We start from the raw sequence: 144179 nt of genomic DNA, 5'->3' as shown, positions 1-144179 counted from the left end.
GCATGAAACAAAATGGTGCCCGCCACTGCAGGGTGGTGGGAGGGATTGCCTGTCCTGGCCCCAGGAGGGCCACTCAGCAGCATAGTCCTGCCCTTGACAAATGGCCCTTTCCCCGCCCTGCCATGCGGTGTATGCCCAGCGCCTCCAGCTGGTGGCCGGCAAGAGCTTCAGGCTGCAGCCGTGGCGCTGTGGAGCTGTGCTAGCAGCAGAAGCGGCACCTGAGCCTGCTGCAGTGCTCGCGATCTGACCGGCCAAGTGGTAGCAGGTGCTCCACAGGACACCACGCAGAAGCAAAGGGTCCTGCAACTGTGAATTTGGGGTGTGGAAGGGGTTTAGGTGTCAGTTTTGGGGAGGGGGTGTGTGCGCATTTCAAGACAACCAGGTGGACTGTTCCTGTGCTTTGCAGGGAATGCGAGAGAAGAGGTGGCCTGCACATCGTGACTGTGCTTATGGGGTATGAAGCTGTGGGGCACTGATGGCTCGTGCATGCTTCTTCACATGCGCCTTCTTTTCTCGGTGAGGGATACAAGTCAGCTGCGGGTCCGCAAGTCTGTCAGCAGGGATGCGGGAGGCGGTGCCTTGCCTTCCATGCCTTAAAGCCACACAGAATACTGAAGATGCCGGGCCAAACTTGCGCAAGCGTCCACAGCATCAGAGAGCGTGCAGCAACCTACCAACAGGGCTCAAAGGCCCAGACTCTGCAGGGGCTCTTCCGATGGGCCATTTGCTAAAAAGAAACTCCAAAGCTGCCAGAAGTGCAGGCAGTGAAGGACGGCTTGCTTTACCCATGCACGGTGCCCTGCAGGCTCTTGTGCGTGCTCTCTGGGGCCTGCAGCTTCCCTCAGGACACATCGACCCGCGCCGGCGTGCTCTCTTCCAAGGGTTGCGCTGCATTAGAATTTTGATTCTGGCGCCAGAACCGCCCCCTGCTCTTCCTCCTCCTCCTGCTCCTCCTCCCGTTCCTCCTCCTGCTCCTCCTCTTGCTCCTCCTGACCCCCCAAAGCCTTCCTCCCCCTCCTTCCTCCCGCTCCGACTCTCACCTTGGCCTTTGCACAGCTGTTTCTCACACTTTCTCCTCCTCACTCCCCACTGCTGAGCAGCAGGTTGCCCTGTTTGGCGGTCCTTGCCAAGCATGCTTTCTCCTAAGGCACCGCCTTCCTGGCTGGCAGGCTCTGCCCTGCCCTGCGGCAGTGCCGCTGGAACCGGCATTGTCACAATGCATGGGGCCGATACCGGCTTCTTCTCAGAGGCCACCAGCAGCCCTTGGTGCCAGCACGTGGGCAAACACCCAGCACGGCTCTAGAGAAACATAAACATTTCCTACACGTGAGACCTTCCCGGTCTGGAAGCAGGCAGCCAATCAGAGGGAGGAATGAGAAGATGACAGGGTTTTATAAACAAAGCTGGCTAAGCCAATCAGGGAGCGGCACGGCAACAGGTGGGCTGGGCGCTTTCACAAAATGGCGGCTCCTCACTGTAGAATGCGGCATGAAACAAAATGGTGCCCGCCACTGCAGGGTGGTGGGAGGGATTGCCTGTCCTGGCCCCAGGAGGGCCACTCAGCAGCATAGTCCTGCCCTTGACAAATGGCCCTTTCCCCGCCCTGCCATGCGGTGTATGCCCAGCGCCTCCAGCTGGTGGCCGGCAAGAGCTTCAGGCTGCAGCCGTGGCGCTGTGGAGCTGTGCTAGCAGCAGAAGCGGCACCTGAGCCTGCTGCAGTGCTCGCGATCTGACCGGCCAAGTGGTAGCAGGTGCTCCACAGGACACCACGCAGAAGCAAAGGGTCCTGCAACTGTGAATTTGGGGTGTGGAAGGGGTTTAGGTGTCAGTTTTGGGGAGGGGGTGTGTGCGCATTTCAAGACAACCAGGTGGACTGTTCCTGTGCTTTGCAGGGAATGCGAGAGAAGAGGTGGCCTGCACATCGTGACTGTGCTTATGGGGTATGAAGCTGTGGGGCACTGATGGCTCGTGCATGCTTCTTCACATGCGCCTTCTTTTCTCGGTGAGGGATACAAGTCAGCTGCGGGTCCGCAAGTCTGTCAGCAGGGATGCGGGAGGCGGTGCCTTGCCTTCCATGCCTTAAAGCCACACAGAATACTGAAAATGCCGGGCCAAACTTGCGCAAGCGTCCACAGCATCAGAGAGCGTGCAGCAACCTACCAACAGGGCTCAAAGGCCCAGACTCTGCAGGGGCTCTTCCGATGGGCCATTTGCTAAAAAGAAACTCCAAAGCTGCCAGAACTGCAGGCAGTGAAGGACGGCTTGCTTTACCCATGCACGGTGCCCTGCAGGCTCTTGTGCGTGCTCTCTGGGGCCTGCAGCTTCCCTCAGGACACATCGACCCGCGCCGGCGTGCTCTCTTCCAAGGGTTGCGCTGCATTAGAATTTTGATTCTGGCGCCAGAACCGCCCCCTGCTCTTCCTCCTCCTCCTGCTCCTCCTCCCGTTCCTCCTCCTGCTCCTCCTCTTGCTCGTCCTGACCCCCCAAAGCCTTCCTCCCCCTCCTTCCTCCCGCTCCGACTCTCACCTTGGCCTTTGCACAGCTGTTTCTCACACTTTCTCCTCCTCACTCCCCACTGCTGAGCAGCAGGTTGCCCTGTTTGGCGGTCCTTGCCAAGCATGCTTTCTCCTAAGGCACCGCCTTCCTGGCTGCCAGGCTCTGCCCTGCCCTGCGGCAGTGCCGCTGGAACCGGCATTGTCACAATGCATGGGGCCGATACCGGCTTCTTCTCAGAGGCCACCAGCAGCCCTTGGTGCCAGCACGTGGGCAAACACCCAGCACGGCTCTAGAGAAACATAAACATTTCCTACACGTGAGACCTTCCCGGTCTGGAAGCAGGCAGCCAATCAGAGGGAGGAATGAGAAGATGACAGGGTTTTATAAACAAAGCTGGCTAAGCCAATCAGGGAGCGGCACGGCAACAGGTGGGCTGGGCGCTTTCACAAAATGGCGGCTCCTCACTGTAGAATGCGGCATGAAACAAAATGGTGCCCGCCACTGCAGGGTGGTGGGAGGGATTGCCTGTCCTGGCCCCAGGAGGGCCACTCAGCAGCATAGTCCTGCCCTTGACAAATGGCCCTTTCCCCGCCCTGCCATGCGGTGTATGCCCAGCGCCTCCAGCTGGTGGCCGGCAAGAGCTTCAGGCTGCAGCCGTGGCGCTGTGGAGCTGTGCTAGCAGCAGAAGCGGCACCTGAGCCTGCTGCAGTGCTCGCGATCTGACCGGCCAAGTGGTAGCAGGTGCTCCACAGGACACCACGCAGAAGCAAAGGGTCCTGCAACTGTGAATTTGGGGTGTGGAAGGGGTTTAGGTGTCAGTTTTGGGGAGGGGGTGTGTGCGCATTTCAAGACAACCAGGTGGACTGTTCCTGTGCTTTGCAGGGAATGCGAGAGAAGAGGTGGCCTGCACATCGTGACTGTGCTTATGGGGTATGAAGCTGTGGGGCACTGATGGCTCGTGCATGCTTCTTCACATGCGCCTTCTTTTCTTGGTGAGGGATACAAGTCAGCTGCGGGTCCGCAAGTCTGTCAGCAGGGATGCGGGAGGCGGTGCCTTGCCTTCCATGCCTTAAAGCCACACAGAATACTGAAGATGCAGGGCCAAACTTGCGCAAGCGTCCACAGCATCAGAGAGCGTGCAGCAACCTACCAACAGGGCTCAAAGGCCCAGACTCTGCAGGGGCTCTTCCGATGGGCCATTTGCTAAAAAGAAACTCCAAAGCTGCCAGAACTGCAGGCAGTGAAGGACGGCTTGCTTTACCCATGCACGGTGCCCTGCAGGCTCTTGTGCGTGCTCTCTGGGGCCTGCAGCTTCCCTCAGGACACATCGACCCGCGCCGGCGTGCTCTCTTCCAAGGGTTGCGCTGCATTAGAATTTTGATTCTGGCGCCAGAACCGCCCCCTGCTCTTCCTCCTCCTCCTGCTCCTCCTCCCGTTCCTCCTCCTGCTCCTCCTCTTGCTCGTCCTGACTCCCCAAAGCCTTCCTCCCCCTCCTTCCTCCCGCTCCGACTCTCACCTTGGCCTTTGCACAGCTGTTTCTCACACTTTCTCCTCCTCACTCCCCACTGCTGAGCAGCAGGTTGCCCTGTTTGGCGGTCCTTGCCAAGCATGCTTTCTCCTAAGGCACCGCCTTCCTGGCTGCCAGGCTCTGCCCTGCCCTGCGGCAGTGCCGCTGGAACCGGCATTGTCACAATGCATGGGGCCGATACCGGCTTCTTCTCAGAGGCCACCAGCAGCCCTTGGTGCCAGCACGTGGGCAAACACCCAGCACGGCTCTAGAGAAACATAAACATTTCCTACACGTGAGACCTTCCCGGTCTGGAAGCAGGCAGCCAATCAGAGGGAGGAATGAGAAGATGACAGGGTTTTATAAACAAAGCTGGCTAAGCCAATCAGGGAGCGGCACGGCAACAGGTGGGCTGGGCGCTTTCACAAAATGGCGGCTCCTCACTGTAGAATGCGGCATGAAACAAAATGGTGCCCGCCACTGCAGGGTGGTGGGAGGGATTGCCTGTCCTGGCCCCAGGAGGGCCACTCAGCAGCATAGTCCTGCCCTTGACAAATGGCCCTTTCCCCGCCCTGCCATGCGGTGTATGCCCAGCGCCTCCAGCTGGTGGCCGGCAAGAGCTTCAGGCTGCAGCCGTGGCGCTGTGGAGCTGGACTAGCAGCAGAAGCGGCACCTGTGCCTGCTGCAGTGCTCACGATCTGACCGGCCAAGTGGTAGCAGGTGCTCCACAGGACACCACGCAGAAGCAAAGGGTCCTGCAACTGTGAATTTGGGGTGTGGAAGGGGTTTAGATGTCAGCTTTGGGGAGGGGGTGTGTGCGCATTTCAAGACAACCAGGTGGACTGTTCCTGTGCTTTGCAGGGAATGCGAGAGAAGAGGTGGCCTGCACATCGTGACTGTGCTTATGGGGTATGAAGCTGTGGGGCACTGATGGCTCGTGCATGCTTCTTCACATGCGCCTTCTTTTCTCGGTGAGGGATACAAGTCAGCTGCGGGTCCGCAAGTCTGTCAGCAGGGATGCGGGAGGCGGTGCCTTGCCTTCCATGCCTTAAAGCCACACAGAATACTGAAGATGCCGGGCCAAACTTGCGCAAGCGTCCACAGCATCAGAGAGCGTGCAGCAACCTACCAACAGGGCTCAAAGGCCCAGACTCTGCAGGGGCTCTTCCGATGGGCCATTTGCTAAAAAGAAACTCCAAAGCTGGCAGAACTGCAGGCAGTGAAGGACGGCTTGCTTTACCCATGCACGGTGCCCTGCAGGCTCTTGTGCGTGCTCTCTGGGGCCTGCAGCTTCCCTCAGGACACATCGACCCGCGCCGGCGTGCTCTCTTCCAAGGGTTGCGTTGCATTAGAATTTTGATTCTGGCGCCAGAACCGCCCCCTGCTCTTCCTCCTCCTCCTGCTCCTCCTCCCGTTCCTCCTCCTGCTCCTCCTCTTGCTCGTCCTGACCCCCCAAAGCCTTCCTCCCCCTCCTTCCTCCCGCTCCGACTCTCACCTTGGCCTTTGCACAGCTGTTTCTCACACTTTCTCCTCCTCACTCCCCACTGCTGAGCAGCAGGTTGCCCTGTTTGGCGGTCCTTGCCAAGCATGCTTTCTCCTAAGGCACCGCCTTCCTGGCTGCCAGGCTCTGCCCTGCCCTGCGGCAGTGCCGCTGGAACCGGCATTGTCACAATGCATGGGGCCGATACCGGCTTCTTCTCAGAGGCCACCAGCAGCCCTTGGTGCCAGCACGTGGGCAAACACCCAGCACGGCTCTAGAGAAACATAAACATTTCCTACACGTGAGACCTTCCCGGTCTGGAAGCAGGCAGCCAATCAGAGGGAGGAATGAGAAGATGACAGGGTTTTATAAACAAAGCTGGCTAAGCCAATCAGGGAGCGGCACGGCAACAGGTGGGCTGGGCGCTTTCACAAAATGGCGGCTCCTCACTGTAGAATGCGGCATGAAACAAAATGGTGCCCGCCACTGCAGGGTGGTGGGAGGGATTGCCTGTCCTGGCCCCAGGAGGGCCACTCAGCAGCATAGTCCTGCCCTTGACAAATGGCCCTTTCCCCGCCCTGCCATGCGGTGTATGCCCAGCGCCTCCAGCTGGTGGCCGGCAAGAGCTTCAGGCTGCAGCCGTGGCGCTGTGGAGCTGTGCTAGCAGCAGAAGCGGCACCTGTGCCTGCTGCAGTGCTCGCGATCTGACCGGCCAAGTGGTAGCAGGTGCTCCACAGGACACCACGCAGAAGCAAAGGGTCCTGCAACTGTGAATTTGGGGTGTGGAAGGGGTTTAGATGTCAGCTTTGGGGAGGGGGTGTGTGCGCATTTCAAGACAACCAGGTGGACTGTTCCTGTGCTTTGCAGGGAATGCGAGAGAAGAGGTGGCCTGCACATCGTGACTGTGCTTATGGGGTATGAAGCTGTGGGGCACTGATGGCTCGTGCATGCTTCTTCACATGCGCCTTCTTTTCTCGGTGAGGGATACAAGTCAGCTGCGGGTCCGCAAGTCTGTCAGCAGGGATGCGGGAGGCGGTGCCTTGCCTTCCATGCCTTAAAGCCACACAGAATACTGAAGATGCCGGGCCAAACTTGCGCAAGCGTCCACAGCATCAGAGAGCGTGCAGCAACCTACCAACAGGGCTCAAAGGCCCAGACTCTGCAGGGGCTCTTCCGATGGGCCATTTGCTAAAAAGAAACTCCAAAGCTGGCAGAACTGCAGGCAGTGAAGGACGGCTTGCTTTACCCATGCACGGTGCCCTGCAGGCTCTTGTGCGTGCTCTCTGGGGCCTGCAGCTTCCCTCAGGACACATCGACCCGCGCCGGCGTGCTCTCTTCCAAGGGTTGCGTTGCATTAGAATTTTGATTCTGGCGCCAGAACCGCCCCCTGCTCTTCCTCCTCCTCCTGCTCCTCCTCTTGCTCGTCCTGACCCCCCAAAGCCTTCCTCCCCCTCCTTCCTCCCGCTCCGACTTTCACCTTGGCCTTTGCACAGCTGTTTCTCACACTTTCTCCTCCTCACTCCCCACTGCTGAGCAGCAGGTTGCCCTGTTTGGCGGTCCTTGCCAAGCATGCTTTCTCCTAAGGCACCGCCTTCCTGGCTGCCAGGCTCTGCCCTGCCCTGCGGCAGTGCCACTGGAACCGGCATTGTCACAATGCATGGGGCCGATACCGGCTTCTTCTCAGAGGCCACCAGCAGCCCTTGGTGCCAGCACGTGGGCAAACACCCAGCACGGCTCTAGAGAAACATAAACATTTCCTACACGTGAGACCTTCCCGGTCTGGAAGCAGGCAGCCAATCAGAGGGAGGAATGAGAAGATGACAGGGTTTTATAAACAAAGCTGGCTAAGCCAATCAGGGAGCGGCACGGCAACAGGTGGGCTGGGCGCTTTCACAAAATGGCGGCTCCTCACTGTAGAATGCGGCATGAAACAAAATGGTGCCCGCCACTGCAGGGTGGTGGGAGGGATTGCCTGTCCTGGCCCCAGGAGGGCCACTCAGCAGCATAGTCCTGCCCTTGACAAATGGCCCTTTCCCCGCCCTGCCATGCGGTGTATGCCCAGCGCCTCCAGCTGGTGGCCGGCAAGAGCTTCAGGCTGCAGCCGTGGCGCTGTGGAGCTGTGCTAGCAGCAGAAGCGGCACCTGTGCCTGCTGCAGTGCTCGCGATCTGACCGGCCAAGTGGTAGCAGGTGCTCCACAGGACACCACGCAGAAGCAAAGGGTCCTGCAACTGTGAATTTGGGGTGTGGAAGGGGTTTAGATGTCAGCTTTGGGGAGGGGGTGTGTGCGCATTTCAAGACAACCAGGTGGACTGTTCCTGTGCTTTGCAGGGAATGCGAGAGAAGAGGTGGCCTGCACATCGTGACTGTGCTTATGGGGTATGAAGCTGTGGGGCACTGATGGCTCGTGCATGCTTCTTCACATGCGCCTTCTTTTCTCGGTGAGGGATACAAGTCAGCTGCGGGTCCGCAAGTCTGTCAGCAGGGATGCGGGAGGCGGTGCCTTGCCTTCCATGCCTTAAAGCCACACAGAATACTGAAGATGCCGGGCCAAACTTGCGCAAGCGTCCACAGCATCAGAGAGCGTGCAGCAACCTACCAACAGGGCTCAAAGGCCCAGACTCTGCAGGGGCTCTTCCGATGGGCCATTTGCTAAAAAGAAACTCCAAAGCTGGCAGAACTGCAGGCAGTGAAGGACGGCTTGCTTTACCCATGCACGGTGCCCTGCAGGCTCTTGTGCGTGCTCTCTGGGGCCTGCAGCTTCCCTCAGGACACATCGACCCGCGCCGGCGTGCTCTCTTCCAAGGGTTGCGTTGCATTAGAATTTTGATTCTGGCGCCAGAACCACCCCCTGCTCTTCCTCCTCCTCCTGCTCCTCCTCCCGTTCCTCCTCCTGCTCCTCCTCTTGCTCGTCCTGACCCCCCAAAGCCTTCCTCCCCCTCCTTCCTCCCGCTCTGACTCTCACCTTGGCCTTTGCACAGCTGTTTCTCACACTTTCTCCTCCTCACTCCCCACTGCTGAGCAGCTGTTTGGCGGTCCTTGCCAAGCATGCTTTCTCCTAAGGCACCGCCTTCCTTGCTGCCAGGCTCTGCCCTGCCCTGCGGCAGTGCCGCTGGAACCGGCATTGTCACAATGCATGGGGCCGATACCGGCTTCTTCTCAGAGGCCACCAGCAGCCCTTGGTGCCAGCACGTGGGCAAACACCCAGCACGGCTCTAGAGAAACATAAACATTTCCTACACGTGAGACCTTCCCGGTCTGGAAGCAGGCAGCCAATCAGAGGGAGGAATGAGAAGATGACAGAGTTTTATAAACAAAGCTGGCTAAGCCAATCAGGGAGCGGCACGGCAACAGGTGGGCTGGGCGCTTTCACAAAATGGCGGCTCCTCACTGTAGAATGCGGCATGAAACAAAATGGTGCCCGCCACTGCAGGGTGGTGGGAGGGATTGCCTGTCGTGGCCCCAGGAGGGCCACTCAGCAGCATAGTCCTGCCCTTCACAAATGGCCCTTTCCCCGCCCTGCCATGCGGTGTATGCCCAGCGCCTCCAGCTGGTGGCCGGCAAGAGCTTCAGGCTGCAGCCGTGGCGCTGTGGAGCTGTGCTAGCAGCAGAAGCGGCACCTGAGCCTGCTGCAGTGCTCGCGATCTGACCGGCCAAGTGGTAGCAGGTGCTCCACAGGACACAACGCAGAAGCAAAGGGTCCTGCAATTGTGAATTTGGGGTGTGGAAGGGGTTTAGGTGTCAGTTTTTGGGAGGGGGTGTGTGCGCATTTCAAGACAACCAGGTGGACTGTTCCTGTGCTTTGCAGGGAATGCGAGAGAAGAGGTGGCCTGCACATCGTGACTGTGCTTATGGGGTATGAAGCTGTGGGGCACTGATGGCTCGTGCATGCTTCTTCACATGCGCCTTCTTTTCACGGTGAGGGATACAAGTCAGCTGCGGGTCCGCAAGTCTGTCAGCAGGGATGCGGGAGGCGGTGCCTTGCCTTCCATGCCTTAAAGCCACACAGAATACTGAAGATGCCGGGCCAAACTTGCGCAAGCGTCCACAGCATCAGAGAGCGTGCAGCAACCTACCAACAGGGCTCAAAGGCCCAGACTCTGCAGGGGCTCTTCCGATGGGCCATTTGCTAAAAAGAAACTCCAAAGCTGCCAGAACTGCAGGCAGTGAAGGACGGCTTGCTTTACCCATGCACGGTGCCCTGCAGGCTCTTGTGCGTGCTCTCTGGGGCCTGCAGCTTCCCTCAGGACACATCGACCCGCGCCGGCTTGCTCTCTTCCAAGGGTTGCGTTGCATTAGAATTTTGATTCTGGCGCCAGAACCGCCCCCTGCTCTTCCTCCTCCTCCTGCTCCTCCTCCCGTTCCTCCTCCTGCTCCTCCTCTTGCTCGTCCTGACCCCCCAAAGCCTTCCTCCCCCTCCTTCCTCCCGCTCCGACTCTCACCTTGGCCTTTGCACAGCTGTTTCTCACACTTTCTCCTCCTCACTCCCCACTGCTGAGCAGCAGGTTGCCCTGTTTGGCGGTCCTTGCCAAGCATGCTTTCTCCTAAGGCACCGCCTTCCTGGCTGCCAGGCTCTGCCCTGCCCTGCGGCAGTGCCGCTGGAACCGGCATTGTCACAATGCATGGGGCCGATACCGGCTTCTTCTCAGAGGCCACCAGCAGCCCTTGGTGCCAGCACGTGGGCAAACACCCAGCACGGCTCTAGAGAAACATAAACATTTCCTACACGTGAGACCTTCCCGGTCTGGAAGCAGGCAGCCAATCAGAGGGAGGAATGAGAAGATGACAGGGTTTTATAAACAAAGCTGGCTAAGCCAATCAGGGAGCGGCACGGCAACAGGTGGGCTGGGCGCTTTCACAAAATGGCGGCTCCTCACTGTAGAATGCGGCATGAAACAAAATGGTGCCCGCCACTGCAGGGTGGTGGGAGGGATTGCCTGTCCTGGCCCCAGGAGGGCCACTCAGCAGCATAGTCCTGCCCTTGACAAATGGCCCTTTCCCCGCCCTGCCATGCGGTGTATGCCCAGCGCCTCCAGCTGGTGGCCGGCAAGAGCTTCAGGCTGCAGCCGTGGCGCTGTGGAGCTGTGCTAGCAGCAGAAGCGGCACCTGTGCCTGCTGCAGTGCTCGCGATCTGACCGGCCAAGTGGTAGCAGGTGCTCCACAGGACACCACGCAGAAGCAAAGGGTCCTGCAACTGTGAATTTGGGGTGTGGAAGGGGTTTAGATGTCAGCTTTGGGGAGGGGGTGTGTGCGCATTTCAAGACAACCAGGTGGACTGTTCCTGTGCTTTGCAGGGAATGCGAGAGAAGAGGTGGCCTGCACATCGTGACTGTGCTTATGGGGTATGAAGCTGTGGGGCACTGATGGCTCGTGCATGCTTCTTCACATGCGCCTTCTTTTCTCGGTGAGGGATACAAGTCAGCTGCGGGTCCGCAAGTCTGTCAGCAGGGATGCGGGAGGCGGTGCCTTGCCTTCCATGCCTTAAAGCCACACAGAATACTGAAGATGCCGGGCCAAACTTGCGCAAGCGTCCACAGCATCAGAGAGCGTGCAGCAACCTACCAACAGGGCTCAAAGGCCCAGACTCTGCAGGGGCTCTTCCGATGGGCCATTTGCTAAAAAGAAACTCCAAAGCTGGCAGAACTGCAGGCAGTGAAGGACGGCTTGCTTTACCCATGCACGGTGCCCTGCAGGCTCTTGTGCGTGCTCTCTGGGGCCTGCAGCTTCCCTCAGGACACATCGACCCGCGCCGGCGTGCTCTCTTCCAAGGGTTGCGTTGCATTAGAATTTTGATTCTGGCGCCAGAACCGCCCCCTGCTCTTCCTCCTCCTCCTGCTCCTCCTCTTGCTCGTCCTGACCCCCCAAAGCCTTCCTCCCCCTCCTTCCTCCCGCTCCGACTTTCACCTTGGCCTTTGCACAGCTGTTTCTCACACTTTCTCCTCCTCACTCCCCACTGCTGAGCAGCAGGTTGCCCTGTTTGGCGGTCCTTGCCAAGCATGCTTTCTCCTAAGGCACCGCCTTCCTGGCTGCCAGGCTCTGCCCTGCCCTGCGGCAGTGCCACTGGAACCGGCATTGTCACAATGCATGGGGCCGATACCGGCTTCTTCTCAGAGGCCACCAGCAGCCCTTGGTGCCAGCACGTGGGCAAACACCCAGCACGGCTCTAGAGAAACATAAACATTTCCTACACGTGAGACCTTCCCGGTCTGGAAGCAGGCAGCCAATCAGAGGGAGGAATGAGAAGATGACAGGGTTTTATAAACAAAGCTGGCTAAGCCAATCAGGGAGCGGCACGGCAACAGGTGGGCTGGGCGCTTTCACAAAATGGCGGCTCCTCACTGTAGAATGCGGCATGAAACAAAATGGTGCCCGCCACTGCAGGGTGGTGGGAGGGATTGCCTGTCCTGGCCCCAGGAGGGCCACTCAGCAGCATAGTCCTGCCCTTGACAAATGGCCCTTTCCCCGCCCTGCCATGCGGTGTATGCCCAGCGCCTCCAGCTGGTGGCCGGCAAGAGCTTCAGGCTGCAGCCGTGGCGCTGTGGAGCTGTGCTAGCAGCAGAAGCGGCACCTGTGCCTGCTGCAGTGCTCGCGATCTGACCGGCCAAGTGGTAGCAGGTGCTCCACAGGACACCACGCAGAAGCAAAGGGTCCTGCAACTGTGAATTTGGGGTGTGGAAGGGGTTTAGATGTCAGCTTTGGGGAGGGGGTGTGTGCGCATTTCAAGACAACCAGGTGGACTGTTCCTGTGCTTTGCAGGGAATGCGAGAGAAGAGGTGGCCTGCACATCGTGACTGTGCTTATGGGGTATGAAGCTGTGGGGCACTGATGGCTCGTGCATGCTTCTTCACATGCGCCTTCTTTTCTCGGTGAGGGATACAAGTCAGCTGCGGGTCCGCAAGTCTGTCAGCAGGGATGCGGGAGGCGGTGCCTTGCCTTCCATGCCTTAAAGCCACACAGAATACTGAAGATGCCGGGCCAAACTTGCGCAAGCGTCCACAGCATCAGAGAGCGTGCAGCAACCTACCAACAGGGCTCAAAGGCCCAGACTCTGCAGGGGCTCTTCCGATGGGCCATTTGCTAAAAAGAAACTCCAAAGCTGGCAGAACTGCAGGCAGTGAAGGACGGCTTGCTTTACCCATGCACGGTGCCCTGCAGGCTCTTGTGCGTACTCTCTGGGGCCTGCAGCTTCCCTCAGGACACATCGACCCGCGCCGGCGTGCTCTCTTCCAAGGGTTGCGTTGCATTAGAATTTTGATTCTGGCGCCAGAACCACCCCCTGCTCTTCCTCCTCCTCCTGCTCCTCCTCCCGTTCCTCCTCCTGCTCCTCCTCTTGCTCGTCCTGACCCCCCAAAGCCTTCCTCCCCCTCCTTCCTCCCGCTCTGACTCTCACCTTGGCCTTTGCACAGCTGTTTCTCACACTTTCTCCTCCTCACTCCCCACTGCTGAGCAGCTGTTTGGCGGTCCTTGCCAAGCATGCTTTCTCCTAAGGCACCGCCTTCCTTGCTGCCAGGCTCTGCCCTGCCCTGCGGCAGTGCCGCTGGAACCGGCATTGTCACAATGCATGGGGCCGATACCGGCTTCTTCTCAGAGGCCACCAGCAGCCCTTGGTGCCAGCACGTGGGCAAACACCCAGCACGGCTCTAGAGAAACATAAACATTTCCTACACGTGAGACCTTCCTGGTCTGGAAGCAGGCAGCCAATCAGAGGGAGGAATGAGAAGATGACAGAGTTTTATAAACAAAGCTGGCTAAGCCAATCAGGGAGCGGCACGGCAACAGGTGGGCTGGGCGCTTTCACAAAATGGCGGCTCCTCACTGTAGAATGCGGCATGAAACAAAATGGTGCCCGCCACTGCAGGGTGGTGGGAGGGATTGCCTGTCGTGGCCCCAGGAGGGCCACTCAGCAGCATAGTCCTGCCCTTCACAAATGGCCCTTTCCCCGCCCTGCCATGCGGTGTATGCCCAGCGCCTCCAGCTGGTGGCCGGGAAGAGCTTCAGGCTGCAGCCGTGGCGCTGTGGAGCTGTGCTAGCAGCAGAAGCGGCACCTGAGCCTGCTGCAGTGCTCGCGATCTGACCGGCCAAGTGGTAGCAGGTGCTCCACAGGACACAACGCAGAAGCAAAGGGTCCTGCAATTGTGAATTTGGGGTGTGGAAGGGGTTTAGGTGTCAGTTTTTGGGAGGGGGTGTGTGCGCATTTCAAGACAACCAGGTGGACTGTTCCTGTGCTTTGCAGGGAATGCGAGAGAAGAGGTGGCCTGCACATCGTGACTGTGCTTATGGGGTATGAAGCTGTGGGGCACTGATGGCTCGTGCATGCTTCTTCACATGCGCCTTCTTTTCACGGTGAGGGATACAAGTCAGCTGCGGGTCCGCAAGTCTGTCAGCAGGGATGCGGGAGGCGGTGCCTTGCCTTCCATGCCTTAAAGCCACACAGAATACTGAAGATGCCGGGCCAAACTTGCGCAAGCGTCCACAGCATCAGAGAGCGTGCAGCAACCTACCAACAGGGCTCAAAGGCCCAGACTCTGCAGGGGCTCTTCCGATGGGCCATTTGCTAAAAAGAAACTCCAAAGCTGCCAGAACTGCAGGCAGTGAAGGACGGCTTGCTTTACCCATGCACGGTGCCCTGCAGGCTCTTGTGCGTGCTCTCTGGGGCCTGCAGCTTCCCTCAGGACACATCGACCCGCGCCGGCTTGCTCTCTTCCAAGGGTTGCGCTGCATTAGAATTTTGATTCTGGCGCCAGAACCGCCCCCTGCTCTTCCTCCTCCTCCTGCTCCTCCTCCCGTTCCTCCTCCTGCTCCTCCTCTTGCTCGTCCTGACCCCCCAAAGCCTTCCTCCCCCTCCTTCCTCCCGCTCCGACTCTCACCTTGGCCTTTGCACAGCTGTTTCTCACACTTTCTCCTCCTCACTCCCCACTGCTGAGCAGCAGGTTGCCCTGTTTGGCGGTCCTTGCCAAGCATGCTTTCTCCTAAGGCACCGCCTTCCTGGCTGCCAGGCTCTGCCCTGCCCTGCGGCAGTGCCGCTGGAACCGGCATTGTCACAATGCATGGGGCCGATACCGGCTTCTTCTCAGAGGCCACCAGCAGCCCTTGGTGCCAGCACGTGGGCAAACACCCAGCACGGCTCTAGAGAAACATAAACATTTCCTACACGTGAGACCTTCCCGGTCTGGAAGCAGGCAGCCAATCAGAGGGAGGAATGAGAAGATGACAGGGTTTTATAAACAAAGCTGGCTAAGCCAATCAGGGAGCGGCACGGCAACAGGTGGGCTGGGCGCTTTCACAAAATGGCGGCTCCTCACTGTAGAATGCGGCATGAAACAAAATGGTGCCCGCCACTGCAGGGTGGTGGGAGGGATTGCCTGTCCTGGCCCCAGGAGGGCCACTCAGCAGCATAGTCCTGCCCTTGACAAATGGCCCTTTCCCCGCCCTGCCATGCGGTGTATGCCCAGCGCCTCCAGCTGGTGGCCGGCAAGAGCTTCAGGCTGCAGCCGTGGCGCTGTGGAGCTGTGCTAGCAGCAGAAGCGGCACCTGTGCCTGCTGCAGTGCTCGCGATCTGACCGGCCAAGTGGTAGCAGGTGCTCCACAGGACACCACGCAGAAGCAAAGGGTCCTGCAACTGTGAATTTGGGGTGTGGAAGGGGTTTAGATGTCAGCTTTGGGGAGGGGGTGTGTGCGCATTTCAAGACAACCAGGTGGACTGTTCCTGTGCTTTGCAGGGAATGCGAGAGAAGAGGTGGCCTGCACATCGTGACTGTGCTTATGGGGTATGAAGCTGTGGGGCACTGATGGCTCGTGCATGCTTCTTCACATGCGCCTTCTTTTCTCGGTGAGGGATACAAGTCAGCTGCGGGTCCGCAAGTCTGTCAGCAGGGATGCGGGAGGCGGTGCCTTGCCTTCCATGCCTTAAAGCCACACAGAATACTGAAGATGCCGGGCCAAACTTGCGCAAGCGTCCACAGCATCAGAGAGCGTGCAGCAACCTACCAACAGGGCTCAAAGGCCCAGACTCTGCAGGGGCTCTTCCGATGGGACATTTGCAAAAAAGAAACTCCAAAGCTGCCAGAACTGCAGGCAGTGAAGGACGGCTTGCTTTACCCATGCACGGTGCCCTGCAGGCTCTTGTGCGTGCTCTCTGGGGCCTGCAACTTCCCTCAGGACACATCGACCCGCGCCGGCGTGCTCTCTTCCAAGGGTTGCGCTGCATTAGAATTTTGATTCTGGCGCCAGAACCGCCCCCTGCTCTTCCTCCTCCTCCTGCTCCTCCTCCCGTTCCTCCTCCTGCTCCTCCTCTTGCTCGTCCTGACCCCCCAAAGCCTTCCTCCCCCTCCTTCCTCCCGCTCCGACTCTCACCTTGGCCTTTGCACAGCTGTTTCTCACACTTTCTCCTCCTCACTCCCCACTGCTGAGCAGCAGGTTGCCCTGTTTGGCGGTCCTTGCCAAGCATGCTTTCTCCTAAGGCACCGCCTTCCTGGCTGCCAGGCTCTGCCCTGCCCTGTGGCAGTGCCGCTGGAACCGGCATTGTCACAATGCATGGGGCCGATACCGGCTTCTTCTCAGAGGCCACCAGCAGCCCTTGGTGCCAGCACGTGGGCAAACACCCAGCACGGCTCTAGAGAAACATAAACATTTCCTACACGTGAGACCTTCCCGGTCTGGAAGCAGGCAGCCAATCAGAGGGAGGAATGAGAAGATGACAGAGTTTTATAAACAAAGCTGGCTAAGCCAATCAGGGAGCGGCACGGCAACAGGTGGGCTGGGCGCTTTCACAAAATGGCGGCTCCTCACTGTAGAATGCGGCATGAAACAAAATGGTGCCCGCCACTGCAGGGTGGTGGGAGGGATTGCCTGTCCTGGCCCCAGGAGGGCCACTCAGCAGCATAGTCCTGCCCTTGACAAATGGCCCTTTCCCCGCCCTGCCATGCGGTGTATGCCCAGCGCCTCCAGCTGGTGGCCGGCAAGAGCTTCAGGCTGCAGCCGTGGCGCTGTGGAGCTGTGCTAGCAGCAGAAGCGGCACCTGTGCCTGCTGCAGTGCTCGCGATCTGACCGGCCAAGTGGTAGCAGGTGCTCCACAGGACACCACGCAGAAGCAAAGGGTCCTGCAACTGTGAATTTGGGGTGTGGAAGGGGTTTAGATGTCAGCTTTGGGGAGGGGGTGTGTGCGCATTTCAAGACAACCAGGTGGACTGTTCCTGTGCTTTGCAGGGAATGCGAGAGAAGAGGTGGCCTGCACATCGTGACTGTGCTTATGGGGTATGAAGCTGTGGGGCACTGATGGCTCGTGCATGCTTCTTCACATGCGCCTTCTTTTCTCGGTGAGGGATACAAGTCAGCTGCGGGTCCGCAAGTCTGTCAGCAGGGATGCGGGAGGCGGTGCCTTGCCTTCCATGCCTTAAAGCCACACAGAATACTGAAGATGCCGGGCCAAACTTGCGCAAGCGTCCACAGCATCAGAGAGCGTGCAGCAACCTACCAACAGGGCTCAAAGGCCCAGACTCTGCAGGGGCTCTTCCGATGGGACATTTGCAAAAAAGAAACTCCAAAGCTGCCAGAACTGCAGGCAGTGAAGGACGGCTTGCTTTACCCATGCACGGTGCCCTGCAGGCTCTTGTGCGTGCTCTCTGGGGCCTGCAACTTCCCTCAGGACACATCGACCCGCGCCGGCGTGCTCTCTTCCAAGGGTTGCGCTGCATTAGAATTTTGATTCTGGCGCCAGAACCGCCCCCTGCTCTTCCTCCTCCTCCTGCTCCTCCTCCCGTTCCTCCTCCTGCTCCTCCTCTTGCTCGTCCTGACCCCCCAAAGCCTTCCTCCCCCTCCTTCCTCCCGCTCCGACTCTCACCTTGGCCTTTGCACAGCTGTTTCTCACACTTTCTCCTCCTCACTCCCCACTGCTGAGCAGCAGGTTGCCCTGTTTGGCGGTCCTTGCCAAGCATGCTTTCTCCTAAGGCACCGCCTTCCTGGCTGCCAGGCTCTGCCCTGCCCTGTGGCAGTGCCGCTGGAACCGGCATTGTCACAATGCATGGGGCCGATACCGGCTTCTTCTCAGAGGCCACCAGCAGCCCTTGGTGCCAGCACGTGGGCAAACACCCAGCACGGCTCTAGAGAAACATAAACATTTCCTACACGTGAGACCTTCCCGGTCTGGAAGCAGGCAGCCAATCAGAGGGAGGAATGAGAAGATGACAGAGTTTTATAAACAAAGCTGGCTAAGCCAATCAGGGAGCGGCACGGCAACAGGTGGGCTGGGCGCTTTCACAAAATGGCGGCTCCTCACTGTAGAATGCGGCATGAAACAAAATGGTGCCCGCCACTGCAGGGTGGTGGGAGGGATTGCCTGTCCTGGCCCCAGGAGGGCCACTCAGCAGCATAGTCCTGCCCTTGACAAATGGCCCTTTCCCCGCCCTGCCATGCGGTGTATGCCCAGCGCCTCCAGCTGGTGGCCAGGAAGAGCTTCAGGCTGCAGCCGTGGCGCTGTGGAGCTGTGCTAGCAGCAGAAGCGGCACCTGTGCCTGCTGCAGTGCTCGCGATCTGACCGGCCAAGTGGTAGCAGGTGCTCCACAGGACACCACGCAGAAGCAAAGGGTCCTGCAACTGTGAATTTGGGGTGTGGAAGGGGTTTAGATGTCAGCTTTGGGGAGGGGGTGTGTGCGCATTTCAAGACAACCAGGTGGACTGTTCCTGTGCTTTGCAGGGAATGCGAGAGAAGAGGTGGCCTGCACATCGTGACTGTGCTTATGGGGTATGAAGCTGTGGGGCACTGATGGCTCGTGCATGCTTCTTCACATGCGCCTTCTTTTCTCGGTGAGGGATACAAGTCAGCTGCGGGTCCGCAAGTCTGTCAGCAGGGATGCGGGAGGCGGTGCCTTGCCTTCCATGCCTTAAAGCCACACAGAATACTGAAGATGCCGGGCCAAACTTGCGCAAGCGTCCACAGCATCAGAGAGCGTGCAGCAACCTACCAACAGGGCTCAAAGGCCCAGACTCTGCAGGGGCTCTTCCGATGGGCCATTTGCTAAAAAGAAACTCCAAAGCTGCCAGAACTGCAGGCAGTGAAGGACGGCTTGCTTTACCCATGCACGGTGCCCTGCAGGCTCTTGTGCGTGCTCTCTGGGGCCTGCAGCTTCCCTCAGGACACATCGACCCGCGCCGGCGTGCTCTCTTCCAAGGGTTGCGTTGCATTAGAATTTTGATTCTGGCGCCAGAACCGCCCCCTGCTCTTCCTCCTCCTCCTGCTCCTCCTCTTGCTCGTCCTGACCCCCCAAAGCCTTCCTCCCCCTCCTTCCTCCCGCTCCGACTTTCACCTTGGCCTTTGCACAGCTGTTTCTCACACTTTCTCCTCCTCACTCCCCACTGCTGAGCAGCAGGTTGCCCTGTTTGGCGGTCCTTGCCAAGCATGCTTTCTCCTAAGGCACCGCCTTCCTGGCTGCCAGGCTCTGCCCTGCCCTGCGGCAGTGCCGCTGGAACCGGCATTGTCACAATGCATGGGGCCGATACCGGCTTCTTCTCAGAGGCCACCAGCAGCCCTTGGTGCCAGCACGTGGGCAAACACCCAGCACGGCTCTAGAGAAACATAAACATTTCCTACACGTGAGACCTTCCCGGTCTGGAAGCAGGCAGCCAATCAGAGGGAGGAATGAGAAGATGACAGAGTTTTATAAACAAAGCTGGCTAAGCCAATCAGGGAGCGGCACGGCAACAGGTGGGCTGGGCGCTTTCACAAAATGGCGGCTCCTCACTGTAGAATGCGGCATGAAACAAAATGGTGCCCGCCACTGCAGGGTGGTGGGAGGGATTGCCTGTCCTGGCCCCAGGAGGGCCACTCAGCAGCATAGTCCTGCCCTTGACAAATGGCCCTTTCCCCGCCCTGCCATGCGGTGTATGCCCAGCGCCTCCAGCTGGTGGCCGGCAAGAGCTTCAGGCTGCAGCCGTGGCGCTGTGGAGCTGTGCTAGCAGCAGAAGCGGCACCTGTGCCTGCTGCAGTGCTCGCGATCTGACCGGCCAAGTGGTAGCAGGTGCTCCACAGGACACCACGCAGAAGCAAAGGGTCCTGCAACTGTGAATTTGGGGTGTGGAAGGGGTTTAGATGTCAGTTTTGGGGAGGGGGTGTGTGCGCATTTCAAGACAACCAGGTGGACTGTTCCTGTGCTTTGCAGGGAATGCGAGAGAAGAGGTGGCCTGCACATCGTGACTGTGCTTATGGGGTATGAAGCTGTGGGGCACTGATGGCTCGTGCATGCTTCTTCACATGCGCCTTCTTTTCTCGGTGAGGGATACAAGTCAGCTGCGGGTCCGCAAGTCTGTCAGCAGGGATGCGGGAGGCGGTGCCTTGCCTTCCATGCCTTAAAGCCACACAGAATACTGAAGATGCCGGGCCAAACTTGCGCAAGCGTCCACAGCATCAGAGAGCGTGCAGCAACCTACCAACAGGGCTCAAAGGCCCAGACTCTGCAGGGGCTCTTCCGATGGGCCATTTGCTAAAAAGAAACTCCAAAGCTGCCAGAACTGCAGGCAGTGAAGGACGGCTTGCTTTACCCATGCACGGTGCCCTGCAGGCTCTTGTGCGTGCTCTCTGGTGCCTGGGGTGCAGGGTGGTGGGAGGGATTGCCTGTCCTGGCCTATCCCATATCCAGGGGGGCCACTCAGCAGCACAGTCCTGCCCTTGACAAATGGCCCTTTCCCTGCCCTGCCCTGTGGTGTTTTCCCAGTGCCTCCAGCTGGTGGCCAGGAAGAGCTTCAGGCTGCAGCCGTGGCGCTGTGGAGCTGTGCTAGCAATAGAAGTTGCAGCTTTTCCTGCTGCAGTGCAGCAACCTTAAAACGAGTCTCAATGCCTAGAGTGTTAGTGAAAATTTTCTCTAAATTAATCATTCTAAAAGGATTTTAATTCTTTCCAAATATACAGCTGGCTTTATTATTAATATAATAGAGCTCTACTCTTTGTGGTCTAGCCTCACCTCAAGTACTGTGTGCATTCCTGGGCACCAGAGTACAAAAAGGACATTAAACTGTTGGAGGTGTCCAGAGGAGTGTGATGAAGATGGTGAGGGACCTAGAGGGGAAGACATATGAGGATCGGCTTAGGGCACTTGGCCTGTTTAGCCTGGAGAAGAGGAGATTGAGGGGGGACCTTATTGTGGTTTACAACTTCCTCGCAAGGGAGAGTATAGTGGCAGGTGACCTATTCTCTAAACACCAGTGATAGGATCTGTGGGAATGGTGTTAAGCTGAGTCAGGGGAAGTTTAGGCTTGACATCAGGAAGAGATTCTTCACTGAGAGCTATTTGCACACTGGAACATGCTCCCCAGGGTTGTAGTCACTGCACCAAACCTGTCTGAATTTTAAAAGCAATTGCACTATGCACTTTGTCACATGGTCTAAACTTTTGGGCAGACCTGTGCGATGACAGGAGTTGGACTTGGTGATCCTTGTTTACCTTCCATTTCGAGATATTCTGTGATTCTATGATGATGATAACTTTGGTGGTTTACTGTGTTGGGAAGCTGATCTTCATTGTAGCCATCTTTTTCCCCCTCCTCCAAGGAAAAGTGGGAGAAAACATGATAGAAGTGTCCCAACGGTTGAGATAAGGACAGCAGATTTGTTCACCACCTATCGTTCTTGGTCAAAAAGTCTCAAAATAGGTAGATTAATATAATTTATTGCTTATTAGTAGTGTACTAGAACAGTGATAAACTAAAACCATACTAAAAACATCTTCCATCCCACCCATCATCTTCTATGTCTGCTCCATCATCTTCTATGTCTGCCTGTCAAGCAGCACAGAAGAATAGGAAATGGGAGTTGTGCTCTGTCCATAATGCTTTGTCTCCACCGCTTGTCCATAGTCACTGTCTTCCCCCCCTCCAGGATGAGGCCTCTCCCAAGGGATGTCATCATTCCTGAAGTGATCCTATATGGGCTTCCCACACACAGCAGCTCTTCAACAACTGCTCTAGTGTGAGTCTGTACCATGGGGTCCATCCACCAGGAGCAGACTGCTCCAGCATTGGTCCCCCATGGGTGGCAGCTCCTGACAGATCCTCTGCTCCTGAGTGGCTTCTTCTCCACAGGCTGCAGACCCGGCCTGGGGTATAATCATAGAATCACAGAATTGAAGGGGTTGTAAGTGATCTCGAAAGATCATCGGGTCCAACCCCACACCAAAGCAGGTTCTTTAGAGCAGGCTGCCCAGCTAGGCGTCCAGATGGGCCTTAAATATCTCCAGAGAAGGAGACTCCACAACCTCCCTGGGCAGCCTGTTCCAGTGCTCCATCACCCTCACCGTGAAGAAGTTCTTTCACATGTTAATGCGGAACTTCCTGTGCTCTAACTTGCAGCCATTGCCCCTTGTTCTATCCCCACAAACCACTGAAAAGAGGTTGGCTACATCCTTCTGTCTCCCACACTTCAGGTTTTTATACGCATTGATGAGATTCCCTCTCAGTCTTCTTTTCTTCAGGTTGAACAGACCCAGGTCTCTCAGCCTTTTCTCCTAAGGAAGATGCTCCAGGCCCCATATCATTTTTGTGGCCCTCCGCCTGACTCTTTCCAGGAGATCCCTGTCTTTTTTGTACCAGGGAGCCCAGAACTGGACACAGTACTCCAGGTGAGGCCTGACCAGGGCAGAGTAGAGGGGGAGGATCACCTCCCTTGACCTGCTGGCCACACTCCTTTTAATGCATGCCAGGATCCCATTGGCCCTCTTGGCCATGAGGGCACAGTCCTGGCTCATGGTCAACCTATCATCCACCAGGACCTCCAGATCCTTCTCCTCAGAGCTCCTCTCCAGTAGGTCATCCCCCAGCCTGTACTGATAAATGTGGTTATTCCTTCACAGGTGCAGAACTCTACACTTGGTCTTATTAAACCTCATTTGGTTTCTTCTTACCCATCTCTCTAGCCTGTCCAGGTCTTGCTGAATGGCAGCACAGCCTTCTGGCGTGTCAGTCACTCCTCCCAGCTTTGTGTCATCAGCGTACTTGCTGCGGGCAGACACTATTCCCTCATAAAGGTCGTCGATAAAGATGTTGAACAAGACTGAACCCAGCACCGACCCCTGGGGAACACCGCTAGTCACAGGTCTCCAGCTGGACTCTGCGCTGCCGATCACCACCCTCTGAGCTCAGCCAGTCAGAGAGTTCTCAACTCACCTTACTGTCCACTCCTCTATCCCACACTTTCTCAGCTTTGCTATCAGACTGTCATGGGAGAAAGTATCAAAAGCCTTGCTAAAGTCAAGGTAGCTGACATCCATTGCTCTCTCCTTATCTACCCAGCTGGTGATACCATTATAGAAGGCAACAAGGTTGGTCGAGCACGACTTTCCCTTGCTGAATCCATGCTGACTACTCCTCATAACCTTCTTCTATTCCAATTGCTTGGAGATGGCATCCAGAACAACCTGTTCCAACACTTTTCCAGGGACAGAGTCACCTCTGACTTGCCTGTAGTTTCCTGGATCCTTGTTCTTGCCCTTCTTGAAGACCGGAGTGACATTGGCTATCCTCCAATCTTCAGGCACTTCTCCTGTTCTCCAGGACCTTTCAAAGATGATAGAGAGCGTTTCAGCAATCACCGCTGCCCTTAGCACATGCAGTTGCATCCCATCAGGACCCATGGATTTGTGTGCATTGAGCCCACTCAGATGCCCCTGAATCACTCCCTTGTCAACAAGGCGGGAGATCTCCACTTCCCAGACTCTTTCTTTTCCCTCCAGGATCGAGGAGTCCTGGGGGGGAAGTCCTTCAAGCAAAGACTGAAGCAAAGAAAGCATTCAGTATCTCTGCCTTCTCAGCGTCTCCCATTACCAGGAACCCCCCCCCTTGTTCAGCAAAGGACCCACATTATCCCTAGTCTTCCTTTTACTGTTTACATACTTTAAGAAAAAAACACCCTTCTTATTATCTTTGATCTCTTTTGCAAGCCTCATCTCTAGGTGGGCTTTAGCCTTCCTTGTCGTGTCCCTGCAGACCCTGACAACACTTCTATACTCCTCGCAAGAGGACAGGCCCTTTTTCCACATTTCATAAACCTTCCTCGTCCTTTTGATCTTATCGATGAGCTCCTTGCTCATCCACGCAGGTTTCCTGCCCCTCTTCCCCGATTTCCTATTCTTAGGGATGCACAGATACTGAGCTTGGAAGAAGTGCTGTTTAAACGTAGCCCAGCTGTCACATGTACCCTTGCCTTCTAGCAACATAGCCCATGAGATACTCCCAAGCAGTTCCCGGAAGAGGTCGAAGTTGGCTCTCCAAAAGTCCAGGGTTGCTATCCTGGTTTTAGCCTTATAATCCTGCAGGGGCTCTCCATGGGCTGCACACTCCTCCAGGCCACATCCAACTGCTCCACCGGGGGCTCCTCCATGGGCTGCATCATGATCTGCTCTGCCGTGGCACCCATGGGCTGTACAGGGACAGCCTGCTCCACCATGGGCCTCTCCACAGGCTGTGGGGGAACTTCTGCTCCAGTGCCTGGCACACCTCTTCCCCATCATTCTTCACTAACCTGGGTTGCTTCTGACTCCTCTCTCTCCCTGCTGCTGGTGCACAGCAGAATTTTCTTTTTCTTAAATATGCTCTCACAGAGGTGGAACCAACATCGCTCAGTGGCTTGGCTCTGGCCATCAGTGGGTCCCTTTTTAACTGGCTCCTATCTCACATGGGGCAGCTTCTGGAGTCTTCTCACAGAAGCCACCCCTGCAGCTCTTCTGCTACCAAACCCTTTCCACATACACCCAAGACTGTTACTTAAATTATAATCTCATCCAGTTTTTCTCACTATAGCTAAAGGAACACAGTGGGTAAAGGAGGCTACAGCAAGAGCAAAGGAGAGAAATTTCTGATATAGAACATGTTAGGAACACAAGTCAGAGTGCATCAAAACAGGGCGAGTACATAAATGGGTGATGGTAAAAGGGCAACTTAAGCAACGGAAAGACAGAACACTTATAGAGTCCCTTCTATATTTCTACTATATATAAATTGTATATATAGCTGTGACTGTCTAACCTTGGACAGTAGCCAATGTGCACCCAACCACTCTCCCTCTGTCCTCAGCAAGATGACAAAACAAAACAAAACAAACAAAAAAAAAAAGGGAAGTCCCATGGGTCAAGATAAGGAGAAGGAGCTCAGTTAGCAATCACCATCACAGGCAAATCAGACTCAACGTGGTTAAAGTTAATTTATTTTATTGCAAAATAAAAACGTACACTTTCCCAGTCCAGCCCCTCCCTCCCCCAACTTCTCCCCTCATCCCTTCATCTCAAACTCAGTTACACTCCTTCATCCATGACTCTTCGATTTCCCTCCACCCCAAACTGTCTCACAGGCCTGGGAGTTTGCAGTCACCCTTATCACTGCTCCGCTTGGAAACTCCTTCCTCCTCAGACTTCTCCCCTGCTCTACTGCAGGCTCCCTTAAAGCTGCAGCTTCCCTTTTGACACATTCACCTGCAATGTCATGGTCCCCTCCAGGGTTTGTGCTGCAGGGGAATCTATTCTATGGTACCTACAGCACCTCCTCTTAACCTTCTTGCTCGTCCTCTAGCTTTTCCTATTACTACGCTTACATCTCACCTTTTGCAGGGCCATTTCTCATAGCAGCATCTCAGCATCTAAATGCAATACAGTTGTATAGAAACATATGTGTTCTTACATATAAGCACTTGCTCAGCTTAAGGAAATGGACAGCCAATCAGTTAGACACCTGAGATGGGATTTCCTGTCCTGGCCAATCACAGCTGCAGGCAGGCCTATGGGCCATGTAGCCCTGCCCTTCACCCATGGCCCTTTCCCCACCCCAGCAGGTGGTCTGCCCAGTGCTGCCATCTGGTGGCTTGGTAGAGCCACAGGCTGGAGGCGTGGCTCTGTGGAGCAACAGCAGTGGCAGCAGTTGCACCTGTTGTGGTGCTTGGCATTTTACCGGCCATGTGGTGTCAGCAGGTACTGTGCTGCACATCATGTGTAGTCAAACAGGCCTGAAATTGTAAATTCAAGAAGGAGAGGGTCTAGCCATCATTTATTTTTTTTTTGAGGCAATAAGGATTGTTCCTGTTCTTGGCAGAGAAGATGAGAGAACAGGTGACCTGCATATAGTGGCTGTGTTTCTGTGGTTTAAATTCTTGTGGGGCTGCTACAGATACATACATGTATATACAGTGTACAGTTACACACATAATACTGTAGATTCAGAACCAAACTTGCATGAGCTTCCACAGCCTCAAAGAGTGTATATCAACCTAACAACAGGGCTCAAAGACCCAGAATCTGCAGGGCGTATTCCAGTGGCACATTCTCTAAAAAAAATCTCCAAGGCTGCCAGAGTAGCAGGCTGTGGAGAAGAGAACGCTTTGCTTATGTACAGTGTTTCCACCTATGCAGAATATAAATAGTTTGAACGGGATGTCAGGAAAAGCATCCTTGGACTGAAGCATCTTTACTTTGTGGTTGGGTGTCTTGGTGGTAGGTGGATGTCAACACAGCACCATCAACCCTGAATCAGATCAATATAAATAAATAATCTGCTACTTAGCATGTGTTTAAAAGTGTACCACCAACCCAAATCTTCCATATTTAAAGGGTTTTATTGTAGTCTCACTGCCGTATTATTGTGAGAGCAATGTTTTTATTTTATTGTAAGAACAGATTAATTCTTGCCAAAGCTACTGCTAGATGTGAAGGGTAGTGAAGGGAACCTAAATCATAAACTCACACAGTTTTGCTTTTCCTGCCATAGCTAATGGAACTCAATATTCTACAGTGAGGAGAGGATGGGAGGCTACAACAAGAACGAAGGAGAGAATTTATTTATTTAGAATATATTAGGAACATTATTCACAGTACATCATAGTAGGGTGGTTACACAATGGGGTAATGGTAAATAGATAACTTAAAAAAAAAAAAAAGCAAAGGAAAGACAAGACATAGATCATACGCTAATTATGGGAAACTGGTGTTTTTTTGTTTGTTTGTTTATTTTGTTTTGTTTTGTTTTGTTTTTCCTTTCATAAGCAAAGCCATACAAATGTTTCATACTATTTCTGCACAGGTAAAAGATTGACTTACTCAATCTGTACATTTTCCTTATTATGGATAAACATAATTATATTTGGATTAACATTATCACATATGTTACAATGTTTAATTTAAACATGGTATTATGTTTCATTGACTTGTTGGTTTAAGGTGCAATTTATCAAATTCTACAGTAAATATGTTCTTCTTAATTGTTGCTCTTTGGCACGCTTCTGGTTTATTTAAATAAAAAAGTGTAGGCCTGACTCAAGTATAGTACACTGCCATGAACAGCAGAATCTGCAGGGTTTTTTGTTAACATATGAGTGCAATTTTAGGTTTCCTATAATCTTACTTACAAACAACTGTATATGAATTTCAGTTTACAAGTAAAATGGCTAATGAATGGCAAAATGCAAGGGAAAAAAAAATGTTACAGCAATTCCTCCCTGGGGAGAGTGATTTCGCACCACAAAAATCTTGTATAAAATGTTGTAGACAATGGAGATTTCTTATTAGGAAATTCTTGTTGCTTCTTATCCTACAGCAAGCCAGCAGAATACATGACTTTCTGGGTCCAGAAATGCTTCATGAGATACAATGTAGCTGATAATATATGTTGGCACTCTAAGTGGTGTCACAGCTACAAACTTGCATGCTTACACAGCCAGTCCGTGCAAAGAGCTTAGTGACAGTGGCATCTGTCTACGAAGAGGCATGCCTCCTACTCTTCATACCATACTTGTTTTTGTTCTAAGGAGGAAAGTTTTAGTTTGCATTATGTGTTGCTTTATAGCCTGTTTTCATCTTCCTGACCTCTGGCTACTTATGGGCTGATTAATATTTGGTTAGAGTCAAGGGTGGACAAGAGTAAAGTACCATTTCTCCATCTGATGTCTATGTATCAGGATGCCACTGAAGTGGACCAAAACTGGTGAAGTTTCACTTTATCAAAACTCTTCAAAAGCCAGAAGCCAAAATCCACAGCAATGTGTTTCACATTGGAAGGCCAGCAGCTGCCATTCATAGGCAACACAAGAGGAAGTCTAGCTATGTAAGCAATGGCAGCTCTTCCATGCCCAATTATTTCACAATTAAAGAAAAATGAAACCCCATTCACACTAGAATACTTACTACAAGGCCTTGTTCCGTTCCTTTCTGACTCAATTTACCCTAGAGGTGATCTCTCAGCTGCAGAAAGGAGTATTTTGGCACATGATCAAGTTACAGTAGGTTTCTGGTACAGTGCAATGTGTTTAGAAGGCAAAGATGTCAAAAGAGATTTTGTAAAGGTGTTTTGTAATGCAGGTGAGATGTGGAATGCTGTGCTACTCCTGAGAAAAACACGTTTGGCTGTTCCAGCTATTGATCCCCATATATGAGCAAGCTGATTCCAAAGAGGCAATTCATAGCCTCACCAAGCGTGTATACCACCAAGTATTTTACAAATGTCTTTTTCTTCAACATATCAGCAAGGAGCAAAAGTGGTGAGTTCAAATTGTTGACAGAGGTGATCAGAAGGGGGCAGAACCAGTGAAGAGAATCAGTCTGTGCAGTAAATCAAATATATGTGAGATGTAATTCATTTTCAGTTACCCTTTAACTTTTTAAGAATGCATATGGCCATGTCCTTTAGTGCTCCTGTTTCATCTGAAAGCTACTTACTGGCTTTAGAACTGAGATGTCTGCGTGAAGGATATGGTGTCAGACTTATCCACAGCAAAGCCTCCATTGACATACGATTTCTTGGTCTCTGTTTCATCATTATCAAGTGTTGTTGTTTCCAAGGCAAAAGGGTTGACTATATTAACTTCAGAATTGACATCCATCTGCTCCAGCTCCTTTTTAGAGAGCTTCTCCACTATCCCTGTACCAAAGGCATCTCCCAAGACATTAACCATTGTTCTGAATCGATCCCTGTGGAATAAAAATGTCAGAGAAATCATTCAATACGTTACCTAAAAAATCCTTTTAGTAAACATAAGCGATGTTACCAAATGGTGAGCTCATGTTTTTTTGCCAGTGTGGATTCTAGGCCATTCTGGCCTTAAAGGAAAAAGTGCAGGAGGACAAGGGATCAAAGGGGAGAATTTTTGCCATATGAATTTGAACAAACCTGGTGTGACTTCCAAAATGAATGCCTTTGTACAGGATGAATGAAGCTCTAAGTCACATAACTGGTCTGTTAACAGCAGTAATCAAACTGCTGTGCAGAGACTTTAAGAAGTCTTATGGAGAGCACTTCTCAGGCCCTGGAGTATGCTACACAGCTGGCTCTCTTTGCGATGAGACCACTTTTGGAGGAATGGGAGGAGAGACTGTGGGGCACAGCATAAGTGTTTGCCTTTTGCCTTTTTGATAGTTATTTCCTCAACTACAGAAGTGCCTAGCCCAGTATTTTGGCCTAAACTCTTGCTAAAGAATTGATGTACAAAGTTGTGTTAAGTCACATTAAGAAACACTTCTTAATGCTTCTGTGCTGCAAATTTCTCTCCCAAGAGAAATGTGACCTTCAGGCCTTAAAAATATGCCATTGCTTGGCAGAAAAGCAGGAATACCATGCAAAACGTGAAAACTGGCATGGGAGACTTCAAAAACAATAATGCAGTGAATCAGTTCCCAAACAAAATTCTACAACAGTTGCTGAACTCTAGCATGAACAGGTGGCTATGGATTCTTCATGTGGGAGGGGTAGGAAAAGGAAGAGGGAAGGATGTAGTAAATGTCCAGTACGATCAGTAGAATGAGTGAATCACACATTAAACTCATTTTTCATAATAATCATATTCTACTTCTTAATTATAAACATGGAAAATCTCCTCAAGCCTACATAAAAAAAAAAAAAAAAAAAAACCTTGATGAGTTCAGAATTAACTAGAAGATTGTTAATAAGCACAACTAGCAGGTTACAAAATAATACATTTTAGGCAGTAAGTACAAAAGGCAAAAATGTTAATCTACATGTCATCATGATGTGCATCCCATCTGCTGAAGTGCAAAATGCACTGCCAACGATCCCTTGTTCATGAAATTGATCTTTAATTTTCTTTACACAGCAAGACACCTTCATCTGAAACATATGTCAATTAGAATCAAAGACAGTTCTCTGTTTCATGGTGGAACAAGTATCTTCCATGTACTATTATTGTGCCTAAGAATCACCTAAATTGCGGACTGAAGAAAAGACAGAAAGGCCCTGCAGAGGGAACTGGTTGGGTCAATGGGCTGAGGCCAATGGGATGAGGTTCAACACAGCTAAGTGCTGGCTCCAGCGTTTTGGTCACAATCCCATGGAGCGCTACACACTTGGGGCAGAGAGGCTCAAAAGCTGTGCAGAGGAAAAGGATCTGAGGGTGTTGGTCGATGCTTGCCTGAACATGAGCCAGCAGTGTGCCTATGTGGCCAAGAAGGCCAACAGCATCCTGGCTTGTATCAGGAATAGCACGGCCAGCAGGACCAGGAAGGTGATCGTTCCCCTGTACTTTGCTCTAGTGAGACCACACCTTGAGTACTATGTTCAGTTTTGGGCCCCTCGAGAAGGACATCAAGGACCTGAAACATGTCCAGAGAAGGGCTACAAAGCTGGTGAAGGGTCTGGAACACAGGTCCTATGAGGAATGGCTGAAATAACTTTTTTATTTTTTAATTTTTATTTTTTGTTTTTTTAGTCTGGAGAAGAGGAGGCTCAGGGGAGACCTTATTGCTCTCTACAACTACTTGAAAGGAAGTTGTGGGGAGCTGGAGGTCGGCCTCTTCTCACAGATAAGTAGAGACAGGATTAGAGGGAATGTCCTGAAGTTGTACCAGGTGAGGCTGAGGTTGGAAATTAGGAGAAATTTCTTCTCAGATAGAGTAATTAGGCACTGGAACAGGTTGCCCAGGGAAGTGGTGGAGTCACCGTCCCTGGAGGTGTTTAAGGAAAGGTAGCATGTGGTGCTTGGAGACATGGTTTAGTGGGTGATATTGGTGGTAGGGGAATAGTTGGACCAGATGATCATGGAGGTCTTTTCCAACCTTGATGATTTTATGATTCTATGATAGCGTGCGTTAAATTATGATTACCATAGTAAGTACAGAATGACTGTTCTCTTCCTGTCTCATTCTCATGAAGAAATTAGAGGAAATCAGGTAAAAGGATTATGAGATGGCTTAAAAAAAAAGTATTTTGTGCAGCACATTGTTAGGTTGTGGAATTCCTTTTCACAGAACATTTGGATGCTAGAAGTTGATATGGGTTCCAAAAGAAACAAGGTAATTTCATGTCAGAAGAAATCTGTTGAGCACTGTTAAAACAAAAATCACTTCTAACATGGGAACTTTATGATTTGCCACTTCCTGAAGGCTAAGAAAGCACTTTGGGAAAAGTAACAATATGCATTTGTTTTGCTCTTACATTCTTCTTTAGATAACTGCTCTGAGGCAATGATTTGTACAGATCTTCACCATCCTTAACAAAACTAAATGAGCACTGGTAAAAGAGCTGGAGAAAACAAAATGGTTGTGGAGCACAGCAAACAAACCTATTAGACACTGTTGCAGACAGTTGATGGGGGAAACGTACACTGTTTGGTGATGTGTTTTTTTTGAAGGTATGATGTTTATACTGAAATTTAATTGGTTCTTGGATCCATTCAATGGCCTTGCTTTTCTGGAGAACAGTTTCTCTACAGATTGAAAAATTGAGTTATATAATCAAATAAATTAAGTGTATCTGTGAAATGCATAGGTTGCTGCCAAGAAATCCTTCAAGAAAATCATTGAAAAAGGTGGGCAAGGAAAAGGAATGAACTTACTTCGAGGGTAAATATAAGCCTAAGAAAATGAAATGCAGAGTCTATGAAATGATTAGTATCTGTGGATTGGTACCAATAAAATATCACCCATGATGAGTTAATGCTGGTGATTAAGACCTCAGTCTGAGCATGATAAGCTGAGTGCCCAGTCTGATAAGCTAAGTGTCCAGTCTGAGCCTGGACACTTTAGGAGGCAGAAAAAAGCTGTATTATAAACTAAAGTTATACTCCTTTACTTGGGAATCTTGTTATCCTTTCCCAGTGAATCATGGGACAAAACTGAACACCTATTTCTTTTTGAACTCCAGAATACATGATGTCATTCTTTGGGGTTGTTGCAGAAGTTTCTTAGAAATGTCTTGTTTGAACAGAAGACTTCTGGTTAAGTGCTTCTTTCCAGAAGGTGATGCCTAATGGGACTGAGGTTTTTATGTGCTCTAAGGTGAAGTGGTTGGGATCAGGGCTAAGTAGTGCTTTCTGAATTTGCATGTGTGCTTGCTGGTCATGGGGCTGTATCCTTAAGAAACTGTCTCACTGAAAAGCAGCTCAAGCAAACTGATGCTGGCAGAATGTACCCTTGTAGAGCCTGTCGTGTGTGCATATAGAATCAAGGTCCAACTTTGCTTAGTTCATGTGCTTCACTCCATCTTCACCAGCGTATGGCATTTATGTACTTTGTTAAAATCAGCTGAGATGATTCTGCTTGTGGCTGCATTTGATTTTTGTGAATGGTGTATCTATTTAGTAAAATATGGTAGCAGTTGAGAAACTCCAAAGGTGCTCCTCAGTACTGTGAAACATGCCTTTCCTGAGCATTACACTAACAATTTAACAATGTTGTGCCCACTGGCTGAACAGAATCTCTGGATGTGAGGTTATTAACTTCCATCCCACACTGTAGGACTTCTCATAGAATTATAGCCATGGCTACATCCAATTCTATATTGAACAGGGCCGGCCACAAAAAGAATCTTTGTCCAATTCCTGCAGCATTCCTACATGATTTTGTTCTTCACAGGCCCACATGTTGCTGAAAAGCTTGTGTAAGAATTAAACATAATAATAAATAAATATCAAGTGCCTTAAACTTACAGAAGCCAGTCAACTGCAATGATCAGAGTAACATCTTCGGCTGGCAGGCCAACAGCACTCAGTACAATCACCATGGTGACTAGTCCAGCTTGGGGGACACCAGCAGCTCCAATGCTGGCTGCTGTAGCTGTGACACTAAATCCCAAATAAAGACAGAAAAATGCATTCAGGATACGTTCTGCTCACAGTAGCTCTATTTTCTGGCACAAATGGGCATATTTCACTGCAAGGAAGAAATCCAAATATTCCAGTTTTCCTGTTGAGTAGTATCTACTCAGCATGTGGGGACAAGTCAGTTGGACAAGTTTGAAACAGTGCCATCACAGTTCCTAACACTTGAAGCAGAGTCCAAGCAAACAACTGTTAGGATTACAATGCAGAATAAATAGATAAATGCATGTCCAACATACAACTTAAATCATATGAAGATGCTGAGTTGGGTTTGCAAGTGCTTACTGTGAGATGATAACAGCAATTTCCCAATATACCTTGGCCTAGCCCACCTTCTCACCTGGATGCATAGGCTCTGGAACAAGATATGAGAATTATTCTGCTTTCTTCTGTGCTGTGAATGATAGCTTCAACTCTCCCATAAGGTATTCAAAGTAAAATCATTCATTAAAAAAAACACCAACAAAATGCATGTCTTGGCTTTAGTCTTACCTAATGGTAACTATTTGGCCAATATCCAGTTCCAAGTCATTCAGTTGTGCAATAAATACAGCTGCTACTGCTTCGTAGAGAGCTGTGCCATCCATGTTGATGGTAGCTCCAACTGGAAGTACAAACCTGGTAATTCTTTTATCAATAAAGTTTTTTTCTTCTGCACAGCGGAAGGTGACAGGCAAAGTTGCTGAACTGGCACACAGATAAACACAGAAAGTAAGCACAGGTGATATACCATTTCCTTTATCTTTTCTTTCCCTTACAGCCTGATTTGCAGACAGGAAGGCTGCAATATGAAAGTGAAGAGTTGGGTTTTAAAGCAAAACTATCTTTGCTCTTTCTTCAAATTACAGGAAGAAATAACAAAGTCTTAGTTATCCTCAAAAATACACATTAAAATTTTCATAATGTATGTAACACTGAAACAGCCTAAAGCAGGTCCATGAGTAATTAACTGAATGGCAAAAAAATATTTCCTGAATTTGCATCTGGAAGACCAGACTCTACTTTGGAGAAAGGCCAGCACAGCTTCACTACAATCTATACTTCCCTTTTGGGTACTGCAGAAATAACCTCAAAAGTAATATTTCAACCCTCCAAGGTATTTACAATTGCCCAGGTGAAACAGATATGTAACAAAGTGACAATAAAATCAGAGCACAAACAATGCAATTACTACTATAAACATAACAGAAAATAAATGTTACTTTTGTTTACCTGGAAGAAATCATGAGGGCTGTCAGAAGTGCCTGAGCCATCCCCATGGCAAAACGAAAAGGATTTTTCCTTACTATTATTAAGTAGATCAGTGGCAGAATTACAGTGGAATGGATTGCAAGGCTGCAAAAGAAAATGGAATAGTTAAATTGATGGATAGATTTCATTGCCTTGTTTCAATGATAAGACGGTCATAAATGACATCTAATTCTGTCTTCAAATACAATTGTGAAACTCTCAGAGACTTTAGTTACATCTATCTTTAATACTTAGAGAACAACATTCTATTTAAAAGTCCACATCTATTTTGTGGAAAATTGTGTAAGCCGAGGTCTACAATTCAGACGTCTACAATTCAAACATGGCTATTTTACATTGATTCTATATATTAAACTGAGATACTTCAGACTGTACAAATGCGATATATGTAGTCTTACATATATCTTTCACGTTGTAAGGTGCTGAAATACTGTGTTTTGAAACTATTACTTTTTAAAATTAAGTGTGTAGACATGCAATGATGAAATTGTCCTCCTGACTTTACACATTGCTCAGGTATCTTTGGATATTTGAGTGTGTTTCAGGGACATAGTCACCCTTCGAACATTGTGCATTAATCCTGAATGCATATGCTGTAGAGTTTTGTGGCCATTAAGATTATAGGCAAACAGCCTACTATGGGTATATTTGAAATTAAATATATGTGAATAGTCTGTGAAGTATTTCCTATATTCCAAAATCAAAAGCCATCATGGCAACATCAGCTTTTTTGAAAAGAAATTATCACAGCATGGAAACACAAAACCCAGAAGTGTTGCATATATGACCTTGGTATTTTTATTCTGTCCTCACAAGATAGTCTTGCAAATGTATAATAATAATAAAGCACTGTGCTGTAACAGTGCTTTATGATTTAGAGTACTTGATAAAGATGACAATAAATCATAGTGCCATTTGTTCCAACAAAACCAGGCAATTAAGAGCAAGAGCCACAGCACAGAAATTTACAAAACCAGTAAAAAGGCCCTGACATTTAGCTACTTGTTTCCTTGGAAAAATGATCTTGTTAAAGACAATGGGAATTAAGTTTTCACTCTTTATGTGAAAAATGTTTTATTTATTGGAATGTACAAGAGAGCACACAACATATATCCATAAAGTTCTATAAAGAACTCTAGAAAGAAACATAAAAATTTATAAAACGGTGCCTGAGAACAAACTGAATTACGCAGAACATGTAGACAAAATATAAAAACTTGGATATTGTTGGGTGTCTTAACAAAAATGATGCGAGTAAACTTTTCAAGTAATGTCTACATCTACAAACATAATGACTTCCAAATAAAGTTATTTTGAAAATTTTAGATCTGCACTTTGCACCATAAACATGGCATTATCCAAAATAACATTTGTGCATATCTATTTTGTTACTACTGATTTTCATGAAACAAATTTGAAGAAATATTTATTTGCATGTATTAAACACAACACATAACAAGCAGCAATTAAACACAACACATAACAAGCAGCAATTTTTATTTCTCAAAATAGCATTCTTTCAGCATTCATGTAACTGTCTTGCTGCTTTCAGAAGAGACAAAGGCAAAGATATGGCCAGATGGCTTGCTGCAGCTTCCTTTCTCCTTTAGGCTGAGAGTTCTCTGGTTCATTATGCCTCCTATTTTGATTTTTCTCCTCTGTATCTGCTAACATATCCTAATCCTGACACTGCTGCTCTAAAAAGTGATGGGATGAAGACATTTTCTGGGCAACAGGAGCAGAGGCATTAGGGGAAGATTATTGCTTTGTGTTGACCTAAATAGAGGCTGAGATATGTCGCAGACAAGGGTGGGAAAGAGCTGGTAGGGTCAAGGATGTAAAAGGTCATGAATAAGAAAGTTGGGAAGAAAGTGAGGTGTATAATGAGTTGGAGAGGGAAGAAAACGGAAAGGAAGAGGAGGATAAGACATACAAGCTCTTGTGATCTTGCACACTTTTCTTGCTAGTGAAAACAAGAAGTATGTTTGAGACATCCTGTAACTCTTAAGAGTTACCTTAAAGGAAGGATAATAGAGAAATGGATACAAAAGATGTACATGAACAGAAAACACCACAAACATGAGGCAAATAATGATGAAACCTAAAATGATGGTGGGAAGAGAATCCAAAACAAAGAAAAAGCACAACTCCTACGGTTTGAAGAGCGATGGGAAAAAGGGCATTCCTGAAGGCCAGAAAATATAGAATGGCTTAGACTGGAGGGACCTTAAAGATCATATAATTCCAACACCCCTGCCAACACCCAACCTCACACTAAAATAGGTTGCTTGAAGCCCCATCCAATCTGGCTTTGAACACTTCCAGGAATGGGGCAACTTCTCTCAGCAACCTGTTCCAGTGCCCCACCACCTTCGTGGGAAAAAATGTCCTCCTTATATAATCTAAACTTAACCTTTGTTAGGTTAAAGCCAATACTCCCTGTCTTCTCACTACAGTCCCTGACAAAGAGTCCCTCTCCAGCTTTCCTGTAGATCCCCTTTAGTTATGGGAAGGTTGCTATAAGGTTTTCTTGGAGCCTTCTCTTCTCTTGGCTGAACAACCCCAACTTTTTCAGCCTGTCTTCATAGAAAAGGTGCTCCAGCCTCTTGATCATGTTTGTGACTTCATCCTCTCAACTCCTTTTAATACATCCATGTCCTCCTTGTGTTGGGGACCCCAAAGCTGAATGCAGTATTCCAACTGGGATCTCAGGAGAGCAGACTAAAGGGGCAGAATCACCTCCCTCAACTTGCTGGCCACGCTACTTTTGATGCAGCCCAGCATATGGTTGGCTTTCTAGGCTGTAAGCGCACATTGATGGCTCATGTCAAGATTCTTGTCAACCAGCACTCACAGATCATTCTCATCAGAGCTGTTCTCAATCCATTCTCCCCCCAGCATGTATTTGTATTTGGGATTGCCCTGACCCAGACACAGAACCTTGCACTTGGCGTTGTTGAACCTCCTGAGGTTCGCACAGGCCTACCTCTTAGACTTGTCCAGGTCCCCCAGGATGGCATCTCTTCCCTCCAGTGTACTGACTACACTACACAGCTTGGTGTCATTGGCAAAATTGTTGAGGGTGCACTCAATCTCACTCTCTGTGTCACCAACAAAGATGTTAAATAGTGCTGGTCCCATTACTGACCCCTGAGGAACACCGCTCATCACTGATCTCCACCTGGACATTGAGCCATTGACCACAACTTTTTGTGTGCAACCATCCAGCCAAAGCCTTACCCACCAAGTGGTCCATCTGTCAAAGGCATGTCTCTCCAATTTAGAGACAAGGATATCATGGGGGATACTTTGCACAAGTCCAGGTAGATGATGTCAGTTGCTCTTCCCGTATCCACCAATACTGTAAGCCCCTCTTAGAAGGTCATCAGATTTGTCAGGGACGATCTGCCCTTAGTGAAGCCATGCTGGCTGTAACCAATCATGTCCTTATTTTCCATGTGTCTTAGCATAGTTTCCAGGAGGATCTTCTCCATGATCTTGTTGGGCACAGAAATGAGACTGACTGGCCTGTAGTTCTCCAGGTCCTCCTTTTTTCCCTTTTTGAAAGTGGGACTGCCACGACTTCTCATATATGATGGGGAGAGGCTTAGCAGCTGCATCTGCCAGTTCCCTCAGGACCCTTGGATGCATCTCATCAGGTTCCATAGGCTTGTACACCTTACAGTTCCATAGATGGTCTTAAACCAGATCTTCTCCAACACTGGGTGGCTCATCATACTTCCTGTCTCTGCTTTTGCCTTCTGGGGCCTAGGCCTTGTACCTGGCGCTCTTGTCTGTGAAGACTGAGGCAAAATATTCATTAAGTAGCTTAGCCTTCTCCATATCCTGGCTGACCTCCTGGAGAAGGCCCACAATTTCCCTCATCTTCCTTTTATCACCACTTCATCTATAGAACCCTTTCTTATTGCCCTTGATGTCTCTAGCCAAATTTAATTCTAAAAGAGCTTTGGCATTCCTAACCTTATCCCTGGCTGCTCCATCTTGTTTCCACTTGTTTACACTCTCTGTAGGCCTTCTTTCTGAGCTTGGTCAGGAGCTCCTTGTTCATCCATGCAGCTGTCCTGGCATTTTTGCCCAATTTCCTCTTTGTCAGGATGCATTGCTCCTGAATTTGAAGGAGGTGGTACTTGAATATTAACCAGCTTTCTTGAGTTCCTCTTCCCTCCAGGGCTTTATCCCATGGTACTCTACCAAGCAGATTCCTGAACAGAGCAAAGTCTGCTCTCCCGAAGTCCAGGATAGAGAGTTTGCTGTGCTTCCTCCTCGCTGCCCTCTGAATGCAAAACTGCACCATTTCACGATCACTGCAGCCAAGGCTGCCCTTGAGTTTCACATTCCCTACCAGCTCCTGCCTGTTGATGAGAATGAGATCCAGCACTGCACCTCTCTTCTTTGGCTCTTCTGTTATTTGGAGAAGGAAGTTGTCATCAATGTATTCCAGGAACCTCTTGGTTTGCCTCTACCCTATTGTGTTGTCACTCCAACAGATATCAGGGTTGTTAAAGTCCTCCATGAGAACCAGGGCTTGTGAATGTGAGGCTGCTTCTATCTGTCTACAGTGAGCTTCATCTGCTTGGTCTTCCTGATCAGGTGGCTTGTAGCAGACCCCCACTAGGATGTCCCCTGCCCGTGCCCTACCTTTAATCCTGACCCATATGCTCTCTGTCAGCTCCTCTCCCATCCCCTGGCAGAGTTCTATGCACTCCAGCTGCTCATTGACAGAAAGGGCAACACCGCCTCCTCGCCTCCCTTGCCTATATCCTTCCATCCTAACACTCCAGTCCTGGGAGCCATCCCACCATGTCTCTGTAATGTCAATAAGATCATAGCACTGCAGGTATGCAAACACCCCTAACTTCTCTTGTTTATTTCCCATGCTGTGTGTGTTAGTATAGAGATATTTGAGTTGGGCCCCTGATGAAACTAACTTACTGGCTGGAGTGGCTGGTATTACTTTGTGCTGCTCTTCAGGTGCTTTCCTGCTGACTCATGATCCTTCTCCAGGCTCTGGACATCTATTGCTGACACTGGCATCAAACTGGGAGAAGCAGATTGGTTCGAGGTTCCTGTCACATGGCAACTGTAGTTTGAAGCCTTCTTCACCAGCTTGGAATGTCTATGACCAAAGATGCTCTTCCCCTTCCCTGAGAGGTGGATCCCATCAGCCCCCAGCAGACAAGGTTTCTCAAAATGAGTCCCACAGTCTAAGTAGCCAAACCCCTGTCTGTGGCACCAGTCCTACAACCATCTGTTGATTTGCCAGAATCCATTGGCCCTATCAGTCCCCTTGCCTTTGACCAGCAGGGCTGATGAAAAAAACTACCTGCATTCCTGTGTCTTTTATTGCTGCTCCCAGGGTTCTGCAATCCCTCTTGACACTCCTCAGACTGCTCTTGACTGCATCATTGGTGCCCACGTGAAACAGCAGCAGTGGATAATAGTCCTTATGCTGTATGAGGCTTGGCAGATAGGACAGGCACCTTTTTCCTGCAGCCTACAACCTTGTGCGTACAGTGTCATCTTTGCTTCTATGATCTAATATACCCTTCTTGCTGGTCAGTTTTGCAGAGAATGTTTGCCATTCTCTACAACACCCTGATCATCAGACTCTGTAGGCCTTCCCATAAGAGACAGAAATGCTGTACTAGCAGGCATCAGGGAAAACTGTGACCTGCGTAATGGAGTTCAGTGGAACACATACTTTTTCTTGCCAAGGATATAATGGTGGGCACCCTTGCTGCATGCGTTGTTGTTTGGTTGTTACCAGGTAAACAGGTGTCTTTATGTGGTGATACTTAGCAAAGTATCTGGAGAAGGTACTGTGTCTTCACGCACATCCTAAGGAAGACATGTCCTGTTACAGTGCAAACAGTAACAATTAATAGGTAAGCAACCATAAAGTTTGCTATCTGATCTAAAATTGAAGCCGAATGGTAGTCAAAATCCATCTAACATATTCCTCCTCTGAATTAACAGGCTTTAATAACATAGAAAACGTGCAGAAGTTATACAGTGTCATTCTATAAATGACTTCTGCCTAACTTCTGGTCTCTCATTTATAGTTTATAAAGAAAGTATTAGCCTCATGATTTATAGTCTCCTGGTAAACATCAACGTGTGCATCCTTTAAAAATTAGATTTATTTTCCAAGATGAAACAGAAAATAAGAAAGAACCAGTGCATAAAATAAGAAAAAAACATTATGTATTAGACAAACACAACTATCACTCATCTCTATACCATTTTTGAAAGTGATAATTCACTGCTATTTCTGCAGCTGTAATTTTTATTTCGAAAGTCATCACTTCTCAAATATGTTTTGAACAGCTAGTCCAAACATGCTGGCTTATGCACAAAACAACACAAAAACTCTGAAATAAATATTATCTAGAAAAAAATCATGCAAAAAAGAGATCCTTCCTGATTCTTTATAAAGAAGTTTGCAATTAAGACTAAAATATTACCCTACTCTTTGCTTGTTAGTCAGAAAGTGCGTGAATGACATTTGAAGAAAATATCACGGATATGTATAAAGCAGTGGGAAAGAAGCTCTTGAACAACTTTGGATCTAGCCTCTAGACAAAATATGAATAAATCCATAGCATACTGAAGGAATTATAGGAGTGAATGAATGAATGAAGCAATGAACCAAGACAGCCTAGAAGTTATATTTCACTGAAATGGAAATATAAATTTAAATGCATTTAATTTATTAGGACCATAAAATCTATTTATCTTTCCAAAGGTTTCTTTGTAATAATTTTCTTCAGAGATGTATAATGATCTAGTATTACAATGAATACCATTTGAAGCAGTTAAGTTGCCCCTTCTAAGGTTCTGTAACTGCAAAAGAATTTCTTCAGGTGTAACTGCTTCAGCCTCAGACTGTTCTACCCAGTCAAGCATATACAAAAAAAATAGCAAAAATGTTTTGGTGCTTGTTTATGTTATGCAGATAGCAACTGCTACTTTTCCAGCTTTACCAGCTATTTTTGTGCTGATGGAATGGTGTGATGCCCAGAGCTACTCTCAGTGTTAGCTGCCTTCTCTGTGTTGGAGTGGGATAGGATCAGTTTCCTCTTTGGCATCATTTCTCATGCAGTGCATTTACTTTGCATTTGTATTGGGCAGTGCAACTGATATAACTTGGTCCCAGAGATCCCATAGATATTTTCAGCTTTATACAAGTGTTTATGTATGTTCATTGGCCTGGAAATGCCCTCTAAGTCATGATTCACCTTACCCTTCCCCTTTTCCAATTTTTTCTAGTTTTTAAAAGAAGCAATGTGACTTTCAAAAATCATAGAATCATAGAATATCCCGAGTTGGAAGGGACCCATGAGGATCATCAACTCCAACTCCTGGCACCACACAGGTCTACCCAAAAGTGTAGACCATATGACTAAGTGCACAGTCCAAACCCTTCTTAAATTCAGACAGGCTTGGTGCTGGGGAGCCTGTTCCAGTGTGCGACCACTGAAACTTCTTGGTGAAGAACCTCTTCCTGATGTCTAGCCTAAACCTCCCCTGCCTCAGCTTGACACCATTCCCCCAGGTCCTATCATTGGTGACTAAAGAGAATAGATCAGTGCCTTCCCCTCCACTCCGTCTTGTGAGGAAGCTGTAGACCGCGATGAGGTCTCCCCTCAGCCTCCTCTTTTCCAGGCTTAACAGGCCAAGTGACCTCAGCTGCTCCTCATATGTCTTCCCCTCTAGGCCAGTCACCATCTTCATAGCCCTCAAATACAGTGATATTATCTGTTTCAGCATCACTTTGAGAAGATGAAATAGTGAATACAAGAACAGCCTTTTTTTTTTTTTTCCTAAGAATTCAAGGCACTTAGATTTTAAAACAAATCATACATTCAGCAAAACGTGTATTTGAAACATTCTCATACAATTTGCATTGACAGAATTTTTTGTCTCTGACCTAGGAGACACTGGTTGCTGTAGATAATTACGTTGTAATCAGCTAAGCACCAAAATTGCATACATTTAATTTAATCTTTACAAAATGACATACCCACTTAACACTGTAGCCATATAAAGACCCAGTTTACGAAAGATTTCCCAGTCCTCAACTTCTATTATCTTCCCAGCAATTAAAAACACAATACCGATTGGCATATACCTAGAAAGCAAAAGTAAAGCAATTAAAAAGGAATTCTCCGAAATACTGCATGCTCAACAAGTCACAAGTGGCTATAACCTTACTTGAAGGTGGAAGTTTGCAGGGATGAGACCAAGATTTTGTGCTCTGATCACACAGAGATGGGAAAGGTCTCCTGCTCTTTCAGGAACTGCCCTGTAGCACTGGGAACTGTATGTGAATCACCTACACAAAAGAGTCATTTTAATGTTGGGATTGCACAGTCATCAGTTTGTTGTTTGATGTAAGGGTCCCCGTCCAAATAGCTGCATTGGCTGCTGCCTACAGCAGACAAATTCAAGGCAAAATTCAGGGCTTATGCTAGCACCAGTTCCTCTGCATTCCTTTCACTACCACAGAACAGGCTGTGACACAGACAAGATGCCAATTTTCAGCTTTGATAAATGTAATATAAATTCATTTATAAATTTGTGAGTTTATGAAATTTATACGTTTTAAAATATTAACTTATAAAAATGTGTGTGTGTTATCTCACAAACACAGTAGTACTTTCCTCTGGTGCAAAGTAGAGGGTCCTAGTTCCTGCTCAATGCTGAACTTGGCGAAAGGAAAACTAATTCCTCATACTGCCAGTGTCCATCTTTACCTTATACAAAGCAACAGCTCCCACATCTCTAGAGACACAAGGAGCCAGAAGTCAGACTCAGGCACATGCAAAACAAAGGGTAGCTTATGGGTAGGATCCTGTATTTGTAGCATATGCTAATTTTGGGGTCTCTTTAGTGGTAATTTGCTGCAGAGTGATGCAGCCTACATGTATTCCATGGGACTTTAACTCAGTTAGGCACCAGATTTGGAGTGTCTAGCACAGTACAAACTGCAGAGACTAAGGTATCTCTAAGGCAGCAAGAAGTGTGCAGCTAAGCCCTGGACAGGTTTACTGGTTTGCAGACATCTCAGTGTGCTGAAATGGAGGGAAAATAAATGGAAGGGAAGGATCTGCTAAGCTACTGTTAGTGTGAAACAAGCAAGGTGGATACAGGCAGAATACACAGCAAATGGCACAATGCATTCTCCATGTAGGATCAAACTCTGGAAAACATTGGATGTGCTTGTAGTGCTGATCCTGTAATTGCAATCTGCACAACTACTGACTGCACAGACACAAGCTTTGTGAATACCTCCGAAGTCCAACTAAACACCACCAAATGTGTTACTACTTTCTATTTTTTTCCCATCTGGGAACATTATGTGAGAATATTGTGAGAATGGTATCTCACAAAGCCTATTAGCACAAGGAAAATGATGCCAAGTTGTGTCTTGCATATCATTTTGGATTTTGCTCTATATTGTGGCTGGTATATTAAATTTTATTACTAAAGGAACTCAGCTCCTAGGACAGTTACCCTGTGAACATAACGGCTATCAGGGAATAGTGTTCAAGACTGAGAAAGGTATGTGGGTGATTCTTCTACAGTCCTCAAATCACTAGCACAGTTGTACTGGTTTGATATAAACTTCCAGTGACAATGTCTGAAAAACTCAAGATTCTTATGTACCAATGGGATTGTTCCTTTAGTTAATAGTAAGTGGAAGCCTTGTCTCCAGTTTCCTCTAAGTGATCAAATTCTGTATAAATGAAACTGTTTACCAGCCTTCCTTTAAAGCTGTTTGCTGAAGAGCACACATACAAAAGCAAACATCTGAGTCAGTCTGAGTCTGAGTCTGCTCTTACTTTTTCAATGACAAAACCCCGTTAAAGAATTAATTAGAAAACGCCAGTATACCCTTGGACTTACCACATAATTATCTGAACTATTCTCATTGTAGCTTCATTCAGTGCATTGAAAAAATCCACAAGCACTTGGCCTTTCTCTCCCATTTTCCCAATAACCATTCCAAAAACAAGACAAAAGACGATCAACCCAAGCACATTGATGCCATCAGAATACGAGCCCACGATCTTGTATTCTTGGGTTTTGTTCTATAGATCAGAGTCAAGGGAAAAAAGTTACAGCCTGAAAACACAGAGTTTACTTTAATGAGTTCTAAAATGAAAGCATAATTATATCTTTCTTTGGAAAGATATGGAGCTCTTCCCCAGATACTCCATTTCCTTTCGGGCATTGCTGCATGGGCAAGGTCAGGAATGAAGATAGAATTAAAACTGCCTTTAAAAGCTTTGTATTTTAAGGCTATGCAATGATTTGATCACATCCTAGGGGAGAGTAAAGCACCCCTTAATTTATGTTGTCCTTTACAGACTTCTGACAGAAAGAATGGCAAGGTCCAGGTATCCTCAGTCATGCCTTCATTGTACTCAATACTTACTCCCTACTGTGGTGAACAAACCTCAGGTGATATAGAATCCCTGTGGTCATTTCTAAGCAGCTCAAGAGCTTTTGTCCAGATATAAGATAAATACTCCATTGTGTAAGACCTGGGATGATGCTGTTCAATTTTGCCCCCATTTTAAAATCTACTTTTCAGCTGAAGTCAGTGAAATTGCATAACTTATACTAGAGTTTGAAGCACATCATATAAAAATCCTACTAAGTAGGTAGTTATTCGCACATTCCTCTGTGTTTGTACAGTATTAATATATGATGGGTGCATTTCCTCACTGAATCCTGCTTCAGGATTTAATTCATGCCCTTGCATATAACTCATATTCCCATGCTCTCATTATTATGTGATGAAATTTGGAAGGAGTACAGTAAAAGGAATATTGAACTTTTATTGTTCATAGTTTTGTGTTCATTGACTAATTAATTCCTTTCTTACTATTCTCCAGTGTAATTATAGACTTAACACACTGTCAATACCCATAAGCTTTCCAGACCTCTACTCAGAGGTTTGTTAAACATCTTTACTTTGGTCTCTTAACATTTTTTTACAGAACAACAAACTATTAAGTAACAAATAATTTTTATTATTTGTTTTCCACTTCAAAAAACAAAACAAAACAAAAAAACAACAATTTTCTATTTCTAATTGACAATTCACTTGCATATACATTTACTGGAGTATATGAATTCATTATTTGCCTACACAATCTATAATAGCACTAGAGCCATGAGGTTTTCTTAAACTTACTTGAAAATCCTCATAATCGGCTCTAGCGTTTATTAAATTTTTGTGGCCTCCCTAAATTATATTTATGTACCATTTCCATATTTCTCTCAATCATTAAGTGCAGTGTCAACTAAATCAAATTTAATCTATGTTCTTTCTTCGCACTTCATATATTATAATGGAATATAACAATAAAGGTCGCACCTCTGAAACCTCTGGTGTCGTAGCAGATGTAACAGATTCTTCTGTTAATATGGAGCTATTTTTATCCACAACAGTTGTAGCTTCCACTTTTTCACGTTTGGTTTTATACTGAAAAAGTTTAAAAAAAACACAGAACATCTTATTTAGAAATATGGGGAAACTGAAGAATGAACAAAGGCATAAACGCCCCCTAAAAATAACAGGAAAATAAACCGATCTGATACACTAACACATGATTTCCCAATTAAAATGAGCCAACATTGCTCTGTTCTTCAGATAACTGTAATTCAAACAAGTGATTCAGAGGTAATGTACTATGAATTCTGCTCTCCAGACTCCCAGGTACTGTGCTAACCTGGGTGCAGTCTTGCAGTGGATGAGATATTGCTCCTGACAAAAGCAAAGGGATTTTTTTTTACTGGAACAGTCTAGAGAGAATCACCAACAGACACCCCAGGAGAGGTCTGTTGTGCCAATGCACTTGATACAAACAGAATGCTTGAACATGCTACACTGTTGGAGAAGGTGTGTCAGTGTCATCATCTACAGAGGATGCTGTAGCATCCTGCTCTAAGGATAATTACATCAATATTGTTTTATAGGGCCCACAAAAAGAGGGACTTGTCTACCTTCATTCTTTCTATGAAGTTTAGTACAGGACTTTATACTTCCCACAAGGCAGAAGAGTTGCCTCTGAAGTCAGTGACAGATGAAAAAAATCTACAGGGAGAAGTTTTATAAACTGCAAATATGTTCAGTGTTATACACAGCAGGACAGTTAACATCATTTTCTAATGGGAATAGTAAATTACCCCATTTAAAAACTTCAGAGCAACTGGTAGGCAGCAACTGAAGGAGATAAAAAGGGAGAGACCATCACAAAATACAGTTTGATATATTTATGGATAAAGATGACTGAATCTGAAGTAAGACTGAGACAGGGGGTTCCTTTTTCAACTTCCAAATCTCACTGCTTCTGAAAAGAGATGTCTCAAATAGACTCTAACATCTGGCTACCTTTTCCTAAAGATGAACCAGCATCACTGGTAATGGACATTTGATGTGAGACATAGTGGGGTGAAGGCTGAGGTATGCAAACTTCATCAGACATGGAGGGATTTAAAGAATGTGGGAGTACATCCTCATGACATTTTCCTTGTAACACTGCCTGTCCCAAAAGTGAAAAACTTAAATATTAATACATTGCTTGATTTCTGCATCCAGCTCCTAAACAGAGGCTTTTTGCAAGGGATGATCAAAAGCTGACAACAAAGTATTTTTCATAATGGAAACAAAACCAAAATGCCTTAAAAGAAGTCTTTTTATGGGGGAATAAAATACTCAGGAATTTCTAAGAAATTATTCTAAAATGACATAGTTTAGGGGAAATAAAATAACAATAATTTGTAGTTAGCAATGAAAACTACAGTAACAAAGAAGGGTGTTCAAACTCACCTGTTGAAAACAGGCTTGGACAAGGTTTTCTGGGAACATATTCCTGTTAAAGAAGTAGAGGCATTTCAACACTATACTAAGAACAAATTGTTTATCTGAATAAAATGATAAAATTCACTTCTTAAAAAATAGATCAGTTTTTGTTCCTTTACCCAGAGAACAATGTGGTTAGCACTGACAGAGCTGAAGTCCAGAAAAATCAAAGGTTCAGGACTCCTAAGGACCAGTACACTGTCCCGATAAGGTAGAATCCTTGGGCTTATTTTTCAGTATTTGCTTGTTAGCTACTAAAGTTTTTTGTTTGTTTTGTTTTTCCTACTGCATCATTTCCATCTATTGTACAAGGAGTACAAGGAGTACAGGAGACAGTCTGAAGTCTTTTACAGAACTTCTAAAATATATGCTGGAAATAAAGAATAACTCTTACAAACACCCTGCTGGAAGCACCAGATATGTGGTATGTTCTATTGTAGTTCTGAAATATTAAATTAATCTTGGCTTATGGAAGATTCCCCTGTGTTATTCCAGGGTCAAGGGCTGCTTTCATGAACTGAAAAATTAGGAAATTAGGTCAGAAGAAGTACAATCCAGTTGTGTCTCTCCTTTCCTATGGCCAATTTCACATTCAAACAATTCCAGAAAACAGCATTAATTAAGTATTTATTGAATATTCAACCTATTTTCTAGAGAAAGATAGTTTCTATAATGAAGCAGAATTTGTTATGTCCCTTCCATATCTTGTGCACACTTCTGTCATTATTTTTCAAGTTTTTAAAGCAAAATTTCATTTAAGACAAGAGTAGTTTGTAGAAGTCTGGGATTTGCACTACTCTTTACAAGACTGTCTGGATTTGGATCGTAAATCTGATGAATACACAGAAAAAAGTGACAATAAATCTTTTAAATCAGAGTTTTAGACCTCAACTGTAATTCCTAATTTACAGTCTTCTATTTGTTTGCAAGAAATTGAGCCATGAAGCGTAAAACCCAGAGTAGTCGAAATTATGGTTCTTATTATACTAAAAAAAAAAAAAAAAAAGGTTTTGTGCATGGAGTTTCATCATCTGTGTGAATATGTATGTACATATTCACGTGGAAGTTAGTGGTAAATGACTGCACTATGTTTTATTATGTGGCTGATCACAGTGCCCTGCTGTTTATACGTGGGGCAAACAACCATGTGTAATGAGATGAATACTCCACAGAGCTGCCATTTTGGTCATGCACAAGCAGGAAAGAACAGCTGTGGATAGTTGAATGTGAGGTTGTGGGGTTGAGGGCTATTCACACCAAAGAGGGCTACCTTGATCTGGGCTGGGGCAGAGATGTGCCAGATGACAACAGACATTTGCTATTAAATAGGATACATATGCAGATACATACATACATTATATATATATATATATACATGTATATTAAAAAAATGGCAAAGAACTGTGGATCTGGAGTTACATCTGCAAATGTCAGTCACATTTCACGAAATGAAGAATGCTGAGAAAGCCACTTTTAGATACATAGTTGAATCTTACATGATAGATTAAGTAAAACTTCTAGGAAAAAAAAACAGTGGCCAACTCTGTTCCATGATATGGAACAGAGACTAACTGCAGCTGAAGAAAAAAATACGTAGAAACATTTGTGAGGGAACTATTTAGCTACTATTGGAAATGCAGCCTTGTTTTTCTGGATTTTGCCTAATTCCTAAACATGTCAAAATTTATTCAATTCCTATTAATTCTGAAAACCCACTCAAGTCTTTTGCAGACTTTGCAGAGGCTGCTTTCTTCTACCACTTTACATACCTATCATTTACCAGGATGCTATTGGAGACAGACTCATGATAAGGCTGTCTTCCAAAACATTGATGAAATATTTTTAAGGAAACCACTTCGAATACGCTAAAAAATGTCTAGCCTCTTGGAATACGTATTACTTTCTACTTGTTCATTCCAAAAATATTGGAAGGTGTTTTCATTGTATTACATATTACAGTTTTACTATTTTCAGAATTTATTCTGCAAAAAGGGAATGGAAACAAAAAAAAAATCTCACCTGATCAGATCCAGCATGGCATCAACAGTACTGACTTCTGGGGTGCTGCCCACTCTGTCAATCTCATCTGCTGTTTGAGGCACTCCAGGTTTAATAGTCACAACTAAGACAATCCCTTAAGAAGGAGAACCAGGAAAACAGTTCACAGTGCAAGCAGAGGTATTGACACATCCTGTCTGTGTAATGCACCTTGTGTAATTAAAATCTTCATGAGCTAAACTCATCAAATGTTCTTTGCTTTGGTAAAACTAGCTTACAGCAATAAAGCAACATAAGTAGCGTCAGAAACAAATAAAAATCTGGGGGCAGGAATTGTTAGGTCTAAACTTGTCACTACTGAAATCAGTAACTAATTTTCCACTGACTTTAGTGGCTTCATTTTAGGCGTTTTTAATATTACACAGAAATGCTAGCCCTTTCCAAATATACAGTTTTGATTTTCAAAATCCGAACTGCATTTATGTAACTCTGCACAATGAAACAAGAAATATCATAGTATCATGCAACATCTTATTTTAACCTCTTAGATTAACCTCTGGAGGTTCTCTGGTTTAACCCCTCTTTTAAGACAGGGACAATTTCAAAGCTGGATCCAGATAAAATATGTCAATTTTTATTAAGTCTTCCTCCCTGTGTATTCATTGAAAATTCCCAGACAGATGAGATGTTATCCTACACAGTGCAACTGCAGTGATATATTATTACTCTCCATAATGCAACCTCGAGGAACGACTCTAGCCTCATATGTCTGTATGTGATACTTTATTGTTAAATATTGTTTTGGTTTATAAGTAGGCTACATACAACGCACATTTCATACTTCAAATAAATATATAATAGTTTATTTTTAGTGGATGATACCTGTGCATAGTATTAACTTGAACTCAACAAAACACAAAGGCAATCCACAAATGACATGACAGCTGACAGCACAGGGCGTAATTTTATTTCTCTTTAAGAACACAGACTGAAGATTTCTGCTCAAGCAAATACGTGAGATTTCAACGCTGTTTGTAGGGAATGAACTCTCTGCAAGAGGAGATGTGAACTTCTGAGTAGCGGGAGTGGAGCCTGGTAGTTCCGTAAGGGATAAAAAACTTATAGGAAGGGAACTGGATGACACAGAAAGCCATGTTTTCTCCCACTCTTTCAGGTGAAATAAGTAATACATTCTTGCATCTGAGAATTTATCATCGTACTACTGAATAGCAGGACTAACTTCCCCCTGCATCTAGCTACAAGTGTGTATAATGGTGTTTGTATGATTCCTGAATCTCCTCTCGATACTTTCTTGGCAAATTAGTATTGCCATAGTGCTGTATACATGTACTTCTAATTAGGCAATGATATGGATTTTAATAGCATTTTAACTTTTTACAGAGTACCTAGTATTACAGCAATGACTGTAGTGCAGAAATAATATATGACTGCTCGCAAACCAATCTTCCCAGAAACGCTGGAATCCAAAGCAGCAACACCTGCAAAAAGAACCACAAAAACAAAATGCTAAAAAATAGTCTTTAAAGAAACTAGATATTTTTGTAGAGGCTTAACTCTATGCAGGAAATACTTCATTATTCTAGATATTTCTAAACACTTCATTAGCAGTTGCACTTCCAAAAAATTTCTGCAGCAGTCCAACGTGTTTGCTTTTTCTTCTTTACACTGTTTCACCTGGGCTTTTCTAGTAAAAAAAGTAATTGATCTCTTTCTGATTTCCTGGTGTAGGTGATGAATTAGACTTCTTGCATTCAATGAAAGCATGTTAGAATCTATTCCTATAATCACTTAACCACTTCACTTTCATCAGATCTATAACATTTTGGTTTTAAAAGTAAGGACGGTGGGAAGGGAGTTACTCAGGTCTTTTATCCCAGGTTGCTCAAAGGCATACACAGACAAGCCAGGCTCATTCCTAGCAGGCTTGCTTTTGTTAACAAGTTTTGTTGTTGTTGTTTTGTTTTGGATGAAAGCTGTTCTGCAGGGGCTGGGTTGTACCCATTACTCTGCCTGTATCTGTCATTGCCAGAAACTGAGGGCTGCTTTTGTCAAAGGAGGTGGGGAAAGTTCTGAGGAATGTGTTGTTCTGTGGTTAACCTAGCATCTGGCAGCAATATAATATCAAACTCATCATGAAGTGTTTCGTAATTGTTAAAATATTTACAGTTGTGTCTATAGGCATACAATTCAGTAACCAGGATAAAATGAGCATCATGACTGTAAAACTTGACTGTCTATAACGACACTGGTTAATAATTCACTGATATCTATTATACATTTGTGATCCGTTTATATTTTTATGTTTGCTGAGTCAGCTTATCAAAGTCTGGCTAGATTCCCTTACCATGAGTATATTTAGCCCCAGAGAAACGTGATTTTGCAGAAAGAATTGTTTCAAAAACAAAGGAAAAAAAAATCAAAGATTTCTGACACTACTGAACTTACTGATCTTTGAGCTCAGTAAGGAATGTAGCAAGCATACTTTAACCAGGTGTTGACCAAGTGTTTAACCAAGTATCTTCTTTCAGAAGATACTCTAACAGCAGCAACAACTTGTGCCTAGAGTATTCACATAATGCTTTACTTGCTCTGTTAATTGTTATTCAAAACGCAAACAACCCTGTTAGGGGAGAATGAAGGTTATTTTATTTCATCATCTATTCGATTACGTTAGGGTCTTCCACAAAACAGCATATTATCAGATCAATTGCAGAAGAACTATATACAAATGCAGAAATCATTACATAAAAACTATTTCACTTTACAGCAAATAATGGTAATAAAAATCTCTCCATATTGCAAGGTAGTAGAGACATGCACAGAAAAAAAAAAAACAGTGCCACAGTAATTGCAGGAGGCTTGCAGCACTGAGGTGGTTGTTTGAGGAGCAAACAAGAGAATGGACATAGAATCTGGGCTATGATTTTCATTTCTCGCCTTGGCAACTGGGTAAAACACAGTGGAAAGGAGCCTGTTTGCAATGCTGTAGGATAAACTGTGGCAACTATGGCAGTAAGAACTCCTGAGATGGACAATAATAAGTAATGGCTTCTGTGGACAATGGAAGACTGTTTCAGTGGCTGTCAGTGCTAAAACTTACACACCTGCCATACTGACTTGGAAGATTTAACATCACTTTTTTTTTTTTTTTTAAAGTGAACTGGTATTACCAAAGTTCCATATTTTTTAGCAAAAAGTTCATAAAAATTATAAATCACTGAATCATATAATGAAGCTTGCTTTATAGACTGTCAATAGCAGTCAGATGGCCAGTGGAGGTAAGATAGGATGGTAACATTCTCATGGGATGGAGTTCTTCACAAAACTTGTTTTATGATCTTTTTTTGCTTGACAGTCTTGCTGAGCCAGCATAAAGCTCAATACACATGCAAGGTTATTTCCACAGAGTACTCAGTTATAAAGATTCTACAATTAGTACGACACAAAATTCCTATGACAGCAATTCTGCTGTCTCCAAATAAAATCCCTTTCCAAACTACTATGTTCACTAAAGTCATAGAGGCATAATTAAAGGCAAACTTTGCCCTTGCATTTTTAAACTGAATAATGATCCTGTTAAAGAGTGAGCTATGCCAGAATCTAGATTATGCTTCTACTGCAATGTTGGTGCTGCTTTTCTAGGATCTGTAAAAACTTGCAAATAAGTCAGGCAGACATGATTAAGTAAGTACAAGCATGCTCTAGCATGACCCATGACAAGTCTTTTTTGTTTGTTTGTTTGCTTTTTTTTTTTTTTTCCTGAAAACAGCTGTACTCTGAAACAAAATTGGATTCAGGATTATGCTTCCTTTTGAGAATGAAGTAGCATCCACTAGAAGTTCCACAGATAGGTTTACACAGGTCTATATTGTGATATGTAGGAAAACACTATATACAAAAATAGTTTGTTTGTTTTTTTTTTCCTGATACATCCCACTGTCATCAGTGAGTAAGCCATAGTATTTTATAATTGATAGCTATGGGCTTCTCAAGTCAACTGAGAAAAAAATTTCCACTGAAATAACACAAGTCTGTAATTTCTTTGTACACAACTGAAAGATTTAATTTAAGATGCACTAAACAAAGCATACAGCTTACTCTAGCTCATAAGAAAATTTGTTTCTCAAACTAACATGGCACATACGCTACTCAAAACAGAAAGCCTGCAGTGTTGTAAATAAAGAACAGAAAAACACTGTAGTTAAACTTGTGTATCTCCTGTGGATTGCCACTACATCTAGTTTATTTGCACTTTCCCTCCATTGACCAAATCCCAAGTTTTATACTGTTTGAACATGTTTAAGCAGATTGACTGCAAATGAAGCTTATAGAATTTTATTAGGCATGATGGATTCTCCTCCATACTTGAGCATTTCACATTTCAAAATCGATGTATTTCAAATCAGTCCCTTAGATTTTTTTTCAAGTGATATTCTAAATGGATCACAGACACAGAACCTCAAAAGAACAGCACAGGCACACACTTTGGCGTAAGATATGCTTCTGGATCTGGTCCTTTTTTATTTGAATATTTTGGTTGGTGCTGTGCCAGGAAGCCTTTCAATTTGATTTTCTTTCATTTTCAAAGCTGATATTTTTGCTTTATTACCAGAGGATTTTCAGGACTTTCCATTTTGAAAAAGGAACCAAAAAGAAAAATGAACCAAAAGGGTTACAATATGAAACTTGCAAAAATCAAGAATGGCAAAACTGAATTATTACAGGTGATTAAACCTGTCTGTTTTTGTCCTATGTTGTGCTCTGCTACTGATTTTTGCACTTGGAATATGCCATGTTGCCTGAGTTAGAGAAAAGAAACACAGCTCTCCAACTCACTTTAGAAGCCCTGTCTACGTGGTGAAATGCATCAAACTAAGAGTTGTATTATAACTGAATGATACTCATCTGCAATTTCTGAAGTCTGTTTGAAATTTCTTAGGAAATCCTGTATATATTTAGAACTGCTTTCCAAAAATGTTCATGTATAAAGAAAGCTCCTTACACAAAGGCATAGTCTGATTTAGGAAAAGATGGACCTAAATAGTACATATGATGTTTCTGAAATTTTAACTGGTAGCCACTGATGGAAGTACAAATTATTCTTTTATGGGGAGCGGTGTTCCCCAGGGGTAAGTGCTGGGTCCAGTCTTGTTCAACATCTTCATCAACGACCTTGATAAGGGTCTGCCCACAGCAAGTACGCCGATGATACAAAGCTGGGAGGAGTGGCTGACATGCCAGAAGGCTGTGCTGCCGTTAAGCGAGACCTGGACAGGCTGGCGAGATGGGTAAGAAGAAACCAAATGAGGTTTAATAAGACCAAGTGTAGAGTCCTGCACCTGGGAAGGAACAACCACATTTATCAGTACAGGCTGGGGGATGACCTGCTGGAGAGGAGCTCTGAAGAGAAGGATCTGGAGGTCCTGGTGGATGATAGGTTGACCATGAGCCAGGACTGTGCCCTCATGGCCAAGAGGGCCAATGGGATCCTGGCATGCATTAAAAGGAGCGTGGCCAGCAGGTCAAGGGAGGTGATCCTCCCCCTCTACTCTGCCCTGGTCAGGCCTCACCTGGAGTACTGTGTCCAATTCTGGGCTCCCTGGTACAAAAAAGACAGGGATCTCCTGGAAAGAGTCAGGCAGACGGCCACAAAGATGATACGGGGCCTCTTCCCTATGAAAAAAGGCTGAGAGACCTGGGTCTGTTCAGCCTGGAGAAGAGAAGACTGAGAGGGGATCTTCTCAGTGTATATAAAAACCTGAAGTGTGGGAGACAGAAGGATGTAGCCAACCTCTTCTCAGTGGTTTGTGGGTTTAGGACAAGGGGCAATGGCTGCAAGTTAGAGCACAGGAAGTTCCGCACTGACACGTGAAAGAACTTCACGGTGAGGGTGATGGAGCACTGGGACAGGGTGCCCAGGGAGGTTGTGGAGTCTCCTTCTCTGGAGATATTCAAGGCCCGTCTGGATGCCTACCTGGGCAGCCTGCTCCGAGGAACCTGCTTTGGCAGTGGGGTTGGACCAATGATCTTTCGAGGTCCCTTCCAACCCCTACAGTTCTGTGATTCTGTGATTTTAGTTTCTGACTTAGGGAAAATTACACATTAGTGTAACATAAGATTGCAACTTCAATTAAGACCAATATTTACTAATATTTACTACTTTCTCTCTGAAAAGACTGTTGTTTGTTTTTTTTTTTCCCTTTTTTGATGTCACAGGAACAGAGAACATTCCTAAACAAAACTGAACTTTGAAAGTTCTGGAAAAGTTGTAATTAAGGCTTGAAAAATCATTGAATTGTATGCTTCAATAGTAGTGACAACACAGAAAGACTCTTGAGAAACCCAATTATTTTCTGCATTTTTTGTGACACTTCTCTTTGTTTGCCTTGCTGCTTAGAAAGGTTGTTTTGGAACACTATGAACTGAAAACAGTTCTTACATTTTCTTGGTTTTTCCATCAACTGATGATGATTCCACTCCCAGTAAATGTAAGAGTGCCTCTGCTCAGCTGCCAACAGAGTCAACCTCTTCTGAAGCCTGAAGGTTGATCTACAGCTTTCTTATCGTTTCTTAGTAAATGCAGCAAGATTCTCAATTATTTCTGCATTTCTTTTTCAGTTTTCAAAAAGAGTTACTTAGATTTTTCAGAATAAAAACAAAGCTTAATCATAGAATCAGAATCACAGAGTACCCCAAGTTAGAAGGGACCCACAAGGATCACTGAGTCCAACTTCTGTCTCCACATGGGGCTACCCAAAAACCAAACCATATGTCTGACAGTGCTGTCCAAACACTTCTTGAATTACAGCACACTTGGTGTCGCAAACACTTCCCTGAAGAACCTGTTTCATTGCCTGACCACCTTCTTCTTAGTGAAGAACTTTTTCCTAATATCCAATATTGAACATGTGCGGGATTTGCTACTCCACCTGGATCCCTACAAGTCCATGGGTCTGGATGGGATTCATCCCCGGGTGCTGAAAGAGCTAGCGTACGTCATCGCGGAACCTCTCTCAATTATTTTTCAATGATCCTGGGAATCTGGAGAGGTCCCGGTAGACTGGAAGCTGGCAAATGTTGTGCCGATTTTCAAGAAGGGTCAGAAAGAAGACCCTAGCAATTACAGGCCTGTCAGTCTCACGTCAGTGCCTGGTAAAATCATGGAGAAGATGGTTCTTGAACTTATTGAGGCGCACCTGGGGGACAAAGCAGTCATTGGTCCCAGCCAGCATGGGTTTGTGAAGGGTAGGTCCTGCCTAACTAACCTGATTTCCTTTTATGATAAGATCACCCGTATGGTGGACCAAGGGAAACCAGCTGATGTGATTTTTTTGGACTTCAGCAAGGCTTTTGACACGGTTTCCCATAGGATCCTACTGGACAAAATGTCCACCATACAGCTAAATAAAAACATCATACGATGGGTGAGCAATTGGCTAACGGGCAGGGCCCAAAGGGTTATGGTAAATGGGGCTGCGTCAGGCTGGCGGGCGGTCACCAGTGGGGTCCCTCAAGGCTCCATTTTAGGACCGGTACTTTTCAATATTTTTATAAACGATCTGGATGTAGGAATAGAAGGTATTTTGAGCAAGTTTGCTGATGACACCAAACTTGGAGGAGTTGTGGACCGAATGAGGGTGGAAAGGCCTTGCAGAGGGATCTGGATAGGTTGGAGAGCTGGGCAATCACCAACCGCATGAAGTTCAATAAGAGCAAGTGCCGGGTCCTGCACCTGGGACGGGGAAACCCTGGCTGCACGTACAGACTGGGCGATGAGACGCTGGAGAGCAGCCTAGAAGAGAGGGATCTGCGGGTCGTGGTAGACAGCAAGTTGAATATGAGCCAGCAGTGTGCCCTGGCAGCCAGGAGGGCCAACCGTGTCCTGGGGTGCATCAAGCACGGCATCGCTAGTAGGTCAAGGGAGGTGATTGTCCCGCTCTACTCTGCGCTGGTGAGGCCTCACCTCGAGTACTGTGTGCAGTTCTGGGCACCACAGTATAAAAAGGACATGAAACTGTTGGAGAGTGTCCAGAGGAGGGCTACGAAGATGGTGAAAGGCCTGGAGGGGAAGACGTACGAGGAACGGCTGAGGGCACTGGGACTGTTCAGCCTGGAGAAGAGGAGGCTGAGAGGAGACCTCATCGCAGTCTACAACTTCCTCGTAAGGGGGTGTCGAGAGACAGGAGACCTTTTCTCCATTAACACCAGTGACAGGACCCGCGGGAACGGGGTTAAGCTGAGGCAGGGGAAATTTAGGCTTGACATCAGAAGGGGGTTCTTCACAGAGAGGGTGGTTGCACACTGGAACAGGCTCCCCAGGGAAGTGGTGACTGCACCGAGCCTGTCTGAATTTAAGAAGAGATTGGACTGTGCACTTAGTCACATGGTCTGAACTTTTGGGTAGACCTGTGCGGTGTCAAGAGTTGGACTTGATGATCCTTAAGGGTCCCTTCCAACTCAGGATATTCTATGATTCTATGATTCAATATGTATATCCAATATTATATCCAATAATACATTCCCTGAAACAGCGTTGTGCCATTCTCTTGGGTCCAATATGTATATCCAATATTATATCCAATAATGTATTCCCTGAAACAGCCTCATGCTATTCTCTTGGGTCCTATCCCTGGTTGCCAGGAACTTGCTGGGTCTCCAGGGGAAAAAAAAAAAAAAAAGATCAGAGAGTGTGGCAGTCCTGCATGGGGATTACAGTTTGAGGTGATATACCATGACACTGCAGCCCATCCTATCCCATGTTGGTACCACCAGGATCATGTGCAGTACTGAGGTGAAGCTCTGAAAAGGGCCAGAGACTCCCAGCAGGCACTCAGCAATGACAGTGCAAGACACCCCATCTTCAACAGCACAGTTTCAGGGAGTCAAAATTGGCAAAAGGCAGGGTCAGCAGATACCCATCTCAAGAAGTCCCACTGGGCAACAGTACCCAGTAAAATATATGACAAAGTGATGCTCATGGCAGCACAGAATCACTACTGCGCCACCTTGCTGACCTGCCTATGCAGTTGCTTTATTTCTATCCAGATCCAGAGGAAGTCTGTGAAATTACAGTCTGAAAGACCTGTCCTGTAGACAACTTATCTAAGTAGGTGTGGGTGACAGGCACATTCTCTCATTACCAGATATAAAATGAAGTAGAGAAGGGAGGCCAATTGTTTGTAGACTTGTTTGGAATAACAAGACTCTGGAGCAATTAGGACACTTTCCAATCTTTCACGTAAAAGAAACCAATCACCTAGTAAAAATTATTGTTATTATTATTATTTAATAACATATAACATAATACACAAGGAATATAAATATATAATTTAAATATATGTTAATATATACTCCATTATATATAAATATGTATACTTATACAAATACTATATAGTGTCATACATAAATATATTATATAATAAATATTTAATATAATGATTAATAATGTTTTTATTTTCATTATTATTATTAAATAATAATAATAATAATAATAATAATAATAATAATAATAATAATAATAATAATAATAATAATAATAATAATAATAATAATAAATTATAATAATAAATTATAATATATAATGTATATGTATATGTATAATAATTAATAATAACGGCAAGTTTTGTACTCAGGAAAATTATTCAGACAAATTAATGCAGTTGGTAGACAAACCACCCTTGCCCCCTGTGACTAACCCATAAAATCACACAAATCAAATATTCATTAATATTCTCACTGTACTTATTATTTTGGTTGGAATAAAAATGTGTTTTTAAGAGAGGCAACCTTGTATAGTACAAGTAGTTGGAACTATATGATCTTTAAGGTCCCTTTCAACCCTATCCATTCTGTGATTAACGAAACCTCCAAAAGTATTGCACCCCACTAGTCCTTCCATGTTGTTCCTTCATGTTGGAATGACCTTCTACACTGCCCACTTAAAATAGAAATTTTATGCCAGTATTAACATTTGGAAACCTTATAATAAAAACATTATATAACTACATTTTGTATAGTCTGTAGTTGATCACCAAGTAATTGACTAGAGTTGCTATCATAACCAAAAAATTATCAACATAAGAGGGATCTACTCTCTGGGCAGAGCACTTCCTCTGTGCTATGAGTGCCAACACTGGTAAAAAAATGAAACTGCGTAATTCATGATTTACAGATTTTGTGTACAGTTTAGATAAATATTTTAAATGGAAACAAGCAAATCAGTGCCTGACATGCTTAAAAGTCAACAAAATGATCTCCATAGAAGATGGTATTGCACAATGTTTTTGTGTGGCTTGTATCAGTGTTTACTTTGGAGGCATATATGAAATGCAAATGTATCCAAATGGCTTTGGTATTAGGTATAACACTGTTGTTCCAGAGTTATTCACCGTGCTTCATTAATATTCTGGTATCTGTGAGATCTAGGAGTGAAAAGGGTTGCATTAAAGACTAGAAACAGTCACAAGGATGTGGCTTCTAGTGATCATATCTTACCAGCTGCCTAGTGGACAACACCTATATCCTCAGAGTTTGCCATACCATTCTACAGAGTTGTCCTAACTGAGCACAAGGGTTTATGTTTCCAGGTATTCTTTTCCTATACATCATAAGAAACTGAATCTTTAATTTGGTGTTGTGATTGTCTAGCAGCAGCAATCACACCTAGACACTTCGGCATCTTTTTTTGCTGCTCTGCAAATTCTAGTGTCATCAAGTGCATCATCTCCCGCAATACTTCTTATCTGTTCTCAAAGCTTGTAATAATACCAGAAGAAATCAAATTAAGTTCAGCAGAAGCTAACAGGATCTTTTCCTTCCATCATCTAACTTCATCTGCAAATGATATAATGGTGTAATCAGCAAGAGGCTGGGCTGTTTACCTGCCTTTGCCAACAGCATGACACTTGATGATCACGATGTAAGTTTTCTCTGTAGATATTGATGCCACTTATCCAGCTCCATAGCACTGGTGGTTGGCTTTTTTCCTTAAATGTCCATAAGTGGCAGAGGGAAAAGTCCAGTTCAAGGGCTTTCCACATTCAAACAATTGCCATCCACAACATAGCTTCTTCCTTGACACTTACAATTTTTCTCTTTCGTAGCTAATTACATTTTTGTGGAGGAATAACTGTAAATCAGCACACATCAACAATTCTCTTAGTTTTCTGATATTTAATTCACAATTGTGACAAAAATATAGCATCAAATGTTACTAATGAGTAGAATACTATGGCTTTTACACCTTCTCATACATGACTCAGATGTTGACTGAAGAACAAAATGCAGTTCTGAAACTGCTCCAAACTGCCATCAGTCTTACAGCTTTAGTTGAGAAAATTCAGTAGATGCTAGAGGAATCATTAAAGAATTTTTAACATCTTCAAAGCTTCCACTTTTAATTCTCCCCCTCCTCCTGCTCTTACCTTCCATTTTGGCTATTCTGGCTGCAATGTGCATGCACTAAGTCATAGGAATGATACTACGAACATCCAGCATTGTCATGTTTAAAACTTTTTCATAGGATATTGCAACCAACATAAGAAAATAGAAAAACATGGGGGATTCTTAAAATGCATATACAGTATTTCAGTAAGCAATCCTTCTAAAGGAACCATAATGGTTTATACAAAAAAAAAGCAGTGTTGTTTCATTCCAATGGGTCTGCTATGCTATATGTTGTTGAAAAAAATTACTCTTAGAAAAACACTAGGAAAAAAATAACAAAAGAATGAAGGAATGCAGAAACAGCCCCCTTGATAAATGGAGATCTGTCTGAAATGCATGAAGTCAAATGCTTGACTTTAAAAGATGGAACTGGGAGTATTCTTAATATAAGACATGAACAGTATCAATATGCATCAATATTTCAACTGCACCTGGTGTGGTATGACCTGATCTCTCCGTCTGGTTTGTTTTTCAGAATGCCATTTACCTCCTACTGGCTGTTCTCACTTAATTCTCGAATCTTCACAGAAGTGGTGGTGAAGTCACAATCACAATCTTTCCTAGAGGCATGTAAGCATTTTGAGTTAGCTGCCTTTCCTTCTTTTGCAAGAGAAAACACATAAAACCAGCATTTGGCCCATATCTTCAGAATTGAGAAAATATTTTTGCTTGAGGAACCATGCACCAAATTCTAGTTCTACTGTTGACTTTTATAGCAAGCTTATTGCTTATTTTCTTATCCCTTTATGAGTCTAAGAGAATCCAAATTTACTCCATAGCTCACTGCCAGTTGTAATCAGCTCAAAAACCGCAAATTCCAGGAAAGAAAGAAATTTCATACATGTAAGCAAAGATTCTATCTTATTTCCATGTAAATTTTATTATCATTTGATAGTTGGTTCACGTATGTTAAGTGGGAAAGTCTCACATCAGTGAAAGGTCTTCTCTGTTGTCCTAAACATGAAGTCAGGTTTGGAGAGATCTTTGAGTCCAAATTGCCTGGCATTATGTGCACAATCTCCCTTGTGACTAAGCAGATCACAGTGATTCTTCCTTAACAGGGACACATGTTGGAGTCACACTTCCTGAGACTCAGAAGGGGTATAAAGAGACTAAATGTTAAATTTGTCAACTAATCTGAAGGTTTTTTTCACCCAGCCAGTCTCTTCCTGATGAAGCTGTGCTTGTTTTTGCAAGGCCTCTTCATTTCCTGTATGAAGAATGTTCTTCTCCGATCTTTTGAAAACAAGGGTGCCAAAGACATCTGTCCTCTGTCCTTTTGCCCTTGGCATAGTATTTCACATGGTGACCTTTGGAATGGAAGGCCCTGTTATATGAACTTCAGGCAGTAACAGCTGCAGGAGAAATCACCGTATCAGCAGTGAAATCAGAGACTACACTTTATTGAAGCCATCCTTGACTCATCTGTCGTTTTCCCTCTTTTCAAGGGAGTTTCTGAGTCTTTTCTCTCCTTTTCTGCCCATTTACTTGGAATGAACTTTTAGTCCAAGTTTACCCTGACTTTAATAAATCTCCTGAAAGCTCATTTTCTCCATAGTCCCCCTGAGCTTTAAGTTTACTAATTAGGTTCAAAAGGAATTACTGTTCTTCCCTTCCAAGGGCTAAATAGTCTGTCTTCTGCTCTTTTTCACTTTGCTCTCTGGAATTCTCTAGGAAACGTAGTATAGCATCCCTTGCAAATGAACAAGACTGTCAGGACCAAACAAGCAATTCACATGTCTATTCAAATACACAGACATTAAGTCAGTGACATTAAGTCTGACACTTCAGACTGCATGATTCTATTCACTAATTAATCATTCAACTAAGACACAGGACTCAGATGCTGTTATCTGTATTCACCGTAGATCTTTTCTCAACAATCTTTCACTTGATATGCAACTCCAAGAATTTTTGTTTCTTCCCCGTGTTTACTATGTCATGGGGCTCTGCATTCCTCTTTGTGTCTACCCTTCCAGTAGCTAACTGAATGACATATATAGCTAAGTCATGCTAGGAGGACAGTTCTCACCCAGATGTTGCCTGAGAAGATCAGGTAATGAAGGTTTGCCATGGCAAACAGAAGACCCAGTCACTGTGGTATGTAATCGCTCGAACCACATTTTTGGTGACCTACCATCTCTGTCTTTAGTGTTTGTTACCAAAAATCTTCAATTCCTATTCTGTCAGTCCCTCCATAGAGGCAGTTTTCCTATCTGTTCAGATTTCATTGTTGCTGAAAAGGAAAAGCATATAACAGCTTGTAGCCATTATGGTTTCAGTAAACTTGATAGAAATGTAACTAATCTCCTTTTCTTTGAAGAAAATGTTTATTCTTCTACTAGTACAGTTCTGTAAATGCAACATAAGAATGTCTTAGAAATGAGTTGATGAAAGCTTGCAAATTAGTGGTTGGGAAGGGGGAAGAGGGGCAAATGTGATGAATAAGCATCTGTTAGTTCTATTTAAATACCACAAAAACATTTTAAAACAGAAAATTTTCAAATCCTACTTATATGATCTAATGAGACTACCACTGGGTTAGCAAGATAAATACTGGTCTTCTGACTTTGAAGAGGCACTGAAAAAAGCAGATTTTTTTTTTTTTTCCTGAAGAAACAGAGTAGAGCATGGAATGTATTAAGAGTTACAAAGAATACTCAATACTGACAGGGAGTGTTCTGGATGATTCAGGAAGCTTTTGAAAAAGTAATTGTTACAAACCTTCTAAATACCAGATAGAAAGGAATAAATAAATGGGATATTAATAGTTTATGGAAATCAAAGTGATTAAATCATTATAAAATGGTACAGTTCAAGTAACATGTCCAGAAAAATGTCTGACCCCAGATGTCAGTTCATTAACAGGTTGCTGTGCTGTTCTGTGAGCAGTTGGCAAAATCACCATTGCAGTGTTGTATTATGATCTTTCCCTATAGACCTGATTGGACTACATGCATAGAAAGAAGATATTAGTACTGACTTTCATTCGTCTTATTTGCAAATAGTATCACTTGTACAAAAAAAACACATTTTTCCTCTAGAAAGCTTTTAGAGGCTACAAAAACACGTTAGCACCTTTTCAGAAGATTCAATGTTCCTTGGGTGGAATATAATAAGAGCCTACAAAGAATGAAGATGACATCAATCTGCCAAGCTGGATAGGCTAGGAAAATGCATAGGAGAAATCACATTCAGTTCATGAATACAGCAGAAACAGCTTCTGCATTGTTGCAGGAGAAATATGTATGGAGTGAATATAGAAAACTCAAGAGTACTGAAACTAGCTGAATTACTCCAGAATTACTGGTGGTAGAAGTTTTAGCTTATAGGTGTACAAGTTTTAGCTTCCAGATTGTCATAAAGAAAACTTTAACATGACATATTTCTTAATTGATCATGAAGTCCACAGATACAGAAATTGAGTAAAAAAGTGAATGCAGTTGGTTTTACTTAGTGGAATTGTTGCTTTATGTGCTGAGCTCCAGAACAGAAGAGCTGAGGACACCAACTCACTTCACATCCACACACGCTGGTGCCACCAGCAGACCCACAGTGATATAGCTGGGATGGGAGGCAGTGGCTGCCAATGCTGCAGAACAGCTGCTGTACTGGGGCTCTTTGCCCTTGAGAGCTGGTGGTAATCACGCTCCATGAACCAGAAGTCCATTTCAAAGTTTTATTACTGTAATTTAAAGCCTTAAATAATATAGGGGCTGTCTCAGTTGCATGAGATCACTAATATTGATGGGTAAGAAGAAAATGATTGTTATAGGAGTAATCCAATGGGGATGAGCACAAAACTTTGTCCAGCAGCCCATGACTATGCAGTCTTCCCTGCCTCAATGACTGCACATGGACAGTGGGGATAGGACCTTCAGTATCCCTCAGTACAACTGAAGGTAAAACTCATTAACAGTAGTCTACCAGTTCTCACCCTTTGTCCAATGTACATGATAGAAAGGGACAAGGTGAATTCCCTGCCTGAGCTCTGGTAACAATGTTATTACTGCTGTACAATGGATTTGCTTTCTTGCTGGTTCTTGTGACATCTGAAACATAGAAATGCAACTGGAGAGTGCAAATATTGCAAGAGAGAGTCTCTGAGTATGTTAAGCTAGATTGGGGCTTATCCAGTAGGTGGAAACTAGCACTTGTTCATGATGCACAGGGCCTGTTAACAATGCCTTGATAGCAGAGCATCTCTCAGTAGAGAATGCAGGAATGGAAACTGTTGATGCAGCTATTACCCACCTCAGGAATGCTGATACCAAAAGAAAAGTTATTTTGAAGCTTTCAGGAGATTCAGGCTGGATGTTGGGAAAAGGTTCTTCACTGAGTGGGTGGTCGGGCAATGGAACAGGCTCCCCAGGTAAGTAGTCATGATACCAAGCCTGTCAAAGGACAAGAAGCATTTGGACAATGCTGTCAGACATACAGTCTGATTTTCAGGTGGTCCTGTGTGGAGCCAGGAGTTGGACTTAATGATGGGTCCCTTCCAACTCGGGATATTTTAGGATTCTATACATTTAGAGAAAACAAAATAGTTTTGTTCTCTCACCTTCCTATGCCCATTCACAGTACTTTAAATTTGTGGACTTTTTATACCTGATGGAGCTAGTAGATCTACTCCGAAGCATAGCCACAGTGCATTCGGTTGTGTGTTCTAACTATAATTATTAATAAAATTGGGGGAGTTGTTTGTCTGAGCTCTTCTGAATTTTGAAGATAAACTAAATGAGAAATAAGAACAACCTGATTAATACTCCGATTTTTCTCATTGCATTCCGAGTCTTTTGTCTCCCATTTTGTCTTCTTTGCCACAAAATATGGTTTTGCAATAAAGCAATTTAGTAAATTCCCCAAAGTAGACCAAGGAAGGAAACTGCCTCTTTAGTTTTGAACAATGGGAAAGAACAAATAATTTGAGATACCCTTCCATCAGCCATGAATCAAGATCCTCTTCCCACAGGGAAAACAACGGTTTCGACAAATGGGAAAACTCATTGGCCTCCATACTTCACTGGGAACATACTTCTCCCTCACACAGCTGTAAAATCCTAGTCAGATAGACTCGAGTAAAATAATCTTTATACTATGATAAAGAAGTGAAAAGAAAAAAGTGTGCAGTTGGTACTGGGAAAGGTGAAACTAGCAGGATGCTTCAGACAGTACTGCAGCAATAACCAACACAGGCCCTCAAGTAGGAAGAATTTATTTCTATAGTCATGGAAACCTAGTGGATTGGAGCCTCACCAGACTCACAGTAAGGCAGATATTTTATTTATGGCTCACACAGAGCTGCCCTCAGAAAGGTGGTTAATACTTTTTTTCATTGTTTCTGAGTTTTGCTGTGTGTAGGCTACACACCGAATCAGTTCTTCTGAGAAATTTTAGTTTTCCTCATAATAAATACTCTATAACAAGTTCAGTTTCAGAGCTGGGAAACTCCCATGCATGTGTCCTAACCTCTTTGGAGCTGCCTATGAGGACTGGAAATGCAGGGAGGGCCAGAAACACACAGAAAAGTTTTAATAATGTTTTACTAGGCAGAAAATACGAGAAATGATGGAAAGACTATTTCAGGCATTAAAACAGATGTTGAATAGCTGATAAAATCATGTCCTCAAGATTGAGATCTGTGACACGTACCTGGTGTGTTCTGTGTTGCAATTTTTCCATGATATGGAAAACAGAACAGGCACTATTGTGACAGAGCTAAGATTACTGGCATTTATGAATGACCCTGAAAATTTAATTAAAAGTCATTTATCAGACATGTGATTCCAGTTTTTAGAGGAAGTTACTATTAGAGAACAGTCTATCCCTAAAGAAAGGCATTCACATAATGGTTTGTAGTTTGAAAGTCAATGAGGCAGGCAGACTGAAGTATCACTAACTTAGAAGGACTGACTGAAGAGGGATGGGAATCAAAGCCCATTTTAGTACCCGAAGGGCTGGAGTTGTTGGTTACGCTGGCTACTAACACATGACATGTGTGCAAGAAAGAAGGCCAGAAACCTTGTGCTGATTAGCTAGTTACAGGCTTGGTCATGTAAGTTCACTGAACTTGTACCCAAACATGGAGCATAACAGCCCAGAAAACTGGACAGTTGTCTCCACCCTAAGCTCTGTTGTGATCCTGACAGGAAATAGATTTGCAAACAGTTACTGCCATTATACTGGGGAACAGCTTACACAGTGAACCTCAATCCATGAAAAAGAAAGCTAAAAGTGATTGAAGGGGCTGGTCTGCTCAGTGTGCAGACATACATGTATGATGAGATATCCTTCAAAATTCTAAAGATTTTTCATTCTCTCAAAATCAGAATTGTGAGTTTCCATTACTTTCAAAGATAGTTTACAGGCTTTGAAGTACTCTACAGTTATTTAGATTTAGATTTAAGCCCCAAACTCCCAGGAAGCATGCCAGAAATTTCCCCTACTACTTCTCCATACAGGGTACCTAAAATAATCTATTTTTGGTACTTGTCAAAACATGTCTTCTTTTAGAGCAGTACTTTAAAGAAGCTGATTTGGCTTGTTGAGTGTTACATTCAGTACAGGTGTGGTTCTGTATGTCATAGCAACTGTCGTTAAGTAACAGGTTAGGCTTCTGATTTTTGTTTTCAAATTTTCCTATGACAATACAGGAGGAAATATTAAAGACAAACAATTCCTTCACATGTATGGTGCATTATTGTACAAATAGTGACTCTGAATAATAGCAGTGTAGGGAGATTAAAAAGAACTAAGTACTTGGGACTTTATTATTAGTGGTAGGCTTATGGATCAGAGTATCCACCAAAATAATTATGAGAAGAAGAGAATTATTACAAGCTGGTCTCTGAGGCTAACTAATTTAAAAGAACAGCATTACTCAGACTCATCTGCCTCTTATTATTTTCACTTTTTTCCAGTAAATAAATGCTTATTGTTTGTGTCAGTTTTTTATTAGCCCACAGTTCAGCCTCCAGGCAGTTAAATGGAAAAAATCCACAAGTTTCAGATTGCACACTATGCAAAATAAATATGCAAGTATCTTTTCTCTTTTTTACACTCTGAGGAACTGAATTTGTGAAGGAAAATCACTTTGTGTAAAGCTCTCTATTTAACCACAAGAGGGAGAATTTTGCCTTCAGTTTGAAAAGAGACTGTGCGTTCTTGCTCTAACTGAAGAAGTCTGTGAGAGCTTTTTCCACTAAGACAGGAATTGCTCTAACATGTTAAAGTTACTAATACTTAAATTTTGCAGAAATTCCTGAAATATCAGTAAGGAATAATTTTCATCACTGTCTTTGCTCTACACTTGATTTACATCATTATGTCCAAATGGACAGAAATCTGGTCCCTGCAGTTATATGTAGCTCTCTGTCTCAAAAAAACATGTATAAAGTGATGTTAGTCAGGATGTGAAACTACCAAACTATGACATTATAATTTTTTAAAAATATAAAACTCTGGATTGCCTTTTCAGTAACATTTTCTGAAAAAAAAAATAAAAATTATATATATATATATATATATAATTATATATATTTATATAATAATATTATAACTATATATATATATATATATATATATACGTTATTGGTCATCAAAATCCTGTATTTTGAAATGATTTATATTCACAAAATACATTTCTGCTATTTTAGGCATCAAAACTTCCTAGATGCCTTTGGACCCAACCAACTACGTGGTTTGGTAACAAATATGCACCAAATGAACCACTGCAATTGTTTCTGTGCACACTTTTAGCCTGCTGCAGAGGCATAACATCACGATAACATTTAACCTCCTGTCCTGGTTAGCTAACTGGAATCCCCTTAGCTTGTGAGCTACAAATGTGTGTACAGAAGGCTGGCATTCGGACTCAATCAATATCACTAGTTTTACTGCAGTAGCTTCTTGTTTCAGGTCCCTAAATGTCTGCCACTGAGCACATGAGCACATGTACATAGGTCTGCCAGCTGTGAATATCAGATATACACTCTACAGGGGTCTTAAAACTGACATTCTCTATCCTGAAAAATACACAGATCCTGAAGAAGTGGATGTACTCAGATGACCTCTGATCCCAGCAATGACAGCCAACTTGCAGGTTGTATATTCTGTGTTTAGTCAATAATTATGAAATTCCTTCTAAAGAAAATACTTTTGTGTCTGATTCCTTGTTTACAGATATAGCTGAAGATAGACCCTGCATCTTCCTTTAAATTTTCATTCCTCTCCTTGTTCTATTCCATACAGCATGTTTTGAAAGTGTGAATCTTGCTTTGGCACTAAAATTCTGAACTGCAAAGAGGTCATGTTGTTTACCTTTACTTTAGATAGTTTTTCACACAGTCCCTCAAAAAACCTTGAAGACAAGCTTACAGAATAGAGGTTAGATGAGTGCACAGTGAAGTGTAGTGAACACTGGCTCAATGGCTAGGCTCAGAGGGTTACAACCACTTGCAAAAATCTTGTTGGAGGCTAGACACCCCAGGGTAAAAATGGGGACAGACACTTTTTGCTGTTTTCATTGGTAAGCCAGATGAGGAGGCAGAATGCATCATCAGTAAGTTCAGAGATGATACAAAACTGGGAGAAGTGACAGACAAGCTGGTTGTGTTGACTTTCATAGACACCTGAATAAGCTGGAGAATTTGTTTGAGAGACATCTCATGAAGACGAACAAGGAGAAATGCAAAATGCTGCATCTGGGGAGGAATAAAGCCAGGCACCACTACATTCTGGAGGCCAACTGGCTGGAGAACAGCTCTGTAAAGAAGAATCTGAAGACCTTGTTGGACAACAAGCTGCCCATGAGCCAGCAATGTAACCTCATGACCAAAGTTGCCAACAGCCTCCTGGGCTGCATTAGCAAGCCCACTGAAAGCATATGGAGGGAGCTGATCTTTACTCAGCACTTATGAGGACACACCTGGAGTAACGTGTCCAGTTCTGGGTTCCCCAGTAGAAAAAAGCTAGGGACTTACTTGAACCAATGCAGGAAAGGGCTGTAAAGGCAATGATGGGACTGGAACATCTCTCACATGGGGAGAAGCTGAGAGCTTGGGCTATTCAGCCTGGAGGATAGAAGGCTTAGAGATATCTTATTCACATGCACAATATGAATATGAACATACCTGATGGGAGGGAATGAAAAAGACAGAGCTAGGCTCTTCTCGGGGGTGCCCAAAGACAGGGCAAAAGGTAACAGGGCATGAGTTAAGAAACACGGGATTTCATCTGAACACAAGAAAACACTGTTTTACTTGGCAGGTGGTCAAACAGGTTGTCCAAAGGGGTTGTAGACTTTCCATTCTGGAAGATATTCATAACATAGTCAGACATAGTCCAAGACAACTTGCTCCAGCTGACCCTGTTTTGAGCAATGGGCATGGACTAGATGGTGTCGAGTTCCCTTGAAACCTCAACCATTCTGTGAGGTTCTATATGAAAGACAAATAATGACTACTGTGCTTTATGACTATACACAGCCTTCTTTTAATCAAGAAAATTTATCAATTTTACCTCTTCTTCCTTGCCTAAAACCTTAACATGTAAGTGTAAAAAATAAGCTCCGCTTTTCTATGTATATGCTAAGGTCAGAAGTAAAGTGCCTCATTGTCATCATTTTATATGAGTTCAATTCTAGTAATCTGCAATCTTTAAAATCCAAGTTAATGCTAGTAGTTAAAAATGCAGTTTACTCCTACTTGAATGCCAAGCATCAAATAGCTGCATAATATTTTTAACAGCATGATTCCTGTTTCCCCCCAGAAGTGCTGGACAGGGATTGATCATTTCATTGTTATCCTAATTGTATCATTTACTTCTGAAAACACAGGCCCAACTTTACCCACAAATCAACACTTGCTTGAAAAATGAAATGTATTGGTCTTCTAGCATTTTTTTCCTAGGTCTCCTGACACAGACTCAATTTCAGTATGATAAAAGTAGAGCTTAGTTTTCCTTTGCTTTTTGTGTCATTCCTTCCTCTCTGTAAAAATGCTGCTACCCTTTCTATTGATTGTAACACCAAGCCCTTTTTATGCCTCCTCTGTTCTTCACTCCTTTTCTTAAACCAACAACATTTTCACAGCAGGATCTAAATTCCCCTTCCATTCCCTGACCATAACAAGCTTTCCACAGTCAAATATCTGATATATTTCCATGACCATCCAACTAAATAACAAACACCAAGGCATGAATGCAGTCCTAAAGTACAGGATTTGTGGAAACAAAAGAAAACAGGGTAGTGACAAATGTCTGGCTTCCTTTACCTTGTCAGAAAGACTATTTGACTTCCAGTTCTATCTCTTCTCTTTGGGTTTGCTCCTGATCTTTCCAAATATCTCCTAATGAGCGAGCTGTTAGCAAATTCTACCACGCCAAGGCTTGGGTTCCAAACAAGAGCTTGCTTACTCTCCTGCATTTCTGCAAAATTCCTTTGAATAACACATACCAAACAGAAAAAAAATAAAAAATCTTTTTTTTTTGTGCATGTGTGTGTGCTAATTTATAGCATTCTGCCAGGTGAGTAAATTAAATGGCTCCACAGAGGGATTCAGCAAATGCCAAATTGCACCAAACCTCATGCAAGGAACCTCATAGGAGTTTGCAGAGACTAGGATAAGTTAGGTGAGGAATCATCTTTCTTTGACAATAAAATATGAAATCACCTCTCCTTTTCTTACAAAATAGTGGCATAAGACTATTTATAATAGTTAACTCTCGAGAATATTCAGTTGCAGCTTTGAGCTTGCAATTTGCAACTGTTTGGTTAAACAGTTGGGAAGGAATCTATACACATGGAAGTTATTACCTCATGGCTTTTTATAACTTCATTACTAAATACCAGTGATAATCCTTCCAAACTCATTCTCATTATAAATAGAAAATTGTATTCTAAATGTATGCATCTGTATTTTTTATTATATAGTTCCATCAAATTGTTTTTGAAGGTTATTTCTTTTAGAAAGAAAAGTTAAACCACACTGAAAATCACAACAGCAAACTGCACAGTTCCAGTCATACATACCTGTGATCATACTTGATATGATTAATGGCAGAATGATGAGTTTGAGCATTCTCATCAGCACCTCCCCAGGAAAGGAAAAGTAGAATTTATCCAAGTTAGACAGCTTGCCGTATTCCCGTACCAGCATGCCAACTCCAATACCTAAAAGACATATTAAAAATGCAACATGGTTTAGCTGTAATTTATAAGGGAGATGTGGAGAAGAGGGAAGAAAAAGAGAAGGTAAATAAATCAAAAAAAGTGAACATTAAACACATTTTTATCACTGTGGTGGAACTTCTAAAACAAATCCTTTAGGTATTCCTTTTCTGTTCTATATATTGTGATAGTAACAGTAATAAACACCACAAATAATTGTGAATTTGGAAGATTTCTTAGATGTGTCTTTGGACACATCTTGATTATGCCTTCTGATTATCAGTCCAGTCCAGTGGTGACTTTTTACCTGTTTACACTAGCATCTGAAGATCCCAAGCTGTCATTAATAAATGAGTATAATAAATAAGCACTATTGCACATTAAAAAGGAAGTGGTATGATAGAGTACTTTGGATGCATTGTTGAAAATATACCTATGCAGCAGCAATAGTTTCAGTATTTACCACTGTACAGAACCAGAAAAGAGCATGACTACAATTAATAACTACTAAATTAATTTAATGATTTCAAGGAAACTGATCAAATAAAATAATATTCTGCATATTTCACTCTCATTCTTCTACATGACCAATCTACAAAATATTAGACAACGAGTATAATTAGTAATTCAGCCATGATGCAAAGCACTTTGTATTCTTATTATCTTTGGATTCAATGAATTATTAAATAATTCTAGCTTCTGAACAAAATAAATCATAGGCTGAAAGACAAATTTCTTTCAAATTTTGATGTGCATTATGTTCATTTTCTATTTTAACATGAGGTAAAAAGTGAAAATCACTGGTATAGGAAATGTATTCATCAGTGTTTTCAGAAAGCAGCACAACTTGTTTTCTTAAGCAACTGCAGACTCATTAATTTGAATATACTCTTGAATTCATTATTTTGCATTGCACTTTCATAAATTGTATTTTACTTGCTTACTCTTTATCCCTTCTTTTCATTTTCCTAGTCTGGGTTCACAGAAATAAGTAAAACATTACACAAGTGTTTCCCATAAGTGTCTTAAATACCATCTCTACTACAGACGTTGTTTTAAAGGAAACATCATTATCATACATGAACTTTGAACTGTATTAGTCCTGGCTAGTTGGAACATTGAGAGACTCAAATTCTAACTAGATTTGATATTAGACAAGGCCACTCAAAAGCTTTCACTACCCATTGAGTGGTGAAAGGTTTTTTTCATATTAATAGCCTCAATGAAGTTATTAACAGACTCACTGAAGTTAATGGAATTGCTTAAATCCCTTTGTGTTTTGGTGACATCAGTGATGTATATTTTGCAACACAAAAGCAAAAAAGGTGCATCCAGCTTTTACCATCCTCATTGACTCATGTAAACTTGCAGCATCCCAGGAAAGCTAGTAGCGCCCAAGCCAAACTTGCCTCTTCCTTCAGTTTTATTTTTGATGGTACACAAGGCTTTTAAGTTAGATATTGTAACATATGACTAAAGAGGCTGATAAGACAGGCCTCCCATTTTAAGTGATTGAAATTGTAGAAGCAAACAACACCAGCAGGTTCAAAAACAGATTTAGGCAAATCCACAGACAACTGGTCTGTACTGTTGGTACTGAAAAAAAGAGATAGGGATCCCTTATTCAGTGGTGTACTATAGTAGAAACTCATTAATGTTCTCATATAGAAAGAATCTTCCCTAAAGATTCACCATGGGGGTGGTTTGTGATAGTTCTGTTGTCTAACTGGATGTTAGCTGACACAAAAATGTAAACTAGCTACTTGCACAGAATTTTCCTCTGATAGCACAGAAAGACAATGAACTGTCCTCTGTTCTGCACTTGCAGAAACAAAATGAAGGAAAATAGAAGCAGATTATAAATTCCAAGCAAGTCTTTACTGCTAATAAGGAAAATGAACATGTTAACATGTTTCCAGGCAAATGGGAGCAACTATTAAGATTTTTGATTGGTGTGTTCTTTTCCAATGAACAAAGACAGCTTAAACTCCTTGCAACACATTGAATCTTAATAGTCTTGAAGATATTTGCAATATTATGTAAATGCCCTTGATCTATGAACGATAAGACGCAATGCTCTCTACTTCTAACCCAGTGCTAAGCTAAAAGTGTTGAAAATAATTAATCAGCACTCTGAGATAAGCCCAAGAAAGATTACTCAGCTTGTAAAATGGTTACATGTTTTGAAGTAAGTTGCTAAGATTTTGATCCCGCAAATACCAGTGTAACAGCTGAACATAAGCATATAAGTATTCTCCCTGACTTCAGACTATTCACACAATTAAGACAGACATATGCTTAAATTGCAGCAATACTAGACTGTATTATTATAAGACATTGTGCAATTACATTTTATGATAAGATACGGGGCATTCTACTTTACATACTGGATACAGCTGTCAGGTTGATGTACAGCTGATTCTGTATTTCTGAAGCTTGCAAGAGATTTACAACAGTGAGGAAGTATGTGCCTTTCCCTAGATGCTGCTCCCTTCTTCATCACATAGCACAGTGGAAGACATCTTCCTTTTGCATACCTTGACACAAGGTAAAGAGCATTCCCATGCCAAACAAGATTACAGACATGTACCTGTAGCAACCTCCATTTTAACCAGACTCCCCCACTCCTGCTCTGATCCTACCAAGCTTATGTTGCAAATGGCTCTTGATGCTAGACATATTCCTCACAGTCTTAATAAAGATGGACATACACAATGTATTATCTGTGACAGAAACAGGCAAACGTTGCCCAGAGTAGTCAGAAATGTGCCTTCAAATGAAGCGTTAGCCTACAGGAAGGAATGTCACAAGCACTGTGCAGATGCGCACACTGAAGATGTCTAGCACTAACTCAGGTGATTCTGAGTTGTGTCTATCTTCAGGTTATACCTTAGATGTTTTAAAGGGAAAAAAAAAAAAAAAAAAGATAATTATGATACAAAGAAAGGGGGATACTTGTGATCCACTGCATTTTGAAATAAAGTTGATGAAAACGTATTTTGCCTCCTTCTCCTGATCAGGAGTGACCAAGACATTTTGTAACTACGTGCCAAGTGGCAACTGTAATATTGGACTATCTGGAAAGTTTGATCATTATACATTTAGTAGGATTACTATAAGGTAGAACGATTCACCCTCATGTTCATTCTTCAGAGGTCGCTTTTCTACTTCTTTGAATTTTACTACAAAAACTTTTCAGGTCCTCTCAAAAATTTACCAGAGTTTCCTTATGCTTTTTTGCTTGTATACCTGTAATAGTGTTTTTTGTTGTCGTTGTTGTTGTTTGTTTGTTGTTTTGTTTGTATTGTTTTGTTGGGGGTATTACTTATCTAGTGACAGTAATTGCATTGTTGCTTTCACTTCCATGTTCACACTGTTATTTTTTATCAGACATGGCAACCATATCCATATTAACTTCTGCACAATAACGAAACACAGTAAAATGCAGCTACCATTTAAGTGAAGATAGCACCTACCATCTGCTGTTAGAATTTAGCATGGGAAAATAGGAAGATTTTTTTTTGGTAGCAGTAACAAGAGATGGTTAGTAAGCAGAATAAATTTGCCTATGTACTGGAACTGGATGATACAGAACTTTTTGATCCTCATCTCAATAACCAAGTCACTGGAATTTTCTTCCTGGGAATTCTAACACACAAAAAGAAGTGTGACCCAGCAGGAATATACTTCATGTGGTCACTACTGTTATTAACATCACACCAATTACAGCAACCCTGAACAAGTATAAATGAAAGTCTTGTAAAATGTTATTTTCTCTTTATGAATGCTACTCATACTCCACTATTTGTGAAAATAATTCTTACATGTATAATTACATCTCACAACTACAAACTCTACAGTAGGCAATGCCTCTACTATTTGTTTTTTCCTGTCTTTATATCTGTTTAACATTTATGTAATATTTTACTTCTTCTTTTCTAAAGTGCTGAACATCATTTTTCCCCACTTTCCCTCTTCCTCCTTCCTCAGTTTCAGCCACTCTTCTTCTCCACAATAAACTGTTTTTATTTCCTTTCTACCTTCTCTCCTTGCTTTTCCTTCTTGCACATGTGGCTAACTTAGGTTAAGATTATTACTGTAATAGTAATCGTCTACTTACTGCTTAATTGCACACACCGTTTAGGGTCCAGACTTCTGCAACAGCAGGCATAAGGGAATGAAGGTGTGTAAACAGTACAATCCCATGGCTTTAATTTAATTTTCTGAGGAAAATTTACCCTTTCAACTGTGCATCAACACTACATACTGTATAATATGGTATCTACACTTTCCCTCCCAGCAAATACTAACGCAGAAAGTGAAAGCTGTATTCTGTGCCCTCGCGACTGCAAAGCATGAAGCAGCCAGAGAAGGCCACATCTGTCTGACCCCATAAGCAACAACAAATGCCCTGGCATTACTCACCCAAGTAGCAGAGTCTTTCAGCAAACTTGGTAACAGACAGAAAAATATTCAAAAAGGGTTAAAAATGCAAACTAAGAGAAGATAGGGGTGAGGAAGAAAAAAAGATCTGAAGAAAACCACAAAAACTGAGTACATCAAAAGAAATCTGTTACTACCCATCTTCCAGACAGTCCCATGAGTTACAGCATAAAAATCTAGAGGGAATACACTTTTCTTTATAGGATGACCCAATTCTTCTGTTGTGTTACCAAAGAAAAGGGGAGCAGTATCTGGAGCTGACTGCACTGCAGGTAGCACTCGGTCAATTGATTACACCTACCAGCCCTCAAGCTTTTCAGAACCTGGAAATGATGGCTGTATGAGAGCATGACAGAACCAGTCAGCCTTGCGTACGCGTATGTAATGAGCAAACCACAGAAATCAGTCAAAATGTGTCCTGGGAGACTACTAAATTGTAGGTTCTGCAGAGCTGCAAAGGTAACTGTGATGTTTGGGCATCTGGTGAAAAATTATTAATCAGCACCTAACTACTAAAAGTATGTCTTTTTCCATATTGCTGTGGTTTTTGTTTGTTTTTGTTTTTTCCTTCCCTGAAACTTTCTCTATGGAAAATGGCATATTATTTGCATGGGAATGACTACAGAATTATTACATTTCTCTTATAGTAGTATGCTGCAGTTCATGACATAGATTTGGAAATGAGTAAGAAAAGAAACACCCCCTTGTTTAAACAAATTTCATAATCTCTGGGCTCATCTGTACTAGCTTACATGGGGAATGTCACAGATAATACTACAGCTACTGTAAACTTGCCAAAACATGCTGTCCTCAGCAGCCATGTGAGCCACTGCATGTAGAGACTACTTGCAATTTTTTCTGTATCGCAGACAGTGATGGCTAAGTCCTTAAGTTTTTTTCTGTATAACAACTTGGGATTCAACACAAGTCAGATCTCAAATTTAAAAACTCAGAACCACTAGAGTAGTTGAATCCAATCAGGACATGCAGTATGAAGTGACTGTAGTTAACTGTTTTATGTTATTATCGTTGTGGCTTAAACACTCTGAAGAACATGGTATCTTGGAGAACAAGATGACAAGACATTTTGTGGCTTGACTTTCTTTACTTTCACTCACAGGCCAAAAACTCAGAATTTAGAAATAAGTAAGCGAAGCCCATGCAAAGACATGCCTGGTCCTGCATCTGATTGGAAGAGAATATAAGCCAAAATTCAATACTCAACAGGTAGGACTGCCTATTATGTTATTTGCACTTAGGGATGACAACACTGACACAGGGCTGCATGATGTTAATTGAGAGGGTTTCTCACTCCACCAGTGTGCATGACACCACAGAAACTGCAAATCATCTCCAACTCTCACTGCGTTATCATGGGAAGGATCCTTAAGAATGAGCTATGAAGAAGATGAGGGAAAAAATAAATAAATCCAGTGTATATTTCTGGAGAACAACCAGTCATTTTGTAAAGTAATGAATTACACCATGCCCCTCACCGAAAAAAACAACAACATGGTACTTCTTTTTCCTGTTTGCCTGTAATTTCGGCATGTAGAAACTCTTTTTCAATGGAGCAGAGACAGTGATTCTGTCTGATGCTGATAGACAGTGGGAGAATTATTTAACTCTGATAATGGTTAAAAGATTAAAAAATGTGGGCGTGGTTCAATTCTGATATTATTTAATTGTACTGTAGCAACAAAGTGATAAAACTCTTTATATTTTCATATGATATGCTGTTCACATGACAGACTAAAATACTTGTGGGTCTTAATTGTGTTATCTTTATAGCAGATGATTCACAAGACAGATAAAGCTGGCAAACAAAGTTCACTGACTTAGTCTGAAACACAATATAAAACATTCAATATAAACATGACAAATTGCAGCGCAATATATTTGGAATCTGTGATACAGAGTCTTTTAGCAATATTTTATAATATCTGTTTTGTTTCTGCTCTCTCTAAAGTTACTGTAATATTACTGGCTGTTTCTTAACTACACAGGAGTACAAAGTACCTAACCTCAAAACAGTCAAATGGAGGGTGTAGAATATTACAGTAAAGCTATTAATGTAACTCTTTGGATTAATTTTAACCTTTTGTAACATTATGCATTTCACACTGTTTCACATTTTACTTGACAATTAATATTCTTTCTAATAAACAAAGTGATGTTGGCTGAAGAAAAAACAGGATTATTAGAAAACTGTAGGCAACTACTAAGGTAGGATTTAGAGTTACCAGGTTTAATTGTATGGCAACAGATCTTAACTCTTCATATGCTGGTGTTGCCCAGGCTATCGTCTTAATTGCAAAGACGAGTAAAGAAAAGTCCTCTCACAAAACCTTCCAGAAGAATACAGTCCCTAAGTCAGACCATGGTCTACTGAAAAATGTTTAGCAGGAATGTACTGAGGAAGGTATGCTCATTCCTCACCTGCGGTGAGACCCCCTGGGTCTTCTTGGTGATTAATCTGCTGTGGGTGCAGCAGTTGTAAATTCCTTTACACAAGCAACACAATGTCACTGATTGCAGAGTGAAGAAAGTTCAGGTGGGCAATGACTCCCTGTGATGGACCTGTAGGAATGAAGGCAAGGTGGAGTACTGGCCAGAGGAGAATAACCAGCTTCTCCAGTGTGGCATATCCCCCCAACTGCTCACAGCAGGTATGAAGGGTTTTGCAACCATTAAAATCGTGTAATTTCTACTTTCTGTGCTGCAGGAGCCTGCGGCAGTGTCATTGATTAGATGGACCAGCCACTCCCACTGAAGCCCTGCACAAGAGCCACTCCACCTGTAGTCAAACCAAGGGTGGTTATATTAAGAATGTATTTCACTCAGCCAGGAAAAGGGAAATAACAGGTAGTCTTGTCTTCTGCAATTTCAAGTGATCACAGTTCTGCAGAACCAGTGATCCCAAAGAACTGAAAAACAGTATGATAACCTAAAAATCTTTCCTATTGGAGTCTAAGTTTCTTTCATTTTATTTCTGTGTACTGTAGGTGAACTTCATGGATAAGTATCTTCCAAATGTTTTCAGTATGCAGATGTAGTTTCTATCTGAGAAAGTCATAATAAAAGAATAGTTGAAGAAAAAAACTTTACAATAGTGTTTTATCTCTATATACATATTAGTACTCTAGTAAGAACTGCCTTACAGAACTTAACTACACAGTCTATTAACATACCGAAGAAATACAGAGAAGTGTGAATAATCCATTCCTCAGTTAGTCCTTAACTCTCTTCAGATAAATGAAGCTGCATCAGATATACAATTTGGCTTTTTCATAGTTTTTCCAGAAACTCAGTATAAGACTGAAGTATAAGACTCACAAATCTAGCATAATAAATATCATACTATAAAGATTATGTTATAAATTAATTGATCTGGGGAAGAAATACAATTGTTTCCCAGCAGCTATACAACCTACATTTCCTGATGCGCTTGGATGTATTTTGGTGAAGGTTCTGTTGGCGAATACTGTGAAAATACAGATCTACACTTAATGTGTGCATATTGAACTTCAATACATTTTTTAAGCTGGAAATTGCAACAATCAGATGACAAACCTATCTTCCCAAAACTAAATGCAGCACCAGGAAACCCATCCATCTTTAAAGTAGAGTATGATATGGAGTAGAAAGTCTATAAAAAATGGTGTGACCTGAAGCAGCAGTTGACAAGATATGGTAACGCAAGAAGTATCTTTCAGTCTCACATTCCCATGTTTACTGTAAAAGTGAAATGCAACGTGACAATGGTAACTTGCTCTTCTTCTTCTGCAGACCTTCCCCATGACTCTTTTTAACTGTCACTTCAAAAAACACTACCATTCTCCTCCAACCCAACCATCTATAATTTGGGAGCCCTCTTTGACTATGGACTCTCTCTTCTGCAGTCATCTAGAAACATCCAGATCTTCTTGCTTCCTCAATGTATCCAAATCCACAATTTCAAATAGCAGTGCTATGTGTTTCACTTGGACCCCTTCTATAACTCATTTCAGACATTGTCATGTACCCACTTCTGGCATTCATAGTGCCTAACACATTGCTTATGTGGCCTAGCATATTACCCTGCAAACAATATCATTCCAATACCATCCAATAAATTACAAATCCTCACTCCTTCCTGTAAAAACCCAGTGATCATCTGTTCTCTTTCTATAATGTTTACATACTCTGCCAAAACTGTTTCAGCACCTTCATATATCTGGTTTATTAGCTCAATAGAACACATCAGAAAAAAAATTATCTTTAGTTAAGACCACTGAAGCACACAAGAAACTAAATGGTTAGCCATGGTATGAGAAAGGTGAAAGGCTAGTAATTGGAAAGACTCGCCAGATTCTGCCCCTTGTTACAGCTTCTGTTTTAAACTATGATGAGAGGAAAGGACAATAAACAGGACAGACTGTTCTAGCTGTCCCCTTGCTGGGAGGACAGTGGAAAGATTCTGACTGTAATAAATTGAGATAAGCAGCCTGAAAGGCAATTTAGTGGTATCTAAAGAGAGATTGATAGTGACATGCAGAAACATCATTATTCTGAAACTAATTTAGACATCACAATGTTGAGAAATCAGAGATACGACCTAGAAAATTAGTTCAGATTAAGCAAGGCCAGGTTGGTTGTCATTCCAAAAGCATTAAAGGAACAAGAATGGCTATTTTGAAACATATTGTGAGAATAGTGTTAGATTACCTATAACCCAGGAAAATTTTCATCATATGTCATGTTTAATCTAACATGCTATCAGGTTCTCATGGAATGTGCAATACTTGGAAGGTAGGCAGAAAAATGAATCTGGAACATCAAGTCCAATACAGCCCAGATCTTCACCTTAATATATGATACAGTGATGGTCTTCAGCACTTCTAAACACTATAGACAAACAAATATGTATGCTCACAGCATGAGATACTGACTGGGGGAGGGGAGGAGGAAGAAACCCTTCCACAGGCTCTCAGAGGCTTCTATAAGATTTACAAACAGTACATATGTTGTCTGTGAGTAATCTCAACCTCAACATTACCTGTATTTAGAATGTATTACGAAAAAGTGTCTTTATACTTAATTAAGATATAACAGAAAACAAAAAATATTTTTGTATGTACATCGCAGTATTTTCCCTTAAATAATATTAAAAAAAAATAAGAAACTGAAATATTTAGCTGATATTAGTAATGGTGTTATTGTTTCAAATAGGAAGGTGTATTTCACTTACTTTGTTAGCTTTACTGGCTAAGTGCAAAGAACCCAGAAGCTGACTCCTTCTAAAGCTTCATTTGTTTAAAGGCTCAGATTTTAGTGACTGTTTCATTTCACTCACATAAAGGAAAAAATAAGTTTTATGTTAAAACACATATTTTTTTATGTTAAAGAAAAAAAAGGGACATAAAACCCATGGACAAGAGGAAAACACCTTATATGCTAAGAGAAGGAAAAAATGATGGATTTAATTTGCTTAAAAGCAGTTCAAAAGTTATTAGTTTACAGAAGGGACAATGCATTGCTTCGGCTTTCTTGTATTTGTTAACTGATTTTCTGGTCTCAGCACATTTTGATCATCAGAAATATGTGAAACTCAAATGAAGCCACTGGCCATTCTGCATTTTACTTTCTATACTGAAGTCAGACATTCTTTCAGAGTTGGAGGGCTTCTCACATTTCTGAGCAGAACCTGTCCTGTGTCAAACTACAAAGTGTGATAGAGAAGAACAGACATTAAAAAAGCATTAAAGCAGATCTTCCTAGAAGCTATGCTAAAACACATGGAAAATAAGGACATGACTGGTTACAGCCAGCATGGTTTCAATAAGGGCAGATCGTGCCTGACAAAGCTGGTGGCCTTCTACAATGGGGTTACAGTATTGGTGGATACGGGAAGAGCAACTGACATTATCTACCTGGACTTGCGCAAAGCATTTGACACTGTCCCCCATAATATCCTTGTTTCTAAATTGGAGAGGCATGGCTTTGACAGATGGACCACTTGGTGGGTAAGGCTTTGGCTGGATGGTTGTACTCAAAAAGTTGTGGTCAATGACTCAATGTCCAGGTGGAGATCAGTGAGGAGCAGTGTTCCTCAGGGGTCAGTAATGGGACCAGCACTATTTAACATCTTTGCTGGTGACACAGAGAGTGAGACTGAGTGCACCCTCAAAAATTTTGCCAACGACACCAAGCTGTGTGGTGTAGTCAATACTACACCACAGGGAAGAGATGCCATCCCGGGGGACCTGGACAAGCCTAAGAGGTAGGCCTGTACAAACCTCAGGAGGTTCAACAAGGCCAAGTGCAAGGGTCTGGGTCAGGGCAATCCCAAATACAAATACATGCTGGGGGGAGAATGGATGAAGAGTAGCCAGTGAGAAGTATCTGGAGGTGTTGCTCAACAAGAAGCTTAACATGAGCCATCAATGTGCACATGCAGCCCAGAAAGCCAACCATATGCTGAGCTGCATCAGAAGCAGTGTGGCCAGAAGGCTGAAGGAAGTGATTCTCCCCCTTTACTCTGCTCTCCTGAGACCTCACCTGGGTCATGCATTCAGCTCTGGGGCCTTCAGTAGAAGAAGGACATGGATGTATTAGAATTAAGTCCAGTTGATGGGGCCACAAAAATGATCAAGGGGCTGGAGCACCTCTCCTACAAAGACAGGCTGAAAAAGTTGGGGTTGTTCAGCCAGGAGAAGAGAAGGCTCCAGGGACACCTTATAGCAGCCTTCCCATACCTAAAGGGGATCTACAGGAAAGCTGGAGAGGGACTCTTTGTCAGGGAGTGTAGTGAGAGGACAAGGAGTAATGGCTTTAAACTAAAATAGGTTAGGTTTAGATTAGATATAAGGAGGAAATTTCTTACTATGAGGGTGGTGGGGCATTGGAACAGGTTGTCCAGAGAAGCTGTGAATGCCCCATTCCTGTAAGTGTTCAAGGCTAGGTTGGATGGTGCTTTGAGCAACCTGGCCTAGTGGAAGGCATCCATCCCCATGGCAGGAGTGCTGGAATTATATGATCTTTAAGGTCCCTCACAACCCAAGGAATTCTATGATTATATGAAATCACAGCAGGAAAGCAGTCTTCTGAATTTTCATGCTACCACAGTTGATACTGGACGTCATCCTCATCTGTTATTCAATTCGAATTAATAAAATGCTATGCTTCGGAATTCAAGAAAGAAAACAGATATTTGCAGTACGCTCATACTCCTCAGAAATCACCAGGATAATAATTCTCTTGTTTTAGTAAATACCATTTTTTTTTTCTGCTATGAATAAAAGAGCCCAATGAGCTAGTGTACTTCAAAAGTCAATTAATCTGCTTCATTGTTTATAACACTGACACTGTATTATTTAAGCAAAGACAAATGCTACAGGTGCCACTTTTTTTGTAAAGGTATGAGGGGGTGGAAATAGAACAAGTGAAGCATTAATCTATTTTCAGAATGGGCTCTTAATTTTTAAATTGCTCCTGTCAGGGACAGAAATAACTTATGGGAAGAACCTGAAAAACATTACAGGTTTATGAGGTTCAGAGATTCTGGGCTACATTTGTACAAGAAACTTTTCACCCTGAGAAGTATGTTGTGGTCCCTGGACTCAAGGCAGTCTCTCACCTGCAAGACGTCATCAACAGAGTCATATGTTACTGTTTCCCTTGTTGTCTTCAACCTGTAAGGCATTCATTCTTGTAAGAATGCACTTCCAGTAATGCCAGTATGTGCAGACCCTGCTCTGATATGGGTGAATTTTAAAAGAACTAATGCTTTTAAAGGAAGCTGTCACATTCTCTTGTATCTGATTGTAGGAGGAGCTAAGCTTTTCTAGCTACAGTTAGCACATGTGAATACACCAGAATTTATTTATTTATTTTAAACAGAGACATTTGAAGGACCAAAAATATTACTATAGGAAGATGCTACAACTCAGTACTGTAAAGGAATACAACAATTTTAATTAAAATGAGCAAGTTTTTAGCATATAGACTGCTATGGTGATATCATAAAGCACGTAAGAAAAGCTCTGACAGATGCTGCATTTATCAAATCCTGAAAAAAAAAAAAAAAGTACAGTTGCACTGCTCACATTTTCTGCAACACTTATGTTGCAGATGGGAACTATGTATATTTTATACACCTATGTATATTTTATACACCTCCTCCCTCTCTCAGTCACTTCATCTCTACCTGATGCCAGTGTTTCAAAATTCCTAATTTCTTTAGCTCTGCATTTCACCCATTCTCTGGCAGCCCCTTCCCCAGGGCTGTGCCCATTAGCCACCTTGGACAGCTCCTAGAGCACTCCTGCATCAGCCACAGCTCTGTGTCCTCCTCCCTCCCATCAGCACCACATGTCTCCCTCCACATAGCAATGACAAAAAATCCTGTTTTTTCTTAAAATCCGAAGCATGAAGTATCACTGCTGCGAGCTATATATGTATATATATATACAAACGAACAGAAGAACAAAGAAGGAAGTTAATGGCACAGTACAAAAAGATTCTTCGTTGCCTTCAAAATAAATAGCTCTTAAACATCTTTGATAAACACGATTCTACGGCTGGCTGTAGAAAGGATACCTGTCATTCACAGCTCCTCTTGATTAATGGATCTAGCAAACTAGATATTGTATTTACTATGTCTATTTTAGGATTATTTGAAGAATTTCTTAGCCCGTAAGTGCTGTTGAAAATAAGCCTTCAGCTACAGGCAAGCTCACAGGTACCTCAAGATCCAAATTTGTTTCAAAAGCCACACTCACCACACACATACAAAAAACAAATTTATGAAAGCCAAATCCCTCAGTCATATTTTCCAACCAAAGAAGTATTGCAAAAAGATACTGTCCTAGCAGATATAATTAATACTTGCATTAGGGGAAAAAAAAAAAAAAGCAACCTATTTGTGTTTAAGTTCGGAGTATGGAGAAAGACCTTTGCAGATTGCTATTGCACCGCAAGGCCTACTACCACATCCACTCGATCACTTACACTTTTCACTATAAGAAAAAAAACCTGTTCTGCAGAAGAATTGCTCAGGAATACATGCTATTAGGCTATGACCCACAGACTAATCAATGAGTAAGTATTTACACATCACCAGCCGTTTACCCTCATGACTGGTTTGGCGGTATTGCAGCAGTGGCCTCTCAGAGACGAAGTAATGATTAAAAATAGATGTTCTCTGAGAATCCTATGAAGTGTGACTTAAACCCTCTCTTTTCAATTGTCCTTTGGAAACCTGTTTCAGGGTGAGTAACTTTCAGGGATATTTCTGGTTTACTGTGACTTGATTGTGCAAACTCAAAGCAATATAACTTTCTTTATTAAAGGCAGAAGGAACACTTGAAGTAAGCTGACTTCTAAATTGCTTTTGTTAGCTCAGCTGCTTATTTTGTTCAATAAGGTCAGCGGAGCAAGAAGATGTAAGACATCCCTCCTTCTGCAGTTACCTACACGAGGCTGCTACTGTCCTGCACCTCTTCTTCTGCTTCCTAGAAAAGCACAGTGAGTCAGAGGAGGCACAGATGCATCCAACCCTCATCTCTGAGTCAGTGGTCTGCACAGAGGATCCAGTGCATGCCTCCAGTATGTGCTAAGAACTAATGAACAGTGAACTTCTCAGACCAAATATTCTGCCAAATCTCTCACTGTATTTATACAATCCCTAAGTCTCAGAATTAGCCCCAAATCTGAAATTCAGTTAACTTTAGACTCCAAATCTGAGTTCAGAGGTTTCTCTGCATCATTTTGGTGGTCTGAAACAGAATCTCGGTGAAGGTATGACAGATAAACTTTCAAGTATCAAGTGGTTTTTTCTTTGAGAATTATACATGAACAGGTATTTTCACCAAAAAGACATCGCATTGTTAAGATTGAGTAACTTTCACCTGTACAGACTTTAAATCATTCGCCCACTGTCAACTGCTTTGTAAAAGAAAGTCCAATGTTTTCAAAAATGTAAACGGCAACATATGGTTGAAAGCTTCAAATGCAACACACAAAGTAATTACCCTCAAAGGATGAAGTGCTTGAAGTTCTGAGGGGGTCTCCCTGCCTCTTCAGAGATGAGCACAAAAAGCAATCAGGAAAAAATTTCAGCATAGCAAGGCTATGAGTAAAGACAGGCATACCTTGCTAGGATGCTGACTACAGCTTTGATGGTAATAAGCAAAACTCCTGATTTCATAATAGTGATGGAATATCAGATACTTTCCAATACAGCTGGACAACTTTTACATTAGGTTTCTACAACATGCTTCTTTTGGTATTTCCAGTCCTCACTCATGCATACTTTTTAAGAATTGTCTGAACACATTTTCTGCCTTCAAAATCATGTGATATTCTTCTGCTTATGAATGTTGATCCTCCAGACTAAGTCGATAAATAAGCCTCAAAGCAATTTTTCAGAGTATATTAAAAAAGAATAAATACATGAGTTTGATTACAAAGTATTTGTGGACTCCAGGTATCTTAGAACTATTCCCAAACCTGTAAAAGATGACATGCAACGTAATGAAAGCCATCCTAACAGGTGTTTCACCATTCTCCTTGTATAATTTATTTCACCTTCTAGACATACTGAAAATACAACTGACACATAGCTTGTTGCATGTCATTTGGTCCAAAAATCAAGGATTATTTATAGAGACTAATTCTGTCATGTTATAGAGCTCCCCTGAGTTCAAGACTGTTAATTATAGTATAGCAGGCAGAGAAGTTCAAAGACACCAGAGGGATCTGGGTGTCTGTCACACTCTCTCAAGGTGCAAGCCCATTGGGTATTAGGGGAACTAAGGGAAAATTGTTCACACATTGCCAGGCTCTGGCTCTGTGATACTCAGTTAGGGAAATCACATTTCAGAATGATCAGCCTGTAGGATTATACCACACATATTTCAGTTCTACCAACATTCATTGAAAATGGTGAAAGGGAACATTTTTTGTCCGCTTCTATAATTGGGAAATAAGTTTGACAGCTTGAAGAAGTGTACCTGACAAAGTGACTGTACACAGATAAACAGGGACACAAATACACAGTCCTCCAGTTGTGATGAACAGATTTTCAATGTTAGCTCTTGGCAATTGGTATACAGCACTCATAGAAATCTTTCCACTCATTACAGAGGTGGAAAAGAAACCTTTCAAATACTGAACATGTATACATATGTATACCTCTGATCACGGCTTATAAATAGCTGAGTAGAATTCCTAAAGGCTAATTCTCTCCTGAACAAACATGCACGGAAATGGATACATTCCAACCACAATTTAAATCAGCAGAAATGTCACCTGAAAGAGAAGCATCAAATAGCAAATGCCATTAATGAAGCCGTGCAAGCAGCCTTTCCCTACAGAAGCAATAATGCAAAGGAAGGTCTCTTTGCTTAGTGTGAAAATAATCTCCAGCAGGAAACAAAGAAGGTGTGTGGCTAGGATGAAAATTATGTTCTACGGAAAAGTGTCTCTGGCCGAGTCATTTAACAGCTTCTCTTGGTCATTCTGCCCCCCTGTTCATCAGATGGCATTTAACTCATTCATTCCTCAGAAACCTGCCCAGCAAGCAGTGGAGCAATCTCATCTTTAAAATGGCACCCCAAAAACCCTCACTGAAAGAGGCGTGCCACTGCCAAACTTTCCTGGTCTCCTAGGCCACTGCAAGCACCCCAGAGCTGCTACAACGCTCTCCTGCAGCGGCCTCAGCCGCAGCCAGGCTCCCACCTTCAGCCTAAGAGCAGGCACCAGGACCCCGGCTGGGTCCCCGTGGGGACCCCGGTCGAGCACGCCGCGCCCCCCGAGCTATGCAAAGGCAGCCCTGGGCTGACCAGGGCGCCCTGCACCAAGGGCTCCCGTTTGTCCGGCGGCGCGGTGCTCCCGCAGATCCTCTCCTACGGCGGCTTTACCCCGCTAATGATCCCCTCGTTGTGACAAGCGCTAATGACGACAGGTGGCGGCGCGGGGCCGGGCCGAGCCCCGATGCCTGCCGCCGCGGCGCCCTGTCCCTGCAGACCCGCTCTCGGCAGCCGGGGCTGCGCCGCTCCCGGCCCCATCGCCCCCCTCCCCACCTCCTCGCTGGCGCTGATCGGGCGCCGGCCTGGCCCCGCAGTAGCCCTATGGCAGGCAGGGCCGTGCTGTGCCGGGCGGGGGGCGACAGCGCCGCGCTGCCGCACTCCCTTTTTCCCGTTTTCCCTCTCTCCCTCACTCACCCAGCAGCACGGCGGCCACCGTGCTGAGCAGCAGCCAGTTTTTCCTCAGGAAGCCCGGGCAGCTGCATCCCTTCCTGCCCGCTTTCGCCATAGCAGCGGAGGGGCCTGGAGTGCGCCGAGCCGAGGGGCGATGCCTGCTCGCTCGCTCGCCCGCTCGCCTGCCTCCGTGCGCTCCGCGCCGCTGCGCGCTTTCAGAGGGGCGGCGCAGCCGGGGCGCTCACCTGGCAACGAAAAAGCCCGGCCCTTCACCCTCCTCTGCCCGCCCCTTGCGGAGCCGCCCCGCCCCGACCGCCCCGCGGTCCCCCCCGCGCTGCCCCCTCGGCTTGCATCCCCCTCCTGGCGGTCTGGGGTGCGGGGAGGGCTGGGGTCTCCCCTGTGACACCCTCCCAAGTCTCTCAGGGCTAGGCGAGGTGAGGAAAGGGCAAGGAGAGGAATGAGGTGGCCCCCGCGTTTCGTGGCAGACCCCCTGGCAGAGGGGAGGTTGTCTCGCGTCACGGCTTGGAGCTCTGCAAAGGAGCTGGAAGAGGCCCTGCATCTCAGAGCAGAAGAGGTGGTGCAGGGTGTTGGTGGCTGCTGGCAAGCCAGCAGTGCTTGCACCGGGGATAGCCTCTGATTAAATATCCAGGTGGAATATTCTGCCCTGTACTCCTGGTGGGAAAATCGAGGGTAGGGATTACAGAAATGCTTCACAGGCTTTCCCACTGGGATTTTCCCCGGTGAGTTTAAGTATCTTACATGCAGAGAAGCATTAATTTCTCCATGTAGCTTCTTGGCAATGGCATCCTTTCCCCTCACCCTGTAAGTACGACCAAAGCTTATATTATAGTGGGACAAGTTCCCTGTGGGGTTATAACAGGGTTTTCAATACTTCTTTATATACGTGTGGATTCTAAATTTCAAGCATTAAAATCAATTGGTAAATAAAAGCCAACAGGGAAAAAAAAATAAAAATCTGTAAGACTGCCGTTGTCTTACAGAAATGATGTGAGGGGCTAATAAGTAGAAGGCTAGTGGAGAAAGAAAGTTTAATTTATCTTTATTACATTTGACACTACACATTCCAAAAAACATGCAAATGAAGTTTGTGAGATTTCTGTTTATGATGACTTGGTAACTACAGCCTGAGGGAGGTCGACAAAAAATGCTATTGAAATACCTGCACGTTGCCTCTTCACATGGATCTGGTGGTTCTGTGTGACAGCCTGGGGAAAGACCCTGCTGAGACAAGGAAGAGCACTGAAATCCACCTGGCTGAGAAGCAAGTGCCATCAGCTGTTCCAAGTAATAAAACCTAGAGTCAGCTGCATAAATTTCTACTAAGACTTCTAAAAAGGTGGCCTTATTTTTCTAATGTGTTGAGCACCTGCAGTAATTTGTCTGCTTCTGTCACTATTAGGCAAATTTAATTAAAAAAGTAAAAGGAAGCCTAGAGGTAGAAGGAAGCAGATGATTAAGTATCATTTTAGCTTAATTAAATCATAAAAGGTTGAAGACCACTTAAAAGGAAAGCTGCCATATTACCATGATACAAAGAAAAAGAAAGAGTGAAACAAAAATAATTAATGCAAGGAAACAGTAAGAAACAGCATGTTGGCACCTAGAATGCAGTAAAGAAATGTAGCAAAGTATTACTGGCATCAATGAAATGTAGGAAGAAAAAGGCATCTGGTTTCAGGGTGAGTAGGGCCAGGCTAACCCCGGGCAGAAGAGCAGTGGTCCTGGTCCTCAATGCCACACAGTCCATATTTTTTTGGTTTGGACATGACCTTGAAGAAAAGGAACGGATAACTCTGAAGAAACAGAAAGAAACATTACAAAAAAATAAAAAAATAAAAAAAAAGTGAAACAAAGATTTTTTAAAAAACATTCTGATGTGCAAACTGTTTTTTACTTGATACTTCCTATTATAAAATGACAGACATTGGCTTTGATCCTGGATATAGAGTCAAGTTGGCAGTTTAAGTATGGGAAGCTAAAAAAAAAAAAAAAACTAATAAAAATGTCTCAATAAAACGGAAAAGAATCAAATGTACCCAAGCGCATGGATCACTCTTGAAATGTTGAAGTTATGTGAGACTTTGTGAGACTAGCTGTTCATACAGTTACTGAGCATACTACAGTAGCAAAAAAAAAAATCTAATTTAAATGTTTTTTAGCATTTTATTATTTCAAGGCATATAACTGTGCAATTCTTCATATGCAATAACTATGAAGTGGGTAGGATATACGCGTGAAAAAATGTCAATGCACTTCAAGAATGTAGATGATAGAATGTAGTCTTTAACTAGATTGCTGTTACAAAGTCCTCAGAGTATACTGTGGGTAAATCTGTATGATTGACAATATGGTTTTGGTTTTTGTATTATTATTATTTTATTTTATTTTATTTTATTTTATTTTATTTTATTTTATTTTATTTTATTTTATTTTATTTTATTTTATTTTATTTTATTTTATTTTATTTTTTTCTGATGGAAGGTACAGAGGAACAAGACCTGGAAATTACAGCCTCTTTCTGAGAGTTGCATGTGTGATTCTTGATGGTTAAACTAATCCAGGTTACTTTGTTGTAGACCTAGGATCATGCAGAAGTGCATGAATAGCTGTTATTTCATCGGTTATTACCACTTGTGTTGACCTGGTATGTATTTATCTCTGGGTCTCAGCATTCATTTCCAATCTGAAAAACTGTCTGAACAGCATTTTAAGTGAATTACTTAGGAACACAAGTAATTTCATGGCTAGGAATATTTTCAACATTTTGAAAGTTCCGGTGCTGGGAAAGGCAGGGAGGTCCTACATAAACATATAGAGCACAATGTAATGCACAGCATAGCAAGATTGCCTCTACATACACCTTAGAAATTACAGATATGAAATTGCATAATGGAAAAATGCTGAATTTATGGGGAGCCCTTTCACTGTTGTTTGTATTGCATTTTTCAAATGCATTGATATAACAAAAATATTTAGCAAAGACTTCTAAAAATCAGTGCTAATATTCTATGTAGAGTGCAGGTAGTCTAACTAAGTTGTTTTCTGTTTGTTTGTTGGTTTGGTTGGTTGTTTGTTTTTGTTTTTTTTTTTTTTACTTGGGACAAGCCCACCAGATGGAAAGTTTGCAACTGCTTTTTTAATACCATAAAGCTAGGGAGCACATAGGAAATTTCAAAATAACAGACTAATTGTTTTTTGTCTAATACATATAGTCTTAATAAGAAAAGTATGCAATTAAAAGGATGATATTTATAAGTACCATAAACATGCCCAGTTGTCATCCTATGGCACTGGACCAACTTGCTGCACTACCTTCTTTTATCATTAGAGTAACTGAAATTCTTTTGTGTTTGAAATACAATAACTTGAAGGCTATGATCTTCGTGCAGTTAACTAAGCATAAGCCACCAAGCATAGTGCTTTTTTCTCCGAAGTCCAGAATTGGGCTACTAACAAAGTTGCCTTGCTTTGGTTCCATTCTTTAGCTTTCTAGCCAGATGCGAAGGCTGTAATTACAGATAGAAATGAAAAGTGTGCTACTGGACGAAGTTCAGGGAAGAGCCAAACGAGGCTCCCGAAAGTGCACAAAGCTTTTCCTTACATGTTTAAGAATGCTTTACTATAACTAAGCACTCAACATTGCAGGATCTTTCCTTATATCCTGGCATCTGCACCTCATGACATCTGGCCTCAAAGCTTAACTGCCATGTTTACTATTTAATACAGCTGGATCAGCCAAAATGATTCTAGTGCTGAGCTGACCTGTAAAATAGGTAGATAAACAAGACTTCTTTGACAGATGCTTTGACTGTAGCCAGGGGCAGAGCTGCTCCAGAGCTGTTGTTTTTTTTTGGTTGGTTGGTTGGTTTTTTTTTAGGGTACAGGTTTCATGGCACTACCATCTTTGCACACAGAGAACTTGTTTAATCCAATGCAGGTTATATCTGAGGTACCAAATCTCCTATTGGTGTAGCTGGTTCTGAATACACAGAGCGGTCCATGTTATCTACCTATAACTTCCAGCAAGATTGCTAGTAGCTGCTTTATCTTCCATTTACATATTTTTTTCTAATATTTTCCAAACATACACTAAACCTTATCAGGGTGATGGGTGAAGTGGTGGTAAGTGGCTGCCCTGGCCATAGCAACCATGAGGTAGTTGAATTCAAAATCTTTGGTGATAGGAGGTAAACTGCCACCAAAACTTCAGCCCTGGATTTGGGGAGAGCTGACTTCAGACTGCTCAAGGAACTAGTTAGTATGGTTCCCTGGAAAACTGCTTTTAAAGATACTGGTGTCCACCAGTGCTGGTCAGTTTTTAAGCACTACCTCCTAAGAGCACAGGATCAGGCAACTCCCAAGTATCAGAAGTCAAGCAGGAGAGGAAAAAGTCTGGCTTGGCTGAGCAGGGATCTTCTTCAAGAGCTTGGGTGGAAAGAGAAAGCGTATGGCTGCTGGAAGCAAGGTTGGGTGACATGGGAGGACTACAGGGATGCTGCTCGCATTTGTAGAGAGAGAATCCGGGCTGCCAAAACTCATTTAGGGTTGAAGCTGGCCAGAAGTTTGTGGAACGATAAAAAAGGCTTTTTTAAGTATGTTAATGAAAAAGGAGGACCAGAGCAAACATTGGTCCGATAGTCCAATACTTGATGAGGATCGTTACCTCACAAGCAGGGATATAGACAAAGCAGAGAAGTTTAATGTGTTCTTCACCTCTGTCTTTAACACTAGTGATTGTCTCTGGGATCCCAGCTGCCCTGATTTGGAGGACCATGTCTGCAGGAATAAGAAACTCCCAGTTAAATCTGAATTTGTGTGGAACTTTTTGCTCCACCTGAATGTATACAAGTCCATGGAGCCTGATTGGACTCATCCCAGAGTACTTAGAGAGCTGGCTGATGTCATTGCAAGACCTCTCTCAATTATTTTTCAATGGTCTTGGGAATCTGGACAGGTCTCAGTTGACTGGAAGCTGGCAAACGTGCTCCCAATTTTCAAGAAGGGCAAGAAAGAAGATCCTAGCAATTACAGGCCTGTCAGTCTCAGTTCAGTGCCTGGTAAAATTATGGAGAAGATTATTAGGTGAGTTATTGAAAAACAACTAAAGGACAATGCAGTCATTGGTCAGAGCCAACATGAGTTCAGTAGGGGAAGGTCGTGTCTAACAAACTTAATTTCCTTATACAACAAGCTCACCCAGCAAGCTGACTAAATGAAACCAGTCAATGTAATCTTTCTGAATTTCAATAAAGCTTTCAATACTGGCTCTCACAGTATCCTTCTGGACAAAATGACCAAAATACAGTTAGATAAAAGCATAATAAGATTGAACAATTTAATAAAGTGAACAGTTGGCTGATGGGTCAGGGCCAGATGGTTCTTGTAAATGGGGTTACATCAGGCTGGCTACCTGTCAGTAGTGAGGGTCCCCAGGGCTTCATTTTAGGACCAGTCTTCTTCAATGTTTTCAAAAACAATTTAGGTGAAGGACCCAAAAATTTCTGGAATACATTCATGGATGATATATAATTGGGTGGAGCTGTTGACTCCATCGAAGGTGGTGAGGCCTTCCAGAGAGAGTAACTTCAGTTACTACTCAAAACAAATTCTGTTTAGGTAAAATGTCAGGGATTTGGCCTAAAATCAACAAATCGAGGAGGGCTCATTAACTAAAACACTATGCCAATGCAATGGGATTATTTAAATTTTTGGAGACAATGGGGTCATAGCTGGGAGGAAGATGGCTACTGAAGATGGAATTTCTACATGCCAGTGTATAGCCATCTAATACAGAATATGTTTTCTCTACCAAAACCAAGTTTAATTCCATCTCAACTAAATGTTAGTGTTTTATCAACCACTTTTCACTGGAACCTCAGAAAAACTCACCCATGTCTAACTAGCATAAATGAGTAATGATGAAAACATATTAAAATTGTGTGATAGTAGTGCACCTGCTACACTTTTAGAACCTTGGGTCTGGAACACTATGTTCCAGATCACTTTTGTTTTATTTTCTGTTTATATTTTCTGTGAATATTATCAAAGATTTTGATGAAAACTGGAAAAGACCCTCATCATGTGATAATTACAGGAATTTCTATCAATGAGAAATGCTTTGAAACTTTTCTTTTCTGTTTTAAGAAGTGCAAACAATTCACACAGTACATACATGTTTGCCTGGCTGCACACCTTCTATGTTGTAAGAAGGTAGGGATGCAGAGTGAGAAGGTGGCATGAAAATGTGTTTACAAATTGAGATTTAAAAAGTAGCTATGAGCTATTTACATAGCATTGAGGAAAGCTGTACTCTGAAAGTCAGCAAGTGCAGATAGGTTTTATAAAATGCAATAGTTCTCACTTGCCTAGGTAGTATTATGAGATAGCTGTTAAGTGCTCATGAGCAAGCAGCTATGTAATTCCAGGTTCAAGTTGTGTAATGATTTTCAAAACAGTTCTTCCTTTTTCTTAATGATTCCATCAATTAAGTGTGTGAAAAGAGCTAGACCAGCATGGCTGAAAGTAATTTTCCTTACTAGTTACATAGTAAATTAAGGATGGATATGAACAAGATGTATTTCTCATCACATTCTGTTTTATCCTCATGTGAGAAGGAGCTCTGATAGTAATAAGAAATGAATTCACTTTGTATGCTGATTAAATACTTCTGAGTTCCCCCAAAGCATTTAAAAATGCCTGGCAGATAATATCAGCACGGTAGGGATGAGGTTTATGTGCAATGGAGATCTATTAATGGCAACATTGTTTTCAGAAAACAAATTTCAAATGTTTATAGAAATTCATAAAGGTGCTGTCCTCAGCTGATGGACAGTTCCAGATGTGAATAAGACTGGATCAGACAGAGAAGACAAATGAATCTGTTGTCTGAGATGGAGGCTGAAGTTTTGATTTCTGCAATAGTTTTCCACTTGATGACTTAGGAATGTGTACTACTGATAGCAAATAAGTAACAGGAATTTGAGCTGGGCCTAGTACATGTTTCCAAAATCTTTGAGAAGATGACCAGACATTAGTGTTTGCAGACATGACTTGCTATTGAGTCTTGTACAGTGAAAAAAAAATCATTTAACATTGCTCTTTGGCATTCCAGTACCTATGAGGCACCTCAGCACAAAAGTCACTTCACAGTAACACTGGCATCTGACCTCAGGGACCACATGAGAAGGCAGAATCCTCACTGTGCTGGCACTCAGCTCTTATCTTCTGGAAAAAAAAGTAAGAGTATGTTAAACAAATATCATTTTGTTAGTGGTGTAATAAATTGTTCTCCAAACAAAGATGAATTACCCTGCCGTGTTGGGAGTAACACTATTTTATCTCTGTGGTGTGTGAAGCGCGTATGCATTAATATATGGTGACTGAACAAAGGGTGAAGTATGGGATAATATTCTAGTGCTGCTCCAGCAATTCTGCGGAATGACTCATTATGTGATATATCATACATGTCGCTATTCTAATATATATGTAACTCTAAAATTATTGATTCTTGCAGACAGTTTCTCTTTACCAGTCTTCACAAATGGCACTGATAGAATTGGAGGTCTTTGTTAACCCACATGCTATTTGAAGGAAGGTAAGAGGCAACTTCACCACTCTCTGCAACTTCCTGACCTGTGGAAAGGGAGAGGGAGGTGCTGGTCTCTGCTCCCTGGTAACCAATGACAGGACACGCAGGAAAGGAACAAAGCTGCAGTAGGGGAGGTTCCAAACTGGAAAAAAAATTATTTACTTTGAAAGTGGTCAAACACTGGAACAGGCTTCCTAGATGTGATTGAAGCCCCATGCCTACCAGTGTTAAAGAGACACTTGGATAATGCTCTCAGTAACAAGCTTTAAATTTTGATTAGCTTTTAAGTAGTCAGGCAGTTCATAGAATCACAGAACATCTCGAGTTGGAAGAAACCTTAAAGATCATCTAGTTCCAACCTCCCTGTCATAGGCAGGGATGCCGCCCACTAGATAAGGTTGCCCAGGGCTTCATCCAGCATGTTCTTGAGCACTTCTACGGATGGGGCATCCACAACTTCTCTGGGCACTGTTCCAGTATCTCGCCACCCTCTGAGTGAAGAATTTCCTCATAACATCTAATCTAAATATCACTGCTTTTAGTTTAAAACCAGTCCTCCCTGTCTTATCATTATCTGACTGAACAGAAAGTTGCTCTCCATCTTTTTATACGTCTCCTTTAAGTACTACAGCTGAGTGTCCTCCAGTTGGACTAGATGATCTTTGAATGTCCCTTCCAACTGAACTATTCTACTCTATTCTATTTTGTTCAATTTGATTTGATTCAACTTGGTTCTGTTCTGTTCTACTCTACTCTACTGTGCTCTACTCTACTCCTATGTATCTTGGTGGGAAAAAAAAAAAGGGGGGGGGGGGGGGGGGAGAAGCAGCAGAAGAGAAATAATGCTGAATTCATCCAGCAGTATCGAGATTCCAGCTTGCACTGCAAAATCATATTGCAATTCAATATACAGAACTGCTTTTGTTGTCTGGGTGATTATATACATGGAAGGGCCCAAATGCAACAGACAGAAAGTTAGGAGATTTGGGAAAAATTATGTCACTATGTTCCGACAATTAGGTCCTGCAGTATACTCAATACTATGTTTGATGCTGGAGTTACTGTGGATCTTCAAAATTAAAGGTAAACATAGGTGGAGTATAACGTGTTACAATGTAACTGTGTCTTTGAGTCATACTTTTTTACCTTTTTCAGAAAGACTGTGAAACAAAGTATGACTATAAGGATTGGTCAAACAGTGAAAGAGCATTACCTGGCAGTTCGGGTTGGAAATTAATTAATAAAAGCCTTCTTCTATAATATGATATGGATGCATGATTGTGAAACACAGAGTTTGATTACAGTTGAGGATCTGAAACAGATTTATTTTTCTTTGACATTTGTGGATGAAAAGTGTTTTTTTGACCATGTGTTAATCTGACAACTGGTATTCAGCAAGTAGTACCCTTCCACTGGGGCAATACTCCTGTGGCTCTGGAAGTGGCAGAAATATGTTTGGCAGAAACAAAGGAGACTGATGAGTGGGAACATCAAATTAGCTTTTCTGTCTTAGGAGAAGACCTCTGTACTCTTCTAAAGACTTTTGAAGCATAAGAGAGGTCTTTTCTATCCACTATCCCAAAATTGTGAAGCATTGCTGATGGAAGATAAACCTGACCCTTACAGTTTTCATTCTGTGTATCCTGTCTCCATGCTTTGAAATGTCTTCTGAGAAAGACAGAATTTCTGTAAAGTGCTGGGGGAGGAAAGTCTGGATGAATCAGCCCAGAAGGAACAGAGCAGACACCATGTGCAATATATCTCAACAAACTTCAGTGAGGGGATGGCTGACAAGTTTCAGACCTCCTTGAATGGGGACAACATGAACATTACCAAATATATCTGTCAGGAATTAGCTTATATTTGATTTTTTATTTTTTTTTCTGTGGTTTGGAGGTGGTATTATTTTAAGACTTAATACCTAACCATTGAACTTTCATTCAGTGGCACCAGAAGTGATGGGCCAATTTTCCATGTGTGTAGGCTAAGCCCAAAATGGACAAACATCTGTCTCAATGTCTTAGCTGCAGAAAAAGCCTGATAGGAACAAGGAGGATAAATTAATTCAGTGTAGCTCAGAAGAGCCAGTTAAATGCTCAGTCAGTGTGGTAAGTAAATCTACACACAGCTGCCTAGTGTACAAGAGACCATATTCTAATGCTAGTTGTGCAAGCAGTTTGTACTGTGATATGGTCATTGTTTCAGTATAACACATGGTTTTTATTGCTGATGTTAGTTCACAAGCCACAAAGTACTTAATTATCATCCTTAGAATCTTCTTTTCTACCTTTTAAATATTTCAGTCGTGTTTATGCCTGCTTCAGTTCTCAGACCAGTGAAATGAGGATGATGATGTTTGTTTTTCACCAAAGGTCCAGCTAGCTCTAGTAATTGAACAGGAAAGTATTTCTGGTTTATTTATTAGTTACACTAGCTGAAGGAGAAGTCTCAAGACTTTGTCTTGGGTTTTAAGTCTACCTGCAATTAGCTTCTAAGAATTTTTTTATCTAGAGATCACTAAATTATAAAGTAGGAAATAGAAAAGAGAACATAAGAAATGACCTTTTTATTTTATGGGGAGTTAAAGTACATGTTTTATAATACCATGGTGTCATGAAAATGTTATTAGGCTTGAAGCAACTAATTTTTCCAGACAGAAACTTGTAGTCACTGGCGGGAAGTAGGACTTCAACATGTGCGTTCAGCAAGGTTTATAATTAAGTTTATTCATGGCAAGTTAAGCATATTTTCACAGTTCTGACAGAAATGTCCTGTGAGAACAAACAAATGTTTCTGAAAATAGCTTTTATAGAAGCAAAGCACTTTAGGGAAGTAACAGTGGAGGTTATTCTTCATCCAACAGGATATAAAGTCCTTCCATGCATCAGAACTTAATTGCAGTTCAGCAAATTTGCATGATAAGGTTTTCAATTGACTGAAATACAAAAACATTTTAACAAGTAAGAAGTTGATTTTGTCCTGTGCTAGCGAAAGAACTGCATGAAAGTGATCCCACACTGCTGCTTGGAGTTAGTGCTGTCAGTTCAGAAGCCTGGAGAAGCCATCCCCTTTCCATGACAGCAGCAGCGAAGTGTTCAAGAAGGTCTTTGCTGCTAGGCCTACAGCTTTATCCTAATTTTCCTTTAAGTGTATATAAATGCATATATATATATATATATATATATATATATACACAACTCAGTGAACACTGAACTCAGGCTCTGTATCTCAACCCAGTTTGTGAGGAGACCTCTGTGCCAGCATTTTCCCCTTATTTTGTACTCTTTTCAACTGCTAAAGAGCATAGAAGAACCTGGGACCAAGTGTGTAGCAGAATATTATACTTCAAGTTTTGAAAGGTAGGTTTGCTTCAGAATTTTCACAGAGGTGTCTCTAGCTCCCAGACCACAGTTCTCTGGATCTGGTAATCACATAGAGGTATGACTGCAGCAGTAATCTATCATATTCTCATGCAAGCTAACAGCAGGAAGAGGTAAAACATGTTCTTTGTCAAAGGAGAAATCACATCAATGGAATCACACCATTGTATATTCCTCACAAGGTATGTTGCTTCGAGGCAAGTCCTTTTCATCAAATGCATCTGTGGAATAGTCTAAAGAAATTCATATTGACTTTGAAGGCAGTTATTTACATATTGAAATGATGTGGCTTCTTGAAAATAAAAGAGCCATCTGCATTGTGAATGAAAATTTAGTATCAGTGATAGCGACAGTTGTAACACTGAATTGCCTAGTCTGGGATTTTGTGAATGTGAAGGTCAACAGTATGACCCTGAAATAGAGCTTATAGTCAGCTCTACTGTCACGTCATACCAAGGACAAGCCAATGAATCATATGTGTAATTTTTGTAAGAGGCTGTGTGTTAAAGATAACAATCTAATCATTATGTATTTTGTTATGAATAAGTATGTGGATAATCAGGGGTTTATAATCCTTTCTACTGGCTTGTTATTTCAGCTTTTACAGGAAGCTTAAGGAGGACATTCTGATACATACCAGGTGAGGTTTCTTTCACTAGCAGGTTGGTCACTTAGTTTTCAGATGCTGTTGTACTATGAGGAATTTCAAACTGCAACAAACAACAAAGAATGCAACCTGGACAAAGCAAGGCAGAAAATCTCAAAACATGGGTTTTATGGACATATAAAGTGGGAGAAAAAAATTAGACATGATGGTCTAAAAGAACAGGTTAAGTTCTGAAGATCTGTATGCAGATGTTACTACTGAAATTATCCTAAGGGATAGTACCAGAAGGCTTGTTGTGATCTTTTCTAGACTGTTTCACTGTAACACTGCAGGAGTTCCCTCTCTAAATTATTTTGAAAAGCTACAGCCTTCTTCAGACTCACCTGCTCATCACTTACCTATTGGAAAACCTTTACAAATGACATTCTCTTTCATGGCATTTACGTGTAAAGAATTACTTTTATCTTCTTTGACGTTTAATATTATCTGCTAGTGGAATGAGGAAATGCTTTGAATGGCCAATGTAGCAAACTGGAAATCTACAAATATGCTAGTGTCTCTATTTTTCTCTTGTGAAGCTGTTGTATGTAATTAGTATTGTTTTTCTTTTATTTTGTCTTTATTTTTTCAAGACCCATCTGGACACCTACCTGGGCAACCTGCTGTAGCAAACAAGCTTTGGCAGGGGGGTTGGACCCAATGATCTCTTGAGGTTCCTTCCAACCCCTACAATTCTGTGATCCTGTGAATTCTGTGAAATTCTGTCTCCCTGTCTCCCTCTTTTCCCCTCTCTCCCCCTCTCCTCCCTCTCTCCCCCTCTTTTCCCCTCTCTCTTTCTCTCTCTTTCTCTCTCTTTCTCCCTCTCTCCCTCTCTTTTTTCTATTTGAAGATGCCTTTCAGGTAATAGCAATAGTGCTGGCATTCTGAAGATTCTTTAGCTGCATGCTACTTTATCAGTAAATGCTTTATGAGTTTGGCAGGTCTGCTGCAGGATGACAAGTCAATTTCAAAATCAAGTCACTGAGGCTATCAGTATGGAGTGTATGAATTGGTAGCCCTTCTGTTTCTCTAGGCTATGGGTTCAGCTGGTTATCTGCCATTGCATATATTGACACCTCAATACGTTTTTCACATTTTCATGCATCCAGTAGGCTTCAGCAGACAAATGCCGTGTTCCCTAAGAAGGTGGCAACAAAAGCTGATGAAGAGTAAATTAGAGGAATACAAAGCTTAAACAAGATTTAAAAAACTGAAAAATATGTCCCTTCAGCTCCTTCACTGCGGGCAAACTGGTATTACTTTTTTCTTTGTTGTTTTCTTGATGAGAGGCCAGACTCACTGAACATATGTATGTATATTTACTAAGATGTATGAACTACGTACATTTACCTTTGCATTGTTATAGTGTATTATTACAAGGTGTATATTAGTATATATTAACATATATTTTGTTATGGTTTAATTTTGTTGTATTTCACTTTCTTAGAGTTTATCTCTGCATGCTAAGGGACCAATCCTACTTATCTGATTTCCTTTGTTTTATCACAGGTCTAGTCTCATTGCTTTCAGTGGAATTATTGGAATTGTACTAGAGGAACTTCTGTGTTCTGTATAGTAGGCCCCATACATTTTTATCATTCATATTTAAGCCTGCACACACACACACACACACACACGCACACAAAAAGCTTTTAAATACTTTTTTTCCCATGCTTATTCATTTCTCATTTTTGACATAGCATTGTCTAGTTTCTTTAATTTTTCTGTAGAAATCATAGTATAACGATCATCGTAATAACAACTACTAAAGTGAGTCCAATACTTTTCTGCAAGAATGGGATTAGTAGTAACATTTTCCTTAGGAACTTTCATTTTAAAATTGGGCAGTTGCTTCTGAATGCTACTCTATTCCACTTAATATAGTCCTTATTGGAGCTCTAATAATTTACTTCCTTGGGTATTTAAGTAGTAGAAAAATGGAGACTCCACTGGAAATAGTTCAAAATTGCTTCAGTTTTGTGTTCTCAGCTGTAGATAATTTGGCTTGATTTTTGTTTGTTTGTTTGTTTTGCTTGTCATGCTATGCCTGCCTTAGACTTACTTCTTTTCAGTACTTTGAAATCTGGGCTTCAAATATCCCCAGATGGACGCTCAACATCACTTTTTGTTTTGAAAGTGCTAGTCTGGTCATTATGTTGTTATGACCCAACTCATTCCTGAGATCAGTAAAGATTATCTTTAAAGCTGTATGTATTTTCCCTGCTTTTTCCCACAGTGTATATCCATTGTACTTCCATTTGTGGTTTTATTTGCATGTGTAGCTTTTTTGTTTTGTTTTGTTTTGTTTTGTTTTGTTTTTCTACATCCTTTACTTTGTGTACTTGGATCTGTAGACAAAGCATGATGGATTTGCCTGTCTTAATATCTCTTTGTGTTCGTTGAGGGTGTCCTTGTACCATTAAGCACTTGTTTCATCTCACTAAATTGCAAGAGAGCTTATGCAAGCAATCACAGTACCAATGCTGTTCTAATAAATAATAATGATAATAAAGACTGCCCTACTCTAAAAGCTGTACCAATCTTTGCCTTGCACCCTTTGAAGTCTCTGGCTTCATCAAGTTGGACTGTGCTCTAATATTACTAGTATTCTCATATCTTTATGAGCCTGATTGAGAGGTTTATTTTTGTATAGAAAGCCTTCAGTACTTATAATGTAAAATTCTTTCACTTTATTGAGAGACTCAGGAAGGATTTCCACTCTTCCTCTGTATTATAAACCATGTTTAAAATTATTTAAGGTCATATGGGGCAGCTTGCATTTGGCAAGTAGGAACCTTACAGAGAGATTGAATTACATGGGAGTTTATTTTCATGGAGTTTTCATGGAGTGATGTTTTCTTGCTTTATTTTATTTTATTTTATTTTATTTTATTTTATTTTATTTTATTTTATTTTATTTTATTTTATTTTATTTTATTTTATTTTATTTTATTTTATTTTATTTTATTTTATTTTATTTTATTTTATTTTATTTTATTTTTTAAAGAGAGAGGAGGGTCTGATTGTGAATTGTCTGTGGGCCAAGTTACAAAGTACTTGAAAATGGTCTCTGATTTCAGCAGAAGGCCTGGTATCCTCTATATTTTTACTGGACTTGAAGAAGGAGGACCAATGAGAAGAAATGCTGCTGTGGCTAATGTGTCAGTCGTAATGCTGTTTTTAGACATATGAACTGCCATCTTTCTCAAAAGATATTGTCTATTAGGGTGGCATTAACTGCAAAATCATTACTGTATCTGCAACCTGCATATATTACAACCATGCTCATTGCACAGTCTTCTGTTTTCCATCCATTAGAAACACATTCCACATTTTTCATATATGGGAATGTTTCCAGATTTCAGGAATAGTTCTCGTTGTAGAAATACACAGTGCACAATTAAGAAAAATGATGCCCTTTGCCTCATCCCAGATTTCTGTGCTGTGTTCCTCTCCACAGTGAGAAAATATTAGATTCAGTCAAAGCTAGTTTTTGTTTTGTTTTGTTTTGTTTTGTTTTGTTTTTTTTTCCCCCGGAGAACTGCTCAGAGAGACTAGTCCATATACTCTGAGTAAGGCAGAGGTTGTGAGTAGGTTGACGATCACTGCTCCTCAACCCTCTATGGAATTCTAGGCAATTTCCTCAAAAAGAATAATTTATGTGTGTGTCTGTGTAACCTGCATAAAGAAGCACAGCCTTGCAAAAACAGTGTTAAGATTTTTTTTTTTCTTTTGTTCAGCCTTTTTATCAGATTCTTCTTTAGGCTTAGCCTAAACTATCTACAGCTGTACTACATAGAATCATAGAATGGCTTGGGTTGGAAGGGACCTTAAAGATCACCTAATTCCAACCCCGCTGCTGTAGGCAGGGATGCCATCAGCTAAATCATTTTGCCCAGGGTCTTGTCCAACCTGGCCTTGAACACGTCCAGGAATGGATGGGGCATCCACAATATTTCTTGGCACCATGTTCCAGTGCCTCACCACCCTCATAGTAAAGGATTTCTTCCTAATCTCTAATCTAAATCTATCTTCTTTTAGTTTAAAACCATTCCCCCTTGTTCTATCATTATCTATCCAAGTAAAGAGTCCTTCTCCATCCTTTTTATAAGACTCATTTAAGTACTGAAAAGCCACAATGAGGTCTCCCTGGAGCCTTCTCTTCTCCAGCCTGAACATCCCCATCTCCCTCAGTCTTTCTTCACAGGAGAGTGCTCCAACCATCTGATCATCTTTGTGGCCCTTTTCTGGGCTCATTCTAACAGGTCCACATATTTCTTGTGTTGGGGGACCCAAACCTGGATGCATTGCTCCAGGTGGGGCTTCACAAGGGCAGAGTAGAGGGAGACTGTAACCTCCCTTGACCTGCTGTTGATGTAGCTGAGGATGCAGTTTGCCTTCTGAGCTGCAAGCACACACTGCTGGCTCATGCTGAGCCTTTCATCTGCCAGAAACCCCAAGTCTCTTTCCACACAGCTGCTCTCAATGAGTTCTTCTCCCAGTCTGTGCTCGTTGCTGGGATTGCCCTGACCCAGGTGCAGCACCTTGCACTTGGACTTCTTGAATTTCATTTGGTTCACATGGGCCCACTTCTCCAGCCTGTCTAGGCCCCTTTGAATATAATCTCTTCCTTCTTTGGTATCAACTGCACCATGTAGCTTGGTGTCACGTGCAAACTTGCTGAGGTGCACTCAATCCAATTGTCTATGTCATTGATTAAAATATTAAAAAGCACCAGTCTCAAGAGAGACTCCTGAGGGATATCACTCATCACTGGCCTCTACCTGGACATGGAGCCGTTGACCACAACTCTCTGCATGCAGACATTGAGCCAATTCCTTATCCACTGGATAGACTATGCTTCAAATCCACATCTTTCCAATTTAGAAATCAGGATGTCATGTGGGACCATGTCAAAAGCCTTACAGAAGTCCATCAGTTGGTCTGGTGAGAAAAGGAAGTGTGTGCTTAACAATGATATTATCAGTACTTTAAATAGTTCTGCTTATGCTGAAAACAGGTAATCCCCTCCCCTCCCCTCCCCTCCCCTCCCCTCTCCTCTCCTCTCCTCTCCTCTCCCTATCATCATAGCAAAGTGTTGCTTCACCAAAGAAAAGAATGAGAGCTTTTAAAATAAAGACACATAAAGGACACAGTAAGTTAGTAGAGAGATGCATCTATTGTTGTTCTATGGAAGTAGTGTTGTAAAGGTAGGCATGTCATCAGGGTGCAGTCAGGAATCTGTGAATCCAAATCATCTTGCAGGATGCCATTAAATAGCTGGCCATCACAGAGCAGATTCCTCGCCAAAATAATAATAATAATAATAATAATAATAATAATAATAATAATAATAATAATAATAATAATAATAATAATAATAATAATAATAATTTAGTGCAACAAGCTTATCCAGGAATGAATTCATGCTCTGATTAGATGAGGCAAGGGAATAAGAATTAATTGAAAGACTATTGTGTCACAAAGCATATAGATTTCAAGGGTGGACCTAGGTTAAAAGATCTGTTCTTAGTGCTGTTAATACGTTATGTAAGCTAATAAAAGAAGTGTGTGTGTGTCTGTTCGTCACTAACAGGAAAAACTGTAGTTTCTACAGATTCAATTAATAAAAAAGAGTGGTGTAAATTTGTATGTATGTATGCATGTATACACAAATGCACATGCACACACTCAAACGCATCTTCAATATAATGAAAACCATACTTCCAAATTGTCAATTATAACTGTGTAATCTCAACCTAGCTGTGTAATCAAAACCTGTAATACTTTTGTTAGGGTTGCATAATGATTCTCCAGTTCCCACTGGAGTTTGATTCCTTTCTCTATTTCACATGCATTGTTACATAGTTTTTAATTACAGTGTCACATAATATTTTCTTACACAGTATCAGAGCATTGATTTCACAGAAGTAAACAAATCCAAAAAGTCACAGGTAATAACGTGATGCTGTCTCAGTACAGCATTAGCAGTCATGTATTCAGGCCTGTATTACAAGCACTGGCCTGCTCCAACCCAAGTCACTTTTTTGCTTTTTCTGAGTTTTGCATTTGTGATTCATAAAAAGTAGGAAAAATAGCATGGAAGCACTGGTAAGTGTTTTAAAAGGCTTTAATTTTATCAGCTGTATTTATTCCCTGTTCTCTTTGGCCATTTTCCATCCGGAAGAAACAGTTTTACTGATCTCTTGGAGTGTAAGAAGAACCTGTTGACATTCTTACAGGTCCTCAGTCTAATCTCTGTGCTTACAGTTTGGTCTGGCTCTTCAGCAGCAGTTGTGAGAAACCCTTGCTTCATCCTGGGTGCCTTCAGGACTGTGAAACAGTAGTTCTGTTATCTACCCTTACTTCTGATGTCCGTACACCCCACAACATAAAAAGTTTTTATCCAGTTTAAGGGGGATGTCAAAGTTTCTCAGGGGTATGTTGCTAGCATTTTTTAACTTTGGGAAAACAATATATTCCCTAGTCCTGTTCTTATAAATTAGAGTAATCTTTTGACAAAATGTTTTCATTCTATTTAAAGGAAATTATCAGGTCTTGGCAGACACCTGGTATATATACTGTTTCGGCTTGTGTAGTTGAACTTAAAAAGATTCAGAAAATCTGAAAGTCAGGCCAGAACTGGAACAGAATGGGAAAAGACAGGTTAATTTATCAGTGTCCCCCAGAGTATAATTTTGGCTCAAATGTTTTTAAAGCATATTTGAAATACATTTTAGGGAACAAGTTTGTAGTAAGAATGAACTTCCTAGCTTAGCTGTAAAGTGTTATAAAATGTAACGAGTAACAGCTAAGACATGCTTTTTAAACCAGTTAGTGATTTGCCAGAAAAGAATATGGGGTCAAAGTGGCATAAAAGACAGCTGGAGACAGATATGTTGGACTTTGCTAAGACATTTTCTGAAGGTTAGAGGATACCTATACTCTTTTTCCCTGGCATAGCAGTGGCGTCTGCTCACTTTGCCACACCAATTACTCTTAATCTAGTAAGAAAACAATGTACTAGAGAATGGTGTGCATGGCTGACTTTGGCTCAAGCTCAAATATAAATTAATATTTCTTTTACTGCCATAGGAGCATTTATTTCAGACAAACTTTCCTCATATTTATAGATACCAATAAAAATTCCATGGATGAGAAAGCAGGAGAAAAGGTACATCTTTAAAGAGATGGACCAACGTAAAAGAGACATAATGCTTAGTAAAACTCTGTCTAAGCATTTATAAGCCTTTTGCAGAGCTAGGCATGTAGTTTGGGAGTGAAGGAGGGTCCACAGCATTCTTTCTGCAACCCCAACCATCTTTGTATGGTTTCCATAAGGTCAAGGTAGAACTGCTATCCATTTACATGTAGAAGAATAGTGGATAGTACCTCAAAGATGTTCAGATGTCACCTGCCATCCATAATGGCTTAGAGTGAGCAGGCAGGCCTACTCTGTGTACTGGAGCATTTAGAAAGAAGTTCAGCCTTACAACATGCTGTTTTGTCTGAAGGCTGTAATTTAGTTTGTGTGAGGAGGGAGGTATTAATGTCCTGGCTGGGTTTCTGATCCCCTTAATTCAGCAGAATGGTAATTTATGGATTGGAAAGAGATTTCTCTCTCTTATTTGTAAATACAATAATTTCAGGAAGATGTAGAAGAGGAAACAGCAGCAGAAGAAAATAAAGTGTAGCCAAATCAGATGACCTTTCTGTGGAAAAACTGATTTGTGTACATATTCTTTGTCTGCCACCTCCTAAGTCTTATGGCCTCTGTTACTAAGTCAGCTGAATAGGACTCCGGGGTGAGGCACTCCATTATAAATATATCCCTTGCTTCATTAGAAGGAAGAAAAAAAAGCAAAAAAAAAAAGCATAGAGCAGCAGGGCTAAATCTGGGAGGGACAAATATATTCTGCCGTCTGTTTCTAGTGCAGGTCTCTGAGAACAAGCTGGACTGAGTAAAGGTATTTTCAGCACTGAAACTTCAAATATTGCAAGAAAGTTTTCCACTTACAGCTCTTTTCCTAGGATATGCTTATCTTGATCTTTACTGCTTCATTAATATATCATGCAGAAATGACTTTTAGCTGTCTTGACAGGAAAACCAGTTCAGAAATCCTACGTAGATTCCTTCGATGTTTCCATTGAGCTGAAATTCCAGCATGCTGAATATAAGACCAGCAAGAGCTCTTTAAAGTCTTAAAGTCTTTGAAGTGTTAAAATCATTATTTTGAGGTGATTACCTGTTTGCAGTGCTTTGGAAGAAACTATTTTGCAAATATTTAGCCCTTCATTTAAATATAAATTATTTTAAAAATTATAAATGCCAGCTGAAACTCATGAAACATTTTCTATATAATAATAAACTGATTCTTCCCCAGTGAGGAAGAGCATAAGAAGTGTTTGCCTGAGAAGTTTAAACTCCTGTGATGTGTATGCTCAGCACTAGCAAGTACATCCTGTGCTTCAATCATGTTGTAAAGTTCATCATGCGGTTGTCTCTGGTGGGGGACTGGCTTAGACCTCTCCATTTATGCCGTTTAAGGGGATCAAAGCTTTGTTGTTAACATAGCTGGCCAGTGATTCAAGGTCTGTTAGTGCTTCTTACATATAGGGAACAGGAAGTGATGAAGAAGGCTGTTTATTTTCTTCTTGTTCCCGGACTGTATTGCTGACTTCTGATGTATGAAGCATAAACAAAGCATGTCAGAACAAGTCAGTAAGACTCCAAAGATCTAAAGACCCAAGATCCAAATTTTTGGATCTGAAGAAATATTGTCAATTATCTAGTGGAAAGACAGGACTATGAATTAGTCTTTTGAGTGTAGGTCATTATAAAGGATGGCATTGATTTCAGAAGAAATTCTTCACTGTGAAGTTGGTGAGGCACTGGAGCAGGTTGCCCAGAGAAGCTGTAGATGCCCCATCCCTGGAGGTGTCTAAGATGTGTGTATATCTGCTCAAGGGTAGGAAGGCTCTGCAGGACAATCTGGATAGGCTGGACCAATGGGTTGAGGCAAACTGTATGAGGTCCAACACGGCCAAGTGCCAGGTCCTATACATGGGGCACAATAACCCCAAGCAGCGCTACAGGCTGGGAGATGAGTGGCTGGAAAGCTGCCTGGCAGAGAAGGACCTCAGAGTATTGGTTGATATTTGGCTGAATATGAGCCAGCAGTGTGTTCAGGTGGCCAAGAAGGCCAACAGCATCCTGGCTTGCATAAGAAACAGTGTGGCCAGCAGGGCTAGGGAAGTGATCGTCCCCCTGTACTCGGCTCTGGTAAGGCTGCACCTCGAGTACTGTGTTCAGTTTTGGGCCCCTCACTACAAGAAAGACATCGAGGTGCTTGAGCAAGTCCAGAGAAGGGCAATGAAGCTGGTGAGGGGTCTGGAGAACAAGTCCTGCGAGGAGCGGCTGAGGGAGCTGGGCTTGTTCAGCCTGGAGAAAAGGAGGCTCAAGGGTGACCTTATCGCTCTCTACAGGTACCTTAAAGGAGGCTGTAGCAACGTGGGGGTTGGTCTGTTCTCCCACGTGCCTGGTGACAGGATGAGGGAGAATGGGCTTAAGTTGCGCCAGGGGAGTTTTAGGTTGAATGTTAGGAAGAACTTCTTTACCGAAAGGGTTGTGAGGCCTTGGAATAGGCTGCCTGGGAAGTGGCTGACCATCCCTGGAGGTCTTTAAAAGATGTTTAGATGTAGAGCTTAGTGATATGGTTTAGTGGAGGACTGTTTATTGTTAGGTCAGAGGCTGGACTAGGTGATCATGGAGGTCTCTTCCAACCTAGATGATTCTGTGTTTCTGTCAGATCATGCTGGCTGTGTTTGAGCAACCTGGTCTAGTGGAAAATGTCCCTCCCTGTGACAAGGGGGTTGGAATTAGATGCCTTCCAATCCAAAACTTTGTATGATTCTGCGATCTTTACACCCATTTAGCTCTGTCCCATTGAGGTCTATTTTTGTCTCAGCTTAAGATACTGATGTCACAAGACTTTTTAATAGGAAAGTGTTGCTTATTTTTAAAGACAAATGGAGGTATGTCAGCTTCTAGCTCTGCTGTTCTGAACAGTATCATACAACTTTGAACAATTCAGCTCCAGCACACTCAGGCATGCAAGCAAAATAGTGTGGGAGGTACTGTTTTGATAGTTTGGTTCCAGAAAAAAAAAGAGCAGATCCCTGAAAGAAGGTTTCTTTGAGATTTTCAGCTTTTTATGTCACTGAGCAACTTAAAAAAGGCATGAAAACTTTCAAGTTCCTGTTTCTTTCCATTAACAATTGTTTTATTCTGTCTGAAGTCAATCTCTAACGTGCCTTTGTAATTGAAAAGACACTCAAGTCTGGAAGTAGAGCTCTCAAGGCATTTTCCTTTATATTGTTTTTATTAGCTTTACAGAGAAACAGAGAAACAGTTTCTACAGAGAAACCATTTATAAGTGTTAATTTTACTCCTGCACCCCCAAAAACACAGATAAAGGCATCTTTAAAAAAAAAAAAAAAGTAAGAAAACAAGTTGTCTGAAGTCAACATGACATTAATCTACAGGTCCCAATTTTGATGCATTGTATTAAGGGACCTGGTGTTCAAAGAGACTACTGGCACCTCTCCTCCCTTGCATGTGCCAGGTGCTCTGGCTGGTCTGTGTTTCTTACTTGCAGGCTGGAGCAGGATAGATGCTGGAGTCCTGGCAGATGTCACTGCTGGTGAAGAAGAGTTTAGGTTCCAGAAAAGAATGACAACGCCCCTGTTTGGGACAGAGGGCTGATCTGACACAAACACATCTCTGTAAGAATCTGCTGTAAAACAGCAGATGTTCAGTCATTTCTGACTCCCAGTGCTTTGCTATAAAAGTAACTTACAACTTCAAATTTTACTTTTGATTCCTGCCACAAGCTGATTTCAATATTTTTCAAGTGGTAGAATTTCAGTTTTAATGCTCAGCTGTGTTCAGAACAAACATCCAGTGTCACAAAGGGAAGTGGTTAAGTGATGGGACTAATCCCATCACTTAATCAGTATCAGTATCAGTAATCCTAATCAGTAGGTCAGGCTGAAGGTTGAACTTGATGATCTTGAAGGTCTTTTCCAACCTTAATGATTCCATTCCATTCCATTCCATTCCATTCCATTCCATTCCATTCCAACTCTATGATGTCCCATGGTACTGTTCCTCTTAATACAGAGATACATTTAAAGATTAAGGGAACATATTCTCCAGCAGTCATATCCTACCCTTTGATGTAATCCCATTGTCCTGAGGGTCTTGAGCATAAACATCTGAAAGCAGGATCTGGATCCTACTGACTAAGACTAAATATTGAAGTAGTAAGTAGTGTTGATCAAGTTGTTTATGGGGCATATTCCAAATTCCTCGCACACTCAAAACCTAAAAGTGGGTTCATTTAATACAGTGGACTGAAAGAACATATTAGCCCAATAAAGTTAATATTAGAACTAATTTTTCAGGGCACTAGAGTAGAAAAAATATAAGTCCAGTGGGAAGAGGGTTGAGTGGTTTCAAGAAGTTTACAGCATAAGAGAAAATAGTGATAGGAGGGACTTCAAGAAATCATTTAGTCTATTTCCCTTTTCTGGTTATGGCTGTCATTGCTATTGGCATTGTTACGATCTAAGCCATTGCTAAAAATCTCCAATGATGCCAAGTACATAGTCATATGCAAATATCAAAAATATGATGTTTAGCCATTGTTGCATTTAATGAAAGCTTTAACAGCATCAGATGATAAACGTGTTGTGTTAGATTTTTCTGCCCTGGAAGCACATTCTGATCTTGAACTCAACCAGGAAAGGATCTCTGAAATTTACAGAGGTCATCTGTTGTGAGATCATATACTAATCTCTCTGCCACTTTACTGGGGAGAAGTAAGGGACAGTTACCGCTTTCTGTTGAATTTTTGTGCTTGATTGAATCTGTCAAAATTTACGTACACCTCTCACTTGGTTTAGAGCAGTCCACTATTAGCTGAACACAGAGATTACTCCTACTCTAAGGAGCTCAAATGTGTGTTTTTGCTGAGATAGCTAAGAATCTGGGGTTCTGTGTTTCTGCTTTCCTTAAAATATTTCTGCTTTCCTTAAATCAAATGCCTTTTTTATTTTTTCCTTTTGAATGTTAAATGCAAGAAAATGAAAAGATTTTTCTTCATCCAGCTAATTGAAAATAAAATGTAAGCGGAATATCACAAACCAGCTCTTGATCCATTTCTGCTCTTACTGAAATCTATGGCAAAATTCCCATTGACTTCGCTGGAGCAAGAAAGCACATCTGATCTGTATAACTGATGATTCCATGGTTAAACTTTCCCACTTGACTCAAAAGGTACAAATTCTTTTAATCTCTTACCCACTATAAAAAACTTAATGCTTGCACGTTTTTTTTTTCTTTTTTTTCTTTTTTTTTTTTTTTTTTCCTCACTCCATGCAGTCCTGTCATCAAGATTTTCTAAAGGATCTCATATTTGGAAAAATAGGTGTCCTGTTCCCAGGTAGTATAGCAGTCCATTCATATTCATTAGGACTGATGTTTTTTTTTTCTTATTATTCTTGAAAATTCACCATTAAAGTGATCATGTCCCTGGTCTTGGTTCAGAAATTACTCTTGCTGTGTGTCCTTTCATTCCTCTTGTAGAAATGAATCTTCCTCTGTACTGACTATGAGTGGTTGTGCTTGACATGGGAATTACCATGCTGGGTCATATCTGAGGTCCCTTTATGCTTGTATCAAATCTCCAGTAATAAACTGTACTGAAACTTGTTATTAACTTACCATCTTTTCTTTTTAATCCTAATTTGGTTTTGACCACACTAATGCCTTTTGACAATGAGCTGATTTCTCAATAGAAAAGTCTGAGAATATGTTAATTTTGCTATCATGCATGTTGGTCTCTGAAAAATAATATGGTAACTGAGATTCTGCTAGTAATGGTCTGCTCGTGATGTCAATGATAAGAAAATGAGAAGATAAATAGAAGCACAGATCCTGAGGCAATATAAATAAGAACGTAATTTTATGTCCTTCAGGGATACTTTTTTGAAAAGTGCAAGTGAAAAAGTGTGGATATATAATGCCTGTGGTCACAAGGACTTTCTAGAGGTACCAGAGCAGTGCAAGGACAAGGGGAAATAGGTGGAAGTAGAAGCATCTTTCCTCTCTTTGCTCCTTATATGCTACTGCTCATTCTTTACAGCTAGGGCTGAGAAGATGCCATTTTGGTGATAAGCAGTTCATTTTGCTCAGTCCAGTTCTGCCCTCTTGAAAGATACCAGGAAGATGGTTTTGGAAGCTGAAGCTCTCTATCTTTAATAACAAAAAGTCCAGCATACACATCAGTGTGTCATCAACCCATCAGGCAGCAAAGTCTGACATATTAGGGTAAAGAGCAGCTCAGTTTTTGTCCCACTGATTTTCTGTTCTTTCTGTCATACCTACTAACATGACACCTATTGCAGCTTTTGAAGCTCAGCATCCACTATTCAGTAAGAATGGCCTGGAGACTACCAAATGGATAACATGTCTAGTTTTTACCAAAGTTTGACTAGAAGAGCTCATCTGTTTAATTTATTTAAAATAAATAAAAATCTGTGGAGCTTATCACCAGATCTTTTTTTTGTTTTTTTTTGTTTTTTTGTTTGTTTTTCTGTTTCCCAGAGGATGAGGCTTATCTACTTCTGCATTCTTTTCTGTGAACATTTTTGCATGTGTCTATAGTTCTGTTTCATGTTCTCCTTTGAATGACTTTTTTACCCTGGGATCCCATATGCATGCCCAGATAGTCTCAAAATTTCTGCAAGAGTCATGATGCTATATGGCCAGATAAAAGACAGACACCATCAGAGATCTGCTGAGGAAACAAAGTAAGACACAAATCCATGCAAACTGAGGACTCATTTGTTCCTCAGGTCATTGAACTCCTTGGTGTCAATTGGTGTCAATTGCATCTTCTTCTCTCTTTTGATATACTCTTCTAAGAGGAACATCCTTGGTATGTGGCATCACCTTGGTGTCTTCCTTTCACAGTCATTGAAAACATGGACAACTTTGCATGATCTCAGAGTGGGGTGCACTTTTTCCCTCCAAGCAGTTTCTATTATGACAGTTTTGCCTTAAGCATTTTCCTTGTTTCTAGCACTATTTTTGTTTTTGTGAAGTATTTCAATTATTTTGGCTGATGATGAAAACATCATCTAAAACAGATCTGATATGTAAAGACATTTTCACCATAAACCTGCAAAACTCTAATATGTGGTAACTTAAGTCTTTAGAAAATACATCAGTGAAACAGAGTTCTTTGGGTAGACGGCAAAAATGTTCATCTGTGGAGTTTTATGTTACAGTGTGTTGGCTCTGCCCTACCTTACATAGCATTTTGTTTCATAAATATTGCTTTGATGTAAGGAACGTTCATTACAGTTCATATGCTATTATCATGTAAATAATATAACTCATCAACATTTCTAAACCATAATACAGTCACGGAAAAAATGTGCTTGCAGTTAAGATCACACAGAAGTCTTTCTTTTCTTCATTGACTTGCAGAGTGCCAGACAAGAGACATACCCGCAGGAAGACCTCTGTACAACATACTTCTGCAAAGTGGCAGAATGCAGGACAGAGAAGCAGGAGACTGCATTACAACTTTCATCCAAGCTATTTAGATGGGGATTTTTGCCTAAGTACAGACTGAATAACCAGGTCCTTAAATATGCAGAATATAGCTCTCTTGATGCAGCATCAGAAGAATCGTGAACAGAAGGGAGGAAACCCTATTTTATTTTTAATTGGAGAGATGATGTCAGCATAAAATCTCAATGTAATGTTAGAAAATGAATAGTTTGCTGTTAAGTGAGGGCAAGATCCCTGTTTGTGTGCAAACTGGGCTGTATGGCTTTATCTGATGAAGTCACAAGGCAAGGTGGTGTAGGGGAAAAAACATAGGTAGAGATGATGTGCAGTGTAGGAGATGGTCACTGTAAAAATATCTTAGGGAAGAAAGAAGTGACAGATATTGAGGATCAAGTTAACAGACATTTTCTAAATTGAGTGTCCAGCAGTGTTAGTAAACACTAGATTTCAGATTTGTTGTCAGTAGTCTAAACATTATTTTAATTCACGGATGTTTTTTTTTTATTTTATTTTTCTGACAGTGATTGCATACTTGCCATGAATTAAAACCAGAGTATTAAGAACATATAAACATTGACTTCATATGATGAGCTTCTGTCTTTTTCATAACGGACAGTTCATAATAAAGCAGTGTTATGATCTAAGAAAGGCATGTGCTGTCTATTTTAGAGTGATGATTAGACGCTTACTAAATATTCAGTGTAGAAACTAAAAGCATTTTTCATTCACCAGAGCAATTCTGCTGTTTAATAAGGGCCTGCTTCCACTGTGATGAGCACACTCTGATTGATGCCTTTCCTGTCAGCTACTCAGCTAGTCTGTACTCTATGCCCCATATTCAGACAGGCTCTTTTTGCATACAATTTGCCCTGAGTATGGGACATGTTATCATAGAATCAGACTCATAAAATGGCTTGTTTTGGAAGGAACCTTAAAGATCACCTAGTTCCACCACCTCTGCCATTAGCAGGGATGCCACCCACTAGATAAGGTTGCCCAAGTGCATCATCCAATATGGGTGTGGCACCTTGCAGTTAGATTTGTTGACTCGTTAGGTTCACATGGGCCAACTTCGCAAGCTTGTCCAGATCCCTCTGGATGACATCCCTTCCTTCTGTATTATCAACTGTACCTCTCAGTTTGGTGTCATCTGCAAACTTGCTGAGGTGCAGTTGATCTCACTGCCTATTATTGAAAAAGGTATTAAACAGATAAAGATATTAAACAGGGGTCCCAAGTCAAACCCCTGAGGGACACTGTTCATCACCAGCCTCTACCTTGGACATAGAACCATTGACCACAGCTTGCTGGGTGTGGCCTTAAAGCCAATTCCTTATCCACTGAATGGTCCACCCTTCAAATCCATATCTCTCCAATGTAGAGATAAGGATGTCATATGGGACTGTGTCAAAGACCTTAGAGATGTCCAGAAAAATGGCATCTGTTGGTCTTCACTTGTTGTCTGATACACTCACTTCATCATAGAAGACCACCAGATCAGTCAGGTATGATTTACCTTTGACAAAGCTGTGATGGCTGTCTCAGATTACCTCCTTGCACAGTATTCAATACTGCATGTTCCTTGACATTGCTTTCAGGAGGACCTGTTCCATAATCTTTCCAGGCACAGAGGTGAGGCTCACCAGTCTGTAGCTCACCATGTTTTCCTTTCTATTCTTTTCAAAAATGAGAGTAATGTTTTTTTCCTTTTTACCAGTTACCAGGGACTTCACTTGACTGCCAGGACTTTTCAAATAAATATAACTCCATCAGCCAGTACTCTCAGCACCCTGACATGCATGTCATCAGGTCCTATAGACTTGTACCAGTTCAGTTTCATCAGCTGGACTCGAACCTGCTCTTTGCTTATAGTGGAAGGACTTTGCTCTCCCAGCCCTTGCCTAGAGGTTCAGGGAAACAAGAAGTCTGACTGGAAGTGAAGACTGAGGCAAAGAATGTAATGAGTACCTCAGCCTTCTCCATGTCTGTCATTAACTGTTCTTTCTCATTTATCATAGGGGGTTCACTCTCCTTGGCCTTTGGAATGTGCTTTGAAACTGAATAATGCCCCCAGTACACTGGACTTTATAAAGATCAGTTTTGCCCTCAAATTGCAAAGGGAGAAGATCTTTTCTATGGTGACTTGATGTGTCCATTCCTTCTGCTCTACCAGGGAGCCCTTCAAGCAGCTGAGAACCTTGCTGGGGAAGTTTTCAAGGAAGGGGTATTGAGAAACAGTCAGCAACATACTCCCTGAAAGACCTCTCGAGTCAAAAGCCAGTGAAAGACATTGGTATTCTTTGACCATGAGGAAATTGTTCATGGGCAGTCTTGTAAAACGTCCATGCCTGGATAAGTCACATGGTCCTAAAACTACTCAAGTGTACTTCTGTGGTACACCCATCTAGCAAAAGTACTTCAGGCAAGCCCCTGAAATGTACTGGTATTGAAAAAGCCTGGTAGCTCAGATGAATATTGTGCAAGTACCTAGGGAGATATAAGTTTGTCTGGTCTCTGCTCTGCATCTGCTTGGCAATGTCCCAGCTGTACCACCAAAAAGCTGCCATCTGTACCACCAATCACTTTGAGACTGTACTAAAAAGGGGCGGAGGTTTTGACTTTGGAAAACATAGCAAGAGAACACAGCTATTAAGTGTGCAGTAAAAGGGCAGAATATTTTTCTTTCCGATGATTTTTGCTGTCTGGCTGTCTGCCTCCTCCTTATCCCCCATCAGTGAAATTGTTTCAAAAGCTACAGTGAGCACCCCTTTCCATTTCACCAGGGCATTGTGCCTGGAAATAACATCAGCAACATGAAATTACCCAAGTGTATTACCCAAGTGTGCACAAGAGAAGGTTTGAGTGGGAATACAGCCTTGTAGAAAGTCAACCTGGCAGTCTGCATACCTTTTGGTCATGTAATTCTTCCTCTGTTCACTGTTCCACAGATGCCCAGGAAGCAGAGCTGTCCCACTACAGTCCTTCCCAGGGCAGTTGCACAGAGCTCAGCAGACGGCCAAACCACAACCATGTAGGGCGGTCTGTCAGGCACTGCTCCCATGTGAGCAGGGATCATGACAGTTCAATGTTGAGCACAATAGGAATATAGAAACAAAAAATGTGTGGTCAGCCATGGATCTTACTGCACTACCACCAGCTGAAACAAATGTGTTTCTCAACTGCTGTCACCTCTTTCCTTGGCTTGTGAACCTTGTTTAATGCTACGCTTGAAATAAAACACTTCCCACCGTCAAAGTAATGAACAGCTCCACTATCTCCATGTGATTCTTCCCCGACATATCTTTTAAGACCAAATAAAAACAAAAACTCTTCTGTGTTACAATTACTGTGAAAACTCTGAAAGCCAGATTTCAGACGAGACTGTACTATATTGTGAAAATTCAGGAAGTGATTGGTTCTTCTTAACTCTTTGTGTAAGTTCCAGTGATATGCTGAATGAGAAAAGGATAAAGCTGTACTCTCAGCCATGATATGGTTGTGAAACCAATTGGAAGTGCAGTGTCACCCTCCTCACAATCTCAAGCATCCATCTCTCTCTATTCTTGACTTACTGATCTTGGCTTTGGGCAGAAGGGGGATTGCATGACCTCCTGCCAGTCCCTGGATTCTGTCACACCTCTAGGCTAGTACTACAAAGTGCAGAACACTGCCCAGCTCTTCCTGGATTCTTCTGCAGCAGACAATACAGCAGGGTTATTATCTGAAAGCAAACTCCCCTTTTTTACACAGCTTTGTGGTCGTTTCCTGCTGGCATTAGACACTAGCCTTCCTTTATAGTCTGTCAGTGCAAGGAGTGATGTAGACAGTTTTGTAATTCTCCTGAGATGGCTGAAAATGGGGAGGGTCATATGGAACTGACATTTCCAATATAATGTTAGTTTTGGATAATCCCCCACCTCCTGCATTGGTCTGCAAACCAGTTATGTAAATGAGAGAAACCATGACAGCTGAAGAGAACTAGAAGGGTTTTTCCATGCCAGACTCGATTCTGGGACCAGGAAGCAGCATGAGGGTTGATTATTTTTCCAACCTTTTGTAATAAAGCTATGCATGGGTCTGGAGTCTTAGCAACTCTTCCACACTGGGGTGTTTTGTGTTCTGTCCAGTGTGAAATAAGGCAATAAAATAGTGAATCCATAAAATTCAGTCAAAACTAAAATCTATTTATCTTTAGAAGTGGTACATTTAATGAAGCTGCAAAGCCAGCGGTATCCTGTGATTTTAAACATTGAGTAACTGTTAATTCAACATAATGACAACTCTCAGAATATCTACAAAGCTTATAGAAAAACAAGACCAAGAAGTTGACAGTGTCAAGGTTTGCTTATTTGTCAAAGTTGTTGATTGTGGTTCATTGTGCACACAGTGCACATTAAAACACACAGTGGATTTGGTATGCAGGGCCACTTCCACAACCACATGGACGAGCATGCAGGGCTTGAAAGGAGGCTGCAGCCAGGGGGTGAAGGCTAGGTAGATTTGTGCTTTCAATCACACTGCAGATGTGGTGCTTTTTGTTACAGTGTGGACACCTCCAGCAAATGGAATCAGGCCATGTGCGTAACTTTAATCAAGGCATTTCCTGACTCCTGAGTGCTTGAGATTTACATCTTAAAATCTTTTTGATGCAACATTTCATTTTATTTTCTGTATTGTGGCATGCAGTTCAGTGATTGAAATAGTCTATAATGCCACATGGTTTAAACAAAGAGACACACTGTCACCATTAAAAAAAAAATAAATAAATAAAACACAGAACAGAACAGTAATGTGCTTTGCTATGTCACTACTAACACTGTGTTTAGATATTCATATCAGTACCTTTGAAGTTCCATCTTTATAGCTGATCATAGTACAAAACTGTCTGGAACATGACAGTTTACTCTAATTCTTTATCTTTGTGCTGATTAGGATAAAGGTAGGGCAATAGCAAAGCCATAATCCATGAATTCTGTATCCCAGAACTGTTTATCCACAATATTCATGCTTCATATTGCAGTACATAGACTTCCAAATTACATTATTGACATATTTTCTCAGGTATTATAAAAAATTCCACAAGATTTAACTCTGCATGCGACTGGTGAATGACTATGATATGAAAAACAAAGTGGGCACGACAGTTTTGGCTCAAGGCAAAGCTACTCTTCACCATGGGAGGCTGCATACAAGCAGCCTGGCATCAACTCAGCACCCACTCAAAACTTTTTCACCACTGTTTTCAGAAAATGGCTGCCAGGCTGCCAATACTACGAACCTGAATGTAGTTATTTTTTCCTTGCTTCTGAGAGGTTGACTAAATGACTTTGATTTTTTTTCTTTTTTTCTTGTAGTTCTGTGTGTGATGTCACTCCAGTACAAAACAGCAGGGTACTTGAGGACTGGGAAAAAAATAGTTCTTTAAACAAAGTCATTTCTTTGAAAAGGTTGGATATGCAACTGAGTTTACTGAACTAGAAGTTCATAAAAGTTTAATGAACATCTCTTTCTCTAGTGTTTATAATAAGTTATATAATGTAGTATAAATATAATATAATAGAAATATGATACAAATATTATTTAAAATATAAAAAGCTGTACTGTCACTTAACGGTGTGCAACTTCAAAGACTAGTATGTTATTTACATTTCATTTCCTCAGGGAATCCCTGCACTACAGAGTCTTCATCCAACCTGAAATAAGTGTGTTATAATTGCTGAAATGAATGGGGTAGAATTAAAAATGAGAGCTGATCAAGGAGCTCACCTGTGGACTGTAAGGTCTGTAAGATATGCCTTCTATTTTGGTGGGTCTGCCTGCATTGTAGATCTTGAAGTTTCCCAGCAGCATGTTCCAAACAGCTGGTGGAATGCAGAAGGAAAAAGATTTGATTATGAGATGTGGTGGTACAGTTGGGGACCCTCCATGGAGATTATTTGTGCCTTGGCTTGAGCTCATTTATTTTGTCCTGGAAGGGTGGCTGCAAAATCACTTTACTTTCTCAGGGTTTGTGACAAAACTGCAACACAACCTGCACGAAACTTGGGTTGTGATGCCTCTGAATGCCCTTCTCACTCATTGGAAAGGAGTTTAGGTTGATCATTATAAATACAGATACCTTCCATGTGAATAAAAGGATAAAAGATGTGAATACTGATATTTATTTAGAAACAGATATTTTAAAATCTCTCCACAATCAACATTATTTAAAACCTCTGTCACAGGGCACACTGTAAGTTGCAGTGAATGACCAAATGGTAATGGAGTGTTGTGCAGATGATAGTGCTGTTTGCTATCTCAATATACAGATAAAGCTGGAATGTGAAAAGTCTCGTTAGAGAATATATGGTCACCAAGAAGGAAGTTTGTGCTTTGTCCCAGAGTTTGCTGCAGGAATAACTTTTTCCAAGTGACTATTTTCCAAGTGACTGCTCATACAGATAACCCAAATTAAGAGTCTGGAAAGATTTGATCCATTTTTGGTGCTGGATCCTCTAGACAGTGGTCTCAAGTAATTGTCTCAAAGGGTCTACTGTGCAGTTCAGCCTCTGTGTTAAGATACAAGTATGCTGTCCTGCATTGCTGAACAGGGCAGGTGACAATCTTATTCAAGGTTTTTGTTTACTCATTTTCCTTCCATCTGCATTTTTTGTTTTGTTTTGTTTTGTTATATACTGAATAATCTGATGCACTCTGAAAGAACATTACAGCAGGAGAGCCTGCAACAGTATTTCATACCATGTTGTTTCACATCCTTTACTGCTCTGAAATCTAAGGCAATATTAGGGGAGACAAGGAGGGTTTTAGAACTGAGACATTTCTTTTTTTTTCTGAAAATCTCTGGTTGTGGTATGACCTGGTTTATCTGTTTGAGACAGAGACTCATCTCTCCAAATGACTAGTTTTAAAATGCCGTTGCCATAAACATCAGCAGGCAGCATGGTTATTTTGTCCAATAAAACATTAGAATTCATTACCCAGTGTGCAATAAACCAAATGCACACACTAGGTTGAAATATTTTTTTTATTTCAGGATTGCACAAGTCTGGGCACCAGGTGGTTTTCCACAAAGGTGGCCCGACTCTGGACTTTCCATGTTATTTTTTATTCAATTCTACACAGCCATTACCATATTAATACATCCTGTTAAATTCTAACTGGCTAGTTATTTTACATATAGTTGCACAATCTTATCTAGAAAATCTCATCATGCTCAGGGGAAGGGCAATAACCTGGGCTGGGGTCATCCCAACCAGTGGGTGTGTTTTTTAGCATTATAAAGACATTGTAATGAGTAAAGTTTACCTTCAGACATTACTGTTCCTCTTCATTTGCCAGCTTGGCCCAATTCCTCTTGGCATGTTGATTACCACATTCAAGTTCCTTATATTCCAGGATATTCTACACAATAGATAATGCTAGTTCTACACTCTTATAATCCAGGTTATGGAATAGTGACTGGACGTGGTAATAGCTGCACTAGTAACAGTTATACCACTGCCTGTATTACTTTTCTTAGAATGCAGCTTATGAAGTAGCACTGTGTTTTTTGGCAAGTATTTTGGACAAGAGTAATTTTGAAAGAGATGGGGCTATACTGTTAGAAAATTTGTCCTCCTTGTCACAAGTGTTTATGAGAACAGAGCTATGATACAGACTTGGATATTGATGCTGGGTGAGAAGGGATTGCTGCATGTGCTTCTAACCCTTTTATACAGGGACATGCAAATTATAAATTAAAATACCTTTATATTGAAGTAAGCCAGACTCAACAACTCTGATTCCTCCCAGGTTGATAAATTGACCTGGGGACATGGGGCATTCTTTACAGTTCTGCTGCCATGGGCTCACAATAGGAGTTGAAGGAAGAAATAATTTTGTATTCAAAGTAATTTTCACTTGCTGCACTCATGCCTCATGGTAGCACTGGTGTCATGGAACAGTAACTACCCCCATCTCATTTGTGAAACCTCCAGCAGATGGCTGCTGCAATGCCCATGACTGCTTCCTGAAACCAACTAACAGCACTGTCTGTATGGCTGCTGCAAGCTGGGGGAGAGCTGTGGGGTACCTTGTCTCTTCCTCTGTCACAATTCTTTTCTCCAGAAAATGAAGAAAAGGGCCACAGCAGCAGGGGTATCCTGACTTTTGGATATACTCTGGCACTCCTGTAAAGAGCAGCTTGGCAGCACTAACTTGTCTCCTTACTCAAGCTTCTTTCTAGATCATAGTGCCCCTTCCCCATATAACACCTGCCAAGGAGGATACCTTCAGTGCTGTGAATTCACCAGGTAAAACAGAAACACTTTCAGATGTAGTTTATTCCAAAGGGTATAAACTTTGTCAGTTTTTCCTGAATCATGTGTGTATTATGGATTTGTGTCTTGTTTGGTTTGTTTGGCCTCACAGGTGCTTTACACATTCAGACTCCATTATTGTTGAATTATAAAACGGTAGGACTGCTGGAGACTGCAAGAGGCTATGTGTAGTCTTTTGCCATGGTCCAAATCATCATCTGTTCTGACAATAGTTGATTAGCAGGTCTTGAAGACCTCACAGAATATCAATGCATCAACCCTCTTAGGGGATGAACACCACTGGTTAGCTGACCTTACTGTAAGATTTTCCTGATGTCTACACCAAAGTTTCCTTTCTATTTATTTCACTTGAAAACCAAATGTGTCTTCGCTATTCACCATCTGAGGGAACTTCTTAGCAAGTATTCCCAGAAAGGCAATTTAAGCCTTTAAAGCCTCAGCTAAAGTTGTCTGACCAAGTAAAGGTAAAGATAGTAAAATATATACAGCCCGGTGGTCACACTACGACAAGACAATTAAGAGAATCAGACACTTTCTGTGCAATAGAAACACTGCAGCATCCAACAAGAGAAATCTGCTAGTCATTTCAGATTACTTGTCATTCATAGATTTACTGCCTCTGGTGATCACTTGTCCAGCATCTTACCTGGAAATGTAGTAATTTTGAAGGCATATGTGAAATTGTTTAACAGTTTCAACCTAGCTGAAGGTCAGGGGGTAATTTATGCTCAGAAATGACAAGCTCTTCTCCAGGCAATGGAGAGTTTTACCCTACTAATCAAACTTCAATTAACTGTGTTTTCTCTTTCCAGTAAAGAAACAGCATCTTGGATAATCTTAGACAAAGTATTGTGCAGTAGGTCCTGAGATCAACAGGAATTTTGCTTGAGTAAGTTAAAAGAAAGGGGTGATGAAAGAAAAGCTATTAGTCAAAAAATTGAGACAATAACAGAAAGATTATTTCTAGTGAGAAATAATCAAGATAAAGGACAACTTTAAAAACTACAGAAATGCTACTATGGTGAAGATTAGTTTCTAAAATAATAGTGAAATTCTTAATAAGAAAGAGCCCTGAGACCATAAGGACCTCCCCAGGGATGGTAGGGATAAGCAGGCTCTGTGCAGGTGGGCAGCCCTCTCGGTTCCACTGTGCCCACTGGTGAGGGTGACTTCTAGTGTCCTCATTTGTCTATCTATCTATCTGTCTAGTTATTTATTTCCCTTTGAGTAAGAAGAAATATTCAGTAATCCATTATGGTAATGACTACCTTTCACTGTGCTGCCTCCATTTGTGCCTGCAGGCTCTGAGTGTTTCTTGTTGGTTTCCCAGAGAAACAGTTAGCCCAAGGACTACCAGACTGCTGTGAGCAGCTACTTCTGGGAAAGGAGACAGTACACTGCTGATAGGAGTTGCCTCCATTTCTACAACCTTGTCTTATCTGAGAGGAACAATTACACTATCCTCAGAGATTTCTTTTACTAGTGGGAAGAATTAGCCCTACTATGTCTTGTTTGATGCATCACGTAACTTATAAAGGCCATGTGACTTCATTACTTAACCTGGGATTGTCTCTCTACCCCACCTTTCAGAAGACGGTATCTTTTTTAGCTGTTTGGTGTTCTAGCTTTCTGATGTATTGGTGGAAAAGATGGTGTCTTAGTGGTGTAGGGGTTTGTGCAGAGTGCATGTCTAAAAGGGTGTGGTCAGTCCTGTGCATTAGCTGCCCCAAAACAGCACTAAGTACTGGTTAAAGCATTGCACTTCAGAGGAGGCAGCTGGTCCTTTTTTCAATGTGGACTGTACTGTCCTTATGTAACTGCTGGCTTCCACTGACAGTACTGGTGATCCTCAGATGGAAGAATGAAGGTTAGCTTCTCTTTGGGGTCTCCCATGGCAAATGGAGATGGTTCTCTTTTTATAAAAATATGTGCAGAACAGGCCAGCAACCGTCCTAGTGAAATTTGAAGCTTTTCTGTTCTCAGTTTGATGCCTGTGCTCAATTTTATGGGATGCTGGAGTACTGTGTCCATAATGGCATGAAGTGCTTGTGAAACCCATGGCTGCAAGCTTCCTTTTTGCAATGAGGCAAGCTTGGCCTGGCCTGAACCTTTAACAAACAGAAATGGGGCATGAGAACAATTTTTGCTGTCTTATAAGTCAAATTTTTAAAACAAAACTCTAGTAAAATGTTATGTTATGTTGTTATGCTATAGCTAAAATAAAATAAAATAAAAGGTAAGCAAGTAAAAATTTATGGTAATTTAGCTGTGATGTTATTTCAACATTCTTGCAAATGTTGAGTGAATGAAACAGAGTTTAAGAAATGTGAATAATCTGAACTAAGTTTCTGTTCAGAAGTGAGTATGCTTAATTGAAAGATGGTAATGTGTAAATGAATATGTTGGTTGTATGAGAAAATGTTTATTGTGCTCTCTTTGATTCCATGTGGAGGTGTTGTGGTTTAACCAGGCAGGCATCTAAGCACTACACTGACGTTCACTCACTACCCCTACCTTCTTCCAGTGGAATGGGAGAGAGAGTGTATCAGAAACAAACAAACAAACAAAATCAACAGGTAAAACTCATGGGTTGAGATAAAGGCAGTTTAACAGGACAGGAGAAAAAAAAAAAAAAAGGAAATAATGATAAAGGAATATACCAAGAAAGTGATGCACAATGCAATTGCTCACCACCAGCTGACCAATGCTCAGTCAGACCCCAAGCGGCTGCTGCAACCTCTGGCCAATTTCCCTAGTTTCATTGTTCAGCATGACATCATATAGTATGGGATATCCCTTTGGCCAGTTCAGGTGAGCTGTTCTGGTTCTGTCCCCTCCCAGATTCTAGTGCACCCCCAGCCTCCTGGCTGGTAGGGCCGTATGAGAAGCTGTAAAGTCCTCTCCTTACTGTAAGCACTGCTCAGCAACAACTAAAACATCAGTGTGTTATCAACATTATTTGCATCCTAAACCCAAAATGGAGCACCATACCATCTACTAGGATGAAAATTAACTCTATCCCTGACAAAATCAGGGCAGGAGGACAGAATTTTAGAGATGGGAGAAGATGCTACACCCCTAAAAGGTAAACCTAGTGGATACCACTAGTGGTTAAATGCCCATTTCCTTCTCCACTCAAGAAGGCTAGAACTGCTGCTGCTTTATCAATTGTATTAATGAGCCGCTGCATTAATGAGCATACGTTTGGCAGCAGGACAATGTAGTAACTCTTCAGTTGTGCGACTTCAAATTTCTGCTGTATAGTGGAATAGTCAGTCCTACAGAAGGATCTGTCCTAGCTGCAGGAGCTGCCTAAAGCAGAGTAAAATTCAAGAATACTACAGTGTTGGGGTAGATTGAAAATGGGCAGAATGTCTGGGTCCAGAAGGTGGTGATCAGAGGCAAAAAGTCTAGTTGGAGGCAGATAAATGAGGATCCTGTCACATCTGGAGGGAGGCTGAAGCCAAGTATGGTGACCTGATCTGCTCCCCATGTAACAACAAGCACAACTAAGAAAAGGTTGAGTGACAGTAGTAGACACCACTCTTTTCTGAGTGGTAAGGAGGGACCCATTTGCTGATCTGACCCACTCTTAAGAGAAATGCTGTTTATGGGGAGCTTGTATCAGGGATATCACCAAGACACTACCAAGCCTTGTACAGTCCACTGACTACTGTCCACTGCTGTTGTTTCATGTGGACACCAATGATACAGCCAGGAGCAGTCTGAGAATTATCAAGAGGGATTACAGAGCCCTGGGAGAAGCACTAAGGAACTCAGGAGCATGGGTAGTTTTTCATCAGTCCTCCCAGTTATAGGGAAAGGGTTTGAAAGGGCTAGTTGGATCTCACAAATCAACAAATGGTTACAGGACTGGTGACTCAGCCAAGAGTTTGGTTACTTGCACCATGGGACTTGCTTTGAGAGACCTGGCCTGCTGGGGGCTAATGCAGTCCACATATCAGAGAAAAGGAAGAGCATCTTTGGTCATAGGTTTGCCAAGTTGGTGAAGAGGGCTTTAAACTAAAGTTGCCAGGGGACAGAAACCTCAACCCATCCTGCTCCTCCCAGTTTGATGCCAGTGTCAGCAATAGATGTCCAAAGCCTGGATCATGAGACAGAAGGAAAGCACCTGAAGAACAGCAGAAAGAAATCCAAGCCACTCCAGTCAGTAAATCAGCTTTACTGTAGTCCGAACTTAAACACCTCTATATTAACACACATTGCATGGCAAATAAACAAAAGGAGCTAGAGATGTACACATGCCTTCAGGGCTAAGACCTCCTTCGCATTATAGAGACATGGTGGATTGGCTTCCATGAATGAAGTGTTGGGATGGAATAATACAGACTCTTTAGGAAGGACAGAGAGAGGAGATGAGGAGGAGTTGCCCTCTCTGTCAATGAGCAGCAGACTGCATAGAGCTCTGCCTGGGGATGGATGAGGAACTGACCAAGAGGTTATGGGCCAGGATTAAAGGGAGGGCAGGGACAGGTGACATGGTAGTGTGAGTCTGCTAAAGGCCACCTGATCAGGAAGATCAGGTCAATGAGACCCTCTACAGGCAGAGAGGAATAGCCTCATACTCAGAAGTCCTGGTCCTCATGGGGGACTTCAACCATCCCATTGTCGGTTGGGGTGACAGCACAGCAGGGCACAGGCATCCAGTAGATTACTGGAATGCACTGATGATAACTTCCTTCTTCAAGTGACAGAGGAGCCAACAAGGAGAGGTGCTATACTGGACTTCATTCTTACAAACAAGAAGGGGCTGGTGGGGAATGTGAAGCTCAGGAACAGCCTGGTCTGCAGTGATCATGAAATGGTGTTTAGGATCCTGAGTATCACAAAGAGGCACGTAACAAGCTCGCTACTCTGCATAAACTAGCCTTATGTTCTTGCTATTGTTACAAGTGCAGTGAGTTAGGATGATTAGGCACACCCTAACTGTACCTGGAACTCTGCTACCTGGATACCAGAACTGTAGAATACGGAAGGTACTGGAACTGTACAGTTGGTAGAAAACACCAGAATTACCCAACCTGATTATGGCCAGGATGGAAACATACTGACAAAAGCCAATCGTCTTGCAGTACTATAAATATTGGTCCTAAGCAGAGAGACCCCTGGAGCGCTCCAGGACCAGAGTGGGCTGTAACATAAGATCTCCCCTTGATGTGGGACATCTCTTGGGGCAAACTCCTTGAGGTTCAAAGACTATCTGTTGAATATGCCAATGTAGAGAAGAGTGAATAATTCACCAAAGGTCTGACTTCTCGAGGTTCAAAGATCACCCACTGAATATACCAAGACAGAGAAGGGTAATTCAACAAAAGAGAAAAAGTTCTTGACTGTGCAACTGAGTTTAGAAATAGCAAATACTTTGCTGTATAGAAATCCAATATAGAAATCCCAATATGTTGCTGTGTAGGAATCCCCATTACCTTGCTGTAAGTCTTATGTGAACCTTGACATTTATGAATCTTTAACTAAGTCACTATTTTGATTGTAGCAAACACTATTGAATTATTGTGTTAAATAGGCTAATGATTAACTGATGATTAAGTGCTGGTAAGGAAAAAAATCACACAATCTAATATATGTTTTACCATGAAGTTATTAATAAATCTTAAATTACTGCTATATTAGACTTGCATAATTACATCCATAACACCTGGACTTCAGGGGAAAAGACTTTGGCCTCTTCAGGCATCTGTTTGGTAGAGTATCATGGGACAAAGCCCTGGGAGGAATAGGGGTCTAAGAAAGTTAATATTCAAGGGTCACCTCCTCTATGCTCAGGAGTGATGCATCCTGACAAAAAGGAAGTCAGGCAAAAAAGCCAGGAGACCTACATGGGTGAAAAAGGAGCTCCTGTCCAAACAGAAAAAGGAGGCCAACAGAAGGTGGAAGCAAGGACCGGTAGCCTGGGAGGAATACAGAGAAATCACCCAAGCAGCCAGGGATCAGGTTAGGAATGCTAAAGCTCTGTTAGAATTAAATTTGACCAAGGATGTTAAGGGCAACAATAGGGCTTATATAGCTACATCAGTCATAAAAGGAAGAGTAGGGAGATTGTGGGAAATCTCCAGAAGGAAATAGGAAACTTGTTACCTGGGATATGATTACTCAGTGACTTTTTTGCTTTGGTCTTCGTCAGTAAGAGCACTAGCCACACTGCACAAGTCACAGAAAGCAAATGCTGGGGCTGGGAGAATGATGAACAGATGGGACCTGATAAGATGCATGCATGGGTCCTGAGGGAACTGGTGGATGAAAAAGCTAATCCACTATCCATCATATTTGAGAAGTCATGGCAGACTGAAGTTCCCCGTGACTGATAACTCCAATTTTTAAAAAGGGAAAAAAGGAAGACCCAGGAATTCAGCCAGTCTCACCTCTGAGCCCAACAAGACCATGGAGCATCCTCCTGGAAGCTATGCTAAAACACACGGAAATGAAAGAAATGATTGTTGACAGCCAACATGGCTTCAGTAAGGGCAGATGATATCTGACAAATTTGGTGGCCTTCTCTGATGGAATTACAGAATTGGTGGAGAAAGGAAGAGCAACTGACATCATCTACCTGGACTTGTGCAAAGCATTTGACGTTATCCCACATGATATCCTTGTCCCCAAATTGGAGAGATATGGATTTGATGGATGGACCAATTGGTGGGTAAGGAATTGGCTAGATGGTTGTACTCAAGGAGTTGTAGTCAATGCCTCAATGTCCACGTACAAACCAGTGATGAATGGCACTTCTTGGGGGTTGTGTTTGGAACCCGAGCTATTTAACAACTTTGTCAGCAGAGTGTACAGTGGGATTGAGTGCAGCCCCAGGAATAACACCAAGCTGTGTGAAGTGGTCAACACACTGGAGGAAAGGAACACCATCCAGAGGGACCTGGATAGCCTTGAAAGGTGGGCATGTGTGAACCTCATGAAGTTGAACAAGGCCAAGTGAAAGGTCCTGCACCTGGCATGGGGCAATCCAAAGCACTAATAGAAGCTAGGCGGAGAATGGATTGAAAGAAGCCCTAACAAGAGGTATTCCTGTGTTGTGGGGTCTCTTCAGGAAGACCATTGCCACAGCCAGATACTGGTCATTCCTGTGGCAAAGCCTTCCCCAACAGAGGTACCATCCTGGCTGCAAGCACTAGGCTACATTGATGTCACCTCTCCAGCAGCAGAGGTGTCAGCCAACAACACCCATGTGTGGGAGTAGGACTGTCCAGGAGACCAGTGACCACCACAGCCCTGGCAGTGCCAGAGCTGCAGCCAGTAGGAGACATGGCCTCCTGGTGGGAAGCACCCCCAGCATTCCCCTGTTTTCCCTGACCTCCCAGCAGCCCAAATTCTGGGTCCGCACTGGACACAGGTTGTACTCACAGTGTGGAGCTGCCTGTGTCATGGCATTTCTGGAGGATGAGCATGGCCATGCCGCGCTGTAGAACAAGCCTGGGAAAAAAAACTGCAGGAATGCCTGAGAACCCTTCTGGAGGATGCCCATCAGGGCACATGTGAGAGCCCTGCAGGGAGGTAGGTGCCAGTCTACCCACAGCCTCCCTGGGTCAGGGCCTGGGTGTGAAACTATTGGAGTGTCCAGAGAAGGGCTATAAAGATGGTGAAGGGCCTAGAGGGGAAGACGTATGCGGAGAGGCTGAGGTCACTTGGCCTGTTCAGCCTGGAAAAGAAGAGGCTGAGGGGAGACCTCATTGCGTTCTACAACTTCCTCACAAGGGGAAGTAGAGGGGCAGGTGCTGATCTATATATCTATTCTATATGAATCTATTCTATATCTATTCTATCTCTATTATATATCTATTATATATCTATTCTATCTCTATCTATTCTATATCTATTCTATACGATCTATTCTCTATAGTGACCAGTAATAGGACCCAAGGAAATGGAGTCAAGCTGCGACAGGGAAGGTTCAGGCTGGATATCAGGAAGAGGTTCTTCACTGAGAGGGTTCTCATGCACTGGAAAAGCCTCTCCAGGGACGCAGTCATGGCACCAAGCCTGTTGGAGTTTAAGAAGCTCTTAGTCATATGGTCTGAATTTTTGGGAAGACCTGTCTGGTGCCAGGAGTTGGACTCAATGATCCTTATGGATCCCTTCCGGCTTGGGATATTCTATGATTCTACATGTATTATAATATGTAATAGAAATTATTAAAGTTAAAACAAAACAAAACAAAACAGTAGAAGCCATACCTGTGCACTGTCATAGGATGAGTGCAGTGTGCCTCATGGCAACTCCTTCATCATATACAAAGTAACTGTCTTGAGAGTCTTTGGGCCATTTTTATTCCTGAAATTTCATCTCTCATATATAAATACACCCAGGGAGCAGGTGCACCCAGACAGGCAGAAGGGATGGGGAGGATCTCAAGCTTTCTGAGACAGCTGACTGCCATGTGATCAGGCCCTGGCAGCCTGTGGGCACTTGCCCTCTTCATTCAGCCTATCAGCAAACCATTGTGCAGAAGAGTCATTCCCGGAGCAAGGCAGCCTGCAGTCCCCTGTGGAGACGCAGGCACAGTTGCAGCAGTGTCATCTCCTCTAGCTCTGGCACTGAGGAGCTCTCACTGTGCCTTCCTGAGGACTGGACTGGGCAAAGCAGCACTGGACTTATTCTTACTTCCTCCAGCTTGCAGGCCTTTGCTGAGATATGCCCTGACCTGCCTCAGTGTGAATACACCTATAAGAAGAAAAAGAAATAAAATAATACAGGCCTGTGGTGTCTCCATGTCACGGGAACTAGAGAACATAAAATCATAGAATGGCTTCAATGCCCCTTGTCCTGTCTTTATCTGACTGAGCAAAATGTTGTTTTCCATTTTTTTAATACGTCCCCTTTCAGTACTGAAATGCTGCAGTTAAGTCACCCCAGAGCCTTCTCTTTAGGCCGAACATTCCCAGCTCTCTCAGCCTTTCTTCATAGGAGAGGTGCTCCAGACATATCCTCAGCTTCGCAGTCTTCCCCTGGACCTGTTCTAACAGATCAACATACTTTTTGTGCTGGGGGCCCCAGACTTGGATGCAGTAATCCAAGTGAGGCCTCACAAGGGGCGGAGTATAGGGGGAAAATCACCTCCCTTGACCTCCTGGCCACTCCTCTGTTGCTGCAGCCCAGTATGCAGTTGGCTTTCTGGGCTGCAAGTGTGCACTGTCGGCTCATGTTGAGCTTTTCTTCCACCAGAACCCCCAAGTCCTTCTCTGCAGGGGTGCTTTCAGTGAGTTCTTCTCCCAGTCCGTACTCTTATCTGTGATTGCCCCAACCCTGGTGCAGCACCTTGCACTTGGATTTGTTGAACCTCATATGTGTGCCAGCATATCTGGGTAATAGAATCATAGAACCAATAAGGTTGGAAAAGACCTCCAAGATCATCTGGTCCAACCATTACCCTACTACCAATGTCACCCACTAAACCATGTCCCTAAGCACGACATACAACTTTTCCTTAAACATCCCTAAGAGATGGTGTCTCCATCACTTCCCCGAGCAACCTGTTCCAATGCCTGACTACTCTTTCTGAGAAGAAATTTATCCTAATTTCCAACCTCATCCTCCCCTGGTGCAACTTTAGGACATTCCCTCTAATCCCATCACTAGTTATCTCTGAAAAGAGGCTGATCTCCAGTTCCCCACTTCCTTTCAGGTAGCTGTAGAGAGCAATAAGGTCTCCCCTGAGCCTCCTCCAGATTAAACAACCCCAGTTTCCTCAGCCACTCTTCACAGGACTTGTGTTCCAGGTCCTTCACCAGCTTCATAGCCCTTCTCTGGACACATTCTGGGGCCTTGATGTCCTTCTTGTACTGAGGGGCCCAAAACTGAACACAGTACCCAAGGTGTGGCCTCACCAGAGCTGAGTGCAAGGGGTTGATCACCTACCTCCCTGGTCCTGCTGGCTGCACTATTTCTGATACAAGCCAGGATACCGTTGGCCTTCTTGGCCAGCTGGGCACACTGCTGGCTCATGTTCAGGCAAGCATCAATCAGCACCCCAAGATCCCTTTCCTCTGCACAGATTTCGAGCTACTCTGCCCCAAGCCTGAAGCACTGCATGGGGTTGTTGTGGCCAAAGAGCAGGACCTGGCACTCAGCCATGTTGAATCTCATCCCATTGGCCTCTACCCATCGACCCAACCTGTCTGGGTCCCTCTGCAGGGCCTTCCTACTCTCCAGCAGATCAACACTTCCCCCCAGTTTGGTGTCATCCGCAAACTTACTGAGGGTGCACTCAGTTCCTTAATCCAAATAATCAATAAGGACATTTCCCCAACACTGACCCCTGAGGAGCACCACTGGTGCCTGGTCGCCAGCTGGATTTCACTCTGCTCACCCCTACTCCCTGGGCCTGGCCTTCCAGGCAGTTTTTAACTCAGGAAAGAGTGTACAGGTCCAAGCCATGGGCTGCCAGCTTCTCCAGGAGAATACGATTGGAGACTGTGTCAGAGGCCTTGCTAAAGTCTAGGCAGATTACATCAACAGCCTTTCCTTTATCCAGCAGGTTGGTCACCTGGTCATAGAAGGAGATGAGGTTGGTCAGGCAGGACTTGCCTTTCATGAACCCTTGCTGACTGGGCCTGATCCCCCAGTTGTCCCACATGTACTGCATGATTACATTCAGGATGACCTGGTCCATCACCTTCCCTGGCACTGAGGTCAAGCTGACAGGCCTGTAGTTTCCCAGATCCTCCTTATGGTCCTTCTCATAGATGGGCATCACATTAGCAAGTCTCCATTCAGCTGGGACATCTCTGGTTGACCATGACCACTGATAGATGATGGAAAGCAGCTCAACATTCATGTCTGCCAGCTCCCTCAGGACCCTCGGGTATATCCCATCTGGCCCCATGGACTGGTAACAGTCCAGGTGGAGCAGCAGGTCTCTTAACTGTTTCCACCTGAATTGTGGGGGGTTTCTTCTGCTCTCCATCCCAGACTTCCAGGTCAGAAGTCTGAGTACCTCAAGGATAAGTGGGGTACTTAGTAAAGACAGATGAAAAGAAGGCATTAAGAAACGCAGCCTTTTCCTTATCCCCAGCAGTCATGTTCCCCACTGCACCCAGTAAAGGATGGAGAATATCCTTGGTCCTCCTCTTGCCATTAATGCACTTATAAAAACATCTGTTAATATATTTATAAAAACATTTTTTCTTATCCTTAACCAGTGCGTCCTTGTGCCAAGCGCTGCTCGTCATGTCCATGGGCAAGGCACATGGTGACAAAGGCAGCTTGGTGTCTCTATGTGGCGCAGCATTTTTTCCAGCCATGCTGATTCTTCCTCGCCTCCGTAGAGCCCTGTGTCCCAGGCCTGGGCCTGGCTGCAAACAGGTTGACTGCCTCAGTAGCAGCCTTTCTGGATGGTGCTATGCTTTGTACTTGTGATTAGACCATGTTGATGAGCCTCCATTGGTGTAGAGTACCACTGAGCACTGCTTGTGTCAAGGGTTTCTGTTTCTCAGTCTTCCCTGCTGAGCAAATAGGTTGAGACTGGGCCAGGGTTTTGGAGGGGACACAGTTGTGACAGCTGACTCAAATGAACTAGAGGTCTATCTCATACCATGTAGCATGGGCTTTGATCTTTCCAAAGCAGCCGTGGCACAGAGACTGGCTGGAGATCAGTCTCCTTGTAGGGGGTGGTGAACATCTGCCATTGTACCCACTGGGATACAAGGGAGCAACCTTGTTCTTAGTTGCTAGCCAGGGTCAACCCACTGCATCCTGTTTAGAAAAAGGGGAGCATTTATTGTATGTTTTGTACACTCATGAGGGACAAGGAGAGTCCCTGTGTAGGGGCACAGGGTGCAAGGAGGGTGCTGTGCAGCCAGTTCGGTAGTATGGGTGATACAAGGCATACTGAGCATGGCCCCCTGTGTTCTTCTTTGCCTGGGCAGTGCCAAGCCTGGGGGCCAGGGTGTTCCCATGGGGCAACGGGGTTGTGTCAGCTCTGGGTAACACCTGGCTGGGGTTGTGTGTAGCTCTGGCCTTACATCATCAGGAGGGAGCTCCAGCAACCAGTGTTACCCCTAGCATGTTCCATGGGGCCACTGTTCATCCCCATCCTCACTGGGACACGAGTACCAAGGACACTGCAGCAGTTCCTTGTGCTGTGGCCTGTGAGAAAAAATCTCAAATAATTTTCTTCAGACAGGATCTCTGTGAAGCTACTTGTGGACTCAGATGAGGGTGGAAAGGCCTTGCAGAGAGACCTGGACAGACTGGAGAGCTGGGCGATCACCAACCACATGAAGTTTAACAAAAGCAAATGCCAGGTGCTGCACCTGGGACGGGGCAACCCTGGCTTTTCATACAGACTGGGCAACAAGACACTGGAGAGTAGCCCTGCAGAGAGGGATCTGGTGGTTGTGGTTGACAGCAAGTTGAATATGAGCCAGCAGTGTGCCCTGGCAGTCAGGAGGGCCACCCGTATCCTGGGGTACATCCAGCACGGCATTACTAGTCGGTTGAGGGAGGTGATTGTCCTGCTGTACTCTGCCCTGGTGCGGCCTCACCTCAAGTATTGTGTGCAGTTCTGGGCACCACAGTACAAAAAGGACGTGAAACTGTTGGAGAGTGTCCAGAGGAGGGCTATGAAGATGGTGAAAGGCCTGGAGGGGAAGACGTACGAGGAACGGCTGAGGGCACTGGGCCTGTTCAGCCTGGAGAAGAGGAGGCTGAGGGGAGACCTCATCGCAGTCTACAACTTCCTCGTAAGGGGGTGTCGAGAGGCAGGAGACCTTTTCTCCATTAACACCAGTGACAGGACCCGCGGGAACGGGGTTAAGCTGAGGCAGGGTAAGTTTAGGCTTGACATCAGGAAGAGGTTCTATACCGAGAGGGTGGTTGCAGCACTGGAACAGGCTCCCCAGCGAAGTAGTCACTGCACCAAGCCTGTCTGAATTTAAAAAGCGATTGGACTGTGCACTTAGTCACATGTTCTAAACTTTTGGGTAGATCCGTGTGGTGCCAGGAGTTGGACTTGATGATCCTTATGGATCCCTTCCAACTTGGGATATTCTATGATTCTATGTGGGACTGGAGTGGTTGCAGTGCCTGTGAAACTCTGCCAGGAGCCTTGTGGCTGAGGGTGGAGAAGGCTGTCCCCCTGCAGCCTGTGGGTCCCACATGGAGCAGATCTCCACACTGCAGCCTGTGCAGAAGCCCCCGGTGGAGCAGGTAGATGTGGCCTGCAGGAGGCTGAAGCCCATGGCGAGCACCTGCAGGAGTAGGCCCCGGGCCAGAGCTGCAGCCCATGGAGAGGAGCCCATGCAGGAGCAGGGAATCTGGGGGGAGCTGCTGGACACAGAGGGGGATCCGTGGATTGTGGGGGACCTGTGCTGAGACAGTTTGCTCCTGACAGACAGACTCCATGGTACGTAGCCATGTTGAAGCAGTTCTTGAATAGGTGCTGGCTCTGAAGTCCACACAGGATCAGTTTGGGAAGGACAGCATCCAGTGGGATGGACTCCACATACAGCAGGGGCAGAGAGTGACCATGATGGAGACATTGCGTTAGGGACTGACTGTAGCCCCCATTCTCTGCTGCTCTGAATGCACACACAGAGGAGGTAGAACAGGGCAGATGGTGGGGAAGGTGTTTTTGAGTTTGCTTTTAGGTTCTCACTATTGTAGTCTGCTACTGATAGGCAATAAATTATATTGATTTCCCTACGCTGAGCCTTTTTGGCCCATGACAATAATTGGTGTGTGATCTCTCTGTCCTTACCTCAAACACCTGAGCCCTTTCTTTTGTATTTTCTCCCCCTTTTCCTTTGAGGAGGTGTAATGAGAGAGTGGTTGTGGTGAAGTTCAGCTGCCCACCCGGGTAAAACCACCACACTAGCCCAGGCGATGTGCCCCGGTCGGGCGCGATCCGTAGCAGAGCCGCACAAGGGGTTTTCCGCAGCCTGGGAAGCCCCAAGGGATCGCCGAGAGCACCCGGAGGCCGCTACCCCGATTGCGAGCAGCTGCCGCGGCTTGGGCGGGGCGAGCAGGAGCAGTGGCCACCCCCCACTCTTCCATAGGCAGCTCCAAGGCAGCGAGAGCCACCAGTGTATGGGGCAGCAAGCAGGGGGCGGTGCGGCACTGCGCCTCGGAGGGCGCAGGGAGGGGGGCCCCCACGGTAGGGAGGGACGGTCCGCGGGCCAAGCCGGAGGCAGTAAGTACGCCAAGTTCACCTTAAACACGGATCTCCACAAGCCATTGGAGCGCACCTTTCCTGATTCTTAAGGCAGAATGGTGGGCACTTGTCTCAGGGAAAAAAAGGTTGTGGCTTTGGCTGCTCAGTCTATCCCGGTGGTTGCTGATGCTTCCACCCAGACGGAGCTACTGAGGGGTGAAGGTGTAGTGCAGGCTTCTGACTGCTGGAAGTGCCTAAATCTTTTGCCTGGTGCAGGCAGTGGACCTGCTTGACAAAGGTGTGCTCAGATGGAAGACCTCCTGCAGATGGTGGCTGAGCTGCAAGAGGCAGTGAGAAGGCTGTGCAGCATCAGGGAGGCTGAGGAGGAGTTAGCTGGATTCTAACAGTCTGCAAGGGACCCACAGCCTGTGGCCAAGCAGCTCAAAACTCTCTCACCAGCACTTAGTGAAGGGAGGGGGACCAGTAACACTGGAGGGTGGAAGATTGCAACAAGGACCAGCAGGAGAGAATCGTCCCCCAAAGTATGAGGCCCTACAGAAATGCTTCACCCTTTTGCAGACTGAAAAGGAAAGATCCGCTGCAGGCAGGGTGAAGCTGAGTAAAACAGTCCAGTCTGCTCCCCACATAACTAATCCAACTAAGAAAAGTCAACAGCTGATAGTAGTAGGGGACTCTCTTTTGAGAGCTATGGAGGTGCCCATATGCCAAACTGATCTGCTCTTGAGGGAAGTTTGCTGCTTATCAGGGGCTCATATCAGGGATGTTACCAGGAGACTGCCAAGTCACGTACAGCCTAAGGACTATTATCTGCCGATCATGTTTCACATGGGCACCAGCGATGCATCCAGAAGCACTCTGACGAGTGTCAAGAGGGATAAGTCCCTGGGTGCAGCAGTTAAAGGACTCAGGAGCACAGGTAGTTTTTTTATCAGTGGGTCTGGCTGGCATGGAGTTAACATTCCCTGCAGCAGCCTATACAAGTGCTGTGCTCTGCACCTGTAGCTAGAACAGCATTGGTATCACACCAATGCTTTTTGTATTGCTGAGAAGTGCTAGCACAGCATCAAGACTCCCTCTAAACTCTCTCAGAGCCAGTAGGCTGAGAGTGGGAATGGGCAAGAGGTGGGGAGGGTACACCACTAGGACAGCTGACCTAAACCAACCAAAGAGATATTCCTTACCTTTTGGTGTCACACACAGCAACAAAAGGTGGGAAAGGAGAAGGAAGAGGGGTGGCTCTCGTTAGGAAGATGTCCTCCCAAACAATTGGTACGCATATTGAGGCCCTGCTTCCTGGGATGTGGCCAAACATTGCTTGTTGATGGCAAGTAATTTTTCTTCTCTCTGTGCTTCCACATGGCCTTTGTTTGTTTTTCCCCTCTTTTCCCTTTAATTAAATTAATTAAATTATTCTTAGCTCAACCTGTGAGTTTGGTGCTTTTTTTTGTTGTTTTTTTTTGTTTGTTTTTTTCCATCATTCTTTCTTCTGCCTCTCTTCTTTTAAGGAAGAGGACTGAGAGAGTGTTTGTGGTCATAGAATCATGGAATGGCTTGGGCTGGAAGGGACCTCAAAGATCATTTTGTTCCAGCCCCCTTGCCATGTTTGGGTTGGCTATAATTGGGTACTGTGGAATACAATAGTATTTTACAGTTATTTTGTTGAAGAAACAGATAATAAGATGAAATACCTTATGTGGATTTTTTTTTCTTTATGAAATGACCATAAGATTAGAGAGAATGCAAATTATTAATTAAAGATAGTAATGTGATAGTTATGACATCTGCCGTGGTGTTGTTCAGCATTTTATGAAAGGTTTTGCTGAAACAGCTAGAAAATGGACGGATTTGAATCCAGATGATGAGGCAAATAAGGCAATCAGTCATCTGCCAATGTCCAGAACAAGAGTGTAGATGGACTTTCAGGATGTCCACTTCCAAAGTAATTGAGATAGCTTATAAGGCATATATCAATAGGAGTGAAATAGGGAAAAAGAGGAGACAAAAGGAAAAACAAAAAAATGCAAAGATGGAGGCAAGTCTACTTGCAACAGCCATGGTCAAAGCACAGATGTCATCCTGAGGAAGCAGAACAGTAGGAAACTCAGCAGATAGAGGGGAAGGCTAAAATATGTGACATCTAATCCCCACCCCTCTGATTTGCAGTATCATATCATAGAATCATAGAATGGTTCGGGTTAGAAGGGACATTCAAGATCATCTAATTCCATCCCCCCTGCCATAGGCAGGGATGCCGACGACTTGACCAGGTTGCTCAGGGCCTCATCCAACCAGTTCTTGAACACTTCTAGAGATGGGGAATCCACAACCTCTCTGGGCAACTTATTCCAGTGCCTCAACATTCTCTGAGTGAAGAACATCTAACCTCCTAACATCTAATCTAAATCTCCCCTCTTTTAGTTTAAAACCATCCCCGTGTCCTATCAATATCTCACCAAGCAAAAAGTTGTTCTTCATCTTTTTTATAAGCCCCCTTTAGGTATTGAAAAGCTGCAGTGAGGTCTCCCTGGAGTCTTCCCTTCTTCAGGCTGAACATCCCCATCTCTCTCAGCCTTTCTTCATAGAAAATGTGCTCCAGCCATCTGATCATTTTCATGGCCCTTCTAACAGATTTGCTCTTACAGATCCACATGCTTTTTGTGCTGGGAGACTTAGATCAGGATGCAGTACTCCAGGTGGGGCCCTCACAATTGCAGAGAAGGGTAGAATCACCTCCCTTGACCTGCTGGCTGCTCCCCTGTTGATGCAGCCCAGGATACAGTTGACCTTCTGGGCTACAAGCACACACTCCTGGCTCATGTCAAGCTTTTTATCCACCAGAGCCCCCAGGTCCATCTCTGCAAGGCTGCTCCCAATGAGTTCTTCTCCCAGTCTGTGTGGGATTGCCCCAACCCAGCTGCAGCAGTTTGCACTTAGACTTGTTGACTCTCATTAGGTTCACAGTTTTCTAGCTTGTCCAGGTCCCTTTGGTCCCTTCCTTTTGTTATATCAACTGTACCACTCAGCTTGGATCTGCAAATTTGGTGAGGGTGCAGTTGATGTCATTGTCTACATCATTGATAAAGATATTAAACAGTTCCAGTCCCAAGACAGGCTCCTGAAGGGCACTTGTATCCAGCCTCTACCTGGGCATAGAGCCATTGGCCACAATTTGCTTGGTATGGCCAGTTCCTTATCCACTGAATGGCCCACCCTTCACATCCATCTCTCTCCAATTTACAGATAAGGATATCACGTGGGACTGTGTCAAAGGCCTTAGAACTGTCCAGAAAGATGTCATCTGTTGGTTTTCCCTTGTCATCTGATGCAGTCACTTTATCATAGAAGACCACCAGATCAGTCAGGCACAATTTCCCCTTAGTAAAGCCATGCTGTCTCTCTCAGATCACCTCCTTGTACTGCACGTTCCTTAATATTGCTTCCAAGAGGATCTGTTCCATAATCTTTCCAGGCACAGAGGTGAGGCTCACTGGGCTGTAGCTCCCCATGTCCTCTTCTCTACCACTTTTAAAAATGGGAGTAATGTTTCCATTTTTCCAGTCGCCAGGGGCTTCACCTGCCTGCCAGGAGTTTTCAAAGATGGTGGAGAGAGGCTTGGCAACTACACCAGCTAGTTCTCTCAGAAACCTGCAATACATGTCATTGGGTCCTGTAGACTTGTATCTGTTCAGTTTCGTCAGGTGGTCTCCAACCTGCTCTCTGCTTGCAGTGGAAAGGACTTTGTTTCCCCAGCCCTCACCAACAGATTGTGGAGAATGAAAGACATAGCAAGCCTGACTGGCAGTGAAGACTGAGGCGAAGAAGTTGTTGCATATTAAAGCCTTCTCCATGTCTGTTGTTATCAGTTCTCCCTTCTTGCTTATCAGAAAGGGAACACCCTCCTTGGCCTTTCTTTTCTAGCCAATGTTCCTGTAGTACCCCTTCTTGTTATTTTTTTGCATCCCTTGCCAAGCTCAGTTCCATCTGTGCCTTGGCTTTCTTGATCCCATCCCTGTATATCCAGATGGCATCCCTGTACTCCTCCCAGGCCACATGTCCCTGCTTGCACTGCCTGTGCTTTTCCTTCTTCCTCCTCAGTTTAACAAACAAGTCCTTGCACAGCCATCTCAGGTTTCTGCACCCCTTGTTTGCTTTCTTACACATGGAAATGGAGAGTTCTTGTGCTCTGAGAAAAAACATCCTTAAAGAGTTGCCAGCTCTGTTCATCTCCTTTGGCCCTAAGGACATTGTTCCAGGGGATCTTGCCCACTAGGACTTTAAATGGCTGGAGAACTCTTCAGAAGTTTGGGGTCCTCCCTTTACTCTTTGCCAGGCCCATATTCCTCAAGATCACAAACCCAACCAGGGCGCGGTCACTGCAGCGCAGACCCCCTCCAGTCTTAACCTCTTTAAAGAGATCATCTGCATGGTAAGCATTGGGTCCAGTAACGTTCCTCCTCCGGTTGGTTTGTCTAATACCTGGACCAGGGTGTTATCCTCAATGCACTCTGGAAGTCTCCTGGATTGCTTACAGGCTGCTGTAGAGATTTTCGAGCAGACATCCAAAGTGGTTGAAGTCCCCCGTCAGGATGAGAGTGTGCAAGCATGATTCTTCTTGTAATTGAAGCAGGAAGGCCTCATCCACTGGCTCCCCTTGATCAGGTGGCCTGTAGTAGACCCTGACCACAAGGAGTTCTTTATTGGTCAGGTCCTTAACTTCTACACACAAACTCTCAACATGTCCATGGCTGTTTCTCAGAGGCATCTCTTCACAATCAACTTCTCATTCTGTTGCTTTAGAACATCCTGCGAACTTGTTCAGCCAGAGTATATATATTCCTATACATACATATTTCCATAGCACAGTGTCACACATTGCTTGAATTCCCCAATGACCCTCTTGATGTAAAACAGTTAATATTTGCCTCTTTAGTACTTTATCCAGCATTTCTCTCCCATTAGGGTGTATCTGTTCTCCTTTGGACTTCATGACTCCTAATTCCTTAAAAACTTCTTTCTCTTAAAGCTTTTTACTTCTTTTTGTGTATGGAATCCCTGGTTTGATTCCTGGAGGGGTTGCTCAGCAATTCCCTGAATCCTCTCTGGATTTATTTGTTGTTTTCCCTCAGACACTAGATGCCCTAAATACTTGTCTTCTCTTTCTACATATTGTAATTTATTTTTCAATCCTTTCAAGCCCTGTTTTACCAGAAAGTGTAATAGCTTGTTAGTGGCTTCTTTCACAACTGTTTTCTCCTGTCCTGACAATAAAAGGTCATCCACATGTTGTAACAGTAACACCCTCTCTGGAGGTTGGAATTGCTCCAGAATTTGTTCTAGTACTTGCCGAAATAAATTGGTGGCCCTGTAAACCCCTTAGGTAAAATTGTCCATCTGTATTGCTGCTTCTGCCCCATTCCAGGGTCTTTCCAAGCAAAGACAAATATATCTTTGCTCTCAGGGTCTGAGAGCACCCCATTAATAACACCATTATTCTATCCTTACAATTTACTCTTTGAATGCCCAGTTTCATTATCAAATCCTTTCCCAACAAGTTTGTCCCTGCCTCGGATGCATAGAATAAATGCCCAGTGATCATTCTATCCCTAGTCTCAGTTTGGCATCCCCCAAAAGTAGCTCTGCTATCCCAGTCCCTTCTACCCCCATCACATTTAGGGTTTCATTAGTTAATTTAAGCCTTGATACTTTATAGGCCAGTGATGACCTAGCTGCCTCAGTGTATTGGGTTCACATGTCAAGGTTCTGGTAGCAGGGTGGACTGCAGTGGTAGCCCCAGTGAGAAGAATCCAGCAGCTGCCCCATGTTAGATGAGGGCCAGTTTCATCCAGCTCCAAAGGGGCCCACCGCTGCCCAGAGCCAAGCCATGAGCAATGCAGTTTGTGCCTCTGTGAGAGCACATCCAAGAAAGGAAAAGAAAACAGCTGCAAAACAGCCTGCAATGATAATTGTAGTGTTTGTAAATTGTAAAATTTGGTTAATCCCTATTGAGGTACATGTTAGGTACACTTTTTCATTTATCAGGGAACTAGCTTTCTGAGAAACCCTGACTCCCCTATTCTGAATTTATAACAACAATCTCTCCTCCTTCTTCCACCTAGGAATTCCTATTTGAAGTGGATGACCTGGCCACATGCGAAGCATCTTCTCAAAGCCTGTCCCTGCTAGGATTTAGGCTGCAACACAGGTAGGTTTCCTTGTCTGCCATTCCATCTCTCTTCCTCTCCTTTCCATCCTGGGCCCTCTATCTCCTCCTCTGCCTCGCTACCCAGTATGCTGTGAATACCATTTGTTTTGCTTTCTGCTTTTCCTTCTCATCTCCCCTCCTGGCGTACACCTTCATACTACCTATAATGTTCACTCCATCCTCCCACCTTCTGGAGCTTTTTCTGTACATCTGGAAAGGCTTTAATCACAAAATGAACTTTAAAGAGCCCTTGGGCTACCAAGTCCTTAGGATTCATCCCTGAGTACTTTCTCATTCTGACCCTAAGTCTCTCATAAGATTTTTTGTTGCGAGTTGTTCTTATTTCAGTTAGATAAGCAGATATTTCTGCTCTATCTGAATTACTCTCAGTCCGGGGGGCTGCAAAAACACAACTTAGTTTCTCACGCTATCACTGGGCATGTGGGAGAAGAGACCAATCCACACCTCACTACAGCCTCCTTTAAGGTACCTGTAGAGTGCGATAAGGTCGCCCCTGAGCCTTCTCTTCTTCCAGGCTAAACGACCCCAGCTCCTCAGCTGTTCCTCATAAGACTTGTTCTCCAGACCCCTCACCAGCTTTGTTGCCCTTCCCTGGACACACTCAAGCACCTTGATGTCCTTCCTGTAGTGAGGGGCACAAAATTGAACACAGTACTTCAGGTGCAGCCTCACCAGAGCTGAGTACAGGGTGACAATCACTTCCCTAGTCCTGCTGGCCACACTGTTTCTGATACAAGCCAGGATGCTGTTGGCCATCTTGGCAACCTGAGCACACTGCTGGCTCATATTCAGCTGAATATTAACCATTACTCCCAGGTCCTTCTCTGCCAGCAGCTTTTCCAGCCCCTCTCTTTCTTCTTTCAGATTTGTTGCACAGTGTGTGAACAGGAATTTCACTTTCTTTTTCACAATGTTACTAATGCATGCAATTATGGAATTTCTTGGGACCTTAGCCTCTTTTGTGCATTATTTTTTCTTGTTTTCTTTCTTCTATGCTCTATCTCACTGCAGATGAAAATACACTGAATTTCACCTCTTGAGGCTGAAGCTAGGGGAACAACTGGACACAGAATGGGCACTGGCAACTCCACCATGTAAATAAGAACGTTGGACCAGGTCCATGTATTCTTACATTTAGCTTCAGCCTAAACAAACAAGACAGAACTTTCACTAGTGCTACTTAATACATTAGTAAATCCTGTTGACATAATAAAATCCATTCTTACCTAAGAGCTTGGCAAGGTATCT

At 43.3% G+C, this 144179-nt stretch overlaps 1 protein-coding gene and 1 long non-coding RNA gene across 2 annotated transcripts in view; one reads left to right on the top strand and one right to left on the bottom strand.

Moving 5' to 3' along the window:
- Nucleotides 1-26269: 26269 nt before the first annotated feature.
- SLC1A1 (solute carrier family 1 member 1) lies at nucleotides 26270-88206 on the bottom strand. Its single transcript, XM_068666909.1, has 12 exons — nucleotides 87978-88206; nucleotides 71191-71331; nucleotides 50102-50194; nucleotides 48717-48831; nucleotides 46665-46707; nucleotides 45210-45317; nucleotides 43730-43914; nucleotides 41844-41951; nucleotides 33761-33883; nucleotides 33041-33235; nucleotides 32378-32512; nucleotides 26270-28409 (listed from the first exon to the last, which is right to left on the bottom strand). The coding sequence occupies exons 1-12, from the start codon at nucleotides 88066-88068 to the stop codon at nucleotides 28163-28165; spliced, it is 1584 nt and encodes a 527-aa protein (XP_068523010.1). The 5' UTR covers nucleotides 88069-88206; the 3' UTR covers nucleotides 26270-28162.
- A 48276-nt stretch (nucleotides 88207-136482) lies between these two features.
- The window catches only part of LOC137848413 (uncharacterized), an 8529-nt gene continuing 832 nt past the window's right edge, over nucleotides 136483-144179 (top strand). Inside the window, exons 1-3 of the long non-coding RNA XR_011091332.1 lie at nucleotides 136483-136726; nucleotides 142825-142910; nucleotides 143943-144179. The exon at nucleotides 143943-144179 is cut by the window's right edge and continues 832 nt beyond it. This is a non-coding gene — a long non-coding RNA (uncharacterized lncRNA). The remainder of the gene's footprint in view (nucleotides 136727-142824; nucleotides 142911-143942) is intronic.

The sequence above is a fragment of the Anas acuta genome, chromosome Z (assembly GCF_963932015.1).
Source record: "Anas acuta chromosome Z, bAnaAcu1.1, whole genome shotgun sequence".
NCBI classification, from domain to species: Eukaryota; Metazoa; Chordata; class Aves; order Anseriformes; family Anatidae; genus Anas; species Anas acuta.
The sequence above is the reverse complement of the archived record's forward strand: the minus strand, read 5'-3'. Positions and strand labels throughout refer to the sequence as shown.

Excerpts from the sequence above, each read along its gene's own strand:
- SLC1A1 (XM_068666909.1), bottom strand. The coding sequence starts at position 88,068 with ATGGCGAAAGCGGGCAGGAAGGGATGCAGCTGCCCGGGCTTCCTGAGG. Across the intron at positions 32,513-33,040 it reads GGCCAAATAGTTACCATTAG|TGTCACAGCTACAGCAGCCA; the intron begins GTAAGACTAAAG and ends TTTGGGATTTAG. Across the intron at positions 28,410-32,377 it reads ATTGCAGTTGACTGGCTTCT|GGATCGATTCAGAACAATGG; the intron begins GTAAGTTTAAGG and ends TTTATTCCACAG.